General features: G+C 34.3%; 10 protein-coding genes and 1 long non-coding RNA gene across 26 annotated transcripts; 7 read left to right on the top strand and 4 right to left on the bottom strand.

The window, feature by feature from the left end:
* The first annotated feature begins 4,926 nt into the window (after positions 1–4,926).
* LOC18609990 (65-kDa microtubule-associated protein 6-like) lies at positions 4,927–10,877 on the top strand. 2 transcript variants are annotated; one of them, XM_007045386.3, is made up of 12 exons: positions 4,927–5,700; positions 6,750–6,953; positions 7,065–7,319; positions 7,783–7,998; positions 8,076–8,231; positions 8,309–8,468; positions 8,577–8,728; positions 8,950–9,037; positions 9,116–9,189; positions 9,312–9,386; positions 9,611–9,967; positions 10,415–10,877. In XM_007045386.3, the coding sequence occupies exons 1-11, from the start codon at positions 5,596–5,598 to the stop codon at positions 9,947–9,949; spliced, it is 1,824 nt and encodes a 607-aa protein (XP_007045448.3). In that variant the 5' UTR covers positions 4,927–5,595; the 3' UTR covers positions 9,950–9,967; positions 10,415–10,877. The 2 variants fall into 2 exon arrangements, with proteins under 2 accessions (XP_007045448.3, XP_088659967.1); XM_088803841.1 differs by lacking the exon at positions 4,927–5,700 and adding an exon at positions 6,248–6,267.
* Positions 10,878–12,191: 1,314 nt separating this feature from the next.
* IAR1 (ZIP metal ion transporter family) lies at positions 12,192–25,847 on the top strand. Of its 5 annotated transcripts, XR_016024571.1 has the most exons (12): positions 12,197–13,024; positions 14,658–14,741; positions 14,871–14,920; positions 17,238–17,289; positions 18,250–18,369; positions 21,968–22,182; positions 22,729–22,881; positions 23,020–23,127; positions 24,248–24,349; positions 24,430–24,474; positions 24,562–24,820; positions 25,733–25,847. XR_016024571.1 is itself a non-coding variant. In XM_088803409.1 (11 exons), the coding sequence occupies exons 1-11, from the start codon at positions 12,697–12,699 to the stop codon at positions 24,715–24,717; spliced, it is 1,383 nt and encodes a 460-aa protein (XP_088659535.1). In that variant the 5' UTR covers positions 12,195–12,696; the 3' UTR covers positions 24,718–25,152. The 5 variants fall into 5 exon arrangements, 4 of the variants coding, with proteins under 4 accessions (XP_017971097.2, XP_088659535.1, XP_017971096.2 ...); XM_088803409.1 differs by lacking the exon at positions 25,733–25,847 and having other exon boundaries at positions 12,195–13,024; positions 14,639–14,692; positions 24,562–25,152; XM_018115607.2 differs by lacking the exon at positions 25,733–25,847 and having other exon boundaries at positions 24,562–25,152.
* An 8-nt stretch (positions 25,848–25,855) lies between these two features.
* LOC18609987 (uncharacterized) lies at positions 25,856–27,683 on the bottom strand. 2 transcript variants are annotated; one of them, XM_088803411.1, is made up of 3 exons: positions 27,460–27,683; positions 27,115–27,295; positions 25,856–26,367 (listed from the first exon to the last, which is right to left on the bottom strand). In XM_088803411.1, exons 1-3 carry the CDS (start codon positions 27,465–27,467, stop codon positions 26,113–26,115), a joined length of 444 nt encoding a protein of 147 aa, XP_088659537.1. In that variant the 5' UTR covers positions 27,468–27,683; the 3' UTR covers positions 25,856–26,112. The 2 variants fall into 2 exon arrangements, with proteins under 2 accessions (XP_088659537.1, XP_007045441.3); XM_007045379.3 differs by having other exon boundaries at positions 27,115–27,300; positions 27,460–27,681.
* A 1,482-nt stretch (positions 27,684–29,165) lies between these two features.
* Positions 29,166–29,866, bottom strand: LOC18609986 (zinc-finger homeodomain protein 14-like). Its single transcript, XM_007045378.3, has one exon. It carries the CDS (start codon positions 29,864–29,866, stop codon positions 29,315–29,317), a length of 552 nt encoding a protein of 183 aa, XP_007045440.3. The 3' UTR covers positions 29,166–29,314.
* A 1,327-nt stretch (positions 29,867–31,193) lies between these two features.
* On the top strand, positions 31,194–32,450 carry LOC18609985 (putative clathrin assembly protein At1g25240). The gene has a single exon (XM_007045377.3). The coding sequence runs from the start codon at positions 31,296–31,298 to the stop codon at positions 32,448–32,450; it is 1,155 nt and encodes a 384-aa protein (XP_007045439.3). The 5' UTR covers positions 31,194–31,295.
* A 1,316-nt stretch (positions 32,451–33,766) lies between these two features.
* Positions 33,767–34,993, top strand: LOC18609983 (uncharacterized). Its single transcript, XM_018116281.2, has 3 exons — positions 33,767–34,151; positions 34,314–34,370; positions 34,464–34,993. The coding sequence occupies exons 1-3, from the start codon at positions 33,773–33,775 to the stop codon at positions 34,739–34,741; spliced, it is 714 nt and encodes a 237-aa protein (XP_017971770.2). The 5' UTR covers positions 33,767–33,772; the 3' UTR covers positions 34,742–34,993.
* Positions 34,994–37,657: 2,664 nt separating this feature from the next.
* LOC18609984 (LEAF RUST 10 DISEASE-RESISTANCE LOCUS RECEPTOR-LIKE PROTEIN KINASE-like 2.4) lies at positions 37,658–40,044 on the top strand. The gene is made up of 3 exons (XM_007045376.3): positions 37,658–38,522; positions 38,656–38,712; positions 38,804–40,044. Exons 1-3 carry the CDS (start codon positions 37,808–37,810, stop codon positions 39,910–39,912), a joined length of 1,881 nt encoding a protein of 626 aa, XP_007045438.3. The 5' UTR covers positions 37,658–37,807; the 3' UTR covers positions 39,913–40,044.
* A 2,998-nt stretch (positions 40,045–43,042) lies between these two features.
* On the bottom strand, positions 43,043–45,396 carry LOC18609982 (protein BASIC PENTACYSTEINE2-like). 3 transcript variants are annotated; one of them, XM_007045373.3, is made up of 3 exons: positions 45,178–45,396; positions 44,620–44,710; positions 43,043–44,263 (listed from the first exon to the last, which is right to left on the bottom strand). In XM_007045373.3, exon 3 carries the CDS (start codon positions 44,257–44,259, stop codon positions 43,411–43,413), a length of 849 nt encoding a protein of 282 aa, XP_007045435.3. In that variant the 5' UTR covers positions 44,260–44,263; positions 44,620–44,710; positions 45,178–45,396; the 3' UTR covers positions 43,043–43,410. The 3 variants fall into 3 exon arrangements, with proteins under 3 accessions (XP_007045435.3, XP_007045434.3, XP_007045436.3); XM_007045372.3 differs by having other exon boundaries at positions 44,620–44,648; XM_007045374.3 differs by lacking the exon at positions 44,620–44,710 and having other exon boundaries at positions 45,178–45,395.
* A 14,556-nt stretch (positions 45,397–59,952) lies between these two features.
* On the top strand, positions 59,953–62,851 carry LOC18609980 (zinc finger protein SHOOT GRAVITROPISM 5-like). The gene is made up of 3 exons (XM_007045370.3): positions 59,953–60,528; positions 60,648–61,047; positions 61,799–62,851. The coding sequence occupies exons 1-3, from the start codon at positions 60,417–60,419 to the stop codon at positions 62,550–62,552; spliced, it is 1,266 nt and encodes a 421-aa protein (XP_007045432.3). The 5' UTR covers positions 59,953–60,416; the 3' UTR covers positions 62,553–62,851.
* Positions 62,852–69,957: 7,106 nt separating this feature from the next.
* LOC148764341 (uncharacterized) lies at positions 69,958–72,035 on the top strand. Its single transcript, XR_016024696.1, has 4 exons — positions 69,958–70,028; positions 70,161–70,476; positions 70,587–70,682; positions 71,832–72,035. It is a non-coding gene; the product is annotated as an uncharacterized LOC148764341 (long non-coding RNA).
* Positions 72,036–74,888: 2,853 nt separating this feature from the next.
* Positions 74,889–78,115, bottom strand: LOC148764340 (histone-lysine N-methyltransferase ATX2-like). Of its 8 annotated transcripts, none has more exons than XM_088803188.1 (7): positions 77,400–78,115; positions 76,845–76,896; positions 76,664–76,760; positions 76,455–76,560; positions 76,219–76,343; positions 76,005–76,109; positions 74,889–75,395 (listed from the first exon to the last, which is right to left on the bottom strand). In XM_088803188.1, exons 1-4 carry the CDS (start codon positions 77,930–77,932, stop codon positions 76,556–76,558), a joined length of 687 nt encoding a protein of 228 aa, XP_088659314.1. In that variant the 5' UTR covers positions 77,933–78,115; the 3' UTR covers positions 74,889–75,395; positions 76,005–76,109; positions 76,219–76,343; positions 76,455–76,555. The 8 variants fall into 8 exon arrangements, 7 of the variants coding, with proteins under 7 accessions (XP_088659314.1, XP_088659315.1, XP_088659312.1 ...); XM_088803189.1 differs by having other exon boundaries at positions 76,219–76,338; XM_088803186.1 differs by having other exon boundaries at positions 76,219–76,338; positions 76,686–76,760.
* Between the last annotated feature and the right edge of the window lie 43,781 nt (positions 78,116–121,896).

Here is a 121,896-nt window from a genome sequence, read left to right as displayed (position 1 = left end):
CAAATGCTCGAGTATTTATTTGATAAGAATAGAACATTTCTCATCTTTTTTATGTGGTCAGAATGTTAACTTCATAGATATTAGTTGCAACCCTCTTTAACACTAAAGAAGTTATCCGATGATGAACTAGTACCTCCAAGAATAAAGATATACAAAAGAAGAAATGAGTTGTTAGATTCTTAGATTGCCAGCCTCACATATTGGTTTTGTTCCCTTTTTTTCACTTTAATAATGATAACCATAACCCTCTTCTTTTTTCTAACTGCTAATATGGAAAGAGTGATACCAAACTATTTAATAATCAATCACTTAGTGTTTTTTTTCCCCCTTTTTGTGCTCTAAAAGTTGGGTCAGGATATTTGATTAGGTGGTACAAAGAATAATAATCAAAGTGATAGATGCTCAATTGCTTTAGTTTTTCTCTTTTTATTTTTGTTTTCACCATTGCAAAAGGGAAAATTGAGAGGATAACAAGTGAGGGGACCATGAGAATTTTTGAGAAATTTCCTAATCATCCATTTAGGATTGGCATCTTTTATCATTTTCCCCCATAATTGTTGCTATGGACATTGAGGGTCCATCACCCTGTATTTTCTCCCTAGGCCAGCTATATTTTTTCTGTCTTTGTCTTTTCTCTCTCTGTGGTTAATCCCTCCAAAGAAAAGGGAAAAAAGAAATACAAATAAATTATTGTTTGTTAGTTTTGTAATGTATATTATGATTAGTTGTCGATTGGATTAAGAATGTGTAGCAATCTAATCCACCAAACCAACAAGAAGAGGTCATGTCAATAATTACATGATTATTGAGATAAAATGGTATTAATGTTGGTAGATCAAAGGTCTATCAAACAAAGCAATGATAGCTTATTTGGGCCAAGTTGCTCTTCAATGGGATAATTATAATGTCTTTGAAAAATGTTAGCTATGCTCTTCCTTTCAGCTAACATACAGATCAAAGGTCATTCAATCTCTGTTGCTTATTCTTCTTCTTCTTCTTCTTCTTTTATTTTACTCCTTTTTTGTAATATAAAAAGAAAATTCAAGTAGCAAACCATTTATCATCCCTATGGTTTTAAATTTAAGTCAATTTATATTTTTTGCAATAAAACTTATGCATATGAATTGACTAATGATTGAATTGAAAAACTAAACTTACATGAGGCATGTAATTGGTAGTTTTAGGTTGGGTTAGTTCCACATTTGACATTTGAACTCTAATGAAATTATCGATTTGGTATCCAAAGAAAAAAATATTCATAATTAAGCATTCAAACTTTACTTTTATAAAATAAATTGTATTTTTTATGAACTTTATTAATCAAATTAGTGATGTATTTAAAAATATCCAATCACAATGTGTCCTATAATTTTTTTTATTTTTAATATTCGTTTAATTAACGAAGTTAACCAATGATGCAAACTGATGGACGGAATCATAATTCAAAAACTTAATTACGAACTATTTTTCAAGTATCAAATTAATAATTTTATTATAATTCGAGTTCTAAATGTGTAATTAGTTTTATTGGTTTTTCAATTTTCTTAAACATGTATTTCAAACTGACTTCTTAAAAAGAAATTTAAAGCAGATTAACCTAACTACAATCCAATTTTTTACTAATCTTGGTGCCTTCCTAGTTTATGTAGCCTATTACATCTTCTAATTTTGCTCATAAAAAGTTGGTCTTATTGTGCATAGGCACATTTTTTTCCAATTTTTGTCATGAGATACCATAAATAAATTTATTAGATTATGATAATGAGACAAAAAAATTATGATAAAGTGAATCTTATTTAATTAGTTAACATTTAATGAGATTGAATGTACTAAACATAACTGTTCTCAATTATATAATTGTCAATTTGTTATTTATATTAGATAGCCCAACATTTTCTTATCTTTGGATATTAGTGTAAGTATATATTTATCTTTTAATGGAAAAATACATGAAGAAAGTCATCTTTCATGTCTCTAGTCAATGGAAACATATACATATATATATATATATTAACCCTCTACAAAGAAGAGATGTTATTTATTAGATAGTATGTTTATTAATTAATTAGTAGCATTAAAGTTTTCTGAATTTGCCAATTTACCAATGACAAAAAATTGCAAGAGCAAAGTTGATGTAAGGTTAGGTATTGCAATGAATATTTACTCTTGACTAAACATCATCAAAACCAAGTTGTGGGGTAAATAATGGGGTAGGAAAAAGAAGAAAAAAAACCCAACAAAAAAGTCAAGCAAAAGGAAAAAAAATGGTGCTATTATGGTGGATGAAATGTCACATTCTGTTAATAAGAGACAGCCAGCCTTCAACACTGAGGGGGCCATATGATATAAGCTTGTGTATAAGCACCCTATGCTTCTTATTTTCCTCCTTTATTTATAAATATATACTTGTTGCAATTCTTTTTGGGTATTTGCAATGTATATTCTTTGGTACTTGCTGCAAATTTATATTTTTTTAAGAGAATTTATAATAATGTGTATATATTTATGTATATATAATTATTAGAGATGTCCTATATATTGCGTTAATATTCTATCAAAAACACAAAAATTAAAAGTATAAAAAACTAATGCAAATATACTATATGATTGGACATTATTGATGAAGTTAATTAGTGAATTGATAAAAATTAAAAAGAGTTTGCAAAAAATATGAGACAATCTTCACAAAGAAATGCGTGTAGACAAAATGGGAACTAAGAATTTATTTGATTGTTATCTTAATGTTCAGTTGAATTACCAAACAATAATACAATATAGTAACATCAAAGCATATCATATTTGATTAAAAATAATAAATTATTTAAATATATGTTCAAAAATTAAATTATTATAATATAACATACTGTCAAACATGATTATTATTCGTTTAGGAAGATCAAATTATACATTTTGTTATTTAAAAAATTCAAAAACATAAAAATTTAAAATTTAAAAAAATATAATTTATTCTTATATCGAAATTAAACATTATTGATTCATACAAAATTAAAATTGAATTTAAAACTTTATTATTTTTCAAAATTCGATTAATCACTATGGTTGAAACAATACCTCATGGCCATGAAACTGTGTAGTTTGTCCTCGATGTTTGCATTGTTTTGCATGACATCCTTGACTTCTATCATAATTCCCTTTTTTTTTTTTTATAGTTTAGAAAATTCATTACCTTATCCAAAATCAAAAACAAATTAATAGAAGATACAAGAATGAATGAGAGAAACGGGCATGGGAGGTGAAATAAATAAAAGGGGATGGGAGATCTTTACATAGCAATAATAATTGTTACATCTTGTTCAATTAATAATGGGCCTAACCACTCCTTTATATATATAAAAGAAAATTTTAGATATAATATTTTAAAAATTTTATAAATTATTTAAAAAATTTAAATAAAATTTTTTTTGTTGTATTATGTTTAATCAAGTTTTAACATTTTTATTTTCGATCAAATATGTTTTTAAAACTAATAATTGATTAACTCTTATTAGTCCAAATACTATTTATTTGTTTATATCACGCGATCTTAATATAGTATGTTGATATGTTATACTGAGTGATGACATGGTATATTGATACGGTGTTATGTGACATTTTTACACTTTACGTAAATATTACATAGCATAATAAGATGACAAATAATAATTAATCAATCAGTAATTATAAGGATATACTTTATTTATAAATAAAAATATATAAAATTAATCAAATATAATAAAAAAATAAAATTTATTTAAAACTTTTTAAATCCTTATATTAAAAATTTTAACAAAAATTCTTCCGATCTTAGATTTTGTCCACGTGAAAAGAATATTAATAATTATTAGATGAAATCTGAATAGCAAAGCATTAATTATTTATTTATTTATCATTGAGATGCCAACGATGGTTCAAAGGGTTAAAACACTTTTAGCTGTGTTTAGCAAAACGAACCCCTAAAGAAAGAGGATTAAAGTGAAATGTCTTTATAATAATACAACTTCATTAATTTTCAAAGTTTTTCACCATTAGCCACTATGTTTTCGGTTCCATCTTTTTCCCTAATTGTTGTTGCTTTTCTGGTCAACTTCCATGTCACATTCACTCTTATAATAATATAATTAATATAAAGCCTTTTCAAGTATCAAAATAATTCTACTTTGTGAATAATTTGTCGGCTCATTATAATTGAGGGGGTTAGTTCTACTTTTGCTATTAACTATTTATGAAATTCAAGGTAAAAAAAAAAAAGAGAAAAGAAAAGAAAAGAAAAGCTGAGAAAGTACAATGACATTAATGCTAAAATATCCCAAAAAATACATGCAGGCCATAAAGCAAGGTAAACCTACCTGTATCAAAGTACCAAGCAAAGTACACAGTCACAACCACAAACAGATTCTTCCAATTGGGCAAATGCCTCATTTAAAACTTTGCTTTTGAGTTTGAGTAGCTTGATCACATTACCATGGAATATTTCCATTCCATTCCTCTTTCTTGCCTTCAAAGAGAAAACCTACTTCTACCAACCAAGCTGAAAGCAGGTTACTGATACAAGCATGTAGTATTTTTAGCTGATAATTAAAGTACGAAATCCAAATTAATGTAACGAAATTATTATTTCAATGAATTAATATCGTATTGTCTTTGCATGTCAAACCTCAACATCATAACAGCTATCTGGAGTCGGTAGTCATTCAAAGAGTATAGGCGAGCCTGCCTCATAACTCCACACGTCATCTCGCCTTTAAATACCAAATCCACTCCTTATTGGGACGTGTCATGCACGCTCTATATCGGAGAGTGGGTAAGTATGGATCATCCGTCGGTTGCTTTCTTTTTCAATTTCCAAACAAAATACTGTAATATAATTACCTTATTTAATGTTTGTAAAATAAAAAAGGTTGGATTTTAGTACAGTGTACTTTTTTTTCGCAACTCAGAGAGTTTACTTAGTTTCAGTACCCAAAACCCAAGAAGAAAAAGAAAAGAAAAGAACTTTTTATTCTTCTTCGTCTTCTTCTTCTTCTTCTTCTTCTGTGATAATCTCTTTTAACCTACTACATTGGGAGCATTTAAGCCAAACCCTAGTGATGTTAAGCAAAACCCATTTTTTATCTCAGTTTTTTGGTGCCTTTTAAAGCTTAATTCCTTTTCTTTATTAGCAATCATTACTGTCTCTGTTTTCCCTTGTCTTCTCCAAAAAATTTTGAAAAAAAAAAGAACACCCAAAAGAGAAAAAACTTTACCTTTAACTATCTTCTGTCTACAGATCCTTTTTGGTGGGTGTTTTCATTGTTTTGCATTTTTTTTATTGGAAAAAATTTCAAGAGTTTGTTGGGTGTTTTGCATTTGAAGTGTTTCAGATCTGAAGGAAGGCTGAGGTTGTTTGTTTCAATGCAATGTCTCTTTTGACTTTTGATATCTACTCATTTCCCTCTCACTTTCCTTCTTTTTCTTTCTTTTGAGTTCTTTTTTTTTTTTGTTGGGGAGGTTCTCTCTTGAACTTTGCTTCTGGGAAGCAACTAAAGAGTCTTTGTTTTTCTCTTGGGGTCACTTTAAATTTCGGTGTGGCATAATTGGAGAGAGAGATCTGTGGAAATGTTGGCCATTGGGAGTCCTTTAGCCACCAGTGTTCTTGGGAGTCCTTTAGCCACCAGTGTTCGTACAAGCACTAGCTGGAATGCATTGCTCAGAGAACTTCAGGTCCTCTTTGCCTTTCTCGTATCTACATTTCTTCTTCTTCTTCATCTTCTTTTTTTCCCCTTTTTTGGTGTTTTGAGTTTCTTGTTCCATGCAAAGGCTGGTCTTTGGGGAAGAAAGGAGGGAAATGGGTTTTCTTGTTCCTTATTTCTTGTTTGGAAATTGGCCTTTTTCACAATGATGGGTGTTTGACAAAGTTTATGTCTTTGTTAAAAGATAAAAGCATTTATTGTTTTCTCTTTATTTAACTCATACATCATAATGGGTCTAGTAGAGCAATGAATTCAAGGTCTCTTTAGGTCTTTTTGAGTGTCTGAAGAGAAAAATAGTTTTATTCTTCTGCTTTAAGTTTAAAGGGCGTTCCTGTGCCAGTGATCTGTTTACTGAAGTGTTTTTTTTAATTGTTTTCTTTTTCTGTAGACTGGTCATGATTTTTGTATAGCAAGGATTTTAATGATTTTTCAAATGGTTTCTTTCAGGGGTTGTCTGACTCTTTTAATTTAATGAAAAATTTATCGTTCTATCACCTCTAGGTTGAATTTTTTGTTCCACTCCTTTTATTTCTAGAAGGTTAGATTATTACTGTCTCTTCGGCATTTTTCTCTGCTTTTTATGTCTGTATTTCAGTGTTCATGGGTTTGGAAAATATCATTAGCTCTCTTCTTTTGTTTTTGGTAAGCCGGATAGTGGAGGGTAACAATGAGGCTTTCCGTAGAATAACTTGGTGGAATTTATAAATTAAATTAGCTTTTCCAGTGCATACAGATATACACATACATAAATATTATTTCACCCTTTTAGTTTTGAAAGGTTTGTTATTACACTGTCCTGTTTGATTTTTTGTCCGTTTTGTAGCTTTTATGGATGGTGGATCATTTTGAGCATGATTGGGATTAATTTTTGTCCTCTGTTTTCTCTCTTTACGTTCTTTTACATTAATTTTCTTGTAAGCTAATTTATGTGCAAGCTGGCAAGCTTCTGAGTCTTAATCCTGAAAGAGAATTTAATGTACATTTCAACTCTTTAACGTTTTTTCCTTTTGTACTGAGCAGCAAATATGGAGTGACATTGGTGAGAGCGAAGCTGATAAAGACCGTATGCTATTGGAATTGGAGAGGGAATGCTTAGAAGTCTACCGCCGGAAGGTTGAGGAAGCTGCCAATGCGAAGGCTCGATTACATCAATCTGTTGCCGCCAAGGAAGCTGAGGTTGCAACACTTATGGCTGCTCTAGGCGACCTCAATGTTCATTCACCGGTAAAAAGAATTCCCTGGCATTGGATCATTGAAGATATCACATCTCATTTCATACATTTTCTTATGCGATATGACATGCTAATTTTTTTATTTTATTACACATGGATTCAGACAGAGAAGAAAATGGCATCATTAAAAGAAAAACTCGCATCTGTTAGTCCACTGCTTGAGGATCTCAGGATGAAGAGAGAAGAAAGAATAAAGCAATTTGCAGATATAAAGACTCAAATTGAAAAAATCAGTGGAGAAATATCTGGTTACAACTATCCCAATGATATTAACTCTTTAACACTGGAAGACCAAGACTTGTCATTGAGAAGGCTTACTGAGTTTCAGACGCATCTTCAAACTCTTCAGAAGGATAAGGTATGGATTTTACATTATGAAATGTCATGTGAAGTTCCTGGATGCTTGCGCTCTGGATATTGATGATTGGTTTTTCTGCATGTTTTAGATAATCTGCTTGGATAATTGGTAATTTTACTTTTAGCAATTTAAGAAAGTTTTGATAATTATGTTAACTGTGAATTTCAATACAGTTGTCAAGGAAGTCAGGAAGCTCTTTTAATTCTACAATTTTTCAGAAGACTTATTTTAAATATATTGCTATTGCTGTTGCCAAAAAAAAAAAACACCTATCTGATTACTTTAACTACAGTTTTTGCTTTTCTGAATTGACATCTTTGCCCTTTTTTTACATCGATTTATATTTAGCATTGAGTGATTTCTATACCTGAACAAATTACAGGCATATTTAATTCTCTGAATGGATTTCAATAGATTTTTTTATAACTTATTCAAGATTTTTATGATATTCTGTTATTTGCAGTCTGATCGCCTCCGTAAGGTTTTGGAATATGTAAATGAGGTGCATCTGCTTTGTGGGGTACTAGGTTTGGATTTTTCCCAGACTGTAAGCGATGTGCATCCTAGCTTGCAAAAGGCGAACCAGGAACAATCAACAAATATTAGCAATGGAACATTTGAAGGTCTAGAGCAGACTATTAACAAACTGAAAACCGAAAGAAGAATACGAATCCAGAAGGTAGTCAATAAACTTCCCTAGCTTTCAATTAGGTTTTCTTGTAAAATTTGAAGTGAAACCCTGTTTTTAAAATGCAGCTGAGGGATATTGTTGCTGCACTATTTGAACTCTGGAACTTGATGGATTCACCCCAAGCAGAGAAGAATGTTTTTTCAAGGGCCACTTCTGTTCTTAAATTATCAGAAGCTGAAGTTACTGAACCAGGTGTTCTTTCAACCGAGATGATTGCACAGGTATCACCACATAACATATCTGCTTTTTGTTAATAACTGAAAAGTAGGTGCTCAATTCTTTTTTGCTTTTCTGACAGGCATCAGCTGAAGTGGAGAAACTCACCAAACTGAAAGCTAGCAGAATGAAAGAACTTGTCATGAAAAGGAGATCAGAATTGGAGGAGATTTGCAGAATGACTCATATTGAACCTGATGCAAGTACAGCTGCTGAGAAGTCTAATGCATTGATTGATTCTGGTATCGCTTTCTTGTTTCCTCGCAATAATGTTCTGCATTCAGACAATTTTTTTTTGAATCTACTTGCTGCTGATGTAGATAGTGATGTATGTTGCTGTTGTTGTCCAGGTCTAGTAGACCCTTCTGAACTTTTAGCGAACATTGAAGCACAGATAACTAAAGCTAAAGATGAAGTTCTAAGCCGGAAAGAAATAATGGATAGGATAGACCGATGGCTTTCTGCATGTGAAGAAGAAAATTGGCTTGAAGACTACAATCAAGTAAGCTGGAATAAGTAGCGAGAGGGCGTAGTGGGCCCTTCTTTGTGTGGGGTGTTTGTGTGTATCTTGCATGTGCAATCTATCAAGACTCTCTTCAACATAGCTTGTAGACTATTCCAGAAGTCAAACTAAATAAAAGCTCATTGACCAGTTTTTCTAATTCAATTTGTCGTTATAAATTGTTAGAGCATCACTTGTTAAATCTTCTTTTTGAATTTCAGGATCAGAACAGGTACAATGCTGGGAGAGGTGCACACATTAACCTTAAACGTGCAGAAAAAGCTCGAATAACTATAAGCAAAATTCCAGGTATTTACTCTCCTTAACAGTCCTCTTTCTGATGGATGCGGTGGTACTGTTGGAGCTGATAAGATAACCTTTTTGCAGCAATGGTGGATAATCTTATCAACAGAACACTAGCTTGGGAAGAAGAAAAAAAGATGTTGTTTCTGTATGATGGGGTTAGTAGTTCCTTTGCAGCTTAAGTTTTTGTGAACTTGTTTAAATGCGCATGAACAGGCGTGTGTATCATGTTCATTTGGAATTGTTTTTGAATAAGCTTGTTTTTAAACATGATATGTAGGTACGACTAGTGTCGATATTGGAGGATTACAAACTCACTAGAAAACAGAGAGAAGAGGAAAAGAAGAGATTCAGGGTAATTTGATATGCTTTTGCTTTTGAAATACTACTATACTATGAGGGTTTATGAAACTTAGCCTTGGTCTCTTTTCTCTTTTTTCTTTTCTTCTCTCTTCTCTTTTATACTTATTTAGTGTAACATTTAATCCGATGACTGGCATTTCCAATTAGTCCATATTGAATGTTGTGCATCTATATCTACGAATGGTACATTAACATTTTCTATCTTCCATTTCACAGGACCAAAAGAAGATTCAAGATCTGCTCCTTACAGAGAGAGAAGCCATGTATGGGTCAAAACCTAGTCCTAGGAAAAGTAACAGCTTCAGAAAGCCAAATGGATATCGAGCAAATGGTAACGGATCGATGACTCCTACACCTCGTCGGAACTCAGTTGGTGGAGGAACTCCAGAGCTACTTACACCACGATCTTACTCAGGGCGTCAAAATGGCTACTTCAAGGAAATGAGAAGGTTGTCTACGGCACCTCTAAACTTTGTCGCCATATCAAAGGAAGATACAGTATCTACATACACGTCAGTATGTGGTTCTGAGCTAGGCTCTCCACCTCATAGTTAAATTTAGAATCCAGAACCGGTATGTTTTTCCTACCATGTATCTCTTCTGTTTATGCTGTTTTATTATTAGCATCAATTCCTCCCTTGCTGTGGATCTGGAGATGGAAATTAGATGATACTAATGCCCGGCATATAGCCCCATCCTTTTACTTTAACGTGGATCTGATGGGCCTCTTATGTATTTGGAAGTAGAGAGGGGGGTCGAGGGGTGGGGGTTGGATATGTGCTATTCACTCTCTTAGACACACTAGTGCATGCATATGAATATGCTGAAAGATATTTTGTTCTCACACCCACATGAATGATGCGATGTACTTGCATTAAGTTTTCAGTCTCTGGTTTGAACCGAAATCTTCATGACCCTTCAGTTATATTGACTTTAATAATGTGTGTGTGTGTTTTTAAATTTTTGGCTCAATGATTAAGTGCAAAGTTGATCATGGTCTTTTTTTTTTTTTTTGTGTAGGAAGAGGCTACCATTTATAGTTCCAACAACTGTACACTCAATTAAAGCAGCGGAACCTTGTGAATATGAAAGGGATTGTACACTAGTGTATGATTGTGAATTGGTAGGAGGACTTCTACAGGTGACTGACATTTGAGGATGTGCGTGTGGATGTTGTTTGCTTTGAGGGCAACACTCATAGATAAGTAGTCTGAAAGTTGTCATTAACTTTTTTGTCTGTTGAGATAGGGGGAAAACTAAAATGGAGAGTGTTATAGTAGTGCTGACCTTTTCTTTCCTGGATTTTGCTCGTGTTTCATGTGTATGTATATAAGTATTCCAGTGTGACCATTATCATTTTAGTGTAGGAAGTTTGGTATCTTTGGAAATGCATATTGTAGGATCTCTGTGATGCTTTATGTGACGCCAATAATTGGTTTTGCCATCCTGGAAATTTATACACGCCGGTACCAATTCTGTGGAATGCTTTTCTCCAGCTGCTTTTTGAACTATTAGCAATGCATGCATTAGTTTCAGTCCTTACTGCATGGCTGCTTCTCTTTCATGTATGGGTTGGAGAAGACTAATGGAGTAATGGACTTAAGTTATTGCACTGTTGATGATGATACAAGAAGTGGTTGCACCCTGACTTTATTGGTGAAGTGGCATTTCAGAAGTCAAATTTGCTTGTTTCTTGAGCTTTTCCCATGTTACCAGCTGTCTCCATGTATCTGTCTTCACTAAGCTTGTTGAAATTATTTCTTTCTTTGTCAGTTGTTACTGGTTTATTATTTCTTGTAGTCTTTTTTTATTCATTTTCCAAGAGTTAATTTAATACACAATTATAAAGGCAGTGCTCCAATAACAGTCTCCCATATATCCCCTTTATTGTATTGCAACACATCATCCATAAACATCCAATCTTGTTGCCATCCACCCTGGATGCCCTTGGCTATAATACTAATTACTATATGATTTAATTTAAAAAATGTGTTCTTTAACCCAAAAATAAAAGAAGAAAAACCTAGCCAAAGTTCAGTGTTTAGCATTATAAACCACAGGCTGAAGTATGCCTGAGGATAAAACTCTTGTTCCAAACTATTCGATTAAACTAGGTTCACTCTCCTTGTATATTTAGTAGTTTACTGTTGTCCACCAGACGCTTCCAATTGTGGAGCTGCCTTTGTTTCCAGGGTCAAGAGAATATCATTTTCTTCATCTTCACGGATGTCTTCCTTATTTTCAATGCCTTGGTAGCATGAATAGTAACTATCGAATGGTAGTATGTGGGGTCTCATTGGAAGCCCTGTACGCCTACCCTTTTACTACAGGTCAGCAGCAACTCTAGCATTCCTTAAAATACCAATCAGCCTTGTGGTTGAAGCAGATTAGACCTCTATAAAATGACTTTAATTAGTTTTAATTTATTAAAATGGTCAATTAACCTTCCAAAATTATTTTAACGGGTAAATATATTTATTTATATTAACTTTCAAGCATAATTAATGCACATAAACAAAATAAAATTTTAAATATAACATTACGCAGGCAAGGCATGTAAGTTATGGTATGATATATGATTTTGTGCAACTATACATTATTTTGAAGAAAAAATAATGAGAATAACAGTAAAAACAAGGATAAGAGCGGTGAAAGATATATGGGTGGAATTGCATTTGCATGCAAGAAACGGTGGTCCACCGAACAGGAGTAACAACTGAAATTATTTCTTATGGGGACAACAAAAGGTCATAGTCATACCAATAATAATTGCATTAAACCAAGAAAAAACATTAATCTGTTACCAATTCCAAATCCTAGCACTAGCGGTAGCAGTAGCACAGACACAGATGGAGGCAGGCAAGTGCCAAGTCCTCTTGCCCTTTTCTTCTCTTCATCAATCTGTGGTAAACCTAATTAAATTCCATTTTCTTTTGTCACAAAAGTACGTTTAGTTTGGTTTACCCCAGAATCCTCAGAAATTTTACCAAAAAGGAATATCAAATTATTATTATTATTATTAAAATAGACAGCTTGTCTTTGTGGTACGAGAATGGATGTGGTTACCTTCGGCATCATAGTGGCAGTAATCGTAATTTTCTTAGTCATTGTTTGTTTCATCACCATTGAAGGCACCTGCAAGCGCCCTTCTCACTCCTAGTCTTACTCTCGTACATTCTTACTCTTTCTTATCTACCCCTATCCAAACACTGCCTTTCGCTTACAATTCTCCGTAATCTTTCTCCCGTTTCTATAAAAGCCCGAAAAAGAAAGGGCAATTTTTGAAAGAGAACAGAAGAATAATGTTGGTTGCCAAAACATGGATCTTTTTAGCGGTGCTTTTGGTTTTGGTGAGTTTGGATCTGTGTTTCGCGAGTGGATCCGGTATGTCGCCGGCTAACGGGGACCATGGGCATCATCATCATTGTGATCATGGGCATGGGCATGGGCATGACCACCACCATCACCATGATCATGACCATCATCAGCACCACCATGTGGTGGAGGAGAAGAAGAAGAAGAAGATGATGGTGATGTTGCCGGAGGAGTTGGCTGAGGAGGAAGACATGAAATTGTACGGATTTGGGCCCTACCGAGATGATCACGATCATCAAGTCCTCTCCGGTTTTGGTAAATTTCAAATGACTTTTGCTGTTACATTTTCTTTCATTTTTTCCGTGTTTGTTTCTCGAGAAAGTGAACATCAAATAGAAACGAAATTACTTTTTCTCTATCAATCTAATTGTAACTGAGTTGTTATCACTTTTTTTTAAAACAATTTTTATGTAATAGTTGATCTTTTTTACTTGAACTCAAGCTTGATTTTTACTTCGATAGTAACTGAGTTGAGTTAAGTCGGTTCTGTAGTATGTTCAGTGTCTTCTCAAGTTGAGTTCGAGTCTAAATATGAAACTTGATGAAGTTTGACTTAAGTTCTGAGGGAAAAGCTTTTGTCTTAAGTTGAGCAGTTCATTTTATTGACTTGAATGGCTTGATTATGCACTTGACACTTGAGCTGATTTATTTAGCACAATCCAATAGCTCACATTCTCATCTTATGAGTAGATGAAGAGTAAAGGTGCGCATTTTGGTTTATAGATGTCATTTTAGAGTTATCCGCTGATAACTTTTGCATCCTAGGAATCATTTCACTAATCTAGAGATGATATTTTGAAATCAGGAGACTTTGTATACGCATCTTCAGGAGTAGATATTTAATTATTTTCAATGCATAAAATTAGTTTGTTCTATGTATGATTGAGTGGGAAGGACAAGGATCACTGTTGTAGGGTTTTAAATTAGTTGAGAGAGTAGTGGGATCAGGATATTAGTTTAATCAAAATGTGAGTGTGATTTTTACTTGAGGTGGTCAGAATTGTCCCTTTTAAAATAGATCTTTGGGGCCAATTGTATTGTTTTCAGCTGTTGTTTCAACTTGTAGCAAGGGAATCAATGATGAAGATCTGGTCTGTAGCTGGTTGTGAGCCCACATTTTGCTTCGAGATGTTGTATCAATTAGTTGCTATGGATGTTGTTTCAGGGTATCCACTGCATGACAGCTGCCAAAGGATGTGTGTCCTGCATACTTATAGTGCCAGGCACCATCTTGGCATGTTGGGTTCAATCACATATAAGCTTCTAACACTTCTCATGTAGCCATTTGTCCAAGAGGCAAAGTATGTATACTGTTTTCCAGAAAATGTTGAATGAAATGCCACCTTGTCATTGGTCTTCTTGGTAAGTTGTAGTTGCCTCAAAGTTGGCAACAGTGTGATAATCTAATGCTACAATATAGCAGTACATATATTTATATCAATGTTAGCCTAAGTAAGTAGGTTTAGTAAATGGACTCTTGCTCCATACTCTGATGCTTTTGTTATGTGAGCTGGCCAATTAATTGGAGAAGAAGTTGCATAAATATCAAGTACTGATTCCAGAAACTTCATTTTCATACTAGACTGATAGACTTAGTTAAATATTGCTCCAAAACTCTCTCTAAGTTGATAGTTCAGAAATTCTTTGGTTAGCATCCATTGAGTTTAATGCTGATATTGACATGATGCTCTTGGGTTTTTTTCCCTACCATATTTGCTTGTCATGTTGGAATTTCTCCACTCTGCTGGACACTGCTAAATCCCTATATTCTGCTCTTATTAATCTTTGCATTTTTGTTGTTGAATACCCAAAATGTGTCTATTTCATATAACTGATGCGATTCTGATAGGATGTTTGGGCCCTATTCAGACTTCTGTGTTTTTGACAGGTCTTTGGTTACGTGCACTGGGGTGCTCACTCTTAGTAAGCTTGGCTTCCCTTATTTGCCTGATTATTTTACCTGTGATATTTAGTAAGTTAATTCTTAAAGCATAATTATTTACTTATTTGGTCTTCACTTCAGCTTTCTGCTGAAGTGTTGCCTTTTATGTTAAGATAGTAATCCTGATATATGGAGCTTAAATTTATTATGCTATTGCAGTACAAGGAAAACCATCCAAGGCAGTTGTTGATTCATTGGCATTATTTGGGGTTAGATTCTTCCAACCTTTTATTTCACATATGACTCTGAATTGTAATTTTTGTCCGGATAACATCTGTGGAGTGCTTGAATCATATGCAGCCTTATTTTTAATATTTATTGCTACTATTGATTGTTTCCTTTATGTTGTTACTTCTGTTTATTGTCAAGTATGTTTTATAAATCTTCATTCCTTCTTAATTTATAATGTTCAGCTTGTTGGCATCTGTTAGGTGCTTGTATGATTTGTATCCTGCATTTTCATGATATGTCCTACTTTTATATTATCAATTCTTGCCACTTATCCCTTGTTTTGATCACTGATAGTTCTCAATGTTAACTATGAGATTGAATAATTTTGGACTTTCTGCTTCGTCAGCCTCTTATTTCATATTATTTAGGAAAATGTCTTTGCTGATCTGCAATACTGAACAATTATGTTAAGTTCTCCTTTTCTGCCATGACCATCATAAGATTGTTGGAATTGCACAATTTAGGATTCAAATTAGCTGCTGATGTTTCCTTTTTGCAATCCAGCTGCATATCTTTGTTCAGTATACTGTAGAGACTGAATACAGTCTCCCTTTCTCCTAATCTTTTTTGAGGGTAGGAATAAGCCTTAGCTAACTCTATGTTTTTAAGTTTATTAGATGCAAATATCTGTAATTTGTGCTTCACTCAAGTGACTACCTTTTTAGATCCTTGTGCCTTGGTTGATTGAAGGGTCCCACTGCCTTCTGCCTTTGACCGCATTAAATTTTTTTGAGGGTGTTTTGGAACCTAATTGTTGGCTTCCTCCTCTTTCCAATCATTATCCTCCTGAACCTCTTCATCATCCTTATCAACTTCTTGATCATCATACCTTTTCTTTAAAGAACCTTTTTTCTATTAATAAGGGATACTAATAAGGGTATATATTCTTTATGTGATTATATTAGAAATAAAACCTTTGAGATTGATAAGGATTATTGTTATTTTGTGTGAATTACAGAGGTTTTATATTGTTTCTCAGAAAGGAATGATTTGTTCTCAACAATTTAATAAAAAAATGCTAATTAAAATAGTTATTCCATTCTGTTTGCTTTTACATTGAAAACAAAAAGTTTCATATCGGCAATTATCATTCTTAGTTTTAGTGAACTAAAAAGTGGGTTTTTAGTTCACAAAGAAAGAATGATCATTAAAAAAAATGGTCTCAGTAATTCTTTTAATGACAATGAAATCCTTATGTCTTAATAAATTTAGAAGAGTGCATTATTTTTGTCTGCTATTGTGAAGGTAGTGACTGAAATTAAACAGGATAAGAAGAACTGAAGAAGGGAACAAATAAGAAGAAAAAGACAGTAATAGCATGTGAATGTGTGCTTTTTTAGGCAGTGATTGATTAAAGTTACATTCTTGGCACATTGGACTTCCTATTCCTGAGGGAGTGACTGAGAATTAAGTGACATGCTTAGAGTGGGCCCTATATATCTAGCCTCACATAAAGCAAATTATTTAGTGCTCAAAGTCAAGTGAGGGGTATTGCATATTTAAGAAAAGGTACAAAGGAACTTATTTTGTGCAATACGACTAAGGAAACTTATCAATAAAAAATAAGAACTAATTGCAAAAAGAGTTAGATCTCCATGCTTACAGGTAAAAGCTTTTTGTCCCTATGGGGACACTTCAAAGGTTAGAACTCGAGACTTTCAACTTGGTGGTGATGATTATGTTTTTCTTTCTTTTACTCTCTAGAATGACAATACATAGTTTGATATTCCTTTCGTGGCCTTTGTTGCCTCTTTATAGAGCCATTATTAGTCAATTTCTTATGCACAAGTAGTTCATTTGTTCTCACATTTGAGAGATTACAAGGACATGATCCCAAAATATGCCAGCATTTGCTTCTGCTGGAGGTTTTTGTTTTCCGTGGTTTGCATTTGTTCAAGACTTCTGGTGATGAGTCCCTACTGGTCCAAAGGCATTCTTTTCTGAATCCTAGCTTTAGTCCCTCCAACCTCTTGCAGATTTAAGTTCGGAATGATTTTCTTTCAATGACTTTTGAGGCAGTTACCCCTTGCTTACAGTCAGTAACTATACTTTTAAATTTGTAACTGAGGTTCTCTGTTTTACAACATGGATAATTTGAAATATGGCTTTTCATGGATAGTTAAACCTAACCACCAGATTTTAGTATATTGAATAATGTTCCTTGTCTAATTTCTCGCTTTAAATTTTGCCATAGTTTTGGAATGAGTAATATCCACATCTGATTATTCAAAGCACGCCTCTCTCTCTTTATTTCTCAAACGGCTTTCTACATTTCATTTTACCTTGACATTACAGGCAGGAGCTATGTTGGGAGATGCTTTTCTTCACCAGTTGCCACATGCTTTTGGTATGATTTTGAGGATGTATCAGTTTATAATTGTTTAACTTGGCTACAAGTCATGATTTTCGTGGTATACTTGCGGCTTTAATGCATCATTTTTTTTTAGTTCTGGGATCAGTATAACCCACAGACTTCAATTTCCTTGGCAATCAGTGAGAGGTTTATCCCACACATACATTTTTTACATGGTAGAGTGTGTCCAGACAAGGGTGCCCACATAACAGTATTAATTGCATCTTCAAGGCATGAGCTCGTTTTTGGGGTTCAATTATGGGGCTGCTATTGAACATCCAGGCTAACTTGGGCATTAAGGAAGCAATATATGTCCTGTGTGATTTAGAGGTTGACAAATATTTTGACCATTTTATACTAAGCGATTTTTAGCATTTGTGAGTGGAAAAAGAAAAAGAAAAAAAGAACAAATGTAAACTAATCAAAGATTGATGGCTTCATAGTATGACTTCCCCTGTACAAGTTCCAATGGACCATGACTTTAGTATGTCTCAACAAATTTAAATTACTTTAATCCCCCAAACTAACAAAAGTCTAAAGCAGTAATTAAAACTGGAGCAGTAACTCCTGAGTAGCTTAAGTAGATACTTGTATGGGACTGAAGTGTCTTCTTTATTGATGTAACATTAAAGATAGTCCGAGGCTTCCAAGGAAATTATTGTATCTAATCTAGTCATATTAGCGATGCATCAGCTCGCATTTTGTCATGAACATCATGATGTGCTTTTAGAAAATACATGAATCTGGAGAGACTGGTAATCAAAGCATCATTGTGAGGCTCTCTTTTGTTTTTATATCTGCTTATTGATTTAATTAATTTATCAAAAAAAGGTCAAATCTTAAATTCTAAATGTCAGACAAGTTGTCAGAATCTGTGTTGGGGCAATCTGTACAATGCTTTGCTTGTTGAATTGTGCTGTTAGTTAAGTCATTATCTGATGAGCTGTCTTGCAGGTGGTGAGCACTCCCACTCACATGATGACCATGTGGATGATGCTCATCATTCTCATTCTGGGCCTGATCATTTGCATGGACACTCTTTAAAAGATCTTTCTGTGGGTTTGTCCATACTTGGTAAGTAGTAGAATATTAGACAAGTGTTTTGTACTCAGTTATCAACTATAGACATATAAGCATGTATGTATGTATGTACACACACACACACACACACACACACATGTATGTATGCACACACACACACACATATGTATGTATGCATATATATATATATATATATATATATATGGAAACATATTAGGAGGCTGGTCTTATTTTTATCTTTATATCTGCAGTGATGTAACAAATTTCTCAGTACAGTCATCAATATCAAAAATTTAAAATGCATATCATATGATGGATTAACTAATATGTTCCATGTTTTCTCAATCAGTTAGACTTGTATAATTGCTGAAGGGAACTCCCTTTAACGTCCGTTGCTATGGTGAAACGAAATTATGATTGGTAGAAGATGTGTGTTTTAGTAGGAGAGTGACTTTAGTTAATGTGATGAGTGTGAGGTCTAGCATATTGTCTTTGCTTGTGAACCTTATGGAATATGCACTGTAGGAAATAGATTTTCCTTGTTGTTTTCAGCAATTCATTTAAGAATCAATTGAGAAGTGCAATGCCAGAGATGCTGCTCCTTGATGTTAGATGAGTTATGAAGCAATACTCGTAAGGTCTACCTGGTTGTTGTATAAGTAAGCATGCAGGAAATGGTCAAGCTGATTCTATCACCAATCACTATTTTAGGTTAGATGACTTATTATATTTCATGTGATCTTTCTCCAAATTGGCTTGATTTGCTGGAGATGCCCTGAATTACATAGTTCAGGTTGTAGTTTGCTGTCCATTTCTTCTTTTTAACTTTATAATATTTTATTATATGACAATAAATAATTGGAATTTTAAATTGTAGGGTGTTGCTTAGAGAACTTTTCTTGGTTTTAGATTTTTTTTTTCTTGGGCAATTTGACATCTTAAGTCACCTACTTTCTTGTGAAGTTTGTAGATCTTTAATGCAGTTGAGTGGGCACTTAGCAGTGATAAATGAAGCTTGTTTCTTAGTGTGACTTTTCTAATGATTATTTTTTTTATTTTGTTTATTATTTACTTTATGGATTGATATCTCTTGGTCTAGATTTTTTTTTTCTTGGACAATTTGAAATCTTAAATCACCTGCTGTCCTGTGAAGTTTGTAGATCTTTAATGCAGTTGAGTGGCACTTAGCAGTGATAAATGAAGCTTGTTTCTTAGTGTTACTCTTCTCATAATTATTTTTTTATTTTGTATATTATTTACTTTATGGGTTGATATCTCCTGCTCTGAAGCAGCATATGGTATCAAACTTGTCCACATATTTTTTATAAAAGAACAGCTTGTAACTCGTTTGTTACAATGAAGGTAGAGATTGCGGTTAAGTGTACTAGAGGTAAACACGTGTGTTGCACACGGTTAGTAGCAGACTTGTTTTAATTGTTGCTTTTATAATTTTTTTTATTTTAATAATTTTTAGTGGGTATGTAACGGTGCAAACTGCTGTAGTTGAAATCACATATACAAATCGTTAGAGGTGTGATGTGAAAATGAAGACGAATATCATGATCATTTGTATGCAACATAAGGCTTTGGCTGAGCTTTACAAAAAATAGTCCTGTTTCACCTCTCATTGAGGCTGGATTTGGTTGAGTTTTTATGACACCCTGTTACAAAATACAAGGTATAGCCATGCACTGTGTTGAGCCCATAATCTTTCCCTCCATCTCCCCCCAAAAAAAGTAGGCACTTTTTATTTCTTCTAATTTACTTGGGAAACCAAAACCTTCCCCAAACCCTTGGCACCATTGGATTCATGGCCTTCACATTCTCTTGAAAATATAACTGATGATTATGTACCTTTCATGCCAAAATCAAAGTGGGTTCATCATGTACCTATAACCTAACATTTTAGTCTACTTCAATTAAAAAAAATTAGGATAGGATTAATTGCTTATAATTTTTTCATTGTTCTTCTGCTTTATCTCATAATTCATTCTTGATTCTTAGTCTTTGTACACCTTAACACAGACATTTCCATTTATTTAATTAAATCCAAGGCAATTCAAAAGAACAATATTAAAATTTTTTCACAGATTTGGTTTTATAATTCTTTTGCTGATGTGTTCTATTCTTTTCTTGCTCTTTGTAGGAAGTTCTTTATCTTTTGCTTGGTTGACATGTCAGTTATTGTCCTAATCTTTCCATTAGAATGGCATATTAAGGAATTATTTGTTTTTAAAATTAATAAATAATGAAGAAACCCAAAAATTTTACTTCTTGGGTGGTTGTGTACTTGTGATGCTTCTGTTCTATACTGTTGCTTTTAATAATTTACCAGGATTGAAGCCAACCCGAGGGAGCATTCAAAACCCCCGCCCATGTGGTTAGCCCAGCTTATACCCGTCAGGATGCGGCCCACCCGCCAAACACATCACAACTCCCCTCCTCTAGGGTCCACATGGCAAAATTTGGGAGTCCTGTTGGAAGCCTTGTTCAAGCTGCACAACCCCCTCCTGAAGTCTCCACGTGGGGCTTCCTTTTATATATAGCATATATTCAAGCTTCACAACCCGCTCTTGAAGCCTCCACCTGGCCAAGTGTGGAAGCAACGGGGCTTCCTTTTATATATAGTATAGATATATTTTTTTCTTCTAGTAATTTAAAGCAGCTAAGTAAATAAAGTTTACAGAGTAATGAAATACTAAATTTAGGATAATTTCAAAGGAGAAAGCATCTCTGGAGCTGTAGTGATCTAGAATGTTTGTGGGGCCTAGATTGAGCTGTGGGTATGAAGTTAGTCTTGATCATGAATCATACTCTAAAGTAAAAAAAAAAAAAAAAGAGAGAGAGAAACATTATCAGTCATTTGCTTCCCCTGAACTTGAATGGTCTTCATTGACACACAAAAACATAGACATTGTGCCATACATGCTTTGGTTTTATTTTCTATAAACCAAGAAAAAATTTGGGGAAGATGGCTGCCTCAATTGGAACATAAGATTTTGTTATTACAATGAGTGCTTAGTTACTATTAAGCCTCAATGAGTTAAGCACGTTGTTTTGAGAATTTTGATTGCTTTATACAAGTGTTAATAGGTCTACTTTAAGAACATTGATGCTGCTTGGTTGCAGTCAAGGAATGGATGGGAGTCTAATGATTTTTCAAAATGAAATACCAAAAAAGGAAAACAAATAAACAAAAGTGAAAAACTCTGGGGATTTGGTGACCTGCATAATTGATGGATCTTATTTGTCATGATGATGGAGGTTTTTCTTGAAGTCAACTAATCCATATAATGTAAGGCTAATGAGAAAATTTTGTTCTATAGCTGGATTTGTTGGGGAGAATGCATTTTGGCTTTCCTTTGAGCTAGAGTTGATGTTAACTACCTGTCATTTGAAATCTTAGAAGTTTTGCATTGCATAATTTCTAGTAGAATCTGTAACTCCAGAAAAAAAATAAAAGGAAGAGGCATTTATTTGCTGTAGAAGAAATGATGCTATAATACTTTAGGGATATACTTGTATTTTGATACACATGCTTCATACAAGGTTATCTCTTCTCTTTTCTGTTGTTTTCTTGATCTTATTTTGGATAGTATTGTCATGGTAGTCTTTCTTTCTTATGTCACAGCTGGGATAGTAATGTTTCTTCTTGTGGAAAAGGTGGTAAGATATGTTGAAGAAAACTCTGAAGAGGCTAGTCATGGTCATCACCACCACCATCACAAGAGCAATAAAAAATTGAAAAATGATGATGATGTTCATCAAAACCATTCACAATCACTAGATGACAGATCAGATGACCCTTTGAATGGAGATAATACAACTCAGCATGAAATTCGAAAGGTAGGGTTTGGTATCTACAGCATTAGAGGCAGTCAGACCAAAATTAATTCTTAATCTGGCTGTTGCTCATGGTTTTTAAATGGATTAAATTTGTAGTTAGTTTGAGCAGGGTTCAAACTTTTACATGAGGAGAGGTCTGTCCTACAATAGATACATACAACTGAGACTGGCTATATTTCTAATTGCTGGCTATGGCATTATTACTAATTCTGGAATTAGAACTGAATTGCACTGCATGGAGGGTAGTTATGTTTTGGGAAAAATGTGTCAACCAGTTATGAGCATATGTCCCATTGACTGATAAAATATCTGTCTCTTGTTTGTTTGTCTTGAATTGAACATTTGTTACTTTTCTAGTGAAAATAAATTGCCATTTGGAGTTAAAATCCTAAATTTATTTTGTGAAAGGGAAGCTTGAATGTGAAGAAAATGACAACAATGAGATGTAGAACACTTAAAGAGTTCTAATGACAACATTGAGATGTAGTTTGAACTGAAATCTTTAAATAAATATTAAACGTCATCTGACATTGTTGCATCCCACAGAGAAAGACTTCTCCTGGTCCTAGTGATGATAAATCAGATATAGATCCTGCAGATGGCTGTGCAAATAGTGTTAAAACCTTGGTACAGAAGGAAACTTCTCAATCACCATCAAACCTGGTGTTTGGCTATCTCAATCTTTTCTCTGATGGTGTTGTAAGTATATTTTCTGTGTTTGTATTCTTGAGATATGTTTATGTCCTTGAACAACAGTTATTGTCAGCTTGATTTACTTGAAATACTAGATTGAAAGGAAATTTTTATTTAATTAGACATTATGTACTACTGTTGCAGCACAATTTTACTGATGGAATGGCTCTAGGAAGTGCTTTTTTGCTTTATGGATCGGTTGGTGGGTGGTCCAGAACTCTATTTTTGCTTGCACATGAACTTCCCCAAGAGGTTTGTTTCTATGACTTGATGAGCACAATTCATGCCTTTCTAAAGATGTCCTTAAATTTTGAATACAAAATTGATTTTTGTTAATATGCATGTAATGATGGAAAATGGAAAGAAGAAAGGTTGAAGATACAATGTGTCAAAATCATGATTTGGTTGAAGATACAATGTGATTTTGCATTATTCATGTAATGCTGCACCCCAATTGTTTCTATGTGCTGATTTTGTTTAATATTAATGGACCATGGATATTCTATATCTTCTAGCAAGCATGATAATACCCATAATTGAATGTTTTGCTTTACTTTGGCATGGCGCCATTGATTGACATGCCATGGTGGTTTGAGAGCATCGAGGATTAGCCAAGTACAGTCTTTTACATGCCTACCCTCGTTACTCTAGGACATGGGGATTTCTTGACATAATGTCATGTAGCATTGCAAGGCTCAGGCGTTAATCCACCCAACATCTTGGCAACTTTTGAATTCAGAGGGGTCATGTAGATGTAATCTATGGTGAGATTGAAGAAATTCATCCAAGGCTGAAGGCTGAGGGAATGACGTGAACTTGTGGGAGTTATTTAAATGGAAAAAAACCCATGGAAAGAGACATTGAGATCATTTGAACCTGGAGCTTGGCCCCAATCATTAATCCCACCCCCTTAGTGAGTGGACTTCTGACAGGGCTTCTGTTTTTCCCTTAAACAAAAAAAAAAAAAATTGAGTTCGTTCTATTTGTTTGTTTGGACCAGGTTCAATGTGAAATCATAGAGCAATATGAGATTGATTTGATTGCTCCCTGTGACTTCCATAAAAGGCAAGTTGGCAACCTATCTGAGAAGGCATTCTTGTTTCTCTTGAGTGAGAAGAGAACTGTATTGCCTTCTTTATTAACCCTCCAAACTACCCCCAGCACATGCACAAACACAAACAGACACATACACACACACACACACACACAAAAATCATCCTGTGTTTATGACTGAACAATTACAACTCCTCTAACATGAAACAATGGGAGCACGATATGGACTTTCACTCTTAAATGGCAGGCTCTGAATTTGACTTTTGGATAACCACATTTATTATTTTGATTCCATGGCTTGGTTTTTTCTCCTGTGCAGGTTGGTGATTTTGGTATATTGGTGAGATCTGGTTTCAGTGTTTCAAAAGCGCTGTTCTTTAACTTTCTTTCAGCGCTGGTGGCACTAGCAGGAACTGGTGTGGTCAGTATTCTTTGCAACTAGTGCAATGATTACTTCAAATGATAGGCAAAGTAGTTAAAAACATATTGCTTTTCCTGTAGGCTTTGCTTTTGGGACAAGATCCTGGACAGTCATCTTTGATTGAGGTAAAAGATCATGTGTCAAGCATGTCAGGTGTTATTTTTTCGGTCATGGTCTCAAGTTTCGATTTTTTGTTATTTCCTTTCTTGCAGGGGTTTACAGCTGGTGGATTTATATACATTGCTGTTGCCGGAGTGCTTGCAGAAATGAATAGCAATAGCAACTCAACATTGAAAAGTACCATAGTGCAATTAATCTCACTAACATTTGGCATGGCTGTTGCCCTTTTTATTTCACTTGTAGAATAAAGTTCATTCAAGAGTTACTTTTTGTTCACGTACCTCAAAGCGCGTGCACGAAGGATCAAATCCCAGCTTTCTGTCAACCCTGTTTCCTGATAGTATTTGAGAGGTAAACTACCCACTGTTTTTATCTCAGAATTAGGAGAGAAGGAAAAATGCTTACAGCTTACGCCTCTACCTGACATTTAGGACAAATTCATCACTCTCCCTGACCCTTAGGTGAAAACTACATTTCTCTCTCTATCTCTTTGTGTTGTATGGCATTTTTTTTATTGACTGGTAACGTTAAATGCTATAGTTTTTTTAGCTCTTTTTTATGTAGTGGGAGTGCTTTTTGTCTTAGACTGTAACTGGTTAGAAGGAAAGAGTGTTGTGATTCATCAGTGCCAAATTGGGGCTTGTCCCCACATGCTGCATGGTGACATGCGCTTTGGTTGAAAATGATTCATACTTTAAATGTGCATGAAATCACTTTCATTAAAGTTAAAGGAGTGCATGTTTAAGAACAATAAAATTATGGATCTATGGATCGATATTGCTGAAAAGATTACCAGAATCAGAGCAAACATATATCAAAGATAAAAGCAATTAGTGCAGTGAAGCACGATTGCCCCAAATATAAAGAGATTTTGACAAAAGGAAAAGTTGAGCAATAGCAATAAAATACAATAAAAAGATGGAAGAAATCTCATTTAAGATTACAGTGGACTGCCATGTAGTAGTTAGCGCATGCTTTCAGCAGATGAAACTGGTCAGACTCAGAGGGATGATTTTAGTACAAAGCTGGTCCCCCCGACCTAATGCTGTGTTGAGAACGAGGAACCTTTCTTTGATTTCTTTCTGCTTGTTTGGTTGTTTATTGGCCAGGATTCTGTTTGTTGTTTGGCCTTTGCTGAGCCATCTATTGGCTAATTGGGTTGCTAGCTCTATAATTCTTTTTAAAGGATTAGGGGAAACATTATGTAAAGAATGAAAACCTCTTGCTTTGCAAAGAATGATTCAATTGTCCATCTCTTTGCAGAATTGAGTATGGCTGGCTGCGACCTTGATATTGCTTTGGCCCTTAAATATTGGGGTTTTGAAGCAGAAATCCAGAAAATGTGAATTTCTGGAAATTGAAATGTCTGAATAAGAATGAGGGAAGTGAAGATGGAAGCATCTGCTTGTGAATAGAATTTGGTCCTCCAACAAGTCACAGTTGCTCCTCATAAAAACAGTTGGATATAGTAAATAATATACAGAACATGTATCTCAAAATGCTAGTCTATATAGTTATGAAGCCTGGGCTGCCTCTAGGATTTTCGTTCTCCTGCATCTCTTCAAATGCATTTGAAACTAAACATTGCAGAGTTGAAAAGGATGGGAAAATTTGTGTTATCTTTTGTTTGCATTAAACCCTTCTCAAGAGTTAAACTTGTCGAATTCCTGAAGCATTTGGAAAATGGTAAGATTCTGGGTTGGGAGTGGAGGAAGAGGAGGCATTCTGACAAGCGGCTTTATGACGTGGTCGTCGCGGGTGAGCGTGTGATGCCTTTTACGCACAGCTCTTACTGCTGGCTCTGTACCCACCGGAGTTCCTTTCTTCAGCTTTTCTGTTACTTCTGATCTCTTCCGCGAGCTCTCTGCTGCAAGCCTTTCTTCATTGCCTATTCCATCCTTGAAAAAACGTAGTATATTTTTTACACGTCAGAAAAATAATTGTTGTTGCAAGTTAATATATACCCCTTCCTAATGAGATATGCTTGGAACCACCCCCTGAATTGAATCTTTGTATTTAACAGTGACGATTGACAAGTTGGGTTACCCAGAAATTCCACTTCCAACCACTATAACGCTACTACTTTAGCCTTCCGACAGAAAAAGGTCCCTAAACACTTCCTACCTTTACAGTACTACTTCAATACCTAGTTAGCAGAAATTAAATTGACACAGGGATGAATGCCTCTTGAGTTAGATATCTACTTGTGAAGTGGGTCTGCTCTTGCTATTTGCAAGAAGAATGGCTATAGGAAATTTTGTCAGATGGCACTAATTTATCACTTGGGTAATTTTCATTTGGCAACACAATTCTTTACCCCTGTTTCCCATGTTTTTGTTTTTAATGAGGACAGAGTTCTTCTTCCAGGACTAAGAATCTAGCAATGAAGAAACTAGTTCAATGCTATTCAAGGTTCAATCTTTGATGTGGTTTTAATTTTTTCAAAAAAGAAAAAAGAAAATTGAGCTTGTCAAATCACACTGTAAAACCAGGAAACGGTCCAAAAAGTAGGCTAAATTTAAACTTCTTCTGGTAAATGAATTATTTCAATCAAAGAAATGCTAGCTATATTGCACCACTTTGTTGCAAGATGGAAACAAACATGCATGAAATTCCGCAGCAAAAAAATGAACATTGTAACGTACATTGATGGAGGAAGAAGCTGGCATTGGGCATTTTACAGGCCGATCTTCATCCTGCGGCTCCATAGGATGTTCAACAGGCCAGAACTCGATGTCGAACTCGATTGCATGATGGTGTAAGTCCATACCACCCTTGTGTCTGGGCTCTCTGCTCTCATCTATTACTGAAACTTCACTTTCTTCCCTATCCTGACACCAAATATGAACTGAATTATGTAAGCATAATGTAGCAATATCATAAGGCAGGCTATCTGCTAACATATTGAGAACCAAACTTGTATAGTAAATATGAGGCAAATTCCCCAATTTGAGAAATCCTGAGAGAGAGAGAGAGATGAAGGAACTTACAAAAACATCCCCACATGAAAATTCCGTAGAGAAATATGCTCTTAAGCTCATGCCAGGTGCAGAGAAAATCTTACTTTGTATCTGTGAAAGAGAGAGAGAGAGAGAGGGAAACAGAAGGAAAGAGAAAAAGATGGTGAAACTAAAAAGAGAAACCTGGGGAAGAGAGAGGAAAAAAAGGGAAAGCGAGCATGAAAAGGAGGAGAAGCAGGGGGTAGAGAAAGACAGCGGTGTGGGATCACCTGTATAGTGAAAGACGAAGAAAGATTCCCCCACCATATATATTTTTCCTCTCCTGATTTTGTTACCATACTTTAATTTTAGCCTTTTTCTTTCTTTATTACTGCCAAATTGCTTGGTCTCTCTCTCTCTCTCTCCGTGTACATGAATTGAGAGAGCATTTTTTGTCGTCCTTTATTGCTTTCAAGAACCAGCAGCTGTAGTTCGGTTGAAAATCCTTAACAATTTCCCACTTTTCTGCTTTTTCTTCTTGGGTTATGCAGATGAGACATGCATGAGCTGTGATGTTATGGCATGGTACCCCTGTTGTAGAGCAGAAAAGCTTCAAAAGAGAGTATAAAAATGAGGAAAAATCTATTGAGAGACAGAAAGCGAAAAGCACGAGATAGCGGCCTGTCTTTTGATGCTTTTACTCTTGAAGCTAGCTAGCCGTTGTTCATTTCAATGTAATCAATTACCTTGTACGTTGTAATAATGTACATGCAATGCCTTTTCCTAATTATACAAACACATTACTCATAGCTTACATATAGTGTACCTGTACCTTCTTCTTGCCTTTTTATGTACAAACTATTCCTCTTTCTTTTTCAACCTACATTACCTTGTTTGGAAACACATCATTGTATTTAGATTGCCTTCAGCTAAATAAATCCAGTGTGTTATGTGTTTTCTTCCATGTCTCTCTGAGCTTGTCTCTCTTCTTCTCTAAGAACAGATCATCTCCATAGAGTATGCTCTGTACTCGCCACTTCTAGTGCATCAGAAAATGGGATATCCTCAGACAAAGTAGCATCGAATGACACCGCTGAAAGATTCCTGTAGCTAAGAGGCAAATGTCACCTTTGAAGGCCAGGAGGGCCGTGTTTGTTTGCACCCCATGCCTGCTAAAAGTAATCTAAAACAGTGACTTTCTCTATAGTGACTCTTCATATCGGAATACATGTGAGAAGTCGCAGAAAAAAAAAAGGGAGATTCAATGTGTCCTACAGAAGGGTAACAAAGGGCTGGAATTTGTTTAGATTATATGTTATTTCAGCATTCCTTTCGTTTTAAACAAACCCCAACAACAAAGCTGACCTGTGTTTAACAAAAAGAACTTTTACTGACACAAAGCCCCACCAAGGAAACAGATACATTTTGAAACCAAGTTATATCTTTGGCCCATTAAGCTTTACTGCAGAAAAAAGTTTTGGGCTCTTAAAACCTTTAACACTGGAAGGCTAGGGGCTGGGCCGGTGGAGATCCCTCTATGACATTTGAGGGAACTTTTAGTCTCATTTCTACCCAAGTTCTTGAAATTCGCCTCTTCATCCCTCTTGATTTAATCATTAGTTCCCTTGAAAATTGTTTGCTAATTATATAATTTTGGCCTCATCTAAGATATTTTAAGAACACTGATTTTTATGCTCAAGCAAATGTATCCATATGAATCCTTGATGAGTTTCGAATCAAATGTAGACATACATACATACTGAATTTGAAGGATATATCACTGAAAAGGGCAATTCATTGTTGCACCAGGGGAGAAAAATAAACAACATCGATTAACAATTACACGTTTCGAGGGTCTTGACCTCATTGTTATTCTAAGAACAGGAGAACATACGAACTATGAAGTCTAAACAGCCTTAGAAGAGGAACTGTTAGCTCCAGACATAGACGCAGTGCCTTTGAAGTAAAGCTTCTTGTTGTTATTGAGCCAGGTCTTGAAATGAAGCCTGCTAACTCCAATTCTTCCACAAAACCTGTTGATCTCCGTTTGACGACCTTTGTTCCTCATGGTCCAGCCTAAGCTCTCCGCTAATGCTCTCATAGCTTCTCTCTGTCCCCCGGTGAACTTCGATTTCCTCTGCTTGAACTTGCGATTGGAGTTCTGCTGCTTCAGCACCAGTACCTGGGGAGATGGGGCTGGAAGAACACGGTGCTGCCTGGCGATTCTCTTTGCCTCTCTTAGGCTCCAAAAAGACTTACCAGAACGGTGGCCAATTTCAGGGTATTCTTTTGAGTATATAAAAGGGACTTTCCGATGGTAGTTTCTATGGCAACCACAGGCTTTGCAGTGGCTTTCCTTGTTGTTACTGGGAATAAACTCACTGCAACCATCAATTGCATAGCCGCCAAGATAGCATGCATGGTTTCTTTGGCAGTCTCTGTAAGTCTCTTTCTCCATCTCTCTCTCTCAAGTGCAGGGCTGAGACAAGGGTATGTAGAAAAGGTAGATTGACAATATATATCATATTCAGGAGGTTAGAAATCAACAGATTCCTCTCTGTATGTTTGCAAAGTGGCACATTAAGGGCTAATGAGTTAACAAGTTGGCAAGCATTAGAGCAAAGGACTGGTCTATATCTCTCTAACTCTTAACGCATTCTCCATTTTGCTATTCCACCGAGTTTAATAAGCTGTCAACCAACACTCAGCCCTCTGTCATTAAAAGGAATCTTCCATCATTTACTTATTATTGGACTTTTCTATTCTACAAGGTACCAGTACAACCTTGAATAGTTTTGAGATTTCTTTTCTACGACAAAAATATTTTTCATTTTAATTTATATAGTCAACTATCCAAAGATTACCTTCTAAACGAAAATAACAAAGGCCGATAGCTTTGACAAAACTAAAGAAATTCAATATAGGAGATTGAATAGGAAAGAAAACTGCATTGGTATTGAATACCAATGATGTATTTATAGTACAAAAATTAAATGATAAGATAAGTTTAAAATACAAGTAGTTACAGATAAGATAGTTATCAAAATTCTACTCTACCTCATCTTTAGATTTAAATATATCATCTTTTATGCTTGTTTCTTGTTCATGGATTAAGCTAATCTGCATGTTAATTGAATTTTATCTGCATGTTGTTATGTCATCTTTTATGTTTGTCTCTTGTTCTTGGATTGAGTTTTATTTGCATGTTGATTGAGCTTTATCTACGTATTGTGTTAATTGTTGCTATCTATAACTCACAAGAAGTGTACGGAACTTGGTCATTATTTTGTATCTTATGACAAAACTACAAAGGAAAACTTTTATCAAATGGAAGCTAATTAATATCTTCCATCTAAGATTTGGATTCAATGTGTTAGGATATCCTCATGAGGAAGTTTTTAATTAAATTAATGGTCCATGAAGGGATTGAATAAGTATGCAGAGTTGTCCCTTAAACAAAGCATGCTATAGATGTTGGCCATTTGCACCCACAACAGAAGCGCGTAAAGAGAGACAGCTCAACATAAGAAAAAAATAAGCCTGAATGAATAAGGCAAACATGATAATAGCAACGGTCCAAACGTGTAAACAAAATTCAATATACTGATATGCTGCTTTGAAACTGCATAACAAATGGAAGAGACAGCCAATCATGGCCAATTCGTTGCCACTAATTCCATCAGCCGGCAATGTGGCTGCTTCTCTGTTGTTAGCCATTTCCACTCGTCCAATTATTTTGAACCAAAAATTGTAACAAACAATAAACGAAGTAAGAGGGCAATACAAGTTTGCAACTACCACAGGGCTAAAATAGAGAGAGAAAGGGTTTTCATCACCCCAATCCGCTGCTTTTCCCTTCCCTTTGTGCGACGATTCAACACGAAAAGATGACTCTTTGGAAGAGGGCCGCCGGTGCTATCAAAGACAGGAACAGCATAGTCGTGGCCAATCTTTCCAGAAAGAGTTCCTTCAGGAATCCTGATCTTGAGGCAGCCATCATCAAGGCCACAAGTCACGATGAATATTTCATTGATAAAAGGAATGCCCAAAGAGTCTTTTCGTGGATTCGGGCGTCGCCAATTAGCCTTCGCCCTTTTATTTGGGGTCTGTCTAAACGGATGGAGAAGACGCAGAGCTGGGTGGTTGCCATCAAGGGGTTGATGCTCATGCATGGTGTTTTTTGTTGTAAGGTCCCAGCTGTTCAAAAGATAGGTCGTTTGCCATTTGATATGTCAAGTTTCAGCGACGGACATTCCAGGTCAAGCAAAACGTGGGGTTTTAATGCTTTCATTCGTGCATACTTTGCGTTTCTAGATCAAAGAGCTATCGTTTCGTTTGAGCAAGACAACAAAAGGGACGAGCAACCTTCATTGATGCTGCAGCAGCTTTCGAAACTGCAGAAATGGCAATCTTTGCTTGATATGTTGCTTCAAATTAGGCCTCTAGCGGATAATATGAAGGTTGGTTTGATTCTGGAAGCCATGGATTGTGTCATCATTGAGATATTTGATGTTTATAGCAAAATATGCAGTGAGATTGCAAGGGTTTTGATGAAAATATATTCAGTTGGTAAAGTTGAAGCAGTAATGGCCCTTAAGATTCTTCAAAAGGCAATGATGCAGGGTGAGGAACTTTCTCTATATTTCGAATTTTGCCAGGAATATGGTGTTTTAAACGCCAACGAATTCCCCACAGTTACTCAGATTCCGGAGGAAGATGTTCAGGAACTTGAGAGAATAATCAACGGGGCATCAGAGAAGACATACAAGGACGTGAGTTTCAAGGAAAACAACCAAATGGCTAGAGTTGTGAGAGAAGAACATAATGCAATTGTTGAACAGAAAGAACCAAAGGGAGCTCTGAAGACAATAATAACAGACAAATGGGTGGTTTTTGATGAAAATATTATAATGATCAATGGAGAGAATACTGGTTTCTCTAATCATAAGAATACTGCTGCTGCCGCTAGAGATCTCCCTCTTGTACCCATTGATGTGCCTGTTTATAATCATTATGAAATTCCGGATTTAATTACTTTCTAGCAGTGGGAACAATTATTGTGTGTGTCTAGCTCTGCTCTCCAGTTCCTTCATTCAATTCCTGACCATTCATTTTGGATTACATACATAGAAAAAAAAAATTCATTAGATCAGAGTTATAGTACATTCTTAATATTTTTCTGATCTATATATTGAATTGACATCATGATATGAACTTCTTTTAATTCATGGGATATCCATCTATATATATATATATATGTATGTATTGTTTTCATTTGATTAATTAAGGTGCATGGATATCATGAGAGAAATGGTTGATTGGGCTTGAGAAAAACAGATATCAAGTTTCCATTTCAGAGATTTTGCAGAAAGATCTTTCTCTCCTTAATTTCTTTGATTTTTGGGGGGTTGGGCTTCTTCATGGCTTTCTTCTTCTTTAGATTAGCAATAACCCAAGTTGGACTTGGGAAATGTAATCTCTCGTATTTAGATAAAGGTGCAATCCAATTGTTTTGGTCTTTGCCCATATATATAAAAAGAAATTATAAGCAGCATTTTCATGATGCGTGAGAATCAACTTTCAATCTTGATTGTTCTTGAATCTGATGATTGGCCAGCTATGAAGTCATGAATTAAAGACCACTTCAAAATTGACTCCAGAATATAAAGCTGACCCACCCCCCTTGACCAAGTACAATATAAAGAAAAGGATGTAAACAAATTGGCTTTGGCATTAAATATTGGGATAGATTTTTTCATGAATTGCTTCTTCGCCTCTCTATCTCCCATCTGATTTATTTGAAATTATTGATGTACATTTTTAATGTCCAAAAACAAGAAGAAAATCATGAAAAAAAAAAACGTTAGGTGTTCAAAATTTAAAAGAAAAAATAAAAAATTTGGAACATCTATAAACAAAGAAAATAGAAGAGAACAAGATATAATATTATGTCCTAAGTTACTAAAAATCTATAAAAAGAAAAAATATATATTATAAATACGCATATCTACTGTCTTTGTTTATAGATTTCTTTTTTGAAATGAATGATTCTTAATTTTTTTTAAAAAATATATATATAATATATTTCCTGTGTTAGTGAATAACAACATCTCATATCAAAATTAATATTACAAATAAAGATCTCTGGATACAAACTATAGAGATGAATTGGGTCATCATCAGTCAACAATTAAACCGATTATGTGATATTGGATATTACGTGCTAAAATTTTGAAATTTAAATCATGGAATTATATCATTTTTAATAAACTACAAAAGTCAGGGTCAATGTCAATCCTGGAAATACATGTGATGGTTATTGGTTGAACATTCCCACGTAGCATCCACTGTCCAGGAAGTGCTTATGGATGCTCGGTATCCAGGACTGGCTGATTACAGTTTCTCGTATGCTTTGAATTTTGTTCGGTGTTCCAACAATATCAGCGATCTGGCTAAGAGCAGAGCACCCTGTTTGAGCGGAAATACATCTCATGTTTATGTCAATGTATCTTGGGCCTTTTTATACTCGTATGATGTTCCAAAGCCCTGCAAGGTCATTTCAACTGTCCCAGCATTCTATGAAAATATGGTGCAGAACCTTTCTTATGAGACAGCCTTGAAGATGCAAGAATCAGGGTTTGATATGAGATGGTCGGTTGAGTGCAGAGATTGCAGGGCAAAGGGTCGTGGCTGTGTCAATAAATTTAATACGACCAATATCTTCCAATGCGAAGAGGAATATGGTTAGTAGGCCTGTTTCTTTTTGAATCTTCTCTCAAACAATTGAAAACTTACTCTGCTGTTTGTCGTTTGAATCCTTCTATCCTTAAATTCTTCAGAATTGGTTCTTTGTTTAATATGTGTGGAGCCTAATTTTTGTATTAATATATTGTTTATTTATGCAGATTACGAAGCTGTAGTTCAATTGGTATACTCTCTTTTCGCTGCAGTGAATCTGGCTGGTATATTTCCATTTCCTCGTTGAAATTTCAGTTTTTTGTTTTAGAATCTTCATTTACTTGAACTAAAAATGTCAATATATATTTGCTTTGTAGGAATAATTGGTGCAGTCATCAGATTCATCCTCCTTCCACCGGTTATACTTGCTTTCATTCTCCACACATACTTCTCTATGAGAAAGAAGATTGATGTCAGGGAAAAATCTTCACAGACTGACCAGAGCCGTGGGAAGGTTACAAGTAACATTGAGAATCATCTGGAAATGCCTCCCAAGCCTGTCTTCTTTTCTGCTCAAGATAAGTGTATAATAGAGCCCGAATCAGATTCTCCAAAAGAGATACTAATACCTGAGTCCATGGAGAGGAGCTCATAAAGATACCAAGCATTTTTCTAGTACTATTCCTTCAACTTGCTATTGTAATTGACCATCAACACCTGTTCGTACATTCCTTTTTGTTCTTCCTTGCAAATGAAAAATTTAGTGTTTGTCTCAGCTAGTTTTCTAGTAGAAAACTAAGCTTGCATCTTTACACTGTATGTATATGTTCTTTGCAACTCTGTATAATGAAATTCACTACCAGCAAGAGCGTGTTGAGAAGATTCTGCTAGGGGATTAAATTACAAATTCTTCGATTTCATTTGGAACTGAAACTGTGGGAGTAGATTTCTCTGTTAGGAAGCCCATCGACTGTTCTTTGAATACCTGGCATAACATTTCTCGCTTGAAATAATCAAATCCTACAACATTTACGCACCCCGCTTGACATTTGTTGTCATACATAATTTCCGGTTTTGTTTTAATTATTATTTCTTTTTTATATATATAGTTGTTTACTCAAGTTCATTCTATGTGGATAATTTAGTATGAAGTCATAATTATAATAAATAATTAATAAGCTCAATTTTCAATTATTTATCATTTAAAATATAAGGCCGTAAAATATATGTATGCAAAAAAAGATATATTCTCATAAAAAATCACAAAGTAAATAAATTTTGTCTAAAATAATTTTTTATATACAATTATATACTATAATAAAATAAATTAATAAATAAATTTTGAGATCATAAAAGTACAAAGAATTTTAACATATATCCTTATAGCAACCAATGATTGCTCATATAATTAATATATTTAGGTAATGATATAAGTTACACTGAAACATTTGATTCAATTATTGGTGTATGATCCTTCTGTTAAAAAATAATACACTTTGAATCTTCTTTTCTCAAATCAATAAAAGTAATAGTGGTAAAATTCAAAATTTTTTAATAATTTATTAGGACACACCATCAGTTGATTATATGAAAATTGTAAAGTAATTTATCTATTGTATAATTAATAACAAAGTAAAATTAATTAATTAATTATAAATAATGATAAAACACATTTAATTCCATAACCAGTGACAAATTGCTTTTAATTAACAACAAAAAATTGAGTCATAATTTTTGTATCACAAATCACCCTAAAGATTTATTGACAATTAAAACCTTCTCTTTGATGGTAGCCTTAGTTACAAGTCTAACTTCGCATCTCTCAATACTGCCATCTAAGTTGTGTGAATTTGATGATAGGGGCACAATTATCCAAGTACCATTCTCCTCCAAAGATTGCAATTCTTCTTTCATGGCATTATTTCAATGATCAAATTTGACAACTTGGTGAAAGGTTTGAGGTTCAAAAATCTGGTTCAAAGCATTTGTGAATGCCTTTTATGAAGTGGACAGTTTAGATTTTAGAAGAGATGATTTTTATAGGATGTGCAGATACATTGTTTGCTTTAGAGGGCAGTTTATATTGGTAAAAGTCTAGGTCTTTAGGTGGTTTTGATATCCTAGTGCTATGTCTAGGTCTTGGTGAGGGTGAGCTATGAACAGATTGGTCAAAATGAGAATTAGAAGGGATGTAATGATCATCCAATTGAGTAAGGATAATATGGTCATGAAAAGAAACAGTATGATGAATGGGTGTATCAGCAGCATGAACTAGATCAGAATCGAGAACTGAGTTGTGCAAATCACTATGTGAATGTAGAGGGGATTTTGGTCATTGGAAAAAGTAGGTTCAACAGATGCAGAATTGAAACTGGATTAGAAGAATAAGATGTATGTGAACAATCACAATTATCAAAATGAAATTGTCTTTTAGTAGAGCATAATGGCAATGCAGAATCATTAATCTCAACCGCGTGATTATCATCAACTGATAAAATGATTTGTTTTTGACAGATTTTGAAAAGGGAATTCATTTTCATAGAAAACTACATCTCTAGAGCAAATATTTTGTGCTTTGGAAGATCATACACCTTGTAACCTTTTGTGCCAATACAATATCCAATAAAGATGCATTTTTGGGCTCTAAGATCAATTTTTTTTATTCTATTTTGAAATAAGGTGGAAGCAAAACACAAGCCAAATACTCTATGGTGAGGATAGGTGGGTGACCTTTTGAGCCATAGTTCATATGGTATTTTATTATTTAGAATTGAACTGGGAATCCCATTTATAAGATGAGCAGTCACAAGAACAGATTCTCCTCAAAATTTTAAAGATAGAAAAGCTTGAAAAAGTAAAGCTACAATTTACTAGTGTTGATACTTTCTTTCCACTATTCTATTTTGTTGAGGAACCCTATATAGAACAAGCGATGAATAATGCTCTTGACGAGTAAAACTCTATTAAATTTAACTTAGATCCATTATCAGATCTTATGACTTTAATTGAAACATCAAACTGATTATAGAAAATCTATGTGAATTTGGTAAAATCGTCTACCATGGGGAGAAAATAGTGATGTTTATTGATAGTAGGAATAGAATAGGGTCCCCAGATATCCATTTCAACTAATTCAAATGCTTGAGTAGATGATTGAACATGAATGGGAAAAAAGAAGTCTCTTTTGCCGAGCCGAAGGGCATGTTTAGCATAACAGATTTTCTGTACAACATACATCATATTGCATTTGATGTATTAGCTTTATTCTACTAAATGGACCATTTCCTAATCTAAAATGCTAAAGGTCCAAGCCGATAGACACTTCATTACAAGAATGAACAGAATTAGATTTTCACTATTGCCACATCAGCTTCAGCTCTTTGCCTTTTCTCTTTAAATTACTTCAAATACTAATAAAGAATTCTGCACATACAAACTATAGAGATCGATTGGGTCATGAAGACTATCAAAGTCAGGGTCAATGTCAATCCTGGAAATACTTTTGATGGTTATTGGTTGAACATTCTCACATACATTCCACAATCCACATAACTAGTGATTAGCATCAGAAAAATCCTTTGTGCAGAAAACGCGTCTTGTTGACCAAAGTTAAAAAGTTCTCTCAACGTTTGCGTTCTATAAACTTCAAGAGACCCGAAAACTTCAGCAATCTGCCTACTGGCCCATCAATCGTTGTCCGCTAGGAGATTTCAGAAGCAGAATGAAAAATTTTTCAGCTCTGTTTTCTTTGCTGATCTTTCTATTCATTAACGCAACTGAAGCAAGAAAAAACCCACAAATATGTTCATCTTCATGCGGAGATATCCATGACATCAGCTACCCTTTCCGCCTGAAGGAAGATCCAGCTGGCTGTGGTGATCCTGATTTCCAACTATCTTGCAAGAACAATAAGACTATCTTGAATTTCCATGGAGGGTTATACTACGTGAAGAGAATTTCCTATGACGAACGCACAATTCGTGTTGCTGATGTTAACTTAGCCAATGGAAGCTGCGGTCTTCCTAACAGATCATTATCAATCCAGGAAGTGCAGATGGATGCCCGGTATCCAGGACTGGTTAATTACAATTACTCGTATGCTTTGAATTTTGTTCGGTGTTCCAACAATATCAGCGATCTGGCTAATAGCAGAGTACCCTGTTTAAGTGGAAATACATCACTTGTTTATGTCAATATAACTGGGTACCCTTTATTCTCGAATGATGTTCCAAAGTCCTGCGAGGTTATTTCAACTGTCCCTGCATTCTATGAAATTACGGTGAAGAACCTTTCTTATGAAACAGCCTTGAAGATGCAAGAATCAGGGTTTGATATGAGATGGTCGGTTGAGTGTAGAGATTGCAGGGCAAAGGGCCGTGGCTGCGTCTATGAAACTAGAGATACAACTTATCTCTTTAAATGTGAAAAGGAATATGGTTCGTAAGCCTGCTTCTTTTTGAATCTTCTCTCAATCATTTGAATCCTTATATCCTTAAATTCTTCAGAATTGGTTCTTTGTTTGTCGTGTGGAGCTTAATATTTGTGTTCATATATTGTTTACTTATGCAGATTACGAAGCTGAACTTCGATTGATATACACTTATTTTGTTGCAATGTTTCTGTTTGGTATATTTTCTTTTCCTCGCTGAAATTTCAGTTTTCTTTTAGAATCTTCATTTACTTGAACTAAAAATATCAATATATATCTGCTTTGTAGCAATAATTGGTACTGTCAGATTCATCCTCCTTCCAGTGGTCATACTTGCTTTCATTCTCCACAAATACTTCACTATGAGAAAGAAGATTGATGTCAGAGAAAATTCTTCACAGGATCAGCACCCCTCAACTCCAGAAAGGTATACTTATCCTGATATACTTGCCATGTCAAACAACTTCAAAGATAAAATAGGGCAAGGTTGCTTTGGTTCTGTTTATAAAGGGCAGCTTCCTGGCGGTTGCTCAATTGCTGTTAAAATATTTGGGAGCTCTAAACTTGGCGAAGAAAATTTTATAAATGAAGTTTCTACAATTAGTAAGATTCAGCATCCGAATGTGGTACCATTTCTAGGATTCTGTTCTGAGGGATCTAAATATGCTCTTGTCACCCAATACATGCCTAATGGATCTCTTGACAAGTACATTTTCTCAAACTCTCATTCGTTTAGTTGGGAGAAACTTCATGAAATTGCTTTAGGAACAGCACAAGGTATTGAGTTCCTACATGGAAGATCTGGTGCTTGCATTGTTCATTTCGACATTAAACCTCAAAATATTTTGTTAGATCAGAATTTCATCCCCAAAATAGCAGACTTCTGCCTCGCAAAATTGTACCCCAAGAAGCATGATTTCATGTCCATGTGTGCCACAAGCGAAACAATTGGATACATGGCACCTGAATTGATTTCAAGGGGTCTTGGAGCTGTTTCTTGCAAATCGGATGTTTATAGTTTTGGGATGCTATTGCTAGAATTGGCAAGTAAAAGAAGGAAAGTCGATGTAGATGCAATCAATTCAAGCAAAGTTCATTTCCCTTCTTGGGTCTATGAACTGAATGAGAGAGGAGATTTAGAGCTTGAGAATGCGACTAAAAGCGATGCCACTATAGCTAGAAAGTTGTTGATAATTGGGTTATGGTGCACTCAAACCAAGGCATCGCAACGCCCCTCGATGACCAGAGTCGTGGAAATGTTACGAGGTAAGATTGATGATCTGGAAATGCCTCCCAAGCCTGTCTTCTTTTCTGCTCAAGATAAGTGTATGATAGAGGCACAGTCAGATTCTCCTAAAGAGATGCTACTACCAGAGTCAATGGAGAGGAGCTCATAGTAATATCAAGCATTTTTCTAGTACTATTCTTTCAACTTGCAAATGTAATTGACCATCAACAGCTGTTTGCACATTCCTTTTTCATGTTCTGCCTTGCAAATGAAAAATTTACCTGCCTGAGTTAGTTATCTAGTTGAAAGCTAAGCTTGCATCTTCACACTTTATGTATATGTTCTCTGCAACTCTGCACAATGAAATTCACTACCAGGAAGAGACTGTCAGTGAAAACATATCTATATTTGCAGTCATCGAGTATATATCTTTAGTTAGACATAAAATTAATTGAAACTCATCAGCTATGTATATCTCATATATTGTTTACGAGTAATACTATTTGGCCTTACACTTTTGTCTTCACTATTTGTCTGTCCTGATTGCAAAATTTCATTAGATGATCTAAGGGTGAGACCTACTAATTTATACATGGTAGGTCATAAAAATGCTGTTTTGCGTAAGTTCTTAGTCCTTATTTAGGTCAAAGGATAAGAGTTGCCATCTTTATCTTTAACCAAAACATGTCTAAATTAGGCTTAGCTTCTACTCCTTGTGGAAGTCAAAACAAAACTTCAGCTCCCACTCCCAGTCCCAGTCCCACTTTTTTCAAATTACTATTTAACAACCCCCCCAAAAAAACAACAAAAAAAAAAAGCTCAACATAAAATGATTTTTTTTTAAGAAAAAAAATCCTTAGCAAAACTATTCATTACTTTAATTTAAATTTCTTTTTATGGATGTTTTTGTTTTTTTATTTTTTTTTAATTTTTTTTACTTATTTAAAAAATCAAACAACAAAAATATCAACTAAATGAAATTTTAATTAATATTTTAACTAATAATAACACCTAAATTTTTCTTGAATCCTAGGCTCTGAAAGACCCATATTTCTCAAGAAACAATTACCACTAGAATAATAAAAACCTTTGAAGAGGCCTCAGAAGAAACAAAATCATTGTTTGGCCTATGTTCACATTGACATTCATTTTTAGGCAACTTTGAGAAATAGATATCTCCAAAGTAACAACCACAAACACTTGCTGAAAGTATATCAATGCTCAAATATCTTAAAAGACTAAAATAAGGACCTCAAAAATGCCCCTCAGAATCCAGATACACCTTTCCTCGTTTACTTCTTAGACCACCCAACCAAATATCTGGCTCCATTTAACAAGTTCAGGCCAACTACTAATAAAAGAGCAAGGGTTTTTCATTGTTAACCACCAAAAATGAGATAGAAATGTGCAGCACACCAAAGAAACGATTTGATAGTGCATGCATGCTGACATTGACATGTATGTACAGTTATATACTATGATGTGACAACCTATACCATAAATCCTGTTACCAGAAAATCAATGGATGATTCAAATGTCAGGTAACAACTGACTTGCCTTAATCTATCAAAACAATTTAGAATATTATTCCTGATAATAACAACAAAACAACAACAAGCCTTCAAATTGTTTGAACAAGAGTTTGCTGTAGAACCTACCAACAACAATAAAAGCCACACTTTAGCAGGGGTTGGGAGGAAAGGACCAAACAGATAAACAAAAGAAGAAATCTGTTCTTTATAATGCTAACCATATGCCAATGGATCTTACAATAAATAGCACCACACCTAACAAAAACAATAAAATCTGTCCTTAATGCAGCACTCAAATGATATCAGATCACCTTGATCAGCATACTGCACACATTCCTGACTAAGCATGGCAATGTCATATAGACCTTAGGACAATATTATTCTGCTAAAGATGTAGACTAATTTGGAAACAATATTTACACAAATCCTAGTGAACAGAATGCTTTTATACATTTTATAGACATCTTACCCGGTTTAACTTTCAGTTGCTTAAGAAAGCTGCACTTCATGAACAACATTGACTTTTAAGAGTGACAGGCAGGTAAATGATGGGGAATACACCTCTCAACAGAATCAAATGCCCCAGCATTTCCACAAGTGATGCTAAAACTGTAATTGTTTTGTATCTCCTAAGTAATGCAACTTTCATCAAAGCACAATAAATGTCATGCTCATAGTGCCTACGTTTATTAACTGCTCCAGGTTACTTCTTTCTTTCCACTAATACCTTCAACGAAATCATCTTTCTCTAAGCTCTCTTTTCACAACAACAACGGTGAGGAGTTGTCTTTTCCATAAATCCACACAAAAATCAAAACATGTGGGTAAAGAAGTTGGAAAGAAAGCAGATTACACTCTCAACCTCCTAAACAACCAAACAAATAGATGAAAACCTCTATCATCCAGTGAACCAAACTAGCAAAGCACATAAAGCAAGCAGGAAAAGATTAGATAGGGAATACTTACGTACAATTTCAGTCATAGCCCTCAAAAAGAATATAAATATATGCCATTTTCAAATTGCTTCAGAAATTATTTTTCATTTTGTTAGGTTTTCCACAATGTATGTTCCTCTTTTTCTTCCCTGCTAGCAAAAAGAAAAAAAAAAGGTTGGAGGAGCTGCAAAAGAAGATTGTTTCTTGATCTTATTGCTACAGTTTTCCTCTTATTCCTCCCTGCTAGCAACCAAAAGAATGAAGGAGAATTTGGAAGGAGGGGTTGCAAAGGAGCAGTTCTGATCATTCTACTCCTTGATATAGTGATTTGGTACTCTAGAAACATCTTGATGCACAAATAACCATAGCTAACTAACCAACATATCAAATACTATTGACTTTTAAAAAGGTTTTTAACATAAATGCAGAACAGCCAGGCCTTATCCTATCAACTAGAACAAGTAGAAAGTCTGATTCTAAAATCTATGCACTAGAGAACATGATTCAGCATAGATATAATCCATGGTTAACAAACTTTCATCTTTGACATAACATGTATCAGAATGCAGCAGTTCAATCAACTTATATTTAATAAAGGGGACAAGACTATGAATTTTAGACCCCAGTCTGTGTTCTCCAAGTATACATTTAAACCCAACCCCAAACCTCCATCACTGCCTCCCCCACATCCCCCCCACTCTTTCCTTTTCTCCAAAAAATATTAAAGAATTGCACAAAACAGATTCATTCACACAACTAGGCAAAAAAAAAAAAAAAAACCATTAGATCAAAATAACTGCTTAATAATCATTCAAAAGTTTATGCAAATAAATGCAATAAACAAAATGTCATTGATGTCAGTTAAAAGATTGCCAGGAAAAGCAGCATTCAACTGCCAGTCTATAATAACACTTTGCCGAGTGGATGAAAGGAGATTATCCAACAGGATCCAACAAATAAAAACTCATCCACAACTTAAAGTTGGTGACCAGAACAAACAGATGTTCTTAAAGCACAAGCATAAATGAAAAACTAAGAAGTTCCAAAGAACCAAGATGTTCGAAAGTTAAAACATTATCATGACTGTAAAAATTCATGAACTACAAGGCATCAAAGATCTCCGAAGAAGGCCACAGAATATATACAGGTGAAGCAGACCATAAGCGATGGAGTTCCACTATCATTACCACCAATTTGAATCTACCTGATAGTGACAAACTTGTTGGTACCATGTCTGGCCCAATGAGTCCTCAAATCAATGGGGTTATTGAAGTTATAATTTTCAGCTGCAAGTTTCTCCAAGACCTTCTTGAATGCCCCCTGACTCATTTTCCGCCCAGCTATCCTTGCACCACGCCTTTTGGTGCTCATTGGCAAAGGATACATGGATACATTTGTGGTGCAACAAGCAGATTGCCAACCACCACAGCCCCATCGATAACATTGCTGAGGGCTTCCAGTGCATGAGCAAACTGGAATTGGAATGCCTGAAATATCCATGTCATAGCCATTTATTTTAATATCCATACTCTTCTTTGCAGGCTTCACACGTTGAACAGTAGAATTAGTATTATCCTTTGGCTTCCTAGGCTTTTTGGCCTTTGGTGTCTTTGGGGCAGCGCCACCCTGCCTTTTCTTCAATGGAACACCTTCCTTGTTAACTGATTGCTCCTCAACTCTACCCACCACCCTCTCATTTCTTGATGACGGATCAGGTGGTGGCTGCAATATTGGCAATGAATGAGCTGCCGAAGTCTCAGGAAGAATGCCATAATTAGGAGCAGTGGCTGGTAACATGTTGAAAAACTTTTCTCTCTGGCTAATCCAACTATCCCTAACATAATTCATGGGGATAGGTGCCTCTGAAACAACACAGTCCCGTGGGTGAAAGGCAGCATTGGGAGTAACCATGAGATTAGGATCACGCCCAGGAATGAAAGACTTGGTGTCCCGCTCAGCCATGCTAGACATGAGCTGCAGACCAAGATGCCCCTTAAAGGACGGCTCATAGTAGCCCCAATTACGCATGTTCAACGCATCGTCATCCATGAAGCTACATATAGTCAACAACAGAACAGAATGATCAAAATTTTACCATAATTTGAATTATCCCATTAATGCCATTCAAATCCTGCTTAACATTCCCATAGAATAACCCAAAAAGACCATAAAATGGAAAGAAAACCAAAAACCCAAACATTCAAACAAAAACTATGGCCTCAAATACGAAATTTGAGGCATTTACATGAATCAAGAGCAAAGCCAGATCCAATCACATACAAACCCAGAGAGAGATCAGTAAAAAACAACATTAAAAATGCACAGAATGCCAAAGAATATGTTTGATTCCTAGAAACCAAAAGGGCAACAAAATATGGTACATTTCTAACTACAAGCGAAAAAACCCACCTCCAATGAGCAAGATGTCAATTGGCAGCCTTTACATTTCCGCAGATCCAAGATATGCAAACCAAAGATCCCAATCCACAGTAAATAAAAACTATAGCCGAAACGGAAAAATCTAAGATTCCAAGCAACAGAAATGGAAATCTAAAGATACGCAACAGCAAAATGGAAACTTTCAGATTCAAACTAATTTCTAATTCCCCACATTTTCCCAATACCCAAACTTTGCATGCATCAAAACCCATAATCAGATCTACTAAATATAGCTAAAAAAACGACAAAAACAAAAACTTCAATAAAAAGTTTGGGTTTTTATTGCTGTTTTGGGGCTTTCAAATTGGAAACTTAATAAAATCCTAGATCTCCTTCTCAATTTCACCTTCAAAGCTCAAACAAACAAAATAAATAAATAAAAATATATAGGAAAGGTTTAATAGTACAACGAAGGAGTAAGGACCCATATATTCAAAATTCTTAGAAAGAGAAAGCAAAGAGAGAGAAAGAGAAAGAGGAAAAAAAAAAGAAAAGAGAGATGGAAGTGAGAGGAGAGAGAAAACTTACTTGGGGGTGTAAACGACTCTTTAGGGTTTTGCCCTTTCTGGAGAGAGAAAGAGAGAGAGAGAGAGGAGAGAGAAACCTGAGAGAAAAGAGAGAGGAGAGAGAAAGAGAAAAAAAACCTATGAAAGAGAAAGAGAAAGAGAAAGAGATGAGAGAGGAGAGAGAAAAGAAAGCCAAAAAATAAGAAAGAGAGACAGAGAGAGAGAGGATGAGAAAGACCTAAAAATGTGTATCTATCAAAGGGGAGTTTATTTATATGGGACTTCCACTTTAAAAAAATAAATAAATTAAAATTTAATTTAAAGATCCTAAAAAAGGAGCAATAACTACATCTATCTATCCATCATATGTAATGTTGTTGGGTGGTGTAGGACATATGGCCATGTGACAACAAAAAGATTAATTCTTATCCTCTATTCTTTCTTTTCTTTTCTTTTCTTTTTCCTTTCTCTACTTAACTTTCTTTATTCTATTCTTTTTTTTGTGCTTTTATTTTCACATAAAAAGTTTTTAAAAAAATAAGATGTCTTAACTTCTTAGCTCCTCTCTCTCTCTCTCTCTCTCTCTTTCTTTTTATTTCTTTTTTAATTTTTCTTTTAACATTAGTGTCTCTCTATCTATGGCCTTTTGTTTTTCATCCTTATATATATGTGGACAAATATGGGATTTTATGTCAATGAACACCAAAACTAGTCAATGAGACATCTCTTTTCATATCTTTTCCCTTTTCTTCTTTCTTTTGTCATATGGAGCTTAGGTGAGACAAGGCCAATCAATTTTCTTTTCAAATATTACCAATTCCTGATAAATCAAATTAAATTAGTTAAAAATTTTAACTAAAAATAGTGTCTATTCACCAACCCAAATCGATATTAGAGAAGGATAAAAGTTTCATCATAATTTTAGTTAAAAGACTCATTAAAAAATATTAAAATTTGATAAAATATTTTTTAAAATTTGGATGTGTGTAATCTATTATTTAGTGCAATTGTTTTATCAGTTTTGATTTTTAATCTGAATTTGAACTTTCGTAAGCATAAACTTTACAAACTTTACCATTAATATTCATTTTTGCTAAGATAAATTGAATAATATATTTTAGGATTTGAGATGACCATTGTAAGAATCTTTTGCCCTAAACAAAAAGGTTAAGAAGTGGATAAAGTAGCCTGAAATTTGTAACCAACATTCTAAATAAAGTAAATAAATAATTCAATAGGTTTAAGTTGTTTCTAAATTTCGAATGTATGCCACCTTTGCATTAATTTAATTTCTTGAAAACAAAAATAAATTTTCAATCATTTAAATAGTTTCCAAAGCATCTATAAGTTGCATGAGAAAAATGAAAGAAAATGAAAAATATATCAAATACTATATTCAAGCTTTTTAATTATGTTTTATTTATTTTATTAAAATTTCAATTAAATTAATAAAAAGAATAGACATAAAGTCTTTCAGGGCTTAAACAGTACAAAAGCTCCCAAACTATAGTCATTTTTTCGACTAAATCCCTAATCTTTTCTTGTACACAAATGAGTACTGATTTGTGCCTAAACAAGTCCTTAATACACAAATGAGTCTTTAATTTTTTATTTATATCCAAACAAATCCTTAATCTTAATAGAAAACCCAATTTTAATTGATTTGATAATATAATTACATGACAACTAATGTGATTTTTTCTTTTTCTTATTTATCCTCGAAACAACATAGTTATAACTTTTAAGAAAGCTATAATAGGTAACAATTATAGCTTTTAATTAGTAACGATTGTGGTTTTAGATTTTAAATTTCATTGCAGAACCTGCACGTCTTCACATCATTAAGTTATGTTATGAGTTAATATTAAGTTTGATGATGGATAATTTTTTGTTAAGATTAAAGATTTGTTTGGTCATAAATTAAAAATTAAAAACTTAATTAAATAAAATAAAAAATTATATACTTAATTGAAGAAATAATCATAGTTCAAAAGTTTTTAACTATTTAAGTCATTCTTCTATGTAATATCTTTATCTCATACATAATTATATTTTTTTACTTCTCAATTTTTTTTCTCAAAACCATAATATATAATACATATTCGTATGCAACTGGCAAAAAAATGAGTGATACTTTTCACAATTAAGATTTCATCCTCTATTATAAATAGAGATGTTTACAAATCGAGTTATCATTGCAACTTGTAGACTTGACTTGGGATGGCCATGAATGAATATGATTTTTATGATCAAGATATTATTATATTAATAAATATTTATTTTTATTTAAGTTTCATTTTTAATTACATTTAAAATATGAAAATATTAATATAAAGTATTAATATTTTAATGATAAATATAATTTAAATGGACAAGCCAAGTCCATATATAATTTTTAAAGGTGTCAACGTGCTTATCTTGATCTATAGACACCTCTAATGATAAGTATTACAAAACGTATTTCCAGCAACTTTTATGCACACTTTTATTTGCAAAATGTAGTTTACAAGCAGAGATAAGGCAAATAAAAAGAACATAAAAGAGTAATTTAGAATGAAAAAAATTTCTTTGGTAAGAAAATAAAAAAGAAAATGTTAAACTCAAATGAAAAATATGTAAGTGCATATATCTAATAGAAGTAAAAAGTAAAAGGTACATGAATTTTCAAACTTTGTAATCCTAATTGCTTACATAGGACCCTAATAAAAATTAAAAATTTTTCTTGAAAAAATATCTAATAGAAGTTACAAATATTGTAAAATTAAAAGGCTAATGGAAGATAAAAGAAGAAATTAAAAGTACATTTACGTAGACAATTGATTTTGTCGGTAAAAAATAACAATTGACTTTTTAAATCGCGTATTCTTCTATTAATATAGAAAAAAATTGTTTAAACAAATTATTAATTTCAAAATACTTATTTGATTAACCAAAAAAGGCAACTCTTAATTTTAAATTTAATTGTGCATTCTACTTTAATCTTGATATTTTTCATAAAAGTCGCACATTAGTAAATATTTAAGTATATTTTGATACCACTTATCACGGGACACATTTGCAATCCAAAATTCATGTATGATAATTGAAGTAACATCCTTATTTATAAATATAAACTCACCTCATCTCTTATTGATGTGAAATTTGTCATATCTGTCAACCTTCAAGCTTGATAATTATGACAAGATTAGGATAAAAAATGAGAAGTATAAACCTAATGTTCTTACTGAAATGACTATAAGTCGACATTGGCCACATTGGGGAAGGGGATAATTATATATGTCAATTTTTTTTCTTGTTTCTTTTTCTTTCTTTCACCCAATAAAGATTAGATTTACTGCCACTTCTATACTTGGGTTCTCATCATCATCAAGGATTAAACTTGCATTGCACTCCTATAATTTTATGCCTTTGTTCGTCCTTCCAGGGTATCTCCTAAAATAGGACAAAATTATATTGAAGAAAAAGACAGATCACTGATTATGAACCAAGGTAAATATGAAAGTTTCTTATGAAACGTGTCAGCCTCTCATGAACAAACCGTTTGCATCAAATTGAGATTTTTTTATTTAAAAACAGAAATTTGCTTTTCTCCTACATTTTTTCTTCTTCTTTCTTTCTGTTTCTTTTTTCCTTCTCTGAATTTAGCCTTGGTATGGGCCAGATTGAGAGAAGCCCAACCAAGGGAAAAGCTACAAAGGGCTAACACTCGGTGCCTGTCAATGACTCAATACTCACAATGAATAGGGTGAGTGTGTGTTCTTTATTTATTGAGGAAATGAACTGTCTAGTGTTTTGTCACTTGGGTATGACCCGGTTTGCTGGATCTGTCCCGTCCAATGAAATTTGGGTCTGAACTCTGACCCAATTAAGCAGTTCATCTATGGGCCTGACCTTTTTTATTTTGCATACTTATTTTGCTTTATTATTGTATATTTTATTACACATGAATGAATATTTATATATGCACAACATAATTCGCTAGGGGACACCATAACCCTTAAGAATCTAAAACATTAATTCAGAATTTTTCGATTTCAAACTTAAGAAGGGAGGTAAGATTTATGAAGCAGAAGAGAGCTATGAATAGCTTTGTATAACCCAAAGTTTTGAATATAATGTAGTACTGAATAGTAAGATAGGTCGACACAAACAGATGTATAAAATCCAGTAAATCAAGGGTTGAGCATGGAATAGAAAATATAATTATGTTCCAAAATGAAGTACATAAATAAATAAAAATAAGATAAAGAAACAGTCGGATTAAAGTATCACGAACGTAAAAATGGTAAACCGATAACCATGCGACAACAATGAGCTAGTGCTTTTTATTTTTCTTCTTTAGGCCAAGTACCGAACCCATTTAAAGCTTCCACATGGACCGCAACAGTAGTCTATGGACCATGTATAATTTCCCCATACAATTTTAATGGATGATTAGGCCCACAGATATTCAAAGATGGGTTATGAATTCAAAACTTTGGCCCTTTCTAGACCCAAATTTGAATTTATTTTCTAAAGATCCTTTATAGCTTGAATTATTTGATACCGTCTCTGTGTGTTTTCTTATAAAGAGCTAATATTTTCTTTCCCTCTTTCTAGTAGGTTGGGTTTTGCCCGTGAGGAAGCTCCTAGCTTTTGATCTAATGAGTGGAGCTTCTCCCATTCCCTGAATCCATAAAAAGCAAAGCAAGCAAAGTCTTTTAGAGTATCAGGCTTATCAATGCTAGTGAAGTTATTGATAAGAATTGAAGTTTCACTAAAATTAATAAATGTGAGACGAATCAGGTGCTTCTTCGAAGGAAGATGAGGCAAAAGACACGTCATACATACATACATATTTTAGCTAAGAAAGGTACGAAAATAAAAGTCATCTGAACCGCCAGGTACGGGAGAATACGATTAATGCCTGTTGACAAGTTCACGTGGTTTTAGTTTTCTGGTGTTGAGAAAGAAAGAATGAAAGATGATGGAGGCCTTACCCATGGAATTCAGTGATGGAAAATGAGAATATGTATATTGATGCAAATGGGCCATATGGACTCATTCTGATCATAGAAAACTACTCTTTTTTCTTTTTTTTTTTCCAATGAGAAAAGTAAACAGATTGCCTGGTGTGGCCACTAGAAGTTGCATGAAAAGTTTGTAAAACTGCAGGGAAGGAAATTTCCTTGAAACTCAACTTGATTAAGACATTAATTCCCAAATATACTACAGGTTGACGATCGGCTAAATAAAATTTTCTGTTTCGCTACCATCAGAGTCGATAGATGACAACCTAACTACCCGTTCAAGTCCAAGTTTACATTAATACATGGACTCCATCAGGGTTGGAGGACTTGAAAGCAAGCATTGGGGCAGAAACTTCCAGGTTCTTAAAGTTCAGTGCACGTTATTACTTGTTTGAAGTTGCATATGCCCATGGATAAATTGCAGATTAATACTTGGAATGGAAGCTTTTTTCTTTTTTTCTCTTGGGATTCGTCCCTTGAAAGTTCTACACCACCAAATGAATCTTTTTCGCATTCAGAATTTAGCTATTGGCAACAACTAACTCCGGTGAATGAAGGCTGACTCTTGACAATGTACAGACGTAAGAAAAGGGGTTGGATTCTCTATCCAATTGGTCTGAATTTAAAGACTTGGTGATTTGGACAGAGCTTATTCTCGTATCAATTCTTCAAGTGAATTCATATATTACCTAATTAATGAGTTAATTATGGAGAAAATCCTAACAAGCAAGATGCAGACAGCAGATTTGATTACAAAGAATCATCGATATTTGAGTCCGGGTTCTGATTCCATCCAATTTAAAATATCTGCTAAAAACTGTTTCAAAAATTTCCCCTGTTTAATGTCTTATCATATCTATAACAAAATCATATACTTATTTGTGCTAATCTGTTATCTTGGTTTATCTTGGTTGGACGGATATGGAAGAAAAGATTTATGCAAGAAACCTTCTTGTCTGGTCCTCCTTACCTATAGCCCTGATTGATGCCATTAGGCAAGTTAATTTTGTGAAGAAACATTTTTCCTCAATGTTAAAGGATCTTCCATGGAAAGGAAAAAGGTAGGCAATTAAGCAATATGATTAAGAACATCTAATTCAAGTATTTCTTATGAAGTAAAAACTTGTTCATTCTTGATTTTACTTTTGTTGTTGTTCTAACATTCTCTTTGATGAATTTCTTGGTCATGCTGAGCTGCTGGTGATGTCAGGGGGTTGCTCAGGCACCCCTTCAAAGGGAGTTAACCATTTAATTTTGCATGCTATTGTTATTCTTTTCTTTACCATCAATCAAAGGAAAGGACTAACACGTTGGACTCGTTGCCCTCAATTATTAGTGGTTAGAGTCCCTTTCATTAATAATGCCTTCAGCAACACACAGACCTCTCATCAGCACCAGTTCCCATAATCTTTCCTCCTTTCATCTCTTCTGAAAAAAAATTGTAGAAAAACCAAAGAAACTATTCGGTGTAGCTGCTCCAGCTTCTATTCCTGACAGTTGGCATAACAACAATCGGGCATCCTGAGCTACACAAAGTTTTGATTCTGGCTTCCAGCTTTCAATTTGTTAACAACAAATGGCAGAGTGTACATTGTTTAAAGTAATTACACAAGACTAAAAATTTTCAAACAACCTATGAATTGAAGCTTCCAAGTTCCAAGGCTACATTTAATCTCTAATACAGCTCAACAGGCTTTTGCATCTTAACTCTAAAAGGTCGAAGGTATACAGCAAGCTTTTCTGATATTGCTTTCATATGACCGACTCATGAAATGAATCACAGTGGGGTCAAATCCATGGACTTCTCGAGACATGAATTGACCTAACGACCACCATACTGGCCACCATTCTTAAGATTTTGTCTTGAGATTTTTAAATTTGTTTGGTTATATCATTCATCGCAGCATACTTCTCGCAAGGTAAAGACAAATGCATAGCGACAAGGAAACCAAACAATTTTTAAAAAATTCATATAAAATATGGTAGCCATAATAAATGAAATGTATATTTTTTTGACTATATATTTCAGAAAAATGAATATACATTTATCACAAAGAAAATAACTAGTTGAAAATGTTATTAGGTTTTTCTTTCTTTTTTGCCATATCTGGGGATACATCATTCATGCTGTATTTAAGCATGACAAGTATATAGTCCATGCAGTAGGGACTTTAATTCGCATCAAATCAAACTTTCACCCAGAACTTTTCTGTTCTTCTAGGAGAATGAAAGAAGAACATGGCGACCAAGCCTTAGGCTGTCGGCAAATCGTTCCGACTTAAGCTGATGGAACAGGATTTTCATAAGATTGGATTTGGTACTTAACAACCCCCCCTTTGTAATTGGGTCTGGCGTAGGCCATTAATTGGGCTTCTCTTTCTACCGTTCATAGCTAGCAAGCCTGAATTTCCTACTCTTTCCTTGTGTCCTATAAATCTCTTAGCTTGGTGACCTGATTATCAAAGTAAAGAACTATCATTGCTAGAATAGCAACTGGGTGGCATTGGTAATGAATTGCAAAAATTTCTGGATTCAAATTCAAATGCCGTTGATGTTAAAAATCTGTCATGATCGTCCATGATGGTGTTCAATCAAAAGACTTGTAAGACAGAAACAGCTCCAAAAGTTCTGTTGACCATCAAATTAGTATATTCTAAGAGAATAGAGAGATCACTTCTACCCATCACAAACAACTCTTGGTTCCAATACCCTCTCTATGTACAGACAAAATGTTATAGTAAGTAAATTCCAGGATTGCCGCATCAATGGAATATGAATCCGATAAAATAAAGGCCATAGTTTATCTACTATTCTAATATACAGGGAGGACATGAGTCCAGTGAGAATTGTTGGGGAAGGAACGATAATGTAGGTCCTGTTGAAGGGGGAGTAACCTACCGAGGGCAGGAAGCCACAGGAGGGATTCTTTTGGCTCTTGGGGAAGGCAGTGAGGTCTCGCTGCCGTATTGTCTGCAATGACGGTGGACATGTGTCTCAACGTAAAGCCATACATTTTGAGGCGTACGGAACTTTACATTTCCTGTAAATCGTAGAAGCACTCAAAAAACTGCACCCTTTTCTTTTTTCTGGATTACATGTGGACCAACCAACATCCAAATATCTGCATTTTGTACAGCCTACGGTAAAAAATATGGTCCCGTCCTTTCCTTTTTTTCCTTAGTTATGTTATATATAGATGGACAAAAAAAATGGTCGTACCCTCACAAGTTACAGCAGGTTTACAGTTGAGGCTGAAAGCTCAATCCGTGAAGGAGGGAGGGGGTAAAGAAAAAATTTTGAAGGGGGTAATGAGATTGACTGGGCGATTAAAGGAGAGCACCTTGCAGAAGGGGACATTGTAATTGTTGTGATAAAACAGGATGGTGAGAAGGGGGGGTAGGGTAAGGAACTGGCGTGTATTTTGGTAATGTTACTGTTAAATTAGGCCCTGAATGTAGGTATATTTGTCTCTGAGATGGGCCAAACTTTTGAGGAGTACTTTATTGACTTTCTGGGAACTGAGTTAAGTCCCTAACAATTTTGTCTTACTTTATTTTTACTTTTTCTTGCTTTAGTTTTTGCACATCTACTTTATTTATCTTTTTATCCTTTTGGGTAACTTTTTTCCTATGTATTCTGATTATTACCCAAGGCACGTTTGCTTTTCAGACCCTGACAGTACCCACCAAACAGCATGTCAGCCTCACCTCTCTCTCTCCCCCCTCGCTCTATCTCTTTTCTATTTCTTCCTTTCCCTCTCTCTCACACTCACAAAAATCCCAAGAAAACAAAAATGAAAGTTCCATGAAGGGGTGAAAGAAACAAACAAATCTTCTCTATGCCTTAAAAGTGGGCTAAAGGGTGTCTGAAGGGAGATGATAACGTGCCATGGGATCCTGGATTCTACTTTATATTTTGTGATTTTTCGGTTTCAGTGTCTCTTATAGTAGATGCCAATTCTTTGGATACCAACAAAACTAAACCAGACAAAGGCCTCAGGTTTCAGTGCAATAACAAGGGGCCATTTCCTGCTCATCCTCATCATGAAATTATTGAAGGCCATGTATACCTCTTTTGGATTATGCATTGCATTGAATACTTCTTGTTTGGTAGCTTGCAATTCAAGCGAAAAAGAAAGGAGAAGAGATTTGTTAGTCAATCTCAAGTCTAATCTACTACGTAATAATTTCTAATATAAAGCAATTCAAAAAACATTTAAAGTACTATTTCCACAACATAAATTGTATGTGTATGCTGACACAGTATTGTTTGTAGCATACGAATCTAATGTATATATATATGTTTCTATCAATACAAGTAATTACATATATATATATATGCTTATTTATGTAATTTGAATTTTACTAATTCAGAGTTTCCTTGGGCATTAAACTAAATAATTATCTTCTATTTCATAAATTTCATTATTTTGCATTTAAATTTGCATATGAATCTTTTAAATTGAAATAAAAAATTTTAATTCTTGCGACGTCTTTTTAAAAGAAAAATAATTCATGTATGTACAAACAAACATCATTCATATGCTTGGAATCCACAATTTTGCAATTAAATTTTACAAATATGGGTACTGATACGTATATAATTCGTGTGCTCGGACCAAGAAAAATTATAGAAAATCTGTTTCTCGTGCAACATTTAAGGCTGGATTGCTGAAAATTGTGGGCAAAAAGTGAAGTTGGTTGTGCTGCTTTAAGGGGAAATGGACGGGGTTTGGAAAGCTAAAGTTGAAGGTCCTTTGAAAGCAAGTAAAAAAGACTTTTAGGGCAAAGTCAACAAAAGGAAAGCATGGTTTCTGCGAGGGGTTTTACTTGGATTAGTTTAAGAAAAGATGATTAGATTTGGAATCCAGGACACTTGGGGAAGATGATTGCCTTTGCCTCTTGTTTGCTTTTTGGTGGATGCAGCATGTGTCGAGAATCAATCTTCCATCATCTTCCCATTCTTTCCAACTCAACAAACAAGTGTAAGCATCTCTACTTTCTTTTTCCTTCTTCTTTTGTGTTTGATTCATTATTAAACTCTTCCTGTTTCTATATTAATTCTTTCTCTTTCTTTGTGGCACCTGCGTCCTCTCCCAATGTGCCAAGTCTCCCTCCCCCTCCACCATTGTTTCTGCTACGACTAATAGTTTTTCTTTAACTTTTTCAAGCATTATTATTTCATTCACCACGGAATATTAGCTCACTCATCCCCATTCCCACCCCCCAACGAAAGATAAACAATATGTACTCTTCAGGCAGAATTTTGTGGTTCCATAACAGTAATGGTTAACATTTAACGAGTTCATCAAAATTTTCATTTCAATATTTAAATTATTATTTCTTTTAAATTAGGATGCAATTTATTCAATTCTACTCGTTTAAAGATAAAAGTTAATCATTGCCATTAGTGAGATTAAGGGACACAAATTTATATTTGTTCTAAAGGTTATCTCGGTCCAATGTTACAATTGTTTGTCAAATTAGAGATAATTACTAAATCTTATCGTCAATTTATATATATATATATATATAATAAAAAATAATTCATTCTTATTTAAAAAAATAAATTCACTCTTGAAATGAAAAATTTAATAAACGTTGAATTTTAAAATGAGCATTTATCATACAACTTAGAATGACAAAAAAGTTGTAATTAAACTAGAATTCAAAGAATTTTATTTGTATAAATAGTAATTTTGGATCACATAGAATTTCAAATAGAAATATAAAATCACAAATATATACATATATATATATATATATATATATATATATATATAATATGTGAGATTCACTTTGGGATTGTATTTATGAAGTCGCAAACCCTTGATTAATGGCTATGTAATTAATCTACCGTTTTTAATTATTTACGCTGTACGATACAGCTTTTCATGATAAAAGGTCCAAGAGAGAGAGAGAAAGTCATTGAACTTTGTTTATGAAGTTGTACCCAAAAATCAGTAATTGTCTTACAAAGTATTGAAGCAGTGAATGAACTAAAGTATGGAACTCAATATTACAATTAAAAAAAATATCAATTGAAATAATTACATAACATTATTGTCATTGAATACAAATTTTGACATCACATTTCCTCTGAAACGAATGAAGAATAGAGGCATAATATTTTTAAAAAATCTTAAATTATTTAAAAAATTTTAAATAAATTTTTATATTTTTATTTTGAGTAAAATAAGTTTTTATGATTAATGATTGATTTAATCAAAATATCATTTATCATTTTATATCGCATGATGCTGATGTGATATGTTAATATATTATAATTGAGGATGATGTAGTATGTTAATATATTATAATTGATTATGATATGATATGCTAATTTGATATTATAATTAAACCATGTGGTGTTTTTCATTATTCACATTAACGTCATGTGGATATAAATTGATAAGTGATATTTTGATTAATGATAATTAGTTAATCATTAGTTATAAGGGTTTATTTGACTTAAAATAAAAATCTAAAAATATGATTGAATGCAATAAAATAATAAATATTTATTTAAATTTTTATATGTATATGTATATGTATATATATGTGTATATATATATGTATATATATCCTACTCACAGCCACAGCCATCTTTAATTGCCCATGAGAGATTACTGTCCTTGAAAGTACATACTAAATAAAAATTTTATATTTGAAAATTTAGGTAATTTACATGGTATTTGTTTTAAAGATTTTAAAACTTTTAAGCTTTTTTCTTTACTTTTTCTGAAGAAAAGTTTTTTTTAGCTCTGTTTTTTTCTTTTTGCTGTTAGTGGTTGGCAGCTTGTGATTTACAGATATTGAGAACTATAGAGTAATAGTTTATAAAATATAATTCTTTGATTAAAATAGATATATAATGAAATATACAAGAACAAAAAGATTTTAAAAAGTAAGGAAAAGAAAAAGGCATCAGAAAACATTTATATTATTAATAATATTTAAAAATGTGGCTTTCAAAAAAATTTAAAAAGTTAATATTATTTTTTGACATAATATTTAAAAAAAATCCCTAAACTATTCAATAAAATTCAACTAAGCTTTTATTCTTTTATTGTATTCAATTAAACCATGATATATTTATTTGAGTTAAATAAATCATTATAATTAATGATTGATTAATTGTTGTTAATAAAAATATCACGTGATATGTCATAATGGATGATAACATGATATATTGATATGACATGATAATATAATCATGTGTCATTTTCACTTTTTATGTCAACGTTATGTAGATATAAAATTATAAGAGGAATTTAGATTAATGATAATTAGTTAACTATTAATTATAAGGATTTATTTGATTCAAAATAAAAATATTAAAACTTGATTTAAAGTAATAAAAAATAAAAAATTATTTAAATTTCTTTTAATTATTAAAGAATTTTTTCAAATATTGTGTCTATCTTTTCTATATATAAAGATTTTGAACTATACAATGGGACATAAGTCTCTCCTCCTATCACTTGTATTAAAATTTGAATTCAAAAAACCTCCGAGACAGAATATTAAGTTTGCAGAGAAAAAAAAGTTACTATTAAATTATAATGATGGCAAAATATGAGATCTCACCGGGCAGAAAAAGGCAATCATGTGAAGTTGTAAATAGGGATTATTTGCAAGTGATAATAATTTTAATTATTTTATATTTTTGTTAAAGATCGGCAGGTAGATAATCCAGTCCTTTTCAGGAGAAATATCTGCGTCACACCGACGGGCAATGGTTGAAAATGGTGAGCAGTACAATGTCTGATTTAATCTATTGTAAGATATCTTCAATGTGAGGTTCGTACAATTTCTATGGTCACACTTCTTGTGGATGTTAAAGAAAAAAGTAATGATACTGGAGTGGCCCAATGGCACGTATATATATCTATGCTAGTTCTGGTTCTTATATCAAATAAAAGGAAATTATGGTATTTGAGCATTTAGTTCATTGATTGGTATAAAATTTTTTACTTAAAAAATATTATTTTTCTTTCAATAAAAAACAAAACAAAAAAAAATCATAAAAATAATTGATTATGATTTCATTTATTATTTTCACATGTTGCTATCCGTATTGCTGCTTTAAGCTAGTAAAAAACCTAGCTTTAAGCAAGCCTGGTAATAATAATTAGGGAAATTTATATTGACATACATATGCATGCATAAGTAATTATTGTCACACTGCCTACATATTGTGGTTTGATTTTATATGTATTGATGTTTTCGTGGTTGGTTTCACTTACATATATCGTGTAAATTGAAGAGGTGGTAAATCAAATATCACATTCATCCCAACTAATAAAACAATCATAATTTAATTGTTTAAATAGAAAACTAGATGCTAACAAACTTGATCATAAAATCATAGAGGGACAGGGTGGAGGAACTTAATTAGGAGTTAGGACTCATGTAAACCCCTTTGCATATACATAGCTCATCTCGTCTTATACAGTGTTATTAATTTCTTTTGTTTTCTACCCCTATGTGTAAAAAAAAAAAAAATCTATATGGCAAAGACGAACAATTGCCAAGAAAGAAAGATTAATAAAGTCTGGAAGTAGTAATTTGTTCACGTACTTCAAATCCATCAAACCAAAAAGATTGGAACCATCCATTGTTCCATATTCTGACATGGAGGAATCGAGGTTCTTTCAAGCAAAGAGAGAATGCTAATGGATTGGTCCAATGTCCCCCACTTCCGAAACCCCTACACAAAATACACAAACTAAACTGTAAATTGTCTAGGCTCCATTTACCATAAATATGTTGATCATACAAGGAACTTCCCGTAGAATTCCAAGCATAACTATAGTTTTACTCGAGTAAGTATCCAGGTTTATCATTATACTATGATTTAATATTAAATTTTGGTCGCTTTTTTTTTTTTTTAAATTTATCATTATAAATATTTCCATTGGATTGAATTTCATTATTGTACTTTTATTTTAGAAAAAATAGGAATAATATTTTTTTAATTTCTAGATAAATCTACTGTATTTGTAACAAACTAATGTTGCTCAAAAAAAAAAAAGAAAAGAAAAAATAACTAATGGGATGGAGCTTTAAGTACAGATGCCACAATAAATTTTGAAAGTCATTAGCTGGATGATATGATAGTAACTTTCTGCCAACTAGAATTATTAGGATTCCAATCTTTATTTTTCTTTATTGAAGAAAGGAGTTATAATGAGGAAAGGGCAAGTGTTAACTGCAAATTTGAAAGTTGGGGGAGGGCGGCAGTGTTCGGCTTGAATCATGAAGGGCAGACAAAAATTCAGGAGAAAAAAGAAAAAAAAGAAAGTAAAATCTCTTCCAGAAATGATTACAGCCTCCTTGAAAGTGACTAATCCTGCTTCCTTCACCTTTAGAAAAGCTGCCTGGAGGAAAAACAGTAATCAGGTTTTAGTTGGCTGTCATTTACATTACAGTTTTGCTAATTACTAAATCCAAACAAATAATCCATTTTTACCCCAGAGTTAACTCATCACAACCTTCTTTTTCATCAAGGGAAAGGGAGGAGTGAAAGAGAAAAGGTCACGTGAGGAAGGGGGTGAGGTCACGTGGAAGAGAGGTATGGCCTGCTGCATATATATATATATATATATATATATATATATATATATTCATGCAAATTACTGTGTGATATGAATAATGACTGTTTGTTTTCTTGTGGGGGGGATGTTTTTTTGTTTCTGTCCAAATGCCTGTGTTTATGTGTGTGTGGGCTCGAAGTCTCGACCATTTGTGATTGGGTCAGCTCTTTTCTCTATCTTTTTTTTTTTCTTTTAATTTCTCTCTCTCTCTCATTCTCTCAAAGAATACTGTAGAGTGAGCTTTATAAGCTAGACTCGCCTCAACCTTACCTGCTCAAGGTGGGGGTCAATGAAACAACAAGACCAAGAAAAAAAAGCTCAAGGGAGCCCAAGAGCAGAAATAAAGAGAAAAGCTAAAAAAAAAAAGCCTTAAAGCTTAAAGAAAGCTGATAGCAGAAAGCAATAGCTTTTCTTCTTCATGTTCCCCCCTCCCTACCTTTCTCTCTCTAAGCAAACCTTCCTTTCTATCTTTCTCTCTCTGCCCATTTTCCTCTTGTGTTATCAGTAAAGCTGAATTCCCACCTCGCACTATTCCAACTCCACCACCTGTACAGCTAAAGATTGATTGATTTGTTATTCACTTCAACTCACACACAGACACACCACCAACAACAATCTCCAACATATAGTCTACCGAGAAACACCAATAACAATATGTTGGACAACACTCCTACTTCTGCCCTTCCATCTTCCTCCTCTGATCCTCTCACTCCCTTGGAAAATGGGGCCACCCAGAAAAGAAAAAGAAAGCCAGCAGGCACCCCAGGTTAACTGAAGCTATTTACAAATATAATACCCTATTATTATTCATCATGTTGTTTTTTTCCCTTCCTCTTAATTCAATTGACTTCTGATATACATATATTTTTACGTTTGTCAATACAGATCCGGATGCGGAGGTGGTGTCTTTATCTCCAAAAACGCTGCTCGAATCAGACAGATATGTTTGTGAGATCTGCAACCAGGGATTTCAAAGAGACCAGAACCTTCAAATGCATAGGAGAAGGCACAAGGTGCCTTGGAAGTTGCTGAAAAGGGAAACGCAAGAGGTGAAGAAGAGGGTATTTGTTTGCCCTGAGCCAAGCTGCTTGCACCATGACCCTTGCCATGCCCTGGGAGATCTGGTTGGCATAAAGAAACATTTCAGGAGGAAGCATAGCAATCAGAAACAGTGGGTTTGCGAGAAGTGCTCTAAAGGATATGCTGTTCAGTCTGATTACAAGGCTCATCTCAAGACTTGTGGCACAAGAGGCCATTCTTGTGACTGTGGCCGTGTTTTTTCCAGGTCAGTTTTCCCTTGTTTGAAACCTCAAGCAACTACTCTTTATTAAAATTTTCTTTTCTCTTTGTTTTCGATTAGATTTTCAATAACAATCCACACGTTTTTCTTTCTTTTTCTTTTTATCGTATGTAATTATGATTGCTTTACTTTTTTCATTCAAACCCTAAAAATACCCACAAAAGTTATCCTAAAGAGAAAAACCCCGTAACCTTGATTTTTGTAAGTTTCACACTGATAAGTATTCGCTTGTTCTTGTTGGGTTTCTCACAATCCTCTTTCCCAAAACTAAACAAAACGAAATTATTCAAAATCCAAGAATGATTTCCTCTACAGCACAAAATGACCTCATGTTTCCATTTGCTTGTGATCTAGGCTTAGCCAATAAAAATTTAAGGGCAGTGCGTTTTCCTATTCCCGATAACAGGTTTTTTGTTTGGCCTAATGTAAACCCAATTACCCGTAACGCAAAACAGTCATTGCACACACAGAAGACCTCAGACCCCAGTTCATTTTTTTTGTAATTTAATATTGTAAACGTAGTCACATAATCCATACTATAGATACTTAAATCAATTTTATATTGCTTTGTTCCTTGCTAACCCTACATAAACATGACTTGATTGCTTCCTTGACTTAGTTTGTATCCTCCAACATGATTATTAAAAACACCAGGAACAATCCAAATCCTCATCTAACATAATCTAATAGTATTATCTCTTTTTTTGAATCATTCTTTTGGTCTTTGTCGTTTCAGGGTGGAGAGTTTCATTGAGCACCAAGATGCTTGCACTGTTCGGCGAGTTCAACCTGAATTGCAGGCGCTGCAGCCTGCCTGCTCCTCTCGAACGGCTTCAAGTACTAGTCCATCAAGCGATGCCAACTTTAGCATAGGCCCGTTGCCTGGGTTGCCGTTGCCAAAATCAACTGAGCCTATTTTCTTGTACAGTCATGCGTCTACTTTTGACCACCAGCACCAACTGCAACACAATCTTGAACTTCAGCTTCTACCATCATCAAGCACTCACTCGTCGCGTAATTCAGATGAGAATTACGCGACTCGTTTGAAGTTATCAATAGGATCAAGTGACTGCGGTGAAAAGAGAGAAGCAAACAAGCTTAGTTTGGATACATGTAGAGAAAAAAGTGCCAGTGAAACGGCATTGGAAGCTACAAGGTTGAAAGAGTTTGCTAGTGAGCAGCTAAAGTTGGCTATGGCCGAGAAGGCCTACGCTGAAAAGGCTAGACAAGAAGCAAAGAGGCAGATAGAGATGGCTGAGCTTGAGTTTGCTAGTGCTAAGAGGATAAGGCAACAAGCGCAAGGTGAACTCGAAAAGGCTCAAGTTCTGAAAGATCAGGCGACAAAGAAGATAAGTACTACTATCATGCAGATCACTTGTCAAGCTTGCAAGCATCAATTCCAAACATCGACAGCTGCGGTTCCAGCTGATGAGACCTCACTCGCTATGAGTTACATGTCCTCAGCCACAACAGAAGGGGAAGGAGAGTGACGGCGAGTTGATCAAGCAATGAAAATGATCAATCCTTAGCCCTTAAATCTCTTTGTTTTTGATCTGCATGTTTCGTTTTTCTTTGCTATGTCAAGTAGTTCTGACCAATATCATGGCTTTGGTTAAAAAAAAAGAAAAAAAAAGGTATCTGTAAGCAGTTTTTGAATTGATTTAGTATATCTTCATTTGTTTAATTGAACGTAGATGATGCAATTTAATGGTATGCAGTGAAGTGCAATATGCCAATATCTATATACATGAGATTCTGAGATGATTAATCATAATGCGTTGGGATGCCATGTGAATGTTTTAAACATCCCTGTACTCGAATTTTTATCTCCGGAGTTGGCAGGAAAGAAGAAAAGGATCCCCACTGATTTTATTGCGTGAAGTTGTGGAAAGGAGGAGCTATTTTTTCAGGTTTTCGGCTGCTAATTAATTCCTTCCAATAATCGGGAGAGTAGATTATCCTTTAGATTATAGGCCCCGAAAGAATATATTATACATCACTAGCCTACCTATTACTTATGCTGAATAATCCTATGTTAGGCCTGCCACTTTAAAACCCCAGGTAGGAGTAGTAACTCCATGAATTGAATACTGTTCTGCCCTTTTGGTCTGTGACCGTTAGTTGAAATGTAATTACATTCTTTTCTTTTTGATGGGTTTTTCCATATGCTTCTTCAATAAAAAAAAAAAAAAGAGTAATCATGACAAAAAAAAAAAAACCAGAAAGACAGGCTCCCAAAAATTGTAAGTTTATAACAAAGGGTGTTGGATATTATCATTGTTCCATCTTTTATTTTTCCCTAATTTAGCCAGTTGATGTTGCTTTCATTTATGCCGTAAGCATTAAAATAATGAGAACAGAAAAAGAAAGGAAAAGGAGCTCAAAAAATGGCTGTTAGATTTAAGCATCTGTATTTTGAAAGGTAATGCATGCTAAGTTAAGAAAGGACCCTGTCTTAATGAAGTATAAATGAATGGACACATGGATTATGAAGCTCCTCTCTTGTAGTTGTAGGGATTATTACATTTCTTGGGACCATTTTAGCTGGAAAATAGGAAGAACCATTCAAAGATGCTGCCCATAGATTCAACCCAAATTCAATGTTAGAGAGAAAAGAAGTGGTATGTAAGTGTGGGGGGAGTCGAGAGAGAGAGAGAGAGAGAGAGAGAGAGAGGAAGGAAAAGGAATGTCATTTTCATTGCATTTGTGTCCTTTTAAATGCTTATAAAAACACCATGTTTTTCAGTGCCACAGTTGAAATGGTTATAGGCAGGCAATAGTCCTTCTCAAACATAAACAACACACACAATCACATAAAAACACACACTCTCTCTCACACTTTATCAGAATCAGATGAGGTTGCAGAGCCAGCAGCTAGCAGAGGGACACAGTGCCTTTTTCATTAAATTCTAGAGCAAAAAAAATAAATGACTACCAGTTGAAGAACTCCTATTTCTTTTTCTCTCTTGTTTTTTTTCCCTTTTTCTCTTCTTTTGCTTCTACTATAATACACTAAAATATGAAAAGAAGAAAAAGACTAAATAAAACAACAAAAGGACTATCTATCAGTTTGATTTTTCTTTCACAAGTTCAACCAAAGCAAAGGTGAAAGACAGAGTGAAGGTGCACCAAAAAGGGTTTCCAGTTCTCTCTTTCCTTTTCTTTGCTTTCCTTTCTTTTCTTTTTTTTTTTTTTTGTTTTTGTTTTTGGTTTTGGTTTGGCAGTCTTGGGACCACGTGCTCCTCTTTCCCCACCTTTTAATGCAGCTTCCTCTTTTTGTCTATTGGATAGCTCTGAATGGCACTTACGTTATTTTCAATTGCTTTAGGGTATGGTTTGAAACAGCTCAAACACTTATGTCCTCTAAAGAGAAAAGGAAGGACTAATACATTACATTGCCACAGCATCCTAATAATTAAATAACTTTCATGCAATGGAGAGGAAAGATAAGTAAAGAGAGGTATGTGATGTAACTATTGCAAAAGCAAGAAATTCATCAAGGCTTTCCCCTTAATATATTAAAATATTTGTTTTTGAGGAAGGACCGCCGGGGTCATTGTCAGGATGGAAAGAAGTAAACGAGGGGTGAAACAAAGTACTGCTCCTTTGCCAGCCAAAGAAAAGGTGAAAACTTAATAATATATATATAAAAAAACCTACTTAAATAGTATTATTTCTTCAGAAAAGTTGGGGAAAAAAAGTAGCTTTGTCTCCATGTCCTAATCTCGATTGATAGCATATAAAATCTTTCCCACATGGAATGCAGGAATGGGAGGCGATGGACGAGGCCTACTACTATTAGAATAAGTGTGCATCATCAATGTATTGATATTATACACACCCCATGCACACACTATCAGACAAACACATCCTCATCTCTATTCCACTTCCTTCTTAATTGTAATGATGGGGATACATGAGATTTTCATTACCCCATATTTTCTTATCAAAGGTTTTTAGGTAAAGTTCTCCACATTTTCAATTAAAAAAGTATTTTTATATTAATATCTTTTAAAAAATAAAAATAATTATTTACAAATATGATAATATCTGGAACCAAGTTGAAAAATTTTTCATCTAAAGCTTTGATTTGAATCGGATTGTAAGTAAGATATATTTATCCTTGAGTCAAACATTCCAGTAAAAATATTTTTAATTAAAAGTTTCACAAACTTTGCTTAAATCTTACCCTAAAATTTAAAGACAAGCCTTTCAAAAATTGATTAGCTTAAACATAATTATCTTTCAACTTAACTTACTAATTAATTGGTATGTCAAAATCTATGTAGGAAATTTCAAACATTTTTGTATGGGTGTTACCTTTGGCGGACTATTTCAAACAAGGCCATCATGACTCAACGGAAACATTTGAAACCAGTAAAACAGGTACCCCAAGCAAAAGTTCCTTTATAGCATTGTGCTTCGAGGGTAGGAATGGGCCTAAAGCAATGGGCTTTAGTCCAGAGCAAAAAAAAAAAGTTTGGGCCTAAAACGTTAAAAACTTTCTACTTTGTCCTGACATATAATATTCATGCACATTCTTTTCAAATTATTAAATTCCATTTTGTTTTACGTATACATTTCAAAACAACAATAGAAATAATTATTAGTCAAAATACTTGGGAAGCCCCTAGACTCATACATTTTGTAGTCTCTGTACTCAAAATCGTAACATTTTAATCTCTTAATTTTGAAAATTACTTCAATTTAGTCATTTTCTTTAACGGCATCCAATTTTACCGTTAAAAGAATAACATTAACATTAATTGCATACCGTTAAAAGGATAACGTCAGTATTGACATCATTGCTAACGTGGCACCTTTTGATGACGTGGCATCTACATGATGATGTGATGAAGTGGCAATGCCACGTGGCACTAACATGCTAACATCCTAGTGTCACGTGCTAGATCCAAAATTTTTCAAAAAACATTTTTTATACCTCGTCATAAGAATTAAATTGAACAAAAATATATAATATAGGGATTAAATTGAACAAAGTTGAGATATTGAGGAACTAAATTGAAAAACATATTTGAAAAATGTAAATCTTTTAATAGATGATTAATAAGCTAAATATTTAAGTGTAAAAGATTTATGGTGTTAAAAAATATATATAAATATTTTCTTATTTGATTATTTGATTCTAAGATATGTACATTAATTTATCTTTTTTTTTTTTGCAAAAATTAAGTTTAAATTCTCCTTTTATAAAAAAATTTCAAAAAAATTTTCATACCTAAAGTCAAATTTAGATGAATAACTTACATTATGTTGGAATAAAATAATATAAAACAACTAAATAAATTTTTTTTCTTCTATTTATAATAGTATAAAAGTTTGAAATTTATTTGATTTAATTTTTAACTTGAGTTGAATTCAAATTAACAAAATAAATTAATTTAGTTACAACTTTCACAATTTACAAATAACTATTCTTTTAGAATTATTCAACCTTTACCTAATTTATCTTTTATTTAAATTTACTCAAAATTTATTATAAAACGATTTTATCTAACTTCAAACACCACAATTAAATTCTGCTAAATTTAAATTTAAATTATTAATTTGGATCTATAAAAAATGTGTAAATACAAAATAAATTATACAAATATTTACAATTATATTTAACTCTATAAACCATAAACACAGTCTTTAATCAAGAAAATTTCAACCTAAAAAATATAACCTGAAATATTAAATAAAATAAAAACATAAAAAATAAATAAATAATTGAAGGGTGAAGTAACTCAGATTTTATGTTGTAATAAGAAGTTTATAATATCCAAATTAAGCAAGCTAGAACGAAAAATTATTTTTATAATCATTGCTAACTTCATATTTCCTTTCTTCATTATTTTAAAAGAAAAACTAAATCAATTTATTTTGCTAATTTGAGTTCAGCTCAAGTTAAACTAAGTCAAATAAATTTTAAATTTTTGTACTATTATAAATAAAAGAAAAAAGTTTATTTAGTCTTTGTATATTATTTTATTCTAACACAATGTACACTATTCATCTAAATTTGACTTTAGGTATGAATTTTTTTAAAAAATTGTTTTATAAAATTAGAATTCAAAACTTAATTTTTGTAAAAAAAAAAATTAATGTATATATTCTAAAATCAAATAATCAAGTAAATATATATATATTTTAACACCATAAATTTTTTATGCTTAGATATTTGGCTTATTAATCATCCGCTTAAAGATTTATATTTTTTTAATATTTTTTCAATTTAATCCCTCAACATCTCAATTTTGTTCAATTTAATCCCTATATTATATATTTTTGTTTAATTTAGTTCTTATGATGTGGCATAAATTTTTTTTTTTGAAAAATTTTGGATCTACCACGTGACACTGACATGTCAGCATGCTAGTGCCATGTCAGCATTGCCATGCCATCATAGTAGTGTCATGTGGCATTGCCATATCATCACGTTGGTGCCACGTGGCATGTCGAGTCATCATGTAGGTGTCATGTCATCAAAATGTGCCATGTCAGCACTGACGTCGATGCTGACGTCATTCTTTTAAAGGTAAAATTAGATGCTGTTAGAGGAAATGATTAAATTGAAGCAGTTCCCAAAATTACAAAACTAAAATGTTACGATTTTGAGTATAGGGATTAAATTAAACAAAATACATGAGTACAGGGATTTATCAAGTATTTTGACCAATAATTATTAGTAGTGAATAATCTTTCATAGCATCATAATTTATCATATCTACTTAAGTTGTAAAGTAAAACATAAGAAAAAAAAAAGAAAATATAACAAATTATAGCTTTATATTGTCAGTTAAAAAGAAAACATGGAACCACATTTAATCTTTACATACATATATATATGAATATGTATAACATAAGTTTTTTATAACAATCTTTTTTTACTCTTATGCTGTTAACGTTGGTTCTGCTCAACTCAACAAGCACAAAATAAGGTTATCTTCGTGATGAGTGCAACAGGAAGAGGAAAATCTAAACTTTCCGTTGACCTTGCAACTCATTTTCTTGGGGAAATCATCAATTCGAATAAGATCCATGTTTTGACAAGGCTTGACAAAATTACAAACAAATTAAGTGGCGATGGGAGACTCTTGTGGGGTGCCACAACACTTGTTAGGGATTACGGATCCTGAAAAAGATTCTACCATGGATGACTTTTTCCGTCATGCATTGAAAGCCATTGATACTATTATGAAGAATGACCACATCCCAATCATTGCTGGCAAGTTGAATTCTTATTTGGAGAAGCTTGTGCAGGATCAAAATTTTAAGTTTTGAGAAAATCATGACTTGTTTTAATTGGATGGATGCCTCGAACACGTAGGAAAATGATTGATCAGATGGTAATGACCGGTCTTGTGGCGGAAGTTCACGCAAGTTTGTTCCTGGAGCAGGTTATGTCAGAAAGAGTAGGAAAACAGCGCAGAATGAGAGAATAGGGATATTCACATATCTCAAAAATAGGGAAAAGTCTGTACAAGGTTTATATACAAAGATTCTGTACATAGCTAAAAGGAAAAACAAGCCATTAAGGCATAACTATCTAATCATTACATTAACTAATTTTTGAAATCAATCTGTATATAAACGGTGCAGCTTTGACTTCTTTTCCTTTTATTGAAATGTTGCGTATTGGTCTTCTCTTCTTCCTTTTTATCCCATTTTATTGAAACGGTGCGCTGGGGTCTTCTTCTTGTGACTGTTTTCCTTTCAACCCGATCTCCTCTGCTCAAGTTAGTCACTTATTCAGCTTTTCAATCTTCAAGTGTAAGTTCAATACTCCCCCTCAAGAGGAACGGTGAACATTGTGAATGTTCATCTTGCTCAGGAGCCTGTAAAACTGATTTGGCTGTAAGGCCTTTGTGAGAATGTCTGCAATCTGTAAATTGGTTGAAGTATGCCTTCGTTTTATCAAACCTGTGAGGATCTTTTCCCTGATGAAATGGCAGTCCACTTCTATATGTTTAGTCCTCTCGTGAAATACTGGATTCTTGCTAATGTGTATAGCTGATTGACTATCTGAATAAAGATTCATTGCTTCACAATGTTTGACTCCAAAATCTTTTAGTAAACTCTTGATCCAAATCATCTCACAACATACTGAAGCCATTGATCTATACTCTGCCTCAGCTGAACTTCTTGCAACTACTGATTGTTTTTTCGATTTCCAACTCACCAGTGAGTCTCCAATGAAGATACAGAACCCAGTAACTGACTTTCTAGTGTCGGGACACCCTGCCCAATCACTATCAGCATATCCTGATATCTTCAGAGTAGATTTTGACTTCATCAATATTCTTTGCCCTGATGATCCTTTTAAATATTTCAATACCCTGTGAGCTGCAGTTAAATGTTCTTTTCCTGGTTTATCCATGAACTGAGATAGGACCTGCACAACATAACAAATATCTGGTCTGCTAAAAGTCAAATATATCAGCTTTCAATCAGTTTCCTATAATTTGTGGGATCTGACAACATATCTTCATTTTCAATTCTGGAGAGTCTGTGACTATAGTTGATTAGTGTACTCACTGGTTTAGCTCCAAGAAGTCCATTTTCCTCTAAAAGATCGAGAGTGTATTTCCTTTGACATATGGATATACTTTCAGGAGATTTAGCAATTTCCAATCCCAAGAAATATTTAATTGTCCCCAAATCCTTGAGTTTGAAAAGAGAGTCAAGAAATTCCTTGACTTCGTTTGACTCCTGAATGGATGTACTTCCAAGTAAAATGTCATCTACATAAACAAGCAATGCTATGAAATTTTCATCATTTGTCTTCTTAGTGAACAATGAATGATCTGAACCTGACTGTTGAAAACCATACTTTAGAATGGCTTCAGAGAATTTTGCATTCCATTGCCTAGATGCCTGCTTTAAACCATATAAAGACTTGTGCAGCTTGCAGACTAGTCTACCATTTCCTGCATACTCCCCTTTAACAGAATACCCTTCAGGTAAATCCATGTATACTTCTTCCTCTAGGTCGCCATTTAGAAAAGCATTATTTATATCTAATTGAGACAAATGCCAATCATATGCTGCTTCAAGTGCAAAAAATATTCTCACTGTCGATTGCTTTGCTACAGGACTGAACGTTTCTTGATAATCAAACCTTGCTACCTGATTATATCCTTTGGCAACTAGGCATGCTTTGAATCTTTCTACATCACCGTTTGCATTTAGTTTGATCCTGTACACCCACCTGCAGCCAACTATATGACAATTTGAAGGTAGATGTACAACAGTCCATGTACCATTATCCTCCAAAGCTTGCAATTCAAAAGCCATGGCTTCTCTCCAATGAGAATGATTCACAGCTTGATGATAAGAAACAGGTTCTTGTATATGTGACAGTGAAGTAGTAAATGATTTATGTGAAGAAGAAAGTCTTTGAGCTGACAGGTATTTAGCAATTGGATGTGAAGTGACATTGTTGCTTGAGGATGGTAAATATGTATAGTAGGCTTCTAAGTACTTTGGTTGATGTCTGATTCTTGAGCTTTTTCTTACAGGTATAGAGACATTTTCATTGTTGACTGGCTCAGATATGTTTTCAGGCTGGCTGGTGCTATCTGCAGTAGGCAGATTGCTGGCTGGTGATGAATTAGGTGAGAAATCATTGACATTTGAATTGGTATGATTTAATTATGGTGAAACAGGTTCAAGTTGCTCTAACTCAACTTGATCATGGTTTTAAGGTTGATCAACAGTAGGGTTATAATTGGAATTATGAAAATATAAGTCATGCATAGTAGGTGTTTGATGAAATGCTGGTGGTTGCTGATCATACTGTTTAATGTGAAATGGAAATGCTTGCTCATAAAAATTCACATTTCTTGATGTCAGGACTTTGTTAGCATCAATATCATAAACTTTATAACCCTTCATATTACTTGGATAACCTAGAAAAATGCATTTAGCTGCCCTTTTGTCTAGTTTTCTTTTATTTTGTGTTAATGTGGACACAAAACACAAACACTCGAATATCTTTAAATGATCATATGAAGGCTGTTTATGATGCAAAAGTTCATATGGTGACTTATTGTGAAGAATTCTACTTGGTACTCTGTTAATAATATGTACTGCTATTAGGACAGCATCTCCCCAAAAATGCATAGGTATGTTTGACTGATGCATCAGGCCTCTTGCAACTACCAAAATGTGTTGATGTTTTCTCTCAACAATTCCATTTTGTTGATGAGCTTCAACACATGACAATTGATGAATTATGCCATTATTTGCAAAGAAATTCAGTAAACCTAATTCTTTGGCATTATCTGTCCTCAAACATTTAATTGCAGGATTAAACTGTTTTTGAACAAAGGTATTGAAAGCAGGAATGGCTGTAGAGGTTTCAGACTTAGTTTTCATTAAGAAAACCCATGTAAATCTTGTAAAATCTTCAACAATAGTTAGAAAATATCGTTGAGCAGACAAGGTTGGATTCTCATAAGGCCCCCAAATGTCAACATGCATCAATTCAAATGGAATTTTTGTATTTTGAACATGTACTGGGAAAGGTAATTTTCTCTGCTTAGCCAAAGGACAGATTTCACAAAGCAATTCTTTAGAACATTTGACATCTGCACAATGTTGGTGAATTACATTTATTCTTTCAAAAGGAGCATGACCAAGTCTGAAGTGCCATAAATCAAAAACTTTATGTCCTGTATTACAAACATTAACTGACAAAGTGAAAGGTAACTTGACAAGTTTATCAAAGCAAAATTCTGACAATTCTTGTTCATCTTTCTTAGGTTCCATGATATATAACCCTGAAGAGGCCCTAGCTACACCAATCACTGTCTATGAAGGGGTGTCCTGAACAACACAGTATTTGTTAATAAAGAAAACACATGTATTTTCCATTTTGGTAAGCTGTCCTATTGAGATCAAATTAAATCTAAAACTTGGAACACAAAGAACATTATGCAGTGTTAATAGTGATGTCAATTTGACAACTCCTATATGTGTGATAATGGCTATTTTGTTATTAGGCAGTTGAACAAAACTATCACTGACAAGCCTAGCTGAAATGAAATTATCTAGGGAATAAGTAATATGATCTGATGCTCTTGAGTCCATAATCTAGAAATTTGATTTTATCATGTAAGCATTAACATTTTTTAAGTTGGGAGGCATGGCATTGACAGTATTGAAGCATGAATAGCCTGAAATTATACCTGCAAAGGCTGAATTGATCAGTGAAGGGTTTGTCTGCGAGGTGTTTGATGAATTGTTTTTACCATCAGAGTTTGCTAAACCATTCTCACTTAAGAGCTCCATTAGTCTACCGACTTGCTGCTTAATGATGGATAATTGAGACATAGATGCATTCCTTCCAGATTCCTCTTCATTGTCAAGCTGATTTTCTCCAATTGATGTGTCAACCATTGCAGATACGTTGTTCACAGCTGCTTTCCCTTTCCTGAAGCTATTTTTCCCTTTAGTAAATTTGAAATCCTCTGGGAATCCAATTAGCCTATAACACTTTTCTTTCACATGCCCCTTCTTTCCACAGTGATTGCAAACTATGTCTTTCTTAGCTTTTTTCTTTCCTTCTGCTTAGAAAACATTGCAGCTGTCTCAAGTGTTTGTTGTGTTTGAAAGGGCATACTTCTTTGTGTTTCTTCCCTCAAGACTAAGCTATACACTTTATCAAGGGTTGGGATAGGATCCATAAGGATTATCTGGGATATTACAGCAGAAAATGACTCATTTAGGCCATTCAAAAATTTGAAAACCATATCCTTTTGATGTTGCTCAGAGTATTTTTTAAAACAGTTCGAATTACAGCTCCCACACTCACAATGTGGCAAAGGTCTGTAGTTTCTCAATTCTTCCCAAATTCCATTCAACTCAATAAAATATGTGTCAACAGATCGAGTACCTTGTGTTATGCTTCCAAGAGTGTACTACAAGTTGCATATCCTAGTATCATCTGGCTGTGCAAAGTTTTGTTTCAATGTGGCCCAGATTTCTGATGCAGTGTTCATATAGAAAATAGTTGAGGCTATAGGTGGTGAGATTGAATCCAGCAGCTAAGCAATTATCAAGTTATTGCAACGAGTCCAAGTAAAGAATAAAGGATTTGACATATCTGGTTTGGCTATGGTCCCATTAATGAAACCTACTTTGTTTCTAATGGAAAGGTCTAGCAGGAATGATCTGCTCCATGCCACATAATTGTTAGTGGTCAATTTGGGGTTAACCACCACTGAACCTAGATTATTAGTGTGGTGAAGAAAATAGGGTGACTGAGGGTCCACTGTTGGTGAGATCTGTGAAGGCTGTGTTTGTGTTTGAGCTATGGTTTGGGACCTTGACTCATTTGATCCAAACTCAAACATATTGAAAAGCTTACCGAGAGGAAATGGGATTTTTGAGTAAGAATACTATTATGAGAATACTTACCGAAATGTTGGTAAGAAGATGACGAGAAAATCCGATTGCAAGCTTCTTCCTATCATTGACTGCAGGGTCCCATTTGCAAGAGCCTTGTTGCTTGCTCTGATACCATGTTAGAAAGAGTAGGAAAGCGACGTAGAATGAAAGAATAGGGATATTCACATATCTCAAAAATAGGGAAAAGTCTGTACAAGGTTTATATACAGAGATTCTGTACAAAGCTAAAAGGAAAAACAAGCCATTAAGGCATAACTACCTAATCATTACATTAACTAATTTTTGAAATAAATCTGTATATAAAACGGTGCAACTTTGACTTCTTTTCCTTTTATTGAAACGTTGTGTATTGGTCTTCTCTCCTTCCTTTCTATCCCATTTTATTGAAATGGTGCGTTGGGGTCTTCTTCTTGTGATTGTCTTCCTTTCAACCCGATCTCCTCTGCTCAGGTCAGTCACTTATTCAGCCTTACAATCTTCAAGTGTAAGTTCAATAGGTTATTCTCGGGGAATCAAATAGGCTATTGGGGCTCTAGAGATGAACTATTTTTTAGTCAAGAAAAATTTGAATGTTGATGAGGCTACGAAAACGAGATTCTCGAAACTGCTTTTGAAGAGATCCAAACCAACACTCAAGAAGCTGGTAGACTCTCAACAGCAAAAGATTCAACGGCTTAGAGTCGAGCTTGAATGAAAAATACAATACATGGGAAACATGATGAGGATACGTGGAAAGAGGAGGTGTTGAAGAAAAGTTTAGAAATAGTGGGTGAGTTTCTAAAATTAGGGCAAAGCAATCGGTCGATTAAAACTGCTTAATCGACCGTTTCGACAGTTTTTGGATTTAGTTAATTGGCTCCGATTGATGACTTCAGCTTGGGTGATTGATTGGCTCAATCGTCTATTTGGAACCCTTCCCCTCGACGTTTTGAATAGCTTACTCTTTTTCTTTAATTTTATTGCTATGGAAGGAATTGGAATTGAGGGAAGGGGGGAGGCGAGGGCGAGACGAAAAGCGGGTGGATTTACATGTGTAGCCATAACCGATAGACTAGTCGAACTGTGATTAGAATGGCATAAAGACAAATGAATTGTTTATGATAAAAAGTATACATTGGCCAAACACAACCCTCCTGACCTCAAAAGTGGCACTGACCTTTTATTTATCAATATAACTCAGATTATTCTAACATTACCAAAAAACAAGTTTTTTTTGAAAAAATATTAAAATTCTGTTGAAAATACATTTTTTCGACATATTTTTAAAGAAAAAATCCATTACTAATTCTATTGATAAAAACCTTGTCGAAAATATTTTTTCTTGAAAATCTATTAAATATTTTCAACGAAAAATTTCGTCAAAAAAAATACATAATTCATCAACTGTACCATAACAATTCCGTTGGAAATTTTTCGTTAGTGATGTATTTTCGACAAAAATTCTTTTATTAATTTTTGACTACATGTTCTGTTGATAATGCCTTTCCAACGAAAATTACCAATTAAAATGTCGACATGTTCTATTTGACCCACACATCTATTTTAGCAGTACTTAACAATTTGCCAAAAAATCAAAGTCCAAAAATCAAAAAGAAGAATGAAAAATTGTGAATAGCCAAAGAAGCCTAATCAACGTGACAGCCAAATTCAAAATTGTATAATGTCTCAACTTATAGAAATACAAAGCAATTCTAAGCCACTAGAAATTACCGAGGCTAATTATTTGCAAATCTCCTATTACATATGGAGAATCTCCAAGTCCAGCAGGAGTTATTTGAATCCCCTGATCTTTTATGTGATCTTCAACTGAATCTATACTACCTTCATCCTCACTACTTGCACATTCACCATCATCCACATCAATTCCATTTTGTAGATGTAACATTTTTCTTGGAAGCTTCTATTCACTAAGATACCTATTTTGAACCGAATTAAACATAGACAACATTAGCTCTTACATGCAATTGCATGAGTAAAAAGAAGAGGCCATCATAGTCACCATCAAAGGCATACTCTTTGAAACTAATGTTGTAAGAATAAAGTACAACAAATTAAAAAAAAAAAGGGGGGGGGGGGGGGGGGGGGGAGGGTACCACGTGGGAAAATTCAAAGATTGATTCCTGAAAACCAAACTAAGTAAGCATAAATGCCAAGAGCCCTAATCATTTAAATTTAACAAGACAATCACATTAAATAAGTCAAAGAATAACAAATACAATAATAGTCCCCAGGCCATATGCAAAAGCATAAAAGCTAAAAATAGGGAGAACGGATGATAAGGAGGCATATGCAATAACCTTAGAAAAGCATCTATTTCAAATCATTCTCAATGTTAGCCTCGGCTATGCTTAAAAATGGACCATGTGTGAGCACAAAGCAGAAACAATTGAAATGTGCATATTAATCTCATTACAATTAGAATAAATAAATAAATTCAAAGAAAAAGGTTTTTCTTTATAATATTCCTTTTGTAACTTGTACTAAACAAACTTTTAGCAAAAAGACCTAAAAAGAAAATAACTTACAATTTTGCTTCTTCCAAGCCCCTTGAAAATCGAGGTTTCTTGCACTTCCGATGGAATGAAGAAAGAAGTCTTTTGAGAAATGAGATTACCTATTTAATTTTTATTCTGAAAATTATAACAGAAGCCAATGATATCAATCCTCAAGAGATATAAGCATAGCATCAATGCAAAACAAGAACATTACATGTCAAGCAAACTTAAAATACATAGAAACCTTGCAAATCATGGGTGCCAAAAAATTGCACTGGAACTGATCTTCCACCATAAATGCTTAAACCTTTACGATCACCAACAAGTGATTCATCTACCACGATTTCTGGCCACATAGCATGACCTGCACTACAAAGATCAAAAGATAAGCTGGTGGAGAAAAGCAGGAAATACATAGATAAATTCATAATTGACCTAAAAGAAAATTAATTCAGCATTAAACCACATGAAGATATTTACATGAAGAAAATTAATTCAGGCACTCCATCTCATCATGAGAAACATGAAATTTCAATTTCTCATTAGAAAGAATCAAATCTTCCTCATCTTCATACTCATATTCAACCTGCATTTCAACTTGTCAAGTATATGAAAATCCCTAATGAAGAAGTGTATCATTTACACGATTAAATGCTAAAAGAATTTGTATAACCAGATAAAAAAACAACCGAAAAGATATGAGAGGCAGACATGATGTCTATTAGTCTCCGATTTGTATCCAACAACTCGGCCAGAATAGCAATCAGCATCCAATGGCCATAAAACCTGTATTCAACAAGATTGTTGTCAAGAAGTATGTAAATTCAATGTTTATAAATTGAAACTTCAAAGAGCCATCAAAATGCTTGCCTTGCATTGCAATCCAACAAATGCTTTCGGATGAACATCGTCAAAACTCAACCTATTCAAGTTACAAATTTAACCCAGTAGTATAACCATAGTATCAATAAAAATAATATATATTTAAAAAATTATAAAAGAAAAGAAAACTGAACAAAGGCCTTTTACATCAAGATTGCAACCATCTGAACCCAATTAACTAGGACTCCTTTTGGTTGTTGCTTTAGCTACTTACTTTTTGCTTCCAAGAAAAAAACAGTCAGAAAGCAAAATTATGATCGATCAAAAATAAACAAAAACAACATAAAGGCAACGCCATTCTAGATCAATAGTTTCACATAAAATCATGCATTTTTTTTTATCCAAATAGATATTTGCATTGTATCCAAACGCACTTTTTGCTTTTGCATATGGAAACAAAATTCAGTAGCAAATGTAAAAACCATATCAAATTTAACGAAATATATAAATCAGCAATTAAAATAAGGCAGAGTCCCATATTACTACTCAGAAACATAAGAAAGAAAACGAAACAAATTTTAGTAAATAATAAGAAAAAATGACCTGACCCATTTCTTAGCAGTAGCAGAACCAGTGAAACCCAACTGCAAATTCGAAGTAGAATTATGCCTCCTTTTCTTAACGAAAATATTATTAACACTATTATTATTTTTAGAATCCCTCAAACGCGGGAGATCCAACTCACTCAAAACACTCGAATCAACCCATAATTTCGCCAACTCACTTTTCCCAACCCTCCTCTTTTTCCTCAAACAGTCATCAATTTCACTTTTGACCATTGTTTCGCTCTCATCTTCGAGCAAAGAGTCGTAGAAGGAGACGCATTGGAGGGACTGTTTGGGGCAGCGAGCGTAGACATGCAAGAACAGGGGATTGTGGGGATTAAGGTGGTGATGGTGGTAGTTGTCGATGATGAGTTTACGAGCTTTAACCTTTTTGGACATAACGTTGGAGGAGTTAGTAGCGCTGACGCAAAGAGAAGCAGCAGCAGAGTAGATGCGGTCTAAGAAAACGTAGCAAATCAGAGTGTCGGCATCCTCCTCATCTCCTCCGCCTCCTTTTTCGAGAAATGCCATCGCTGAAAGAGACAGTGGGAAGGGAGGGTTTTTGGAAGCGAAGAGAAAAAAAGAGAGGAAGGAGTTTTTTTAGGGTTCTAAATGGGATTGAGATTGGGGGAGAGGAAATTAAAGGGTTTTGGAAGGAGCAGGGCGGGCTTTCTGCTTTTCCCCCCAAAATTATCCCCTCATCAATTTGCTTAAACGCTACAATTTTATGGCTATTTACTGTTATTCTCTTTATTATCTAACTATACTTATAAATTAATAAAGACGACAATTTGTTTTTCTACTCTAGTGCAAATGCCTTCTTTTGTTATTCACAATAAATAGACTGAAAAAAAAAACAACCCTTCATTTTTGTTTTCCTTTTTTATTTATAATAAGTTAAATGCTAATTATGTAATTCACAAAATTTGAATTGACCTTAAACATAATTTAGTGCTTTAAGCGTGTAAATTGTCTTGTATAAAAGATTTCAAACATTCATAGTTTTTTAAAGAACTTCATCTCTTTTCGTAATATAAGTCTTTTGCTGTAAATCTCCTATCTCAACTCTGTACTTCTTTTTTTATTCGATTCTATATTATATCAAATTATTCAAAAATTTCCAAATGACGTTAGGTAAAAAACAAAAAAAAAAAAAATTGAAGGGATTTGTTTCGTAATTGACATTTTACCTACATTAACTCATTATTTGTAATTATGCTTAAATTGGCCACATATTAATTACTCGGGCAGCACAAATTAAATTTTTGTTACCATTTTATCACTAATTTTGTCATTAAACAAAAAATTTTAATATTTTAACGATTTTCGTCATTGGATTTTGTCACTAATTTTTGACGTCAAGATAAAATTTTGGCACCATAGTTGCCCGATTTTCTTGTAGTGATATATATATATATATATATATATATATATATATATATATATATATATTCCATAACTATGATTCTAATTTGTATACACACATCTAATAAACTAATATATTTTAAATATATTTTATTAATAAGTTTATTATATATCTGTTTTCTAAATTTATACTAACCAATATTACTATGTACATAAAGTATTATTACTTTTTGTTTAATTTATTATTAGATCTTATCATTTATTTTTATAAAATTAAAAAATTTATTATGTTCTTTTTATAAACTTTTTAATTTAATAAAATTAATGAATTTGGAACTATTAATTTGTAATTTATGATTCAATAAAATTTTCAAAAATATAAAAAAAGTAAAGGCAAACATATTTAAATTTTTAATATTATAAACTTCGATATGTATATATTTACTTTTATTAATATATTTTTTTATAAAAAATTAATAAAATTTATAAAATTCTTAATATATTTTATATAAAAAATTTTAAAAAATTATTACCGACAGAATTTTGCAACGGAATATTCTATTGGAAAATTTCTGTTGGTAATAGCTTTTCCCAATGGAAAATTCTGTTAGAAAGTTTAGCGGATTTTAAATTTTTTGGCGCTTTCAACTTTCCAACAAATTTCCGACGGATAATTTTTTGCAGGAAAATTCCAACAGCAATCCATCGAAAATTTCATCAGAAAATATGGAGGGAGTAAATTTTTTTTGCACAAAAAAAAATCTACGATAGATTTCCAACATAAATATTCCAACGGAATATTTCTGTTGGAAATCTGTCAGAAACCCTTCGAAAAAAGTCAAAATAAATTTCTGTTGGAATTTCGTTAGAAATTCAAATTTTTTTCGTCAGAAAAAATCTATATTTTTTGTAGTGTAACCTTTTCATCCTCATTGCTCAACCTTGTCAATTTGGTTTATTATCGTCTTTGAGGACATAATTCTTTCTGATACACGGGGTCCATTAAATATAACAAGTGCAGAGCATACTCAAGGATCTGATCTCACGAGAGAACTGTGAATATTTCCTTGTAATAACCCTTAAAAAAAGGAGAGAGGATTTAAAGACTCATGTTTAGAAGAAACACACAAGTTTTATTTCTGGAGGAGTTTTGTCTCTTATTACAAGAGATCATTTGCTTTTATAGGCAAAGGAGCTAGACGCAACAAAATTTACACAGTAAAAGGATAAGTTTAAAGATAAAGCTAAGGCAATAATTATACATTATCTGACATATTGTCTTGTAATGGTTGAAAGGATGAAGCTAAGACAATAATTATAAATAGGCTGTCTTTTAGTGGTTCATCAGTCATAGTTTGTCTCTGGGTCAGAAGTAAGATTGAGTTTCACTATCATTTGTTGTTTTCTTTCTCTATAAATATACATGGACAAAGAAAAGTCTTTTGGGTCCTTGTCACAATGTCCTTTGCAAGTTTCACAAGGTGGCTTAGAAGAGTGTGTAGCCTTGTCTTCAAATGACTATGGCTTAGAAGAGTGTGTAGCCTTGTCTTCAAATGACTATGGCTCAGAAGAGTGTGCAACCTTGTCTTTAGATAACTGTGGCTTAGAAGAGTGTGCAGCCTTAGCTTCAGATAACTTTATTGAGAGTTGTGCAATCTTATCTTCATTGATTTCTCCATAGTCCCATGGGTCTTGAGACCACTCACAAGGGTTTGGGATTCCTTCATTGTATTCTTTTAATGCTACTTTGATTTGATCATGATAAGGTCCAAGTGTCTCCGAAAACTAGTCCCATAACATTTCTATTTCTGATGAGGGCTAGATATGATTTGGGATGATTCTATTTTATTGGCAGATACATCTCTGGAACTCCCTGTATTGCTTGTCAAGTTATTTGATATTGCAAGGAAATGACTTATATGTTCATGCTGAGGGAATGGTACCAAGCTGAGTGGCTTTTCCATGTGTGAGAAAATATTGTGGCTTGTAAATGATAAAGATGATCATTTGTTTTTTCTTTTGCGCTTATGAAATGATTAATTCCCTCCAATGAGAGAGTGGATAGAATCATGTGAGCATGTCCACAAAATTTTTTCGCCATGGCTCAATTTATTGATTCATTGTTTTTTTTATGAATTCAAAGAAATCCATAATATGAAGCTGGATCCCAATGTGGTACTTATGGGTTAGGTACCAAAACATCCATTTTAATTCATCAGGAAATTCCATGAATTCGTAGTGGAAAGGGTGGATGAAGGCCATAAGGTTTCAAGATAAGATCACCATATTTTTGAAAAACTTCAATTTGGTACTAAAAAATCATTTGTTTAGTTTTTTAGTGAAATGTTCCTTCTTGAACTAGTCTAAGAACTTTAAGAAGATAGTCAGGATGGAGGTTTAGAGCTACCAAGATAGAGGAGGAGGATGATCTGGTAATGTATGTTCCTAGTTTTGGTGTAAAGCTGAAGGGTTTTGGTTTTGGATTGTACATCATGATTCTAGGTTTTTATGATGGTCTGGACAAGAAATCTGCAAGATGGTTTGTTTTTCCTTTGATGTGTTTGGTTTCAAACGAATATTTTGAAAATCATTCTACCCACCTTAACAATTGGGGATGTGGGACTGTCTTCTATTGAATTTCAGCATATGAGGAAAAGAGGACATATCCATTTCCATTAAAAAGTGATGGCCAATAAGATGAAACTCAAATTTTGTGATTGCCTTTTTGATTGCAGGGATCTTTTTAAAAATGGAATGATAATGCATCTCAGAGTTTGAAAATTTTCCACTTTTGTATGCACAAATGTATCTTTTACCTTACTTTTCTTCTGAAAGAACTGTTTCCCAATATTTGTCATTAGCATCGGTTTGGAGGATTCTTTTGCCATTTGAAGGAATCTGCAATGGTTTTAAGTTTTGTAACTTTTGCGTAAGATCTTGGATTGCTTTGGTTTGGGCTGGTCTCTAACTTGGAGGATTTTTCTTAAGCATTTTTCTAAGAGGGTTAGTGTACTTTGAGAGCTTGGGGATGAAATCTCTGAGATAATTTACTATACCAAGGAGCTATTGAACTTGCTTCTTTATGAGGTCTTGGTTGGGGAATTTTAGCAATTTTTGTGAAATGTAGGGGTTTGGTTGATATTTTCCCTAGAGTATATGCATTCCAAGGAGGTCTATCTTAGACTTGAATATTTGTATCTTTTTTTCTGAAAGCATAACTCTGTTTTTAAGAACTAGTTCTGAAAATTGCTGAAAGAGTTGCATATGGCTTTCTTCTGTTAGACTGAATAAGAGAATATCATCTACGTAGATAAGAGCTGAGTTCAAAATAGTTTGGAAGATTTTGATCATGGCTTTATGAAATAGTGATAGTGCCATTTTAAGCCTAAAAGGTAGAACGGTCCATTGGTAATGATGATTGGGTATGCAAAATCCTATTTTTGGCTTGTTTTCAAGACTAATTTTTAACTACCAGAAGCCTATTTTGAGGTCAAATTTTGAAAAAAACTTTGCTTGAGCCAAGCTTGAGAAGATTGAATTCTTGTTGGGCAAAGGGAAATTATCATTAAGCAGAAAATGATTCGTAGGCTGGTAGTTGATAACCAATCTCAGTTTGCTTCTTGCTTGTTCTGCTCGTTTGTTAACATAAAAGGCCCATTGAGAATTTGATGGCTCAATTAAACCTTGCTGTAATAATTCCTTACATTCTTTTTTTGCTAGGCTTTGGTGTTCTGGATTCATGCCTGAATGACTTGCTTTGGTGGGATTAATATCTTCATTAAGCTTGAATGGAAGCTTAACAAAGAATTCAGGATTCTTCCAAAAAGGATTCTTGAATTTTTGAAGAAATTTTGAATGAGAATTAACACAAGCCTTTTGTCTGAGAGTCTCAACTATCATCTGACTTTACTCTCTTAGTTGTTGGAGGGAATAGAATTTTGAAATCGAAACAAAGGGTTTGAAAGAGTATTTGTATCTGATCTCATCTGGAAGTATTCTCAAATGATGACATTCATGATAAATGTCAAATCCAACAACTATATCCTTCCTAGGTAGCCTTGACCCTAGTACTTGGGTTGTGATAGAGCATTGAGGGAAAAACTAGATAATGATTAGCTTACTGATCAGATGAGTAGTAAAAGTCTGATTTGAAGTTGTCTTGAAATACCTTTCATAAGGTATCTAGAATTCTTTGGGTAATATTTTTGGATTCATTACTATCTTTGCCGTACTAGTGTCAAAGAAAGCTATTACAGGGATTGGTTAGCTGTATTTTGACAGGTATATGGAAACTGGTATGAAAGGTACTGGTTGATCAGGCAAGTTTTAAATTTTTAGTTGGAAAAGAAAATCAGGTTGGGGTTGTATCGTGAAGAAATCTTCAGTTTCGGTGTCTAAACCAAGAGTGATAGCTTGAATGGCAAATAAGGTCTTGTCTATGGGTTCTTCTTCGACCGAGAAGATTGATTCAAGATCTTGTTCATCTAGGTTGATTCTAGTCTTTTGTTGAATGTCTTGGAACATCTTTGAACTTCTTTTCTTATTGGTAGGACATTGTTTGGCAAAATGCCCTTGTTGGTTTCACTCTTTTGCTTGGGAGTCTTTTCTTGAGATATTTCCACTTAGTCCTATATCTGCGATGTGAGGGATAAGCCCTAGCTACTTGGTATCTTCTAAAATGCTTTTTTTCTTTTCATCCTGTAGCTACAGTCTCTAAGTTTAGGACATCTTATCTGCCATTCTATTCTTTCATTAGCTCTGTTTGATTCTTTGTTTCTCGTAAGGTAATCTTCGACTACTTTTCTCCTATGGCAGATATCTTCTTGAGCAACATGGAATTCTTGCTGTATTTCTCCAAGAGTTAGCGAAAGAATGTCTTTGACATTTTCAAACTCTTCTTTTTGCAGTTGCAATGGTAGACTAGACACCATGCTACAACCTGAGTTGTGAGCCTTCCTCCCCTTGCTTGTTGTAGTCACCAGCTTGAGCCTTCCTAGCTTTCCTTGCCAATCACCACCTTCCCATAATCTACTAATCGTGATCTGTCATTGTCATAACCCAAACTTAAGAGTCTGTGACTGATGCACGAGTCCAACAAGTAAGGCCCACGAGACGTCGAACAAGCTTCAGAAATTCAATCACATACCATATAGCCAAGGGACTTACGTATAAAATATTCTTATAATATAAACTTAAATTCAAATACATAAGATCATCCTTGACACATTGTTCAGACATCATATTTAATACAATATTCATAAGGTCGTACATTGACCAACAAATGATTTTATCAAGCTCGGCTCTACAATATGTTTATTATGCCATTCTTATAAAAGAATGCATGTTTGCTTACTTGGGTACCTCGAAAATCGTTAAAGGACGACAATGTACCAAATGGTACAATTAAGTTGAATTAAGCCTCGAACTAGTCCAAATAGAAATTTTAAGATGAAATTGAGAATTTTAAAACCCCAGAATGACTTAAAATGGTGATTCGGAGTTCGAGGACCGATTTGGAGTCAAATTGGAATTTTCATAACCTAGAGGCAAAATGGTCATTTTGTCACCCGAGGTTAAAATTGGAATGTTGGAAGAAGTTTTTGATCGAGATTGACTATTTAGAACATAATTTGAGTTTGAGAAGTGAAGAATTTTAATTTCGACATTTTTTCGAGGATAAGGGTAAAATAGTCATTTTGCCACCCCCGAAGGCAAAATTGTAATTTTACACCACCTAACACTTATCCAGCACATGAATTTTACCCAATATTATCATGGATAATTGAGAAAATTTAAGTGGTGGAGAGAGATTTCTTAATGGGTAAGTATGACACATGGACCAATGGAATGGTGACACATGGCAAAATTTTGTCCATTTAATATTTTCTTATAAATTAGCACAAAATCAGCCTATTTCTCTTCATTATGACCGGCCAAAGCAAGAACAAAGGAAGAAAAGAAAGAACAAGAACCCTAGGTTGAAAATTCAAGAGAAAATTGGTGGATTTCAAGTAATCAAGCAATCAAAGGTAAAATTTCTTGATTTTGACTTGTGATCTACCTTTCCCATACATTCTTTTGCATTTTCCATGGTTGAATCACATGATTTCATGATGGGTATCTTGTTGGCTGAACACTTAGAGAGAGGTTTTGATGCTTGATTTGGTTAGATTTCAATGTATTTTAGTGTTTTTAGTTGATTGGTGATGTGTAGCATGAAAATCAAGTAAAAAGAATTCATGTTCTTCCATCACCCATCATTGGCCGAATTCTCCACATAGAATATTGATAATGATTTTGATTTTATTTCAAGTGATTTGGTTAGGAATTAGTGATTTATGGTGCGAGAATCAAGTAGGAAAAATTATAGTGTTGATGCACCCACCATGGCCGAATTTTTCAAGAGAAAATGTGAGGATGATTTTGTCATATTTCAAGTTATTTAATTTGTGTTTGATGATTTGGAGTATTGGGAGAAAAGTGGAATTATTTGGAGTGAAATTGGACATATTGGCCAATTAATCAAATAATAGATCGAATTAGGCCAATACCGTTTAATTTAGGTACACAATTGAATTTGTGTAGAATACTGTGTTTAGACAATAATCCGAACAATTTACATCCCATTTCATGCATTAGTAAAGAGCCTGAAATAGATTTATAATGGCTTATTGTGCATTATGTCTAGGTGGTGAGCATTCTGGCAAAAGTAAAGAGATAGTATCCGAGGATCAAGAATTGGAATACTTGAAATTCGACTCCCGAAATAGTGAGTAACCTTACTATCGTCTTAATTATCTAAAGTGATTTTTATCCAATTTTGGGATTTTATGGAAAATGAGTTTAAATGGTAAATCTTTATGTTTTATAAGCAAAATTTGATTCAATGAAAATGATTTTATAAAATTGTCTTGAAATTGAAAGATGATTTTGAAAATGGAGTAATTGGAGACTAATTACTGTGTTATAAATCATGGTTTGAATTGAATGGCTTATGATAATATCGGCATGAATGGCTGAATTGGTATTTATGTTGAAAATCTATGAACTGTTAAATTGCCTTGAGAGGTTGTAAAATAAAATAATTGCCATGTCATGCTGTTGAATTTTATTGAATTGGTGGATTATATATTGATCGCTGTAGTGGACGGGTTCCATGGACCAGCCTATTAGAGGGGCACGGTAACCCTATTATATTCATACCTTAGTATGAGAGGCGCGGTTGGATAACTCCTGAGATTAAAACTTTAGAGTTCACTTCACGCCAAACCACCACGTGAGGGTGAACTCAATTAACGTCAAAGAACGGCTATGCTTTCAAAATAAAAACATGATTTAGGCGTACATAACTTTTTAATAGCCTTAGCGGTCTCGGTTGGGATAGCTCTCGACCAAGGTATCCCTGATAACTGAGTATGAGAATGATTTTGGCACTGTAGACACTAGAAAAAAAGATAATAAAATTTTAATTAATTAAAAATCATAAAATAATTATAATATAAAATTAAAAAAATTAAAAAAAATTAAAAAAGAAGTAGTACGTTTGGCAGGGTGCGGACGCACCCTGCTAGGCACCATCTTTCTTTCCAAACGGGAAAAAATCACGTCTGGCAGAGTAGTGGAAGCACTACACTCAGTCAAAGAAGCCGAGTGTATAAAATGGCACTGTAGTAACGGATCAAGGCAAAGAGAGAGGAGGGGCCAAAAAATCAAAGAGCAATTGGTAAGCAAAAACCCTTCAAAATCCTAGCAACATACAGCAACCAAAAAAAACCTAGCCGCAAATGCCATCAAACACTCTAGTTTAGCAGCAAATAATCAACCACAATCAATAGTCAAAAATCAATAAAACAAATGCAAAAAATAGGAGAAATATGAATTGATTTTTTAGAGTGTGGGTTTTGATTTTTAGGGGGAGATCTAGATTTTTAGGAGGGATTTTGGGTAATCGGTGGAGTGTTTTAGTTTTGGGTGGTTCAAATCTGGTGAGAGAGAGACTTTTTTTTTACCGTCGACTAAAAGAAAGATTTTGGGGTTGGTGTGGCCGGCTAGAAAAGAGGGGATGATTTAGGTTTTTGTGGGAGAGCAAGGCTCGGTTAGTGCAGATGGGTAGAGAGTGGGAGCTGGCGTCGGAAGGAATTTGGCCATAGAGAGGGAGAGATCGGCGGTAACTAGTGAGACCGAAGCTTTTTTTTTGGGGTCTGATCTGGTGGCTGTCGGCAAAAGAGGAGTAAGTAAGAGAGAGAGAGAGAGAGAGAGAGAGAGAGAGAGAGAGAGAGAGAGAGAGAGAGAAGAGGATCGGGTTCCTTGGCTTGAGCCGCTGACGTGAAGACCAGTTGTAGATCGGTTCCAAAGAGTGGCTGCCGACGCAAGGGAAAGAAAGGCTGAGCGGAGGTAAATAGAGAGAGGAAGATATCAGCACGGGGGGAAAGAAGAATGAGCCTAGTGCCGTGGCACCAGATCCAGTGAAAAGCGGACGGCAAGAGCCTTGGGTCCCATCGTCGATGGGGAGTGGAGAGAAGAGAGAGAGCTGATGAAAGAACAAAAATGGAATTTTTTTTTAGATAAAGGGCAACATAAAAGTCAGGAACAAGAATAACAAAGAGAAAAGGACGAAAACTGTACCTCAATGCAGAAAAAGGCTCCAAACGACACCATTCAAGAGAGGATAAAGTCATTTCTTCAGTTATCCATGGTGCGCATGGCAAAAGGGTTCAGTGGGTCGTGATTCTTGCACCCGGGCTGCCATCTAATTCCAAGTGAGGTAAAAAAAATCACTTTTCTTTTATAATTTATTGTGTTTTGAATGGATTGGGTTTATTGTGGTAATTGATGATATATAACAAAATTAAATCATTTTAGTATAATGCTTTAAAATCTTCATATAGCATTCTGTAATTTGGAAAATTAGTGTGAGCAAAAGTGCAAAGATGCAAAGGTTAGAATGACAAGAATTTCATTTTAAAAATGATTAGTTAAATACAAAAACAAAAAATGAAATAGGTAAGAATAAAAATAGAGTGTTTCATAATATAAAAAATGGGAGTAGATAAGAATATAGGAATATATATATATTTAAATGTATAATAAGTAATAATAAAATTAGGAAGAAATAGATATTTGGTTATAAAAGTAGATAAAAAAATATATAAATAAAATATATAACAAAATAAATAAATACATTTAATTGCTAAAACTAAATATATAATATATATACACGTAAAATGTAATGGAATAAAATCGGTAAATGACAAGCAAATCAAAGGAGATAATTTTACGTAAAATATAGAGTTGATGAAAATGGGATGAGATAATAAATTATTTAATATAGATAAAGAATCATTTAACTCGGTACCGATGATGGGATGATCGGTCGAGACGCGAGAAGTCGCAATCCCAGACCCATTTTCTCTAGGTTCGAGATCCGAATTAAGGCTCCACCAGTACGATGGGAGAGCCTCGATTCCGAGATCTCAAAATTTTTTTTATAAATAAATTTTTTTTTAAAGACAAAATCATTCAAAAAATAAATAATAAAATAATAAATAAACAAATAATAGGTAAAAAAAATATATAAAAATAAATAAATAAAAAAATGATAATAATGATTCAAATGTATATATATATATAATAAATGTATGAAAAGGTAAAACCCATGACATTAAATAAATAGACAAGTAGTATAAACTATCAACAAGGAAATTCCAAAACAATAAATAATTTAAAAATTAAACATTAAATATCTAGTGGTATAAACTATAGATTAATAAAATGTTATTTAAAAGAAATAAAATAGAAAGTATAAAAATGAAATTAAACATAGATATAAAATTTTAGGCATTAGGTTTGAATAAAAGATTGCTTACGAAAAAATAATAATAAGAAAAAAATGAAAAAATATGATAATAAAAAGTAAAATAAAAGTAATAATTAAATAATAATAAATGACCAAAAAATAGATAATTGTATTAGCATAGCATATATATTGCATCATGCATATCATTGCATATAAATATTTTTGTTTTCAAGTTTAAGCCCCGATGATGGGATCTTCCGAGGATCTTGCGAAGGCGGGTATTCCTCGAAAAGTTTCATAGGTGAAAAGGTGTCTTCGGGTCCCACCAGTATGATGGGAGGGCTCGAGAAACATCTTTAATAAAAGGCTTTCGCTCATATTAGGTTCATTATTCACGAAAACATTTTAAAAAAAAATGTACGATAACCCCGATGATGGGATTTATTCGTTGAATTTGCAAAGGTGAATTTCTCGGATAATTTCTTAGGTGAGAGAACGCCCTGGATCCCACCAGTATGATGGGCGGATCCGAGAGAACGTCCTCGATAAAAGGTTATTCGTCCGACATTTTTCATCTCATACCATACATTTCATCTTACCTCACATTTGTATTCCATTTTAAGTTGAATAGAAGATAAAATAAGGGAATAATAACTAAAGAAATATAGTGAATTTAAAAAATTAAAGCCTAATAGAATAATCTAAAAATGGTACCGTTTATGGAACGGGTGTCCCAAGGGTGGTAATCCTTCCCCGGGCGTAACTGTACTCCCGAACTTAGATCTAAAAAAACGTAGACCAGTTTAAGGTTCTTTTCGGTGGGCTTAAAATTAATTTAAGGACTCATCGATTAGAATCGAGTCAATAGGTGGCCAATCGCACCTAGTAAAAAAGATTAGTGGCGACTCCTAGTTTTTAGAGTTTTCATCACGTTTAGCGGTCAAGTTCCCAGACCCGCACGTTACGACAGCTGGCGACTCCACTGGGGATTTTCGAGAGTCGAACCATTAAATAATTAAAAGTTATCCAAGGCTTTAAATAATTTGATGTTTTCTTAGTGTCAATGATTTGTTTTGCATATTCTGTTTGGTGCATTCGTTTATTTCGCATTTATTACTTTATTTCTTTTAATAATTGTGGGAGATTTAGGATAGAGGGATGTGAGATTGTTACTCCGAACTCGATGTTTTCTTTCACACACACACAGCACATTTTGCATTCATGCATAAACCCTCCACCCGGGTTATGTCCTTTTTAGGAGGGAGTTTAGTAGCTACGCTCTCGTGAAGTGATAACCTCCGCACGGACTAGTGAAGACTCTCACTCAAATCGAACCTAGTCCGTTTGAAGCTTGTAATGGGTGAGGACTGGGGTGCCTTACTAGTCCGCGTGGACAATAGTAAGGAATGATTTGGGAACCTTAGCTCTGTTTATAAACCCCGCTCAGCATATAGAATACCAAGAGCAGCTTAACCCTAGGTAGGGCCATACCCGTGAGAGTATACCCTATAAATAGGTACACATGAAGGAATTTCTTCCACTCCCTCTATTTTAAATTTTGCCATGAGATAATAAAATATTGTGGAGTAAATAATGTCTAATGATGTTAGTAATACCCATGATATTGCTTATTATTCTCTCATTATTTTTAACACTCCACTCTTTCTTGTTACCATACTAACTTAAGTTTATTTTGCTTGTCATGTGCATGTTACATGTTCATTTGCATGCATTGTAATTGCATATAGGAAGAAATATTGGCTATACAACATCCAACCTAAGAGATCCCGGTTACATCCATGGCATCGTCATCAGCAGGTCCACTCAACATATACAGAAATGACTATGAGATAGAGTTACAGATGGGGCATATTCAACAAGAAAAAGGAGACTATTTGACCCAAGGACATATCCCAACTTTACTCTAGAGAGTTCGCTTGGACCTTCAGCAGAATGACTTCACAGAGATGATAGGAATTTGGGAACAATGGAGACGTGTTCACCGAGATAATTTCAAAGCAAGTATAGACACATTGCATGGCTCCGATATGTACCTGTTGATGACCAGATGCTTCGAGCCATTGTCTAGTTTTGGGATGCTTCATACCGTTGCTTTGTCTTTAATAAGGTGGACATGACCCCTACCATAGAAGAGTACTCCTTTCTACTCCGGATAGATCACATGCAACCTGACAAGATCTATTGGAGAACCTAGAAGACGGGACACCGACGAAAGTTGGCCAAGTTGCTAGGAATGACTACGGTAGAAGTGGATCAGCATCTAAAGAAGAAAAGAGACACAGGATGCCTTTCATGGAGTTTCTTGAACGGATATATTAAAAAACACATGGAGGATGAACAAGGTCTCTTAGCTTTCGCGATGACAATCTATGGCTTAGTGGTCTTGCCAAAGGTTCTAGGTCATATGGAGGTATCAGTCATAGACTTCTTTGATCAAGTAACAAGGAACATCAACCCGGCCCTATCCATCTTAGCTGAAACCTTCAAATCCTTGAACTTATGTCGGTGCAAAGGCGAGGGACGATTCATCAGATGTGGCTAACTCTTAACCATATGGATCAAAACCCATTTCGAATGCAAAGAAGCAAATTTTGGAAGCCTTATCTGTCTGCGAGTTGCCCTATCCTTGAGTTCTGCGAAAGTGAATGGCCCGACTGCAAGAGGAAAGAAGATCGAGTCCCGAGGCTTCGGAGGTTAATGAACGTTGAAGTAACTTGGAGAGCTCCATGGATGCCGCGAATGCAAGTAATGTATAAATGCGGGGACAAACTGTGGGTGCCGCTGATGGGACCATGGGAGCCATTAGCTATGCACCAATAATGGTACGGAGAGAATTCGGATCTGAGCAATTCGTGTCCATGACTCACCAGCTTAACCAGTTAGAGTTTAGGGTTTAGGGTTTAAGAACCGAAAATAGTAAAGAAAATTGAGAAAATTACACAAAATTGGAAGAAAACGTGCCGAGTGGATCAAGGGAGGGTTACAAATGAAGTCACCACAGGATATGATACTTGGCACGATCAAAGGGTGAAAAATGTCGTATGCCCCCCAAGAAATCCATCAAAACATCCCATAAAGCAAGAACCTTAAGATGTCCTGCTAGAGAGAGAGTTGACAAGAAAGAGACTTGAAAAAGAGATGTTGAATATGAAGCGGAGACATGAGGATGAGTTAGGAGAAGTGAAGAAACAGACAGCAAGAAAGGTACAGATGACTTTGGAAGAGTGGGATGAGTGGCGAAGCAAGTTTGAGGAAGTGAACGTGGCAAATTCTTCTCTGATAGCCGAATGCAAGAACTCCAAAGTGTCAACAATGCTTTGCAGCACGAGGTACGAAGAAAAGAACAAACTATCCAAGAGTTGAGAAATGACTGCTGCTTGATGGAAACTACCATGGAGGGCTACAAGGCACAGTATGAAGTAGTAAGGCAAGAGTATTTCCAAATGAGGGAAAAAAATGATTTGTGCACACAAAACCTTCAAAGGAAAAAAGCTGAAATGCAATGGATACTGAGACAGATGAGAGAAGTGGCATTTAGAGCTCGAGTAATGGCAAACAAGACCGAAGAACTCAAGCGAAAGATTCTTTCGAGGGATGAATTGAGCGAGCGGTTGATTGATCACCTCTGGATGGTTAGGGACCAATATGACAAAGTTGGTTTTTCCTTTTGGTAGTTATGTAATGGTTTTAGACAATGATGTAATCGGATATTTCAGTTCTATGGATGTGGATTTTCTTATGGTAAATGTTGGATGGCCAATATTTTTTTCTATTTTTCTTTTCTTTTCAAATACATTTCACTTGCATCATAGTTGCATGATTCATATAAATAATAACAAATGACAATGCATTCATCAACATAAAATTCTAACTTATCCATTTGGCCCATAAAAGAACAAAATTTCAAAGAAATGAACTCTATACAGATACAACACAAGAGCTCACTCTAAGATCATGGGGGACGAACACTCGGAGAGAATGGACAAGATCGAGAAAAAGCAAGAAGAGATTATGAGTCAGTTATCAAAGATTTTGGAGTTGATGTCGACAGATAAAGGGAAAAAAGTGGCGGGGAGTTCTGGTGCACCAGAAGATGTTCAACAAACAGAGGCCAATATAGACCCTGTATATCCACCAAGATTCACACCACCACCAGCAAGGAATGGGTCTATCCCCATGCCATCGATAGAACAATATCCGTTCTTTGGGATACTAATGCCTACGGGGCCACCATCGACTTATGCCCAACAGAGGCCAATTAGAGGGGCAAGTCCTTCAGACCCCATCTCTGTACCTGATCTGAACGATCCGAAAGAACAAGAGAAGCTTAAGTGTGGATCCGTTGAATCGAAGGACAATCCCAATACCCACCAGAAATTTGACCTTTTGGAGGAGAGACTACGCATGGTAGAAGGAATGGGAATGTATTGCTCTATGGATGCAATCGAACTCTGTCTCGTTCCAGATGTGGTTATACCTCCAAAATTCAAAGTTTCAGACTTTGAAAAGTATGATGGAACCAAGTGCCGGTCACACACATCACCATGTATTACAGAAGATGGCTGCATATGCTTATGATGACAAGCTCTTGATACATTGCTTCCAAGATAGCCTCACTGGTGCTGCAGCAAAGTGGTACTTCTAACTGGACCGCAATCGAATCCACACATGGAAGGACCTTGCTCGGGCGTTTGTAGTTTAGTATAAACATGTTACAGATATGGCTCCGGATCGCCTTTCTTTACAAAACATAGAGAAGAATCCCACTGAAAGCTTCAAAGAATATGCTCAAAGATGGAGGAATATGGCTTCTCAAGTTCAGCCACCATTGATTGAGAAAGAGACCACCGTGATGTTAGTTAACACCCTGCGAGCCCTTTACTATGAATGGTTGGTCGGTACTGCCACAAAGAACTTTGCTGATATGGTGATTTCAGGAGAGATGATAGAGACTGCCATTAAGTAAAAGAAGATAGAAGGAGGTGATGCGACACACACGAAAAAAAGAAAAACTTTTAAGAAGAAGAAAGGAGAAGCCCAAGCCATCACTTCGGGACAACCCCAAGGAGGAAGCTACAATCTTTACCAACCATATCTACCATACCTCTATTACCCAATTGTGAATAACGCTTCACAAAGCTCATACCTATATCCACCCATGCCAAATGCCTTTTCTAACTTGTACCCATATGCTCCTATCCAACGGATATCTTACCCCATAAATATCTACCCACCTACTTTCACACCCGTTACAACTTCAACCACACAACAAACAACACCTTCAAACAACCATACTGCCGGTGAATCAAGAAGATGGCGAAACAAGCAAGAAAAAGTACAATTTGACTCAATCCCAATCCCATATGCTGAACTCTTCACTTAGTTAACTGCAAACCATCTGGTGGCACCTTTATACATAGAGCCATTAAAATCTCCATTCCCGAGATGGTATGACACTTCCGCCCATTGTGATTATCATTATGGAATCGAAGGTCACTCGATCGAGAATTGTACAACATTCAAACATAAGGTGCAAGGGTTGATTATGGCAGGAATCCTGAATTTTGAAAAGAAGCTTGAACAGAATGTTAACAACAACCCACTGCCAAATCATGCTGGGGCAGGGGTAAATGCAATCGAATGGGAGGTGTATGTTAAAAGGAACATTCAGGAAGTGAAAACCCCCATGGAGAAGGTGTTTGAAGCCTTGGTAAAGGTCGATATGCTCGGGGTTTGGTTGAAATGTCCTGATGTGAATTACTCGGGAGATATCTAATGACCATACTACTTATATCACAAAGGATGTGTGGGGCATTTAATTCGAGATTGTAGTTCTTTCTGAAAGGAAGTGCAAAGGATGATGGACGAATCAAGGATTGAATTCTACGTGGAAGCCTCAGGGCCAGTAGTAAACATGATGGCCAAAGATTCCACTCACTCAATGAAGATAAAACCTTTAACCATTTTCTATGAACCAAGAGGAGAGTCGGTGGAAGACAGAACCTATGCCAAAATAACCATCGAAGTCCCTAAACCTTTCCCCTACAAAGATGACAAAGCTATCCTGTGGAACTATAATTGTAATGTACAAGTTTCAAATGCGGGGCAATGAATGACCGAATCTCAAGATAATACTGCAAATATAACTGGTGTTGGGGGGATTACCCGCAGCGGACGTTGCTATATACCAGATGCATTAGAGAATCTCAAGAAAGAAAAGGGAAAAGAAAAAGAGAAAAATTTGAGAGAAGAAAAAGTGCAATATCAAGAATCAACAAATGGCTCAAAGAGGTCGATAATGGAAAAAGAAGCTGCCGAGTTCCTTAAGTTCATTAAACATAATGAGTATAATGTGGTCGAGCAATTGAACAGGTTGCCTGTTCGTATTTCACTACTATCTTTGCTCTTCAGCTCGGAACGACATAAGAATTCTTCGATGAGGATTCTGAACTAAGCATATGTGGATCACGACATTTCAATTGAAAATTTAGACTACATCATTGAGAACATTTCAGTGGGTAACATAATATCCTTTAACGATGAAGAAATCTCTTCTAGAGGTAGAGAAAACTACAAAGCCTTGCATATCACTACCAAATATAAAGGCTGTACCGTCGAAAAAGTGCTGCTTGATAACAGATCGTCCTTGAATGTGATGCCCATGAGGACCTTGGCCCGCTTACCTATCAACATGTTTTACATGAGAAAGAGCCAAATGATTGGAGAGCCTTTGATGGGACGAGGAGAGAAGTTGTAGGGGACATTGAGATACAGATAGAAATTTCAGGTTATGAATATCACTCCTTCATACAATTGTTTGTTGGGAAGACCTTAGATCCACTTGATTGGGGCCATACCTTCATCGCTTCACCGAAAGGTCAAGTTCATCGTGGATGAGAAGATTGTATGTGTTAACGGGGATGAGGACTTACTCATAAGCAAGCCAGCGAATACTCCTTACATGGAAGTGGCGGAAGAAGTGCTTGAATGTTCTTTTCGATCCTTTAAGTTTGTTAACACAACATATGTTAGAGAAGGAACCACACCACCCATTCCAAGGCTTTCCAAAACCACCAAGATGGCTGTCAGTCAGATAGTAAGGAAAGGATATCAAGCGGAGGCAGGACTGGGAAAAGAACTGCAAGGCATTAAAAGGCCAATAAGTGCTACCAAAAATGAAAAAAGGTTTGGCTTGGGATATAAGCCGACTAAGAAGGAAAGAGAAGAAATGATAGCCAAAAGAAGAAGGGAAAGGTTGGCTCGCTTTAAGGGGCGCGGGTTGAAAAACCATAAAATGATATATCCTCATATTTACTAGACATTTCGGTCCGGAGGCTGCATCTTTCCTAAATCACTCACCGTTGGGAGCAAAGAATCAATGTCAGCATTAGGGGAAGCCTTTTCTGATTTATCAATATGTGTAATGGAGGAAGGCTAGAGCAGCTAGGAAATGTGGAGGAGATCCCTACTACATACCTCAAACCATCTGAACTGAAGTTGAACAATTGGACCACCATGAGTTTACCAGTCACTTATGATTCAATTTCAAAGTAATGAAAATTAAACATCCGTGCTTATGCCTAAGAGCATTGAAAATTTTATGTATTTGGTTTTTTATCATTTATCATTCTAATAAATTGACATGCATAGTGCATTTCTCATATCTCTTCTCATGATTCACCATTTACATTCTTGTCATCTCATCCCTTTATTTTAACTGTTTATCTATACAATAGCTCTACATCTTTCAATTCCCTTTACCTTCCAAGATTCCAAATAATGAATGCGAAGATGATAGTGACAATGGTTTTGAGGTTAATTTTGAAAAAGGTACAAGTGTCAGTGAACTTGACGATACAGAAAACGTGAAGGATTACGATTTAACTCCGGACTTGTTAAGACTAGCAGAACAGGAGGGGAGACAAATTGTCCCACATCAAGAGACACTTGAAACGATTAATTTGGGAAATGAAGATAATAAGAAAGAAGTTAGAATTGGTACGACGTTGGTGCTAATTGAAAAAGAAAAACTAATAAAGCTACTTCATGAATATAAAGATGTGTTTGCGTGGTCCTATCAAGATATGCCAAGACTCGATACAGACATTGTGGAGCATAAACTGCCTTTGAAACCTGAATGCAAACCAATTAAGTAAAAGTTGAGAAGGATGAAACTTGAAATGCTGTTGAAAATTAAGGAAGAGGTGAAAAAATAGTTCGATGCAGGATTCTTGGAAGTAGCTAAGTACCCCGAATGGGTTACAAATATTGTCCCAGTGCCTAAGAATGATGGGAAAGTAAGAATGTGTGTGGAGTATCGAGATTTGAATAGAGCAAGCCCAAAAGATAATTTTCTTCTACCCCACATTGACACCCTTGTTGACAATACTACCGGCCATTCCATGTTTTCCTTTATGGATGGTTTTTCAGGGTATAACCAAATTAAGATGGCATCGGAGGACAGGGAGAAAACTACCTTTATAATTATGTGGGGGACCTTTTGTTATAAGGTAATGCCATTTGGTTTGAAGAATGTTGGGGCAACTTATCAACGAGCCATGGTGACTTTTTTCCATGATATGATGCACAGAGAGTTGAGGTGTATGTGGATGATATGATTGTAAAAGCTCGTAAAACAGAGGAACATGCGACCAATCTTGAAAGGTTATTTAAGAGGTTGCGGAAGTTTTAGCTCAAATTAAATCCGACAAAGTGCTTTTTTGGAGTCACTTCAAGAAAGTTACTTAGGTTCATCGTCAGTGAAAGAGGAATAGAAGTTGACCCAGATAAAGTTCAAGCAATCCGTGATTTCCCTCCTCCCAAGATGCAGAAAGAAGTTAGAGGATTCTTGGGAAGGTTGACTTATATAGCCTAGTTCATATCACAACTCACACTCAAATGTGACCGAATCTTCAAGCTCATTCGCAAACACAATCCTTGGGCATGGAACGAGGAGTGCCAAGTTGCTTTTGACAAGGTTAAAGAATATCTGTTGAGTCCGTCAGTGTTGGTACCACTTGTGGCCGAGAGACCGCTCATTTTGTACTTGATAGTAAATGAAGGATCCATGGGATGTATGTTGGGACAGCATGATGAAACTGGTAAGAAAGAAAGGGCAGTTTACTACTTGAGTAAAAAGTTTACTAAGTACGAGTCTGAGTATTTCTTGTTGGAAAAGATGTGTTGTGCTTTAGCATGGACGACGCATCGACTCAAGCAGTACGTGCTATATCATGCCACTTGGCTCATTGTGAAGTTGGATCCTATTAAATACATCTTCAAGAAACCATCCTTATCAGGTAGAGTGGCAAGATGGCAAGTGTTGTTGTTTGAATATGATATTGTATATGTGTCCCAAAAAGCTATTAAAGTAAGTGCAATCGTAGATTTTCTGGCAAAAAGGGTGGGGGAAGATTATGAACCAATGGAGTTTAAGTTCCCAGATGAGGACCTGATGTCGGTTTGTCAAACAAATGAGGAGGAATCAGAGGAGAAAGGGAATTGGAAGATGTTTTTTGATGGAGCTTCGAACGCCTTAGGGCATGGCATAGGAGCTGTGTTAGTGTCACCAGAAGAAGATCATTATCCCGTCACAACTAAACTCAACTTCTATTGCACCAATAATATGGCTGAATATGAAGTTTGTGTCATGGGTCTTCAAGCAGCAATCGAGAGAAAAATTCACGTTTTGGAAGTGTATGAGGATTCTGCTTTGGTCATTTATCAATTGCGAGGAGAATGGGAGACACGTGACTTGAAGTTAATCTGGTATCATAAGTATGTTTCAAAGCTAATTGAAAATTTTGATAAGATTTGCTTCACCCATTTACCCCAAAAGGAGAATCAAATGGCTGATGCATTAGCCACGCTAGCAGTAATGTTCAACGTTGGTACTGATGTCAAGATTCAACCCATCATGATTAATGTTCGAGAGTGCCCTGCACATTGCTCTAGCGTAGAGGAAAAAGTAGACGGGAAATCGTGGTACCATGATATTGTGCATTATCTCAAGTTTCAGCAGTGTCCGAAACAAAGCTCAGAAAATGATAAGAAAACCATTAGAAGGTTGGCAATGAATTTCTTCTTGAATGGGGACATCTTATACAAGAGAAGTAGGGATCAAGTGCTTTTGAGATGTGTGGATTCAGCCGAAGCTTGGAGAATAGTTGAGGAAGTTCACGAAGGAATTTGTGGGGCACATGCAAGTGGGCATATGTTGGCAAGATAGGTCATGAGAGCAGGGCATTACTGGCTCACGTTGGAAATAGATTGTATAGATTTCGCTCAAAAGTGTCACAAGTGTCAGATATACATAGACAGAATCCACAGTCCTGTAAATTCACTGCATGTATTGACATCAACGTGGCCATTCTCAATGTAGGGCATGGATGTGATTGGGTAATAACCCCGAAGGCATCAAATAGGCATCGGTTTATTCTGGTGGCAATTGACTACTTCACTAAGTGGGTAGAAGCAGCATCTTATGCTAATGTGACCTAGAAAATGGTATGTAAGTTCATCCAAAAAGAAATAATATGCCGCTATGGTCTCCCGGAAAGGATCATCACAAATAACGCTAGTAACCTCAATGGTTTAATGATGAAAGAGGTTTGTGCCAAGTTCAAGATCAAGCATCACAATTCAATGCCTTATCGCTCAAAGATGAATGAAGCGGTAGAAGCAGCTAACAAGAACATCAAAAGGATAATTGAAAAGATGACAGATGTATACAAAGATTGGCATGAAAAGTTACCGTTTGCTTTGCATACTTATCGCACAACAGTTCGAACTTCCACGGGAGCTACGTCGTTGTCTTTGGTATATGGGATGGAAGTCGTTTTGCCAATTGAAGTAGAAATCCCTTCCTTAAGGATCCTTAAAGAAGTACAGTTGGAAGAAGCCGAATGGGTTAACATTCGTTATGAGCAATTGAATCTCATAGAAGAAAAAAGGTTGACGGCACTTTGCCATGGGCAGTTATATCAAAAGAGAATGATGAGGGCATATGGCAAGAAGGTACATTCTCGTCAGTTTCAAGAAGGAGAGTTAGTATTGAAAAGAGAATGATGACGTCGAATTGGGAAGGACCATTTGTGGTGAAGAAAGCTTTTTCAAGAGGAGCACTAATTTTGGCAGAGATGGACGAAAGGGAGTTTTCCAACCCAGTGAATGCCGATGCTGTCAAGAAATATTTTACGTAAAAAAGAAAAAAAGAAAAAAAAAGAAGAACAAAAAAAAAGAGAAAAATTTTCAAGTTGAAAACCTGAAAAGGCGACTTGAGTATGGGAGATGTGTTTAGGGCGAAAACCCGAAAGGGCGGTCTAGACACGAAGGAGGTCCAAGTACTACAAGGACTTAACACAGAAGGGGTGAAAATCATGATCCGAGATGTTTAGACAAAAGACAAGGGAGCTGACGATTATGCCTGTTTCGAGATAAAATTTCGAGACTACTGTCAATATCTATCGAAACAGTCATTAAAGAAAGAATTGTATCCCTTTTGTATTAATTGGTTTTCCCCTATTCCTTGTCATTATGCCTGATTGTAGAAACTTCCCTTTTTTTTAATGAAAAATAGCCTTTCTGCTCCCAACATTGTCATCATTTCCATTCTGCCAAGAAAAGAGATATGAGTACATTGCATTACATTTGTCATAAAATTGGAATGATATTTAATAAAAAGCATGATAAAATAAAGAAATGTTTACAATATTTTGAAAAAGGATCATAATTGACGAGGAATGAAATGGAGTCTGGTAATATAAAAAAGAAAGAGAAAAGACTAAGAAAAGAAAGAAAGAAATGGAAATAGCAACAGAATGGAGAATAGTAAAAATGTGAAGAAAGATTGAACCATGCATATGATAGAGGAAGAAAACAGTTGTGAGCAATAAATTGGGAAAGATGAGAGATCGGAAGTGTGATCGGTTCATCCGCCAATGATCAAAGAGAAAGCTCTAAAACACTTAAAAAAAAAAAAGCTCATGAAGATGGTTAGGATATTTAAATTGCCATGTTCAAAATTTTAAAACAACTGAAAAAGAAGGAAATTCACCTTTAAAGTCGTAGAACCTCAGATGAGGAAATGATTATTTTTTACCATTTCAAAAAAGAAAAAAAGGTTTTGTTGCCTCAGTTTTGAGGAGTTCATTTTTAAAGTTACGTTGCCTTAGTTTTCGAGGAGCCACATTTCCTAAATCCTTCGGGTACATTCTGAAGACCTCTGGGCACATTATTCTCTTAAATCCTCCGGGTGCATCTTCTAAAACCTCCGGGTAATTAGTTTCATTTTTAAAAGTTTTGTTACCTCAGCTTTGAGGAGTTCATTTTAAAAGTTATGTTGCCTCATCTTTGAGGAGTTCATTTTAAAAGTTTCGTTGCCTCAGTTTTGAGGAGTTCATTTTTAAAAAAATTTCGTTGCCTCAGCTTTGAAGAGTTCATTTTAAAAAGTTATGTTGCCTCAGCTTTGGGGAGTTTCATTTTTAAAATTTTGTTGCCTCAGTTTTGAGGAGTTTTATTTTTAAAGTTTTGTAGTCTTAATTTTGAGGAGTTCATTTTTTAAAGTTTCGTTGCCTCAGCTTTAAGGAATCTCATTTAAAAAAAAAAGTTTCTTAGCCTCAATTTTGAGGAGTTTATTTTTAAAGTTTCGTCGCCTCAACTTTGAGGAGTCTCATTTAAAAAAAATTAAAAAAAAAACAACAAAAAAAAACACAAAAAAACAAAAAAAAAAAGAAAAAGAACCTTGGTAAGAGAATAAAAGAATTTAGTTAAAACCAGTGTCTATGTCTTTGCACTATTTCAAATTTTCGAAATGCGCAAAGAGGGGCAGCTGTAGACACAAAAAAAATAAAATTTTAATTAATCAAAAATCATAAAATAATTATAATATAAAATTAAAAAAATTAAAAAAAATTTAAAAAAAGTAGTGCGTCTGGCAGGGTGTGGACACCATCTTTCTTGCCAGACGCGAAAAAATCGCGTTTGGTAGAGTAGTGGAAGCACTACCAGTATGATGGGAGGGTTCAAGAAACATCTTTAATAAAAGGCTTTCGCTCGTATTAGGTTCATTATTCACGAAACCATTATTTTTTTTTAAAAAAATATACGATAACCCCGATGATGGGATTTATTCATCGAATTTGCGAAGATAAATTTCTCGGATAATTCCTTATGTGAGAAAACGCCCTGGATCCCACCAGTATGATGGGTGGATCCTAGAGAACGTCCTCGATAAAAGGTTATTCGTCTGATATTTTTCATCTCATACCATGCATTTCATCTTACCTCACATTTGCATTCCATTTTAGGTTGAATAGGAGATAAAATAAGGGAATAATAATTAAGGAAATATAGTGAACTTAAAAAATTAAAGCTTAATAGAATAATCTAAAAATGGTACCGTTCATGGAACGGGCATCCCGGGGATGCTAATCCTTCCCCAGGCGTAATCGTACTCCCGAACTTAGATCTAGAAAAAAATAGACCAGTTTAAGGTTCTTTTCGGTGGGCTTAAAATTAATTTAAAGCCTCATCGATTAGAATCGAGTCAATAGGTGGCCAATCGCACATAGTAAAAAAAATTGGTGGTGACTCCTAGTTTTTAGAGTTTTCATCACGTCTGGCGGTCGAGTTCCCGAACCCGCACGTTACGACAAGCACGAGCCAAAGTTTTAAGAAATTCATAAGCCATGTTGATTACTCGATTTATATGAATTGATTTTATTTGATGAAAATGAGTTGAAAGGTGATGAATTACAGTATGTTAAGCTATTTTATCTGTCTCTATTTACTCAGCTTTAGATATTTTAGATGATATTTGTTTACTCACTAGGATTATGTAATCTCACCACCCTCATTTTCATCCCTTTTAGGCTCAGGATAGTCGGTAGATAGCTCACTTTGTTGAGGGCTACAGCTGGATTTGCATCCTAAAAAACTGTAGGTTTACCGCTTTTGATACTTTTGATCGTTCGTGGGCCCACGTGTCATTGTAAATTAAATTTTATGCTTTGGTTATCTGTATTACAGTATGTATGAATTTATTTAGCTTTTACACTACAAAAATTATTTACCGATAACTCTATAAATATTGTTTTATAAGAAAATAGAATATTTTATTGAATATTTTTATTATATTCAAATAGTCATAATTTCATTTCAAATGAATGTTTTTGACATCTAAACTTATTTTTGATTATGAAATATGTGTTTTTTACTCGCACACTACATTTTTAGCTGGTTTCGAGATTTTTGAGGAAAAATGACTAAAATGCCTATGTGAGAAAAAAAATTATTTTTCTATTGTTTTGATTTAGAAATAGTTTATAATCTCTCTAAACATGATACTTAACAACTGTAGCTCACAGGGAAGGTGCGAAAACTGATATTAAACCCTTACGAGGTTTCGATTGGCATTCTGGGTAATGAATGTCTATCGGGACGTCGCGACGGTTGTCACGGGCTCGAAGGGAGTACCGGGTCATAGCAAGTTTCGTACTTTACAACCCTTACACAAGTATAATGGCACAATGTGCCTACGTATAAAACAAATATACCAAGGTTGAAATCTTGTGACGGACTCAATGGAGTGACCAAATGGGATGGGGACCTATCGGATGCCAAAATCGATTTGTCTACCGATAACCCTTGCCACTCACTGACTAGTGAGCTATTAGCTGCACATGGCACAAAAATAAGTGAGTCATCTAATACTCATTGAGGGGTGTAGATAAAGGACACACACACACATACATATAAATACACATATGTAGCATCCTCAATGCTAACAAAGTGCTCTAACAAGCATCTCCAATATTAAGGGCATATTAGTCATCTTTATGAAATTTCCACAAAGAGTACATTTCCATTAAGCTTATCCTTAAAGCCAATTAATGTTATACTTTGTAGGCACATTTTAGTTGCCAGAGTGTCATATCAAATCAAATCTATCTCTACCTTTTCGAGGCTATGTCACATTATCCACGATTCACCAAAGTTGGAATAAATCAAATTTCTTGGTTATTAACTGATTAAATTGAAAATCAATCAATAAAAAGGTGTAATCTTACCTCTAAAGAAGTTTTTTAAGCTCCAATTCACTCTAAATGGCTCCAAAAATATGTTCGAGAGTGAAGGTTTTCGGGGTGGTAGAGAGAGAAAAGGGTTTAGGGTTTGTTTTAAAATAGGCAGATAGCCCAAAACCTTTTTTATTTTTGCCAATACGTAATGATGTTTCAATAAATTTGCACAGATTTTGTCTAAATCTATGATACATTGCCCAATGTATCAATAAAAATGAGGTAGAATGCTTACTGCCCTACATGTCTTGATACATAGAGGAAATCTATCAATACTTTTTCCACTAGGTGCTCTCTGTTTCAAATCTATTGATATATTTGATAATGAATCGATAAATTTTCATCCTTATTCAAATCTATTGATACATCCTTAAATGTACTTATAGAAAATCTCTTGTACGCTTTATATTATTCATTCTGCTAAAAATGTATTGATTCATTAGGGAATGTATCGATACATTTTTCCCCTTAGACAGATTTTTAGCTTCCCAAATTTCCAAAAATCTAAACTTATCACTCTAAAATCATTCCTTGTTGATATCACACTACAAACTATTCATATAAGTCAAATCCATACACATATATATCCTCGAATATCACATAAACCTTGAATCAAAACCTCAAGCCATTGGATTTATCATATATTTTCATAAAAATTTGCCTAAGTGTCAATATTCATATTCCCATACACTTTTCATACTTAACATATCATCAAACCCCTCAAGACTCAATATGTTTTATAAATCATCCTTCGTTAACTTAGTTTCCATTGAAAATTAAGGTGTTACATTCTCTCTTCCTTATAGGAAATTCATCCTCGAATTTAATTACATACCACAAGTCAAAACATATGTCAAACCTTAAAAATGTGGGGATATTTTTCTTGCATTTCCTCTTTAAGCTCCCATGTGGCTTTCTCAATTGAATGGCTTTGCCATAATACCTTCACCATAGCAATGTCCTTGGAGCGAAGTCATTTTACTTGTCGATCCAACATGGTTATAGGCAGTTCTTCATAACTAAGTCCGTCTTGTAATTGGACTTCATCATATTGTATCACATGCGAAGGATCAGAAACATATTTCCTAAGTATGGATACATGATAAATTAGATGAACATCGGACAAATTAGGCAGCAACACCAAATGATAAGCAATTGCGCCAACGCACTTTAGCACCTCAAAGGGTTAGATGTACCTATGGCTCAGTTTCCCTTTCTTTTTTAATCTCTTAACTCTTTTGGTTGGTGAGATTTTCAAAAACACATAGTCATCAACCTCAAACTCCAAAGGTTGGCGTCGATAATCGATGTAAGATTTCTGGCAACTTTGAGCTGTTAGCATTCTTTCTCGTATCACATGGATACTTCACTCAGCTTCTTGGACTATTTCTGATCCTAAGAGTTCTCGCTCCCCAACTTCAAGCCAACCAATGGGTGACCTACATTTTCATCCATGTAGAGCCTCATACGAAGCCACACAAATCGTGGCTTGGTAGCTATTGTTATATGCAAACTCGACCAAAGGCAAATAATGATCCCATGAGACTCCAAAGTCGAGAATAATTGCTCTCAACATATCTTCGAATGTCTAAATGGTGCATTTAGATTAACCATCCGTCTATGGGTGGAATGTTGTACTAAAATTCAATCTTGTTCTTAAGGTATTTTATAGTTTCCTCCAAAACTAACTTGTGAATTGCAGTTTTCTGTCAAACACTATCATTATCGGAACACCATGTAGCCTTACAATCCCATTGATATAAATTTAGGCATACCAAGCTGCTTCATATTTAGTCTTGACCGACAACAAGTGAGCTGACTTAGTTAGCCAATCTATTGTTACCCAAATAGCATCATAGCTTCCCTTAGCTCGTGGTAAACCCATCACAAAGTTCCTTGCCACATGGTCCTACTTCCAATCGGGTATCGATAACGGTTGTAGTAGTCTTGAAGGTCTTTGATGTTCAGTTTTCATGTGTTAAGAAGTTAAACACTTAGAGACGTATTTCGTCATGTCTTTCTTTAATCTTGGCCATCGGTAAGCAAACTTCAAATCATGATACATCTTAGTGGCTCCGGGATGTATCACATAGGCTACAACGTGAGCCTTTTCGAAAATCTCATTTCTCAAACCATCCATATACGGCACGTAAACTCCTAATTGAAATCTACTTAAGCCATTAGTGTTGTACACAAAGTCTCAAGCTCTATCTTTACTCATGTCCCTAAATATTTTCACCAAATATTCATCCTGGTCCTAGGCAGCTTTAATCTGATCTAAAATCATTGGTCAGACTCTAAAATATGCCAATAAGGTGTTTGAATTATTATCCTCAAAATGTACTGTCATATTGCCCAAATCATACAAACTTTGAACCAAGGATCATCTTTTCACAGTTACATGTGCTAAACTCCCTATCGACTTTCAGCTAAGGGTATTCGCCACCACATTTGCTTTACCGAGATGGTAGTGTATGGTGTAGTCATAATCTTTCAATAACTCCAACCACCTATGCTATCTCAAATTCAAATCTCTGTGTTGAAATATATCCTTTAAGCTTTTATGATTAGTTTATACTTTGTAGGTCTCTCCATACAAATAATAACTCTAAATTTTTGAAGAAAATATGAACACTGCCATCTCCAGCTCTTGCGTATGGTAGTTTTGTTCATGCCTCCTTAATTATCAGGAGGCGTATGCTATACATTTTTCATGTTGCATTATTATGCAACCTAATCCAATCCATTATGCATCATAATACACTTTATAGTCTCTAGATCCACATGGTAGGCTCGACATAGGTGTGGAAGTGAGACAGGCCTTAAGCCTTTGAAACTAGCCTCACATGTATCAGACCAATCAAACTTAACTACTTTCTGAGTTAGTCTTGTTAAAGAGGATGCAATCTTAGAAAAATCTTACATAAAACATTTGTAATACCTAGTTAAATCCAGAAAATTCCTAACTTTTGTTCTAGATGTTGGCCTTGGTCAATTCTTCACATCTTTTACTTTACTCGGAAAAACTTGTAGCCATTTCTTAGACACGTGTCTCAAGAAATTGACTTTACTCAACCAAAATTTACCCTTCAAAAATTTAGCATATAATTTAAGCTCCCTCAACATTCACAACATGATTCTCAAGTGCAGCGCATGTTCCTTTGGGCTTTTAGAATACACTAATATGTCGTCTATAAATACGACCACAAACTTATCCAAATATGCTTGAAACACTCTATTCATTAAGTCCAAAAAAGCTGTAGGGGCATTAATGAGTTTAAACAACATCACCAGAAATTTTCATAATGTCTATAGCGTGTGCAAAATGCTGTCTAAGGTATATCACTTTCTCGTATTCTCAATTGGTGATATCTCAAGAGTAGATTAATCTTAGAAAAACATATTGCACTCTACAATTTGTCAAATAAATTATCAATCCTCGGGAGTGGATAATTATTATTTATTGTCACCTTATTGAGTTGTCGGTAGTCAATACACAACTGAAGGCTACCATTCTTCTTTTTAACAAACAACACTAGAGCTCCCCAAGGAGAGACATTTGGGCGTATAAAGCCCTTGTTCAATAAATCCTCCAATTGTTCCTTAAGTTCTCATAATTCAGTTGGTGCCATTCGATAAGGAGGTATAGAAATTGGCTTTGTATTTGAAGTCAAATCAATATAAAATTCAATCTCCCTTTCAAGGGGCAATTCGGGCAGTTCATCTAGAAACACATCTGAATATTCACCTACTACCAGTACAAAATCCACACTTCTTTCATCCAATGAAGCATCTCTTGCCATTGTTAGATACCTTTATCCTTTTTGCCATGGCATTTGTCTAACGACAATATACGCCACAATTTTTGCAAACATTGGATTGTTATGCCTATAAATTATAAACGAAGGTTCCCTTGGGAACTTAAAGTTCATAAGCTTAAGGTAGTAGTTTACTTTAGTCCATTCTCAATATCACATCAAAGTCCAAAGTGAGTAGCAACATCAAGTTTGTTAATGTATCCTTATTTTTAATACGGACCACACAGGACTTATACATATACTTAACCATAAACACCTTTTTTAAAGGGGAAGTCACAGTCAAGGATTCATCCATACTAATATAAAACCTATTCAGTTTCGACATAAAGTATGGTGACACAAAGGAATGTATTAATTTGAGATCAAATAAAACTAAAATTTCGGTACCATAAATAGGAAGTGTACTTATGACCATTACATTAGAAGTTTGAGCATCTTACAGTGTCAAAGCAAACATTGACGCTTGACCTCCACCAACATTACCTGGTTATGCCGATTTACCTTGAGACGTTGAGGCTATACCCTCGTCTTTGTAACCTCCACCAATTGCCTTTGTATTGGGTAATTTTTCATCAAATGTCCAAATTGGCTATGTCCAAAACAAAATCCAACTACTTTATGCCACAGTCCAGCATGTGCCTTCCCATGGTAATTACATAAACACCCTTTTATTTGGGCTCGAAGTTGGATGCTCTGCTAGATTGCTCTCGTATAGAACGTGGCCCAAATGAATCACTATTCTTAGGTAGCTAGCGTGCAAGAGTGGTTCCCTCATGACTCTGATGGCGTATAAATGTTGGACTCTTAGTCATGCTATAATCTCTACGACTTTGTTGGCATTGTGTCCAAGCTCTCCGACCCTTAGCTTTTTCCAATTTAGATTCCATTCTTTTGGTTTCAATCATTTTAGCCGTATCCACCACTACCATATAGGAGGCAAACCTCTAGGTGGCAAGAGCTCTAAACAATAGCTCAATTAGTCCCCTAATAAATCTCTTGATCCTCTTTTGCTTAGTTAAAACCAAGTTAGGAACATATCTTGATAATTGGGTGTACATCATACTTTGTCACCATCATGTCTAGGGTCTGTATCAATGTCTCGAATTCTTGTGCCTTTACGTCTCTCATGCTTTCAAGCAAAAAGTGATCTAGGAAAGCTTAGACAAATTCTTCCCATGTCATTGGGGCTAAACTAGATGGTGTACTCTTATTGCGTGACATAAACCATATTTTGGCCACATCTTTCAATTTGAATCCTACTAATTCCACTAATCGATGTGTGGAGTATCCCAAAGCTGAACAAATACACTCTATATCTTCTAAAAATCTTTATGGATCTTTCTCCACATCTGAACCAATGAAAGATGGGGGCTTTAACTTCATAAAATCTGCCAAAATAACCTCAATAGCCCCTCTCTGATGTTAACATTGAGGCATGTAGTCTGGATCTTGTGAACTAGAATCAACCCATTCCTCGAATTATGCCTGTCCTCTATTATGGAACTCAGCAAATTCATTAGCCAAACTTTGCAATCCTGCTACCAAATCCTCTAGGGTGACACCTCCTCTTGCAGAGTAGTCATCTCCAACTCCCACATTCTCATCCCCTGTATACATGCAACTGGGTTCCACATTTCTAGTGTGTCTAGCTACTCTACTTCGGCTATGACTCCTTGACGTGGACATGCATGGTTGTTCTATAGGTTCTTTCGAGGTATCTAGTTCTCCCGTGATCCTTGAGGCAGCTCTTATCTTGGGCGTTATCCTATACTAAGACAAAGCAATATTGAGTTCAAAATTTTTAAATTCAGGGTTCAAAGAATTAGCTTCTTAAATACTAAGGAGTTTGTGTAGACTCTCGTTTACAATCTAGGCTGCAATCATTAATCATGAATAAGACTTTACACTAATTTTGACTCTTCATTGATAGACATAGGATGACTTAAGACACTCTAAACCTAGGCGTTCTGATACTAACTTTGTCAGAACCTAAACCTACAGGTCTGCGACAGAAACATAAGTCTAGCAGGTAAGGCCCGTGAGACTGAACAAGCCTAAGAAATTTAATCACATACCATATAGCCAAGGGACTTATGCATAAAATATTCTCGTAATATAACTTAAATTCAAATACATAAAATCACCCTTGACACATTGTGCATACATCATACTTAATACAATACTTATAAGGCCGTACATTGGCCAATAAACAGGTTCATACTTTATAACCCTTACACAAGTTCAATGGCACAACGTGCCTACATATAAAATAAATATATCGAGGGTAGAAGCTCATGACAAACTCAATGGAGTGACCAAATGGGATAGGGACCTATTGGATGCCAAAATCTATTTGTTCATATATAAGTGTTCTTTAGCTTAAGCATGTTCATTTAGTCCTACATACATATATTAGTACCAAGGCAATGCATCTATCATGCGCCATGCATCACATGCATTTTAATTAAACTTTCTCATAGTGGCAATCAGAGGCACTCCCACCGCTCAGCTCAACTTTAGCGTCCAATCATTCTCTAGCTCACGAACAAGTCAAATAGCTCAATTTGTCCCTTAAAACACATCAAAACGTTAAAATATAAATATATTCATGGCTATTGAAAATACCTAACTTTTCATAAATAACTAAATTCTTAGCAATCCAACATACAAGCTCAAATCCTTCAACAATGAGTAGAACTCATACTTTAAAAGTTGGGTTGCACAAATCTAAGCTCTCAAATTCTAGCAAATCGATGGGGAGTCACCAAAGCTAGAATAAATCGAATTTCTTGGTTATTAACCGATTAAATTGAAAATCAATCGGTAAAAAGGCGTAATCTTACCTCTAAAGGAGTTTCCCTAGCTCTAATTCACTCTAAATGGATAGAAAAATCCATTTGAGGGTTAGGATTTTTGGGGTGGTAGAAAGAAAGGGGTTTAAGGTTAGCTTTAAAATGATTAGATGGCCTAAAACCCTTTTTATTTTTGTCAACATCGAATGATGTACCAATACATGTGGGAATGTATCAATACATTTGCACAGATTTCATCTAAATCTAGCAACACATTAAGCAATGTATTAATAGAAATGAGGCAGAATGCTTATTGCCCTACATGTATCAATACATGGGGGAAATCTATTGATACTTTTTCCCTTGGGCACTCTTTGCTTTAAATTTACCAATACATTTCACAATGTATCGATAGATGTTCATCCTTATGCAAATCTATCGATACATCCTTTAATGTATCGATGGATGATAACTCTATGATATAGAGTTGTTTTGCCATAGTTTGATTGTTAAAAATATCTAAGTCCCTATGTTTTAAAATTATTTTAGGTTATTTTTATGCTTTTCGTTATTAAGTTTAATTTTAGTAATTTTAGATCATATTTATGTTAAAAGTCCTAATTTGATTTATCATTGATTTAATCCTTATTTTAAAGGTGTGCAAGTGCATAAAACTTCATAGAGGTGAACCGAGCAAGGATGATTAAGTGTAGAATTTCTGAATATATTCTGGTATTTTGACCATAACTCACTCTAAAGAAGTCCAAATGAGATGATTCCTATACCAATGGAAAAATAAGAGGAAGGGCTACAACATTTGTTTACCACTTTGCCTAGTTCTGATCGAATGATGGTCAAAATCCTTGTTTAATTTGGAGCACTATAGTAGCTTGTATAGAATGAACATGATGCAGTATTTTGAGCATATCTTTCAATTAATAAGTCCAAATGATATGATTCTTTATCAATTGGAAAGCTAAGAGACAGGGATATAACTTTCATGATTACCACTTTATCGGGTTCTGCTTAGAAGAAGGAAAAAATCATGTCACAAGATGATAGCGTAAGAAATGAGCACCATAATGCCACCTAAGAGTAGGGCGTTGCGGCGCCCGACGAGTTACCAAAAATCTGTTCTTGATGGGATCCTAGAAATTAGGGCTTTTGGAGCTTATTTAAAGGGCCATTTTAAGAGGTTTTGAATGTAGAAGGCAACAAACAATTTCTTTGGAGAAAAAGAGTAAAAAACAAAGCAAGAAAGCAAGATATTTGAAGAAGAATCAAAATCACAAAGCTTCAACTATTAGTTTTCTCTCTCTACTTTTGTGTTTTTCTTATTATGTTGACTTGGATTAATGGCTAATTTTATTTGAATGAAGTTTTAGTAGATATTATGAGCTAAACAATTATTCTAAGATTGTGGTGGATTTCAATATGCAATTTAAATATTTTTATTCTTTTATTTATTATGAATGTGTATAGTTTTGCTTATTCAAATATGTTCTTAATACTTTTAATTGCCTGGCTAACAATTAAGTGATCAATGAATCTAATTGAGAGTCGACAAAGAGATTTTAGATTGGACTAAGTTTTGAATAGTATATGTTTATGTCACTTAGGTGATCTAATTCGCAATTTGAATAGACATGTGCCAATTTTCATACATAGTCAAATTAGAACACTAGCTTAATGAACCTTATTTAATTGATTCTTATAGACATATAGTGACCCAATTAAGTTAGGTATTTGTGCAAGCATCTCGACGGAGATTTGTACATAGCTTTGGATTTTAGGTTAGTACAACCACCTTTGAGTGTAAACAATAAGAGAAACTGGTATAAGATGAAGTGTTGAATGAATTCATAATCCTAGGCTTTAATCTATTACCTTTCTCTAGTGAATTTTTAGTTTTTATTAATTAGTATAGTGTTTCCTTAAATTTATTTTAATTAGTTTTCTAAAAAATTTGGTTACTTGTATACGATTAATTTGTTAGAATTTTAGTATTTAATGAAGATTTAGGAACAAATCTTCATGGGATATGATTTTGGGTTTACTATCCATGTTACTTGTTCGATATGTATACTTATGTATGTAGAATCAACAACTAGTTTTTAACGCCGTTGCCAGAGATTTGTATTTCCTATTTATTTTACTAATATTAAAATTCATAGATTAATCTTAATTCGAGTTTTTCTTTCTTTGTTCTTCAGGTACTTTTGGTTGAGGTGATGAATTATTATAACTATCAATTGCCATTTGAACAATTTGTGCCTTGGAGCGTTGCTAGTGATTATGAATTAGCTATTAGTGTTTGATTACCCAAGTATATGCTTTATCTCAAAGAGTTGACACCTGAGGTGTTAATGTTTTTTAGAGTCCTTTTGTGACATGCGAGCTTTGTGGAGATAGGCATTCAAGTGATTACTGTTTGGCCCATAATGAATCAATGCAATTTGATGGAAACTTCAATGGGCAGTAAAATAATTCATACTCCAATAGTTAGAACTTAGGGTGGAATGACTCAAATTTTTCTTGGAGTAATGATCAGGGTCTTACATATTCATCACAACCTGTTTTTCATAATGGTTTTTAGTCACAAGTTATAGCCACTATACCCGAGAAAAAGCCAACTTTGGAAGAGTTGTTAATGCAATACATGGCCAAGAATAATGCATACATGGCAAACATGGATGTAGTCATTCAAAGTAACGAAGCATCAATAAGAAATATTGAGTCATATGTGAGTCAACTTATTAATGACATCAATAATAGGCCTCAGGAAACTTTACCAAATAACATTGAGTCTAATTGTAGAAGAGAAGAATACGATAAGCATCTTGATGAGGTAAATGACAAGAATGTGGTAGATGATGGAGGTAAAGTAGATCAAGAGAATACTTTCAACAATTAAGTTCAAGATGAAGAAGTTAAGTAAGAGGAGGAAGTATTTACACCACCACAAGTCATGCCATATGTGCCTCCCATTCATTTTGTGGATACAGCTGATGAGTTACCTAGAGAGGCTGTTGATATGAAAAATCCAAAGAAACTTTTTGAAGCTTGTTTGGTTCAAGATTCAACAACAAAGGATGCAAATGAAAAACTCAAAAATGTTACACATGTTTTGAATGCTACACCAAAAGTGCATTATTCCAGAAGAAATCGATTTGAGAAGTCAGGTAAAAGTTAGCCTATTCCATCACCTTGGGTTATGCAAGCACCAAATCTTAAGTTAAAGCCACTATAACTTCATCTTAGGAGGAGGCTAGTTTCACACCTCAAGCTTTTTCCATGCAAACTTAAAACTCTTTAAAAAGTGAATGGAGACCTCAATCAAAGTCAAGCTATTGACTACAAAGAAACACTTTTTAGGAGGCAATCTAAGTTATATCTTTTTAGATTTAGTTGTTATTTTAGTTAGTTTTTGTTTTTCTATTTAAATAAGTAGTTATAACTTCTCCCTAGCTTGTTTTGTTGAGTATGTAGGTTAGGAAAGCATGAAAATGAGGAGAAAGAAAATTAGAACTTTTAATGCACTACCACTATTGTTAGGGGAGTTTATGTTTCTTATCTTTTTTTAGCTTTTCACATTAAGGACAATGTGCAATTTAAGTTTGGGGGAGGGTTTTATTGTTATTAGTTTTTATAATGTTTTTAGGTTAGTTTATTTTTGTTAAAAAATTTTTCATCATTTAATTTTATGCATATTTTAAGATTTTGAACTAGAGTTAGTTGCGCCAATTTATTTGATTTACATATCCAACGATGATAACTAATTATTTTGTTAAGTTTTTGCTTATAGTAAGCATGAATATTGTTTGAGCATTGTGTGAATTTTTATCCTTAGTATCATGATAGGATGAGATTTCCATACTTGAGCACTATATCTCTAGCTATGAAGTATTATGTACCTTTAGAAAAAGCTTATGTAAATGTAAATTTTTTAAACATTGTTTGGAGTCTTAGAATTTGTTTGACTTTTCCTTGAGGTGAAATCCTAGGCAATACTTAGTTAGGGAGTTGACTTAGGCCATATTTGAACTGCTTGAGCCTTTCAAGCTAACCTAGTTACATTTTTATCCCTAGTGTACCCCTTTGAGCTTAAATTGTCCTTTTCTTTGATTAAACCCATGAAAAAATTAGCTTAGCCTTTGAGAAATTTTCCAATTTTACAACCCTCACTCCTAAGTTTATATATTGTTTTAGGAAATATATGTTGAGCTATTTGATGAAAAAGTGGAAAAGATGAAGTGTAGAGAAAAATGCCAAATTTTTGTGAAGAATTCATCCTACTACCAATGAAGGAAACAAGTTTGGGGGTGTTGAATTGAGAATAAAAAAAATGTTTGATGAATGACAAGTGAAAGGAAAAGGAAAAGGTGTACTCGTTGAAGAAAAATAAGGCTATATAGGTCCTAGAACAATTATGTGCTTAAAGTGAATTGAGTTACATATTGTCCCATATCCTACCTTGATCCTAGCCATACATAGCAAGCTGAATAAAGTCCTAAGGATCCTTAGTTAAGTGCTAGCCTACATTAGTAGGGAGAGGGATGAAAAACAAACATATGAAACTTTAAACTGGTTTGAAGTTTGCATGAGCATAAACCTATCCAGAGTGCATGATATTCATTGTAAGAGATTTCACACACGCATGGGAATCCATTCAAAAATAGGCTTGCATTCGAATGTAATGTGAACTTTGATAGTATTTGTGTTTTACTTTGAGTTTGGAAAATGAAATAATTTATGAGGAAATTAAAGGTGATCAAGGACTTGGTGCAACTTACTCCTAGTTTGATGTTTTTAACTATGTTATGTTATTTTTATCTTAGGTTTTGCTCGAGGACTAGCATAATAGTAAGTTTAAGAGTGTGATAACTTTGTGATATAGAGTTATTTTGGCACATTTTGATTGTTAAAAATAGCTAAGTCCTTGCATTTTAAAGTAATTTTAGGTAGTTTTTATGTTTTTGATTATTAAGTTAATACATGTTGGAATAGTTTAATTTTAGTAATTTTAGCTCATATTTATGTTAAAAGTCTTAATTTGATCCATCATTGATTTAGTCCTTATTTTGAAGGTGTATAAGTGCATAAAACTTCATGGAGGTGAATTGAGCAAGGATGATTAAGTGTAGAAGTTTTTAAATATATTGTGGTTTTTTGATCATAACACTCTCTAAAGAAGTCCAAATGAGATGATTATTAAACCACTGGAAAGATGAGAGGAAGGGTTACAACTTTTATGTTTACTAGTTTGCCCAGTTCTGATCAGATGATGGTCGAACTTCTTGTTGAATTTGGAACATTGTAGTAGTTTTCACAGACTAAACATGATGTGGTATTTTGAGAATATCTTTCAATTAATAAGTCCGAATGATGTGATTCTTTTTCCATCAGAAAGATAAGAGACAGGGCTATAACTTTCATTAACACATTTCCCGATTCAACATAAAAGAAGGGAAAATCACATTACAAGATGAAGCAGAGCAGTAGAGATAGCATAAGAGAGGGGCACCATAATGCCACCCGAGAGTAGGGAGCCGCGCTGCCCAATGAGTTACCAAAAATCTGTTCTTGACTGGATTTTGGAAACTAGGGCTTTTAGAGCCTATTTATAGGGCCTTTTTTAGTGGTTTTGAATGGAGGAGGCACTAATCAATTTCTTTGGAGAAAAATGTAAAAAACAAAACAAGAAAGCAAGAGAATTTAAGGGATAATCAAGACAACAAAGCTTCAACTATTAGTTTTCTCTCTTTACTTTTGTGTTTTTTTTTTCATTTTCTTAACTTAGATTAATGGCTAATTTTCTTTGAATGAAGTTTGTAGTAGATAATATGAGCAAACTATTATTCTAGGATTATGGTGAATTGCAATATGTAATTTGAATATATGTTTCTCTTTTATTTAGTATGAATAGGTATAGTTTTGTTTATTCAAATATTTTCTCAATGCTTTTAATTGCCTGGCCAATAATTAACTAATTTTTGAATCTAATGAAGACTCAACAGAGAGATTTTATATTAGATTAAGGTTTGAACACTGTATGTTCATGTCACTTAGGTGATCTGATTCGCGATTTGGGGTAGACATACACCAATTGTCATACATAGCCAAATTTGGACACTACCTTAATGAACTTCATTTAATTGATTCCTATAGCCATATGGTGACCTAACTAAGTTACGTATTTGTGCAAGCATCTCGATGAAGGCTTGTACATAGCTTTGGATTCTAGTTTAGTAAAACCACCCATGACTATAAATAATAAGAGAAGATGATATTAGATGAAGTGTTGAATGAATTTATAATCCTAGGCTTTAATCTATTGCCTTTCTCTTGTGAATTTTTCATTTTTATTAATTGGTTTAGTGTTTCCTTAAATTTAGTTTAATTTATTTTCTAAAAAATTTAGTTAGTTGAATAAGATTAATTTGTCATAATTTTTGAATTTAGTGAAGATTTAGGAACAAATCTTTATGGGATGCGATTCTGGACTTACTGTCTATATTACTTGTTCGATATGTATAATTACATACGCAAAATCAACAATAATAAAAAATTACCTATACACCTTATATTGTTCATTCTTCCAAGAATGTATCAATCCATTAGGGAATGTATTGATACATTTTTCTTATAGCCTATAGGCAGATTTTCAGCTTCCCAAACTTTCAAAAATCCAAACTTACCACCCTTAAATCATTCCCTATTGATATCACACTATAAACAATTCATATAACTCAAATCCGTACTCATATATCCTTGAATATCACATAAAACTTAAATCAAAACCTCAAGCTATTGGATTTATTACATATTTTCATTTGCCTAAGTGTCAATATGCATATTCTCATACACTTGGCATACTTAACATATCATCAAAGTGTTTGGATTTGGCCTCATGCTCAAACATAAAAATAATGAAAAATGAAAGTATAACGCAGTGAAAAAATAATCTAGCATTTAATTAGAAAAATAGTCGAATCCTACAAGATCAATGTTTGTGTTTTCTTATGTAATTTTCAAATTAATTATGAACATTCATAAGTTTAAGAGTTACATACTTTACTCTAGATATCGTAATCAAGAGCCAATTAAATAAAAAAAATACTTGTGACAAAGCAAGTAACCCGAAAAAGGAATAAGGCAGTTTAAAATCCTGTAGTCGAAATCTTTGCTTCTTCACTTTTAGAATTTGTCAAATTTTCAGCCACCCAAGTGTTTGGCCTCTATCAGTAATCCACACAGTAACCGAATCAGACCTTCTCAAAGGTAAGAATTTACTTGTGCTAGCAAGTTTTGTTTCTAAAACAAAAAGATAAAAAATTCTTGCTGAATCTTATTTCTGTTAGGCAAAGAAAACTATTTTTCTTTTCTTATTTTTATGAAATGGCTAAGAAGTGGCTGAAGGCTTAGAGTTTTAGTTCGCTAACAGAACATATTTATATGGCCAAACTAAGTTGTAACCCTAGATACAACGGTTGTATTTTTATTCAATTAATTCCTTGTGAGCTTAATTAATTTTTTCACTTTCTTTTAGTTCATATCAATTAAGTCCAATTTAATGAATTATCCTTATTTAATTCCAATCATGTCACTTAATATGTCTGACCCATTAGGCTTTTAACATGTTGACAATAAATATAAATCCTAATCAAATATCAATTTGATAATTGATTTATATTTATAGATCATAAGCGACATCTAGCAATACATCATGATTACCTAAATGTTAGGGAGTTGATTAAAGAATTTGACAAAGCCTTTCAATGATAAGCCTCTCAGTGCAATACTGCCATTTCATTAAATATCTCGGATTTGTAAAAAAGCATGGCTCAGTGTCTACTTATGACATTCCACATTAGTTCTCATAATTCATGCCTAATCTTATGAATTTAGGAAACTAACTTTTCTCAAATTCATCATACTCTGGCAAAAGACTTTAGATAAGTTAATCAAGAATTGAGAACAAGTGAGATACATCCCTTCATATCACTTAGGGTGATGAATCCTCTCTTGGCCACTAATTTACCCTCACATGTTTCATGGAATATCTAAAAACACTCTATTTAGGCTTCTGGTCGCCTCTAGATAGGGGTAAAATCAAAGTATGTCATTTCCCATACAGGATGACCTGGTGTCTCAAGTCCAAGGACTAGTTGCACGACTATCACATGAGAACATATTCCATAGACACTTGAGTGAAATACAAAATAGAGTTCTCATAGCGGGTCATGTTCACTGAACTTGTTTTTTAACAAGCACCTACATGTTATTTCAAGTATCCCATATGCTTCAATCTATGAGATCGATTGCTTACTTCCCAAATAAAGGCGCTTAACATGTATTAGTCTTTAAGCATTGTCAATGCCCTGTCTTGACAATACAATGATCAGGAACAATTTTAGGAACATGGTTTTTATGCATAATGATCTCATAATTGTAACAACTTTATAGTTCTCTTACAAGGCCTTTATGTTCCATGGGCTACATCCAATTAGTACTTAATAACTCCTTATTATTGCATTAACATGAAGGAAAACCACTATCACATATAGTTATGTGATTAAGTATGCATTAAATGATAATATATATTCTTTGACCAATCTAATTGGCTAAAGGATACATATCAACACAAAGCGCTCAAGGCTCAACATGTTTTATAAATCATCCTTAGTTAATTTAGTTTACACCAAAAATTAGGGTGTTACAGTCATGGTTTGATTGACTTCCCCCTTGTCTTGGTCGATGGCGGTTGATTCCACCACCTTGATCGACTTGGTTGATTATAGCCTTCACCACGATCGAAACTGATTGAGTTGCCCGATGCTTACCCCTATCTCAAATAATGTATTGGTAAATAAACTTCAAAATTGTAACTCCCTATTTTCTTTGTATCAAACATAAAAATTCTCTTAAATTTCTCACAAAATGCAATATCGCAAATTGTTTCTTGTTTAAAAGATTAACATTCATGTGTCAAGATTGTAAATTAGAGAAAAATATGGTATCAAATTAACTATACATTACATTTTGTTTGATATGAGGTGTATATTTCTTGGTGATTGAATCAAACATATTTGGTAGGTTTTGGTAACATCACGTAATGATGTGGCAATGAATTTTTGCTAGAATATCTTAGGAATCATATATTACAAAATTGGAAACTAATTTAAAATGGCTAGCATTATTATAAATATAAAAGATGATCTCGAATTTTGATTCTTAATAATTTTAAACATAATTCCCTTGACTAATTTGGAAATTCTTATTTAGGTATGAGTTTAATTGGATCATTATGAGAATATCGAGAGTGAAAAAAAATTCAAAGTATGCTCATTTGAAAAGTGTTGAAATTCCTTCAATTATTTAAAATAATTTATTTATATTGATCGTTACTGTTTTATATCTAATGTCCAATAAATTATTTGATTTTATAATCAAAATTTTAAAATATAAGAGAGTGATTAAAGTATTAAATCACGTGCAATATGCATGTAAGATAGAAAAGTAGTTATATATAGGGAAGAAATTTTTTGTTTCTCATAAAAAATTCACCCCTTATTTCTAGACTTTTCTTCAACACCTCTTCCTCCCTTGTATCCTCATCTTCTTTCCCTTATTTCTTGTGCATACATGTAGCATCTACTTCCATGCATCTCTCATCAACCCCATACCTTCGATGTCAGATGCTTTGAAGCTTTTGAGTGTTGATCTTAATTTTTTTGTTAGCATTAGTGAGCCTCTTGCTTTTTGTAGCCTCATGAACATTTAAAGTAGGTCTTTGTCTCTAGAGCCCCAATAGCCTCCCTAATTTCTCGAGTTTAGTTAGCCTTGGTAACAGATATCTCTCGAGCTTTGTCTACCAAGTTGGCCATTACCACTTGACTCATTTTGCAACCTGTGTATACATAATCTGTAAAAAACCTTATATTATACATCTATATGTTTTAGTGTTCGTGAATGGTTAAAGTTTAGGTCATTTTCCCATATGTTGAAACTTGTTTACCCATCTTTGTTTCATTGTTTCTATATAATTGAATCAATCCATTTTGCTTTATTAAATTCACATAAAGAACGAGGATAAGTTCTTCATTTTAACATCTCAAAATTTCTTGTCTTCAATTCATTTTCCTTTGATTTGTTTACAATTTTAATGATTTTCCTACCTTTGAATATATATATAGCATGAGAGATTATTATATGGTTTTTCCAAATATTTTTTGCACATCTTAGGAAAGAGAAAGTAATGACTAGAGGTCAAAAGAGGGATAAGGTTGTCTTTGTGATGGATGCAACAGTGATAGGAAAAATCCAAACTTTCGAGAGACCTTGCAACTTGTTTTTATGGCAAAATCAACTCAGTAAAAATCCAAGTTTTTCTTTAAAGGGCCAAGATTATTATCCTTAAAGTCACTAAGGAAGAGTCTTGTAAGCTTTGAGCAATGTTTGTTTTTAAAACTGACTCTGCTTTAGGAATTAGGAGGGCTATTGGGGCTCTAAAAATGAAGAACTACTTCATAGTTGAAAATAATGCAAATGTTGATGAGGCTACAAAAAGCAAGACACTTGTTGATGCTATTGGAGAGATTAAATTGGTAGATTCTCAACTTCGAAAGATTTAACGACTACGAAATGAGATTGGACGGGAAATGTATAGAATTAATGCTATATTTGTGCATAAGAAATGTGGAAAAAATGGTGAGGATACATGGAAATAGGAGGTGTTGAAGACAAGTCTAGAAATAGTGGGTGAATTTCCAAAGTAACATATAACAACATTTCATGTATAAGAATAAAGTTTTGTTCAAGGGCAAAAAAGTTGGCATGGGAATTCCATTAAGAATTCCTTTATATGTGTTCAACCTAAGGGCTTATCGCTCCATATTGAGGCCTGACTATAGCCTTTATTACTTGGCTAAATTCTTTTAGCCCATAAAACTTACGTTTTTCTTATCTTTTTTTTTTTGTGGTAACTTGTAAATTATGATTAGCGCTAGATGGCGACAAAGCCATGCCCAGCTATGCCAGCCTTGTGCACATTGGCAGTGTTTCTAGGCTTTCAAGGTTTCTATTTTTCTCTAAGGTTTTTGATTTTTTGATAAAGTTTTCAAGGTTTGTAAGCTTTCGTTGTTGGAAATGAAAGTGTTTTTAGGAAATTGGAAGAGGAATGAGATGGAGAAATGGTTGGATTAAGGAGAAGAGAGGCCGTGAGAGAAAAGAGGAGAAAGGAAGTGAAGTTGAAAAAAAAAGAAGGGAAGGGAAAAAGAAAGGAGGTTGCAGGAGAAGGGAGAAAAAAAAGAGGAAAGAAGAAGAAAAATCTTTTGAAACCAAAATAGTGTATTGTGGGAAAAGACATCCAGGCCTAATGGGAATAGGTAGCTGCAACCCACATCTTGGTTCATCCATCTCCGTGGCCTGAGCATGTCTAGAAAAGAAGATAGCTTGTTGAACCTGTGTTCTAGGACTCTTGTAAGCCCAAATAGGTATAATTTCATGGGCTTGTTGGATAGTTTATAATATTTGAGTCTCACATTGAAAGATAATTATTCAAATGTGATTGCTCAAGAATAAATATAACTCTTAAAATCAAATAAGTGTTTTCAACAAACATAAC

Source organism: Theobroma cacao, chromosome 2 (assembly GCF_053813885.1).
Source record: "Theobroma cacao isolate CCN51 chromosome 2, ASM5381388v1, whole genome shotgun sequence".
Classification (NCBI taxonomy): Eukaryota; Viridiplantae; Streptophyta; class Magnoliopsida; order Malvales; family Malvaceae; genus Theobroma; species Theobroma cacao.
Note: the sequence above shows the minus strand (reverse complement) of the source record. Positions and strands in the feature narration are given on the sequence as shown.

Coding starts and splice junctions, on each gene's coding strand:
- LOC18609983 (XM_018116281.2), top strand. CDS start 33,773: ATGGATGCTCGGTATCCAGGACTGGCTGATTACAGTTTCTCGTATGCT. Junction 34,152..34,313: donor CCAATGCGAAGAGGAATATG/GTTAGTAGGCCT, acceptor TTATTTATGCAG/ATTACGAAGCTGTAGTTCAA. Junction 34,371..34,463: donor CGCTGCAGTGAATCTGGCTG/GTATATTTCCAT, acceptor TTTGCTTTGTAG/GAATAATTGGTGCAGTCATC.
- LOC18609986 (XM_007045378.3), bottom strand. CDS start 29,866: ATGGAGAAAGAGACTTACAGAGACTGCCAAAGAAACCATGCATGCTAT.
- LOC18609990 (XM_007045386.3), top strand. CDS start 5,596: ATGTTGGCCATTGGGAGTCCTTTAGCCACCAGTGTTCTTGGGAGTCCT. Junction 5,701..6,749: donor CATTGCTCAGAGAACTTCAG/GTCCTCTTTGCC, acceptor TGTACTGAGCAG/CAAATATGGAGTGACATTGG. Junction 7,320..7,782: donor AAACTCTTCAGAAGGATAAG/GTATGGATTTTA, acceptor TGTTATTTGCAG/TCTGATCGCCTCCGTAAGGT.
- LOC18609980 (XM_007045370.3), top strand. CDS start 60,417: ATGTTGGACAACACTCCTACTTCTGCCCTTCCATCTTCCTCCTCTGAT. Junction 60,529..60,647: donor AAAGCCAGCAGGCACCCCAG/GTTAACTGAAGC, acceptor TTGTCAATACAG/ATCCGGATGCGGAGGTGGTG. Junction 61,048..61,798: donor TGTGGCCGTGTTTTTTCCAG/GTCAGTTTTCCC, acceptor TTGTCGTTTCAG/GGTGGAGAGTTTCATTGAGC.
- LOC18609982 (XM_007045373.3), bottom strand. CDS start 44,259: ATGGATGACGATGCGTTGAACATGCGTAATTGGGGCTACTATGAGCCG.
- LOC148764340 (XM_088803183.1), bottom strand. CDS start 77,932: ATGGCATTTCTCGAAAAAGGAGGCGGAGGAGATGAGGAGGATGCCGAC. Junction 76,761..76,844: donor TTGTTGGATTGCAATGCAAG/GCAAGCATTTTG, acceptor TGTTGAATACAG/GTTTTATGGCCATTGGATGC. Junction 76,339..76,663: donor CTGCCTCTCATATCTTTTCG/GTTGTTTTTTTA, acceptor TTTGTAGTGCAG/GTCATGCTATGTGGCCAGAA.
- LOC18609985 (XM_007045377.3), top strand. CDS start 31,296: ATGACTCTTTGGAAGAGGGCCGCCGGTGCTATCAAAGACAGGAACAGC.
- LOC18609987 (XM_007045379.3), bottom strand. CDS start 27,510: ATGAGCTTAAGAGCATATTTCTCTACGGAATTTTCATGTGGGGATGTT. Junction 27,301..27,459: donor TTTCATGTGGGGATGTTTTT/GTAAGTTCCTTC, acceptor ATTTGGTGTCAG/GATAGGGAAGAAAGTGAAGT. Junction 26,368..27,114: donor CAGCTTCTTCCTCCATCAAT/GTACGTTACAAT, acceptor CGTTTTTTCAAG/GATGGAATAGGCAATGAAGA.
- IAR1 (XM_018115607.2), top strand. CDS start 12,697: ATGTTGGTTGCCAAAACATGGATCTTTTTAGCGGTGCTTTTGGTTTTG. Junction 14,742..14,870: donor TATTTTACCTGTGATATTTA/GTAAGTTAATTC, acceptor ATGCTATTGCAG/TACAAGGAAAACCATCCAAG. Junction 24,475..24,561: donor GACAGTCATCTTTGATTGAG/GTAAAAGATCAT, acceptor CCTTTCTTGCAG/GGGTTTACAGCTGGTGGATT.
- LOC18609984 (XM_007045376.3), top strand. CDS start 37,808: ATGAAAAATTTTTCAGCTCTGTTTTCTTTGCTGATCTTTCTATTCATT. Junction 38,523..38,655: donor TAAATGTGAAAAGGAATATG/GTTCGTAAGCCT, acceptor TTACTTATGCAG/ATTACGAAGCTGAACTTCGA. Junction 38,713..38,803: donor TGTTGCAATGTTTCTGTTTG/GTATATTTTCTT, acceptor TCTGCTTTGTAG/CAATAATTGGTACTGTCAGA.